The sequence below is a fragment of the Saimiri boliviensis genome, chromosome 5, assembly GCF_048565385.1.
Source record: "Saimiri boliviensis isolate mSaiBol1 chromosome 5, mSaiBol1.pri, whole genome shotgun sequence".
Taxonomy (NCBI): Eukaryota; Metazoa; Chordata; class Mammalia; order Primates; family Cebidae; genus Saimiri; species Saimiri boliviensis.
Genome location: NC_133453.1, coordinates 40,127,748 through 40,271,926, shown reverse-complemented (window position 1 = coordinate 40,271,926; position 144,179 = coordinate 40,127,748). Strand labels below are relative to the sequence as shown.

The following is a 144,179-nucleotide window of genomic DNA, read 5'->3' as shown; positions in this document are numbered from 1 at the left end:
AAGCACAGGAGCAATAGTTGGGACAGAGAACAAGATAGAAAATTCAAGGAGAAAGAGGATCTGGTGATTAATAAAAAGTAGTGTGAAGTCTGGTAGTCGAGAAAAACAGAGTAATGACACAAACACTGAATCAAAGGAAAGTGATACTAAGAATGAAGTCAATGGGACCAGTGAAGACATTAAATCTGAAGATGACACTCAGTTCAATTAAAACAGATCTGGTAAGATCTCAGATCAGACAGAGGACTACTGTTCAAAGATTTTTGGAAGAATACTGAAAATAGCATAAAGTGAAGACTGACATTTTTTAAATGAGGTGAAAGAAAGCTATAGTGGCATAGAAAAAGTATAAAGCTCAGTTCATTATTTGTAACTGTTATTATTAAAAATTAATTCAGAACTGATGTAACCCACCAGATTTCAGAACAAATGTTAATAATATATATGCCCTGAAAACTTGGGTCCTATATCATGTATTTTTAAGACTTTTTAAGAAATTTTACTTAAACATGTGGCTTGCTTAGTGTTTAATTGCAAGTTTTTATTCTTGGACTTCGAAAACAGGATTAAACGTTAGTATTCGTGTGAATCAGACTAAGTGGGATTTCATTTTTACAACTCTACTATACTTAGCCTTGGATTTAGAAGTAAAAATAAAGTATCTCTGATTTTCTGTGACAAAGTTGATTGTCTCTATCATTGCCAAGTTTTAGTATTATTCTTCTTCTAAAAAAGTTAATGACTCCGAACTAAAAAAAAAAAAAAGGAATGGAGTACCAACACATGCTACAGCATAGATGAGCCTTGAAAACATTATGCTAAGGGAAAGAAGCCAGTCACAAAAGACCACATAGTGTATTATTCCACTGACATGAAATGTCCATGATGGGCAAATCTGTACAGACAGAAAGTTGCCCAGTGTGCATGTTGCGGGGGGCGGGGGGTTGAGGAGCAAGCGCTTAATGGACACAAAGTTTCTTTGCAGATGCTGAAAAATGTTCTAAAATTAGATTATGGTGATGCTTACACAATTCTGTAAGTATAAGCACTTGTTGAATTACTAGTTTTCTTTTACTGGACAGAGGGGAAGTACATGGATGAGAAAGTAAACTATTAAATTGCACTTACATAGCTTTGGGAACTTACATCTTGCAGGAATATGTGACTACAGCACTGAACATCCCAAGGAGTAGAATCGCTTTCCACATGAAAAGAGCCAGAGGAGCATTTGGAGGGAAAGTGACCAAGCCAGCTCTGCTAGAAGCTGTCAGTTATGTGGCCGCCAACAAGTAAGAGTCACAGTGGCATCATTAGCAGTCCAAGTAGCGTTGATGCCACCTGCGTTCTTTCAGTCCAGCACCCCAATTTTCATCTCACCTTTCGACACAGCTGAGATTGGCCATGTGGAAGGGAGGTCAAATCCCATCCCCAAAAGAGACACATTTTGTCATGAAACAAAGTAGGGGCTCTGCTATCACCTGGGAATATTCACTTAGCTTCTGTGCCATCCAGTTCGAATACCCAAACTCTGGAATAGCCATGACCTTTGTGAACTTGGTAACTACCAAATCTCACTTATTCAAACTAACTTATCCCAGGCTACTTCTATGAAAAGAAAAACCACGAACATCTTAGCTCATTGGCACTTTCCAACAATAGGAAAGACTGTCCTGTAAACTGCAGGTTTGCAGGCACTGGGAACATTCCATCAGAAACCAGAGAGGTCCTTGATGGACATTTTATGGAAAGGGAGTTTGAATGCAAGGAAGGTTATGCTCAATGGAGCATGGGAGCTCAACCCTTTCAGCCTCAATATCCCCTTTAAGGCAAATATTTAAAATCACAATTACTTTTGCACCTACTGTATATTTTAATGCTCTCTTAACTATCTCAAAATGAAATTCACAACAATAAAACCTACTTATATACATTAACTGCAAAATAATACAATTCCTTAATGTAATATAGAAAAGAAATAATGTATCATTGCAGTATATAAGTTCTCAGACATGACTGAACCAGAATAATTATGTTCTTTTTTAAAGAATATTAATCCCCCACACACTTCCAAGAAGTTTGTCTACAGAAAAAGAATGTTACTACCCTCACTGAAAACCAATAAGCTAGATTATCTCAAGTCCTCCTTCCCCATCTCTATGTTTCCACAACTTTATGAAGCATTCAGCATATTAACAGTCATTTTCTATAGAACTGGCCATCCAATCCAGTTTATCCTAGAGTGTGGTGATGACATACTGATAACTGCTGGCTGCCACCTACTCCATCCAGGAAAATACCAAGTAGGTAAAAGCAAGAAGTTTAGCAAACTGCCTAAGACATTGTTCAGTGTTAACCAACCAATAGTAAAGACAATTACTACATCCCACACCACTTGAAAGGGATATTTAGACACTGCCTAAAACCACTCAGAACTTTCTGTTGGTATCATCTTCAACTTGGGCACCATCATTGATATTCCTCTGGTTACTGACACATCCAATTTAAGCTAAGTATGCATTGACAACTGTGAGAAGATGCGTTTGTGTGCAGCATGATTTCATTGCAAAGAAGGACTATTGAGAAAATTGCCTTACTTGCTATCACTTTGCAGATTTGATTCATGAACAATGGTGTAATGAAAGCTGCTGATATCGAATATTACATCAATGGCGGGTACACTCCTGATGAGTCTGAGAGGGTGAGAAATATGCCTTTCCCATAGGTTACCAGTTGAGCTGTAAATGCTACCCTTTATTGCATAAAGATTTGTCTTACAAATCAGATAACTTCCGTGATGGGTTCAAGTTAGAGATAAAATTCAGATAAGTGGTTTTAAATATTTGCCCTATGTGGAATTTCACTTTCTTGTGCTTCAACTCAGATGGTAGAGTTCATTGTGCTGAAACCTGAAAATGCATACCATATTCCTAATTTTCAGTGCTGGGGTAGGGCTTGCAAAACAAATTTGCCATCCAACACAGCCTTTCGAGGATTTGGCATTCCTGAGGGTACGGCGGTAGTCGAAGCTTACATAACTGCTGTGGCATCTCAATGCAACTTACCCTCTGAAGAGGTAATAAGTCATAACCCCCTAATGAAATGCTGAGAGAATTGGTTTCAATATATCTTAAATGCCTACATATACATTATATCAGCCTCTGTGGATTCAAAAAAAAATAAAGCACATCATCTATGTATCAGTTAGCTTTTGCTATGTGGTAGGTCAACCACAAAACTTATTGTCTAAAAACAACAGTATTTTGTATGATTCTGTGAGTCAGCTGGGTAGCTCTTCTGATCTGGGCCAGAACAACAGGAGCTTCATGGTCTAAGGCAGTGTCACTGACATGTCTGGTGGTCACACACTGGTTTGTCTAGGATGCCTCAGCCAAGAAGGCACATCTCCACTCCACAGAGTCTCTCACCCTCCAGTATGCAAGCCCAGATTTGTTCTTGTGGTGGTCACAGAGCTGCCAAGAACAGCAAGAATTGGCAAACCCCGGTGTACAGCACTGTTCAAGTCTCTGTCCATCTCACATACTTACTGTCCCGTTGGCTAGAGCAAGCCATGCTCTAGAATCAGTGTGAAGCCACTCAGGAGATGGAGAGCACAGAATGGTTATGGCCATTTGTGCCGATATTTTACCAAAATTCAAGACTTTGAGTAGTTCATTTGAGAACCCTTAAGAATAAAGCGGGCCGGGCACGGTGGCTCAAGCCTGTAATCTCAGTACTTTGGGAGGCCGAGGCAGGTGGATCACAAGGTCAAGAGATCGAGACCATCCTGGTCAACATGGTGAAACCCTGTCTCTACTAAAAATACAAAAAATTAGCTGGGCATGGTGGCACATGCCTGTAATCCCAGCTACGCAGGAGGCTGAGGCAGGAGAATTGCCTGAACCCAGGAGGCAGAGGCTGCGGTGAGCCGAGATCGCGCCATTGCACTCCAGCCTGGGTAACAAAAGCAAAACTCCGTCTCAAAAAAAAAAAAAAAAAAAAAAGAATAAAGCACCATTGTGTGGGAGTAAAAGGATCTGGGATCAGGAGAATTTTGTCTCACCACTTGTGACAGAGTTCACAACAGTTGGAACCTACTGTCTCTCAGGGTGATTGTGATGTTAACTAGATAATACACTTAGACTAGAGCCTGGTGCATATGGAATGTTCAAGAGTAGCTTCTACTGTTATTATTACTCTTATGTTTATACAAGTACACTTGTACTTGCATATTTATAGCCATTTAAATAGAAGACTTCCAGCATATCAGGCATATAACAAAAACACATACTTCACTGTGAAATAAGCATCTAGCCCTAATATCCATTTTATTTTCTCATCTTTCAGGTTAGAGAAATAAACACGTATAAGAGAATTAGCAAAACAGCCTTTAAGCAGACATTTAATCCAAAGCCCTTGCGAAGACGCTGGAAAGAATGTCTGGAGAAACCTTCATTCGATGCTAGGAGACTGGCTGCAGAGGAATTTAACAAAAAGGATTACTGGAAGAAGAAGGGGCTTGCCATAGTCCCTGTGAAATATTCCATCGGGATCCCCATAGCTGACAAAACTCAGGTGAGATTGGGAGAGATGCCTTCTCATCAAAAGCTTTTTTCCAAATGACCTGCTGCCTGAAAAGATCAGTCATGTGCAACAAGGGATGGTCCCCTCTGGGGACAGAGAAAAAAACTGGGGCAGTTTCCTTTAGCAGGAAATGGAAATAGTGGGTTTAGGCAAGCGTTGGGGACCACAGGTGCCAGGGCAAACCTGGCAGTCACACTGAAAGGAATCAACAGTGAATCCAGCCCAGGGGTTCTGGACTGGTATAGCAGGGCCCCAAATATGGGTATTGGGGTATGGAGTCAAATTTCAAATCCGTGAGAAAACTGGGAGTAACAAGAGGAATCCCTGTATTTAGTTTCATCATAACTAGTTTGGTTTTGTGTGTGTGTGTGTGTGTGTGGTGTTCAGTGTCTGATTCTTTTATTTATTTATTTTTCTACTCCTGCTAATCTCTGAAATGTCCCTATAACCAAACCCATGTAAAGGAAAGAACACAGGCCCCCTCCATGGTGCAAATGAGGTATGCAAAAGTTGTCTCTTACCAAATTACCTCCTGTACACACCATTCCCCAGAGTCCACTAACAAGTTAGGAAGCTAGGGGAAGCCCACGAGCACTGCACTCCCTGGAGCAGGTGCTTGTCTTTCCCCCAGAGAGTACTTCTCCAGCCGGAGTAACACAGAGACCCACTTTAAGAAGATTTTTGTGGATTTTCAATAGTTGCTTAAATCATTTATGTTCATGTTAGTCAACTATATATAACCAAAAACCAAAGAATAAGCTTCTTATAGCTCATGCCTTGTAAAATACAAGCAAATTCGCAAAATAAGTAAAAATAATCTATAAATGCCAGTAGCATTCCAAATAATAACATTAATTTAATGTGGTGAATGATGTTGCTTTTCCAAAAACAAATCCTCACTCACAAAATGATGATGGTTCTGGCTGCTGCTTCACAGGTCGTTGTGAAGTTTTTAATTCTAAAAGTCTATGGGCCATGTGAAAACTCACTGTCTCACCTCTTGGCTCTAATATGCTCCATCAGTTAAAGTAATTGTACTTGGTGCTTATGTAATTATCAACATAAAATCTAGCATGGTATCTGAAAGCACATGGCAATTCTCATTTATACAGAGTCATCCACTACTCCTGTTAGATTGTCGTGGAGGTGAAAACACAAAGTTTGAAAGTTCCTATAGAGGGCTCAATGATTCTGCAAATACAGCGTCCTATTCTGGAGACAGGAAGAGATGAGTTAGCTGATATTTGAATGCTCTGTGGCAGGGGTACAGGCATCAACAAGAAGTAGGGGGCTGAGGGTTAGATGCAGGATCCTGGCCACATGCATGAGCATATGATGGGATTGCTCTAAAGAAAGGTTCAAGCCACTTGCAGAACCACCCTACGTAGCCAGCCTCCTTCTTCCTGCAATCTTGTCCCTGGAGCCATATGCATAGGCTATAGATGCTTCAGTTAGAACCACTAGCCCCAGAGATGGACAACAGCAATTAGTTTGAAAAGGCAGCATGGCACGGTCGCCAAGAGCACTGGGCTCAAGTTAGGAGCTGTGGGCTCCAGTCCTGATTTTACCACAAATCAGGCAGCTGAGTTTGACCAAGTCTCCTCCTCTCTAGGCTTCTCTTCCCCTTGTGCAAAGTAAAGAATTTGGACTAAATCAGTGGATCCCAGACCTGGCCAATCATCAAAATCACCTGGGAGCTTAAAAAACAAAAAAAAAATGGATATTTGGAATTCACCTCCAACTTGTCATTCTTGCCACCAAATTGGAATTTCCAGAATGGGGCCCATACCCCTCCCCGACCATGATTCTAAAAGATCAGTGTTTGGGAACCATTAAAACATCTCAAGGTTCTTCCAATTCCTCTCGTATCCAAAAAAGGATATGCCTGGAAATTGACTCATGTGAGTTCCATTTACTTTAAAATTAATTTTTATTCCCAGGGAGGGAAGAATAATAAAATGTTTACAAGCTGGGGCTTTGGAGAGACAGCTTCAGAGGGAAACACACAAGCCCTCCGGTAGGCAGGAGCCTGGTGTGGTGGACAATAAACATTCATCTATCTACATTGATGGTTTTGAAGCCTGGGGTTTCTTGCAAGAGGTTGTCTCTAGCCACCAATAATAGCTTTCTTCTCCAGAATAATGAATATTCTCTGAAATTTTTTAATGAAATAAGGATATTTAAATTGTAAAAGAAAAAAATGAAAGATTGGCTTAATGAAACAAGACTGCTCATCCAGCAAGCTAGGTTACACTCATCACATTTGGCTGTATCAATTTCCAAACTGATATACTTATTTTCCTCCAGGTGGCTGCTCTAGTTTACATCTATCTCGATGGCTCTGTCTTGGTGACTCATGGTAGCTGTGAACTGGGACAAGGCCTGTACACCAAAATGATTCAGGTGAGATCAGTGTCTGTCTTCTCTAATGTAGAAGAATATAGCATGTTACATTCAACTTAACAGCTTTTTCTTGAGAAATACTATCACACTAAATGCACAAGTTAATTGTAAGACTTCTGACTTTAGAAATGCAAAAATGCAGGGGAATAAGAAAAATGAGTGTTAGGTTGAACGAAATTTTTTTTAAGACAGGGTCTCACTCTGTCACCCAGGCTGGAGTGCATTAGCACAATCACAGCTCACTGCAGCCTCAACCTCCTGGGCTCAAGCAATTCTCCCATCTTATCTTCCTGAGTGGTTAGGACTATAGGTGTGCACCACCACACCCAGATAATTTTTGTTTTTTGTTTTTTGTGGGGTTTTTGCCAATTTATTTAACTACCGGGTGAGGTTCCATGGTGCCGGGGGAAGGGGCCAGGGAAGTCACCAATTTTTGTATTTTTTTTATAGAGACAGAGGTCTTACCATGTTACGCAGGCTGGTTTCGAACTCCTGAGCTCAAGAAATCCACCCGCCTCAGCCTCCCGAAGTGCTGGGAATACAGGCGTGGGCCACCACGCTTGGCCTAGAATTTATATTTTCTATTGTTCCTCCTGCATACAAGAGAACCAAGTCCACAGGTCTTCTGAAAAATGTGATTCCAGATTTCAAATATAAGATATTTGTAAGCTTTCTGGCATCTGCTAAGAGCAATACTGTGTTCATCCAAATCCTCAGTTAGAAGTGAGTGCATTTAGTAGGATAAAACATTACGCTCATATAATTAACAGTCTGCTTAGGAGCATCACATGACTGACCCTTACGTGTGCCAATTCAAGAAAGTGTTTCAAATATTGTTGAACGAGCAAGCATTTACTGCATTCAGAAATTTGCCCTTTTTTTAAATGTGAAATAAGAAATTTCCCCTTTTTTAAATGTGAAATAAGACATTTGATTCAGAAACACATGGGAAACAAAGCTTCACTTCCAATGAGAGATAAGGAGAAAACATTTTCTTTAAGGAAAGAATCTTATTTAACAGTATGCTTGGAATTAGGAAATCACACAAATCCACAGGGCCTTCTTTGAACATATCTTGCTTCTTCACAACAAAACCTTTATGCCTCAAAAATGTTCCATGAAGGAAACATAATCTGTTAAACTGTCTGTAGACCACAAGGAGAAGATGAAGGAGAAACCTTAAGACCAGGACCTCAAGCTTGCCTGCACCTGTCCTGCTACACCAGCTGTCCCAGAGTGAGCATCCTGCCACATGGCTCCCATGAGAGAGGTATAAAGAGAAAGCACAAAAAAGCTCTTTGGTTGGGCACATGTCTCTGAAAAGAAATGTATCTTTAACAGTGCCATTTAAAGTCTTCAAGAGCATTAATCTACATATAAACACAAGATACCAGCTAAAATGTTTATCTCTATGGAAGAATAGCCAGGTTTATAGTCAGTTCTAAAAAGAATGTAACTTTTAATTTGGGGAAGGGGCTTAAAGTCCATGCAACAAATGTTTTTTTCTGCTTCTGGCAGATGGCTAGTCACGAACTCGGCATCCTCCAGTCATACATACACCTGTCCGAAACGAGCACTGTCACAGTGCCCAATGCCGTCTTAACAGCAGGATCAGTGGGGACAGACATCAATGGAAAGGCTGTGCAGGTGACTTTTCTTTCATTTCCCAGTCACTCAAAGACAGTGCTGGAAAGAACACTGTCCCATCCTTTCTTTTGTGGAAGATGAAACTGAAGCCAAGAAAGGTCAAATCCTAAGACATTTGGCTAATGACTGGCAGAACCGAGGCTCCACATCAGTTTTCTGAGGCTCCCATTTAGTGTTCCTCCTGCTGGGCTGAGCTGTTTTTGTAATTACTGTTCTGCTGCATGTGAAAATCTGCACCTTCAGCAACCTCCTTTCGTCTTATCTGAGACTATTCTCTCACCCCAGCACACCAGAACAATGCAGGGTTATCCCATCCTGGTTCCACAGAGGGCTTGGGCCAGTCATTAACCTCTCAAGGTATCTGTTTCCTCTTGCAAAACTGGAGCTATGAACACCACCCACCTCAAAGAACTGCCGGGTAAATTACAAGGATTGTAAAGTAAAGCTACCACCACTACCTTCCTCCCTACTAGAAAACTGTTGATTGGCCACTAGTCACTCATAGAGACCATCTCCACAAAATGACAAGTACCTGGATGAAAAGAGAAACTTTGAGCCTATGAAATGTATTAATATAGCATATGAACCATGGCTTCCCGAAGTATGCTCCTTTCGATAGCAGTCCCATGAAATGCTCGGTGGAAAAAACAAAGGATTCTATAATCAACAGATTTGGAAAATGCCGCATGCTTACTACATCCCACTCATTGAGGCTTATAAGGCATATTGCTTTTTTTTTTTTTTTTTTTTTTTTTTTTTTGACACGGGGTCTTATTCTGTTGCCCAGGCTGGAGTGCAGTGGCGCAATCTCGGCTCACTGCAGCCTTCGTCTCCCGGGTTCAGGTGATTCTCCTGCCTCAGCCTCCCGAGTAGCTGGGATTACAGGCATGTGCCACCACACCCAGCTAATTTTTGTATTTTTAGTAGAGATGGGATTTCACCGTGTTGGTCAGACTGGTCTCGAACTCCTGACCTCAAATGATCCACTCGCCTCAGCCTCCCAAAGTGCTAGGATTACAGGTGTGAGCCACTGCTAAGGCATATTGCTTATTAAAGGCTCTGACAAATCCTGCAGTAAAGAAGCCTGCCCAAGAAAAATGCTCTGGATAACTCAAATTTTAATAAAACCATATAAATGACTGAGTCCATTTCTTTAACTTTCATCCAGATGTTAATTGCATTGCAAGCACACAGTGCAAAGAGACACCCAATAAACAACTAGCTATGATCTCAGGTATGATAAGGCAAGGACACCCAAAAAAATGAGGAAACAAAAATATTTTTTGAAAAATTTCCATATTTTATGATGAATTTTAATGAGTCATCATATGAAAAGTCATAAATTTGTGTGATTTCACAATTATTTTATTGATTCAACATGAGTTTAACAAACATTTACTGAGGCTTTCCAGGTGCCAGATCCTGTTCTAAGCACTAGGGGTGTAGCAATAAATGAAAAAGGACAAAATCCAAAGAGCCTGGGCTCACAGTCTGGCAGACAATAAATCAATATGTGAAACTGTTACTGTGAAAGGATGCCATGCGACACACCAAGGCACGCCGCAGGAAGCAGCTTTATGCTTTCTCCTCCCAAAGGTGGTTCGAGTTCCCTCTGCAAGCTTCCTCCTCCTTCCCCCTGAGTAAACTCTACCTAGAACTTTCTACTTACTCCAAGATAATTAAAACTCCATGGATCACTTTTTCACAGAAATAACCTCATTTCAATAATTAAAATGTCTAGTCCAAAATTCCAAAATGTATTTCAAATTGCAGTGTCTCTGCTGCCTCCCATCTGGGACTGCAGGTAGAAAGGGGGTGGGGCGGCTTCTCCCCGTCTCCTTCCCTGGGCTTTTTCTGCTCCCCTTTAGCTTCCCAACCTACATTTCAGACCCCTGTAGAGTCAGAGGAGAGAAGAGCATAGATTTAAAAATCAGAAAAGACCTTACCTGGCTGGCATCAGTGTGATCTGGCCATGTTACATCTGAGGCCTTCTGAGAGTCCCTCCTGGGCACCTTGGGCATGGGCAGGGCCTCTCCTCTGGCTTCAGCCTCTTGTGCCTTGCCCCAACTCCACCCTGAGTGTCAAGTCCCCTCCAGTCTCTTTCTATTGAGGCACTTCATCCCTTGCAGGAAGCCCTTATAGATGGGTTCCTTTTCAAACCTACAGATTAGAGGTTGCAGGAGCTAGAAGGAGGGACCAGGTTGTAGGGACCAGGGGGGAGTTATTCCTTAATAGTTGTAGAGTTTCTGTTAGGATTATAAGAAAGTGTTAGAAACAGATAGTGGTGATGGTTGCACAAAAAAAAAAAAAATGCACGTAAGAATGAGATTGTTTTTATAATGGACACAGTTCAAATTATGACACAAAAACTTATTTGAGGACATGTGACTATTGCCAAGTCACCTTTGAAACAAAGTAAAATTCTTCATCTGGAGTCCAAAAATGTAGGAAAACACTAAAGGGGACAGAAGCCTTTCCGTACACTGGCTTCCATCTGGCTTGGGCAGAAACGCAGCCAGCAGATTGAGAGAGTGCTCCTTGGAATGAAAAGGGTCACGATTGATCATGTGTGTGTCCTTCAGACAGTCTGCAGCTCCTCAGTGGGCTTGCATAGTGGGTCGATTATGCTTTCAAGGCTCACCAAAACCCACAGCTTCCCAAGGCTCTAGATTCTTTTTCAGCCAACAATCACATCAGATTTTTTTTTTTTTTTCAAATAAAAAATTGGCCGGGCGCGGTGGCTCAAGCCTGTAATCCCAGCACTTTGGGAGGCCGAGGTGGGTGGATCACAAGGTCGAGAGATCGAGACCATCCTGGTCAACATGGTGAAACCCCGTCTCTACTAAAAATACAAAAAATTAGCTGGGCATGGTGGCGCGTGCCTGTAATCCCAGCTACTCAGGAGGCTGAGGCAGGAGAATTGCTTGAACCTAGGAGGCGGAGGTTGCGGTGAGCCGAGATCACGCCATTGCACTCCAGCCTGGGTAACAAGAGCAAAACTCCTTCTCAAAAAAAAAAAAAAAAAAAAAATTGTACTTTACCAAAATAGATTAACCTTCACACCAAAATGTTACAGCTGAACCTGAAATATGATGTTCTTCAACATGCACATTTTAAATTTCTATATATCTTTAGTCTTTAGGGGAAGCAATTAATGAGTATATGTGGGCTTTCCTGAGAGTTGCTATCCTATGGTAACTATTACGTTTTTTGTTTAATGAGTAACAAACTGGTGTGAATAATGCAAAATTAAAGTTATTACAAAAACCCCATTAAAATTAGCATTTAGAATTCATTCAACAGAACAGATTTAACTTCCTAGATGAGTTTTCCTAGAAGAGTATTACAATACAAAATTTGTTTCATGATTTGATGCTGGGTAGGTAACTCACATCATTTTCAAAACAAACATATAGCAAAAACTGAGGTTTTTTTTTCTGAGATGGGGTCTCATCCTGAGGCTGAGATGAATGAGTGAGGGCAAAGATCTGAATGCATCTGTATTTGAATTCCAAGTGGAAGCCAGGCTGGGGTCCACAGACACTCAGGAGTCAGCAGGTGTAATCTCAGGAATCCAAGATTTTACTTTAATAATTTTTATTTTGTTTTAATGATAAACTTTAAAAATTAAATGCAGGCATATTTCTTATCATCCAAATGACTGCTTTGTAACTGGAATATTGCCATGAGATCTCTGTCCACATCTGGGACAAAGAGTATACTTTATGCTAAAGCAACAGGGCAGAGATGAACTTTATATATAAATGATGTTTTCTTGCCGAGTGAAGAGTGGATGATGGCAAGATATAAAATGCAAATGAATGCAATGTTAATGTCAGTAAGAAGGGTGAGGAGAAAAACAATCCATCCATTAGCACATAATAGGCATGTCAAACTCCAAAGTACCTGTGCCACTGCGGTCAATACTTTTTCCACATTCCAAGTAGCAGTTTAGCTCCAGAAAACAGCTTCATTGATCAACTAAATTAATGTTGTTATTTTGAGTTTCATTGGCTTATAGATAGGTGTGCACACCCTGTGATTATGTTTTTAATTTCTAGTTATTAAAGAGCTATAACTCTAAGGAGACTCTACCTAACTTCATGTTAGCATATATTAAAACATTGTAATAAACATAATTTGAAGTCAACACGCAGGACTCACAGACTGTTTTCCTTTGAAGAGATGCCATACATTACTCAAATTTAGGAAATCCTGCCTAGAAGACTAGGAAACAGGTTCACCAAACTAATGGTCTGCATTTGAATCGATTTAAAGAGTTAACATTTTGCTATTCCCTGTGCCTTTTATTTCTGATTTCAAATATTCATTTTTACAATGTCTGCCAAACTCTTACAGCTCATCTTCATCCCATCATCAGGAAAAACTCTAAAGGAAAATGGGAGGATTGGGTGAATGTTCTTTATATTATCCCTTTCCAGAAAGGCAGCTACATCCAGATGGGAAACAATCCTGGATGCATGGCCTGATGGGTGGTGCCCCTTCAAGAAACAAAGCACGGTGTGGCATTTACTTCTGTTTTTTCAAAAGGGTGAAAGAGATGACTGTATCCATTGAAACCTGGCTTTATTTCAGAACCTCATTTCCCACTGAACATAAGAGCAGGAGTGTAAGGTTCTAAAGTAAGGCACACCTAGGGTCGCTGTCCCTGTTTTGTCACCACTTGCCTATGGGGCAAGTCGCTTACCCCATCTGAGTCTGTTTGGCTGCTGTAAAAAAAAAAATGTTTAAATAAATAGTAAATACCATAGGCTAGGCAGCTTACAAACAACAGAAATTCATTTCTCACAGTTCTGGAGGCTGAGAAGTCCAAGATCAAGGCCTCTGCAGATTTGGTGTCTGGTGAGGGTCCCTTTCCTGGTCCACAGAAGGGCCTTTCTCACTGTGTTATCACAGGACGGAACAGGCAAGTCAGCTCTCGAGGTCCTCTTTTATGAAGTCACTAACTAACCTTATTCATTAGGGCTCTGCCCCCTGACCTAATCACCTCTCAAAGACCCCCACTTCTTAATACCATCACCCTGGGAGACTGAGATTTCAACTCAAGAATTTTGAGCGAACACAAATGCTGCAGGATCGTGCAGTTTTCTTACCTGTACAGTGGAGATAATCATAGTCCTATGATCAAAGGATTATTGAATTTCTAATAATAATAGTTATTATTATCATCTTGATTATTATTCCCCACTTCTATACAGTTTACTCCAGCAGAAAAGCTGACATAATCATATATTGAGACAGCCAAATTATTTGGAAACAAAGCAGGGTAAAAATATCTATATACTACCCACATAGAAGTACCTAAATATAGCCTAGCCCATTCCATAATTTAAAAAGCCAAAAAGTGGCCAGGCATGGTGGCTCACACCTGTAACCCCAGCACTTTGGGAGGCCAAGGTTGGTGGATCATTTGAGGTCAGGAGTTCAAGACCAGCCTGGCCAACACGGTGAAAATCAGTCTCTACTAAAAATACAAAAATTAGCTGGGTGGTAGTGGTGTGCACCTCTTAATCCCAGCTACTCAGGAGGCTAAGGCAGGAGAATCCCTTGAGCCTGAGAGGTGGAGGTTGCAGTGAGCTGAGATTGGTCCACTGCACTCCAGTCTGGGAGTCTCAGGAAAAAAAAAAAATCCAAAAAGTGGGAAAAAACGATAAACTTTACACCGTGCAGCAGCCCTACAAAACAGAGTCCCAGAGCACAGCTAGCAGCTGCCCTTAGGAACCTCCCTTGAAAAGCATGATCTGTAGCTTGTACCCAGGCCTAAGTCTCACTGCAGGGAAGTGTGGGTGCAGAACTTGGTACGAGCAAGAGAAGGCAAGCCCAGCATAGAAGGCATTTTCATTACTTTCCCCAAATTTATATATTTTTTTGTAACTAATCATCTCTTTCAGATTGCAAAAGCCTTTGAAGAACACATCAGTCTCTCAGTTACCGGATATTCCAAGTAAAGGGCATTTTTACTTTGGTTTAAATTATACTTGGGCAGGGGTGATGTGCACTCATCAATCAGTCTGGACAGATGTCCAGATAATGCCAGAGCTCTGCTGTGCCCAGTGTGGACCCCGAAGTCATGAGGTGGTGGAGGGTGGGGAAGGAGATCTGGGGGAGGGCCAGGGGCTGGGAACAATCCAGAGGCAGCAGCTGTTCAGCAGCCAGGAGGGACACCAGGAGGGACACCACAGCTGTCTACACATGCCCCAGCCCATCCCAGGAACTGTGCACTGGAGGGCAGGGGTCCAACACCAGCTGATCTTCTCCCCGTGTCATCGGTGGAGCCTCGTGGCCCTGACCTCATGGTCCTTGCAGGAGAAAGTGGGGAGGCCTCCAGCCACTGGGTGCAGATGTTCCCTGGAGCCCCTGCAGGGCAGCCTGTCTGCTCTGCTCTTCTCCGAGATTCTGCACAGTGGAGTGATCCTACCGCGAGTGGGGAAAGTGCCTCTTCTCCTCACTCTTGATTTCTCTTATCAGAGGCTACCAGACAAATATGGACTGGGAGAGGAGGAGGGTAATGCTTTCCCGTATTATGTTTATGGAGAAGCCTGTTCTGAGGTTGAAGTCGATTATCTCCTGGGGGCTCATAAGGTAGAGTGATGTTTCTATTCACCATCTTCAGAGTGTAGACACCAGCACTGTAAAGTATAATCAGTGTTGGCTGGGGACAGTGGCTCACACTTGTAATCCCAGCACTTTGGGAGGCCAAGGCAGGCAGATCAGCTGAGGTCAGGAGTTCGAGACCAGCCTGACCAACATGAAGAAACTCCATCTCTACTAAAAATACAAAATTAGCTGGGTGTAGTGGTATGTGCCTGTAATCCCAGCTACTCAGGAGGCTAAGCCAGGAGAATCACTTGAACCCAGGAGCTGGTGATTGCAGTGAGCTGAGATCACATCATTGCATTCCAGCCTGGGCAACATAGCGAGACTGTCTCAAAAAAAAAATAAAAAGAATAATCAATGTTGTAAATAACAATAAACTTGATCCAGTGAAAAACTAGGGACCAGGTATGTATTTTTAGTAAACATTTGTTTTAAATAAATAATATTTTTCATTTTTATTATCTATTTTCTCTGGCACAGCTTTTTAGAACCGACATCATCATGGATGCTGCTTTCAGCATAAACCCAGCCCTGAATATTGGACAGGTGTGTGATTTCAGAACCACCCCACGGGGACTTTTGCTCAATCCCATTTAGTAGCTATTCATTCAGAATACTGTTTTCCAATGTGCTCTAAACCTTTTTTTTTTTTTTTTTTTTTTGAGATGGCGTTTCACTCTGTCACCCAGGTTAGAGTGCAGTAGCAAAATTTCAGCTCATGGAAACCTCGGCCTCCTGGGTTCAAGCGATTCTCCTGTCTCAGCTTCCTGAGTAGCTGGGATTGCAGGTGCCCACCACCACATCTGGCTAATTTTTGTATTTTTAGTAGAGATGGTGGGGGGAGGGTCTTACCATGTTAGGCAGGCTGTACTTGAACTCCTGGCCTCCAGCAGTCCTTCCACCTCAGCCTCCCAAAGTGCTGCGATTACAGGTATGAGCCATCACGCCTGGCCATGCTCCAAACCTTGTTCATACCTAGTGCAAGTATTCTGTAATATATATTATATATTATGTACCTACATACATGTAGATAAAATACTGAAAGTAAATTCAAGAAAAAGTTAACAATGGTTTATCTACATGGCAGGAATATATATGATTTATTCTGTTTTATGATTCTCTGTGTTTTCTAATTTTTCTTCAATGAACATTGATATGGTCATAATTAGAACATTATATTGATATAATAAAGTTACATTAATGTTCATATGAATATTGAGTTTAAACAGACTGCACAACTTACAGAAATTTAAGAAAAAAGAAATGTTTAAACACAATTTCCCCACTTGCTGAATTGAGCTCTGATTTTTATCTTGCAAGCAAATAAAACTAACTCACCCAAAGTCTTTTTAAACTTGGCATTGAAACCTTCCCAGCTGTCGACATAGCCTTGCTTTTTTCTAGCCCTGTTACTCAAAGTGGGGCCAACACACCAGCCTCATTGGCTCATCCTAGACCTGCTAATCAGCTCCCAGGTGAGGCCAAGACAGCTAGTCCACAGTCTGCACCTGATTAGCAACTGGGAGCACTTGAGTAGCCTGGTACCAAACCCTAACAGATGGTACTTTCGTCTGCCAGCAGCTTCTCACCAGCCTAAGTCCTAAGAGACTGATATACCTTGCTAGCTGGGCTGATGGGCTTTATAAGGAACAATTTGATTGGTCCCCCAGTGTTTCTCAAAATATAGTGCTTAGACGCTGCAACAGAGCACCTATAGTGCTTACTGGAAACACGGATTCCTGGGCCCACCCCAGGTGGAGACGTACTCCATCAGAGCTGTGCTAGGTTGTTGGGCCAAAGTTGCTCTTAATCCTCTAAGTTTAACAACTACTGCTAGCCCCAGACCCTGCCTCCTCTCTGCCTTTCTTTTCCCCTCCTTCCAGCTAATTCCTGCCTGGTTATTGCTTAAGCAAAGGCAAAAAAGAAGATGATCAGGAAAACCCTATATTTGCTCCATCAGAAAAGGAAAGAAACCCAGAAGTGTGTTAGGCTGAACCTCTTGGGCTTTAATCTTTTCCTTTAGAGACACTCAGTTATTTCTAATTTTTGCATTTAAATTTACTTATCTTATTCCTACATTTTGTGTTTCAATCAAATGCAAACTATAACTCTCCAAATTGCTAACTCTCCAGCTTTTTCAAAAGGTCACTTTAAAAGCAGCCTTTCTTTTGGAGCATAAAAGTATGTAAATAGAGGTCATCAGGGCTTTTAATAAATACAGTTATTTCTTCTAATCTACCCTGTTTAGCATTGATCTACTCTCCCTAGTAACATAAAGAAAAGTCATCTGGGCATGGTGGCTCACACCTGTAATCCCATCACTTCGGGAGGCTGAGGTGGGTGGATCACCTGAGGTCAGGAGTTCTAGACCAGCCTGGCCAATGCATAGTGAAACGCCGTCTCTACTAAAAATACAAAAATTAGCTAGGCATGGTGGGGTACACCTGTGGTCCCAGCTACTTGGGAAGCTGAGGCAGGAGAATAGCTTGAACACAGAAAACAGAGGTTGCAGTAAGCCAAGGTCACACCACTGCACTCCAGCCTGGGTGACAGAGCAAGACTGCATCAGAAAGAGAGAGAAAGAAAGAGAGAGATCTAGTTCATGTTCCTTCAGTGTTAACTTCTTTTTCCATCTACTTCAACAGACATTTATGGAGAACCTATGTGCCAGGCACCATGCTAGGAACAAAATGTAAGAAAGCCAGGCCTGAGATGCTCATAAGCTATTGGGAGGGAAGAGGAGGAGAGCGAGAGTGAGAGGGGAACAGTGAAGTGCCCTCCAAGTGCCGATACAGGCAGGAGTGTGCAACAGGTGCAGTGAGTCTGGAGGAAGTAATTCCTAAATCCAGCCAGGGACGGCTGGGAGGACCTGAAGGTGCCAGAGGGGCCCTAATCCTTTAGCTGAAACGTGGAGGAGGAACAGGAGTGTGCCAGGCGGACAAGCTGAGGTGGGAAGGGGTGAAGACAGTCAAGAGAAACTGCATTTACCAAGACTCAGAGATGAGAAAAAAGCTGGTGTGTTTGAAGAATTTGCAAGAATGTGGCCCCTGTCGGGCACCCAGAGTGTGGGGTACCTGAGGATGAGGCCAGGCAAGGTGGCAGGCACCAGTTCTGAAGGACCCATTGCAATGTCCACTGTGGTGCTTTCAAGAATGGCTTATGATGATCCAGAGTTCCACATTCATTCCCACTGGAATATTTATTCAACCAATGTCATTCTTATAACCTGTGAAATTTTTGGCTGTAGACTGAGGGAGCATTTATTCAAGGCACGGGATTCTATACCACAGAAGAACTGAAATACTCCCCAGAAGGTGTGCTTTATTCCCGAGACGATGTTCAGTCCCATGTGAGGTTCAGAAACACAAATAAGAAAAGAAAGTTTTGTATTGAAAACACAAATAAATAAACATTTATTTATTGTTTATTTAAACAATAATTGTTTATTTAAACAATAAATAAACATTTATTTATTACTGTCAGGGATCTGTGCACTAGATATTAAAGGTCTGCATCTATTAGTAGTAATTTTGCGATAGAAGGATAAGTTCAGATGTGTGTCAGACCAGGTTAAAAAGAGAAGGCGGGTAGTAGAAAGGAAAGGCTTATTTCTTTGGCTCATTGACTGGCTCACCAGTCAATGTCTCTTATTCTTTTTTTTTTCAATGTCTCTTACTCTGATAGGAGAGAGAGAGAGAGAGAGTCTTTAACCCACAAAAACTCATTGTGCCAGACAGAACAGCAAAAGTAGGGTCACTGGCATATTTTTCTAACAGTAAAATAGGAAGACACATTTACCACAAACATTAATTAATTAAAAAACTGTTACACTTCATAGACTGTAAGGGCAAGGCCTCTGATATCACAGAAATCGCATTTTTACAAAATAAGTCTAATCATTTCAGTGGTATTTTATTAACTTGAATTAGGATGGGCAAGTATTCACAAAAATAGTACGTGTTAAAGAATAGCAGGTTTCAATCATAAGATTAATATCCTAATGCCTTTAAAAATTAGAGTGACAATTTGTAGTGTCTATTATTATATTACACACTTAATTCATATCACTAATTTAGATAAATACCTGTCATTGTGTGTCCAATTCTAAAACATTATTACAGTGATAGTTGGGCTAAAAGTATAAGATGCCATCTTTTTAACCAGCAGACTCTCTAAATGATTAAGCACCCTTTCAATAAAAGCCTTTGATCATTAACTCTGGGCAAAACTGCTAGTGCCTCTTATTGGTAGAAACTGATCATTACTGACGCTTAATCCGTGAATTTAATAAAAGTTTATCGGAAGGGAAATGAAGGGTGGCAGTTGCTACACTTGCAGTGCTTCTCCTTTCAGGTTAAAGTGCCTGTGGGGCCAAGACGTCCTAATTCTTCTAAGCCAAAAGTTTATGATGGAACTGTTTCGTGTCACCTTACAAAAACTGGGGAAATGAAGCTGAATGAATAGGAGTAGAGATGGACTTGATTTCCTTTTAGTATCTTGAAACTGCTGTTATCACATGCACTCAGGTTTTGGAAAAGTTCAAGAACAGGGCTGGGACAGGGGCTTAGAGGTGTCTGTTGCTTCTCTTTTTTTTCTTTTTTTCTTTTTTTTTTTTTTATTTTTAAGTTCAGAGTCCATGTGCGGGTTAGTTACATAGGAAAACTTGTATCATAGAGGTTTATTGCACAGATTATTTTGTCACCCAGGTACTAAGCCTAGCACCTAATCGTTATTTTTTCTGCCCCTCTCCCTCCTCCCACATTCTACCCTCCAGTAACCCCAGTGTGTGTTGCTCCCCTCTATGTGCCCGTGTGTTCTCATCGTTTAGCTCCCACGTGTAAGTGAGAACATGCAGTATTGGTTTTCTGCTCCTCTCGGGGCTGCACTGCAGTTCAGTTTCTGCCTTTGCCCAGCTCTGCTTCTCCCATCTTCCTCTCCCAGATGTTGATCCCTAAGAAACATCCTACTCCCCAAACTCTATCTCAGACTTTCTGAAATGTGCCCCAAAGAGACTGCCCTAGGAAGGGCGTGACCTTAAGGAAAAGGCTTTCTTCCCTGAAGAAACTGGCAGCTGAGGGTACGTGCTGATCCCACTCCCAGGCAGGGCACAAGTCCTCCCTCACTGAGGATCTGAGTAGAAGTGGATCACACAGATCAGTGGATCACTTCCTGACCTACCACACAGATCTATCAGAGTTATTCTTCCTGGTAGTTATTCTTCCTTAGTTTGCTGAGGATAATGGCCTTCAGCTCCATCGATGTTCCTACAAAGAACATGACCTCATTCTTTTGTGGCTGTATAGTATTCCATTGTGTATATGGACCACATTTACATGTACACATATGTTCATTGCAGCACTATGCTTAATAGCAAAGACATACAATCAGCCTAAATGCCCATCAGTGGTAGACTGAATATGTTGTTTCTTTTAAGGAAAAATTATTTATCTGCACTTGATACTTTCAGTGCTATAAACTAGCCATATTTTTCACACTCTCAGAACACATAGTGCCATAGGTGGAGTTCTCCAGAGGCTGAGACAGAGTTTGGGGAGTAGGATGTTTCTTAGGGATCAACACCTGGGAAAGGAAGGTTGAAGAAGCAAAGCTGGGCAAAGGAAGAAGTTGAACTGCAATGCCACCTGAGAGGCATCAATAACCCAGCAAGGACTTCTGGGAGCAAACACTGCCCCACAGAGTTGCCCCGCCTAGGCTGAAATGTGCTGGTGATGGGACTGCCCTGGGAAGGGTGTGACCTTTAGGAAGCAGCTCTGTGCCCTGAGGTAGCCCCTGAAGGATCATGTGCTGACCCCACTCCCAAGTAGGTACAAGTCCTTCCTCATAGGGGATCTGAGTGACTCACTTCCTGTCCTACCACACAGATCTATCAGAGCTATTCTTTCTGATTTGTGAGTTTATTAATATGCAAATCTTACATAGGTATAAGTAACAGGTCACATTTAGCTATACATTGGATGGATTACCTTTATAGAAAAGAAAAATTTGGCCAGGTGTAGTGGCTCATGCCTGTAATCCCAGCACTTTGGGAGGCCAAGGTGGGTGGATCACAAGGTCAGGAGTTCAAGACCAGCCTGGCCAAATAGAGAGACCAGCCCCATCTCTATTAAAAAAAAAAAAAAAGAAGAAGAATTTTACATTCAAAGAAATACACAACTTACATATATGTAACATTTCTATATTTTAAGTCAGCGCTTCCCTTAGAAATTCCATGTTATATTTTCATGTTATATTTATTCCAATACACATGATTAAATTCAGTTATCAGCATACTGTGTGCAGATGCTGCTATTAATCGCAAACAAAACCTAAGTTTCATTATCTGGAATTGACACTAGTCAAAAAAAATTGACTTGCTGCACATAAATAAGTGATCATGTAGAAAATTCAAGAAGATGACTTTTGCAGAGTTCTAAAGCCCTGAGACCTGAGTTGACAGAAGTTGGATCTATCTGTAAGCAACAGTAGGAGAAAACAGAAGTTTATCCCAAAATGTCATAGGAATGCCTAGGTGTTAACTGTAGTGCTAATAGCTATTTAATATCTAATGTTTCCCAAACCTTACAGTCAAAGAACTCTGGTCACCAAGTCAGGCATTTAATTCACCTGCTAGGGAATATACTATGAGACACTTCCTCTTTGTCATTTACTAAATTCATATATATATATATATACATATATATATGTATATATATACATATATATATATGTTGGTCTACTTTTAGAGTCTTTCATTAGTTTCAACTATCTAGTTGTCTGTCCTTATACTAATACCATATTAATATGGGCTCCATGGAAAGTTTTCCCTCACTGTTCTTACTTTTTTACATTCCTGTTAGCTATTTGGTTTCATACCAAAAAAAGTCATTTTATCCAATTTGCCCTTAAAACTTAGGTGAGATTCTAATTCAAATTGTAAATATATTTATTACATATATATTTTTATGACATGTATACTTTTATTTCATAAATATATTTATAAAGTATAATATATAAATTAAACATATTGATTTTAATTGAATTTACTTTTTTATTAACTTTGCATCTAAGAACATTATATGTCTTGCTATTTGTGTAGATTTTGTTTCATGAGTAGATCCTATACTTCTGGAGGGAGGAGGTTAATTTTATTCTTACATATTCTATGGTTTGGAGCTACTGTTAATGGAATTTTTTCTCCTTTCATTCTTAAGTGCTTATTTATACAGTAGCAAAAGCTATTAATTTTAAAATATTTATAATATATCCAATCACCAGATCAAGTTTTCTTCTCTGCCAATGTTTATATCAATGCTTACCAGTTATTCCACTTTTTCGTTATTTTACTACATCTATTACAACCTCCAAGGCAATGTTATACAATAATGGCAAGAAAGAGAATCCATATCTAATTTCTGATTTTAATTGAATATTTTGTACTTTGCCTTTAAGAATAATATTGGTTATTAGTTTTTGTAAGCAGCCTTGTTACATTAGTTTCTTCCTGATGTCTTTTATTTAGAGTTTTTCTTAGGAATGGCTGCTGAATTTATCAAGTAATTTAACAGTATCTATTGATTTAATCACAGTTTTCCACCTTTTCTTGATGTAATGGATTAAGTTAGTTGATAGATTTCTGACTAACTGCCCTTGTATCCCAGAAATAATCCTTACTTGGCATATTATCCTTTGATACACTGATGGATTTTGTTCACTAATATTTCACTTAGAATTTTTCTACCTATATTCATAAACAAGGTTCTTCTACAACTTTTTCACTATCTGTGTTGGGTTCTGGTATTTAAACTTTACTAGGTGTATAAGACAAATTGGGGAGAATTTCCATTTATATATGCCAGGGAGCATTTAAATAATATTGCCATTATCTTAATGATTACATGAAATTCATCTGTAAGTCGATTTGTTTCTGGTTCCGTGTTCAAGGACATTTTTAATATTTTCCATTTTCTTCCATAACAAGTTGTCTTATCATTTACATCAGCATGTTGTCTCTTTGACCAGTCTATAGTTTTATTCTCCCTTTTATTACTTTAGATGTTTTTCTTATAAATAGTATACAGGATATCTAGATTTGAGTATTTCTTATAATTAAATCTGCTAATCATTATTTTTAAGTGGTAGGATCAATTTTATTTGTATTTCTTATGATGATTAAAATTTTTAATTATTTACTTCATACTCATTATATTTATTTTTCATATAATATTTATAATTTGGTTACATGTAGTGTATATCATGTTTTACACTGTCGTTTCCATTTTCTCCTTTTCATTTGTTTGCTGGTGTATTCAAGCTATGAGCAATTCCATTTCTTCTCTTGTTACTTTGAAAGTTCAACTGAAGCATAAGTTGTTCACTTCCATTTGCCTACTCTGACAGACATGTATTTCTCTACCTCTATTTGAAAACAATATATTTGAAAACAAATATTTCCCCTGCAAAAAGTTACTCTTTCCAGGCCTCCTGCTCCATCTGTCCCCATATGTCCACCCCTTGCCCTAGTAAGATAATACTTTGGTAACTCTTTTACTTTTCCTCCTCCCCACAGCTGTCCCCAAGCCTTAAGTTGCTGCAGTTATGTGTGTGTTCATTCTAGAATGTTCATTGAATTTCCCTTGCCATATGACTCTTTTTAAGCATTTATATGACACATTCCCAAATAGCCTGCCTGTATCCACTTGGACTTTCTCTCCCCTTCACCTTTCTTATCTGAGCCGAGTTATTTATTTATTTATTTGCTTATTTCCTGAGATGGGGTGGTCTTCCTCTGGGCGGGAAGTTTGCTCCACTTACTGGGTCTCCAACGCCCTTGTTGCCTCTCTGCAACTAGCAGGTGCTGGTCTACTGCCCTCTAGTGTCCACTGTGGCAGACGAGAGCTCAACGCCAAGTGATTCTCCTTCACAGAAAACTTCATCTTTCAGCCTAGTACCTTGTAAGATAGTCTATTAACCTTGGAGTGTATATGTGGTATCAGGTGATACAGGTGTGTCTCCTTTCTCTTCAGTCCAGTCATGAACTTGAGAAGCATTCCAATCTCTAGACTCAGATCACTCTTCCGCTCAGAGAAAATGGTTCATGTTTAATAATCATTTCTCCTTTAACTATTCCTCTTTCTACTTCAGCTATCCTATTCGTGCATGAAGTCTCTTGCATTTAGAGACCTCTTATCCTGCTCTTCATAATTCTACTGCTGGATTTCTTTGCTCTGTGCTGAGACATATTCACTGCACTTTGTTTTCCAGGTCACTAATTTGGGTTTCAACCATGAGCATCCTCATCTACCAGACTTTATTAGCTAGTTTATGTTTTCTTCAGAAAGTCTTTTTGGGGGATGCAGTTTAATGTACTTATTAATATTCAAATTGACAGTTGTCCCCTCCAACAGCTCTCTTTTGCTAGGGGTGTGTTCTATTTTGAATAATCTTCTTCCCTCAGGCTCTTGGGCTGGCATTAGTTCCCCAGGGCTTCGCTTGCAGCCTTCCACATACTGGCTGGCTTAAAACAACAGAAAGTTATCTCACAGTTCTGGAGACTAAATGGCTGAAATAAAGCATCCGTGGGGTCACGCTCTTCTAGATTCTCTAGGAAAGAATACTTCCTCCCCTTCTAGTGTGCGGTACTTACCAGCCATCCTTGGTGTCCCTTGGCTTGTAGACACATCGCTCCAACCTCTGCCTGCATCTTCACAGGGTCGTCTCCTCCACGTGTGCCTCCAAACCTCCCTCTCCTTGTAAGGACACCAGTCATCAGATTTAAGGTCTATCCTAATCCAGTACGACCTCCTCTTGACTTCATTACATTTACAAAGACCCAGCTTCTAAATAAGTTCAACAAAGTTCAACCCAAACAGGCCCAAACGTTGGAAACAAAGTTCAACCCACAACGGGCCCACTTCAATTTTTTTTGTTAGCTCAATGGGCTCCAGCTTAGTTAATAGAGTACCCTACGTGGCACCAGCCACAGGCTGTAGAAAAGACCCTAATACTCTCTCCTCTAGTGTGCTGCCCTCTAGTGTCCATGGCAGATGAGAGCTCCACGCCAAGTGATTCTCCTTCACAGAAAACTTCGTCTTTCAGCCCAGTACCTTGTAAGATCATCTATTATCCTTGGCGTTTAAATGTAGTATCAGGTGGGTGTCCTTTCTCTTCAATCCAGCCATGAACTTGAGGAGCTTGGTAGGGTAGAAGCAGGAAGGCTGCCAGGGCCCTGTTGAGACAAGTGGTTGAATCTCCTCAGCCTCACAGCCCTCCTGCTCCTCATATTAATCCTTGCTAAGAATCTGGAACAGGAAGGATTAATGGGTGGGCAAGACTTCCCACCCATTTGGCAGTCTTGACCTCCTATTCACACCAGTAGAAGATGGGCTTTCTCTCCATGTGCCCCACCCCGACCCCCACGACCAAGCTCTCCTCCAGATTCACAGTTTTAGGAGTTCTGATCTCTAAGCACCACCACCCCCAGCCTGAGAGGGAAAGAGCCCCTCTCCCGCAAGCCCAAGGCCTCGCTGGCACTCAGCTTTCCCTAGGTCCAGCTGTGCATGGCACGGCAAAGGCAGAAAGATGGGAGCTGGGAGGGAAAGGAGGCTTGAAGTCAAAAAGACTGAGAACAAAAGATCTGGAACGCAGATAGTTAATGATCAGCCCGAGCTCTCACGGTCCTATAAAGCGCCTCACTGCCTGTGTTCCATCTTTGGGTTTTGAAAGCTCACGACAGAAGCTAGTGCCCCAGAGACACCATAGCAGCGGCTGGTACTTTTCCATTTCCATCAGCAAGAGGATGTGTTACAGAGTTTTTTGCTTGTTTGTTTGCTTGTTTTCTTTTCAGAAATAAAGTGTTTGACTTTTGGGAGAGGACAGTGTTATTTCCAGTATTAATTCTTTCACCGGGTGCCAGGAATTCTTTTACGTAAATCTTAAGACCTTTTTTTATAACAAACATACAAGCACCTGGGTCAATACATGTGGAATTTCTCTCACCTACTGAAAAAAAAATCCATTTAAAAGTGAATAAATTTAGTTTTCCCTTTTCATTAAAGAAGAAAAGAAGAGGCCAGGTGCAGTGGCTCACGCCTGTAATCCCCAGCACTGTGGGAGGCCAAAGTGGGTGGATCACTTGAGGCCAGGAGTTTGAGACCAGCCTAGCCAACATGGTGAAATCTCATCTCTACCAAAAATACAAAAATTAGCTGGGTGTGGTGGTGCGTGCCTGTAATCCCAGCTACTCAGGAGGCTGAGGCATGAGAATCGCTTGAACCCAGAAAGCAGAGGTTGCAGTGAGGCGAGATCACATCAGTGCACTCCAGCCTGGATGACAGAGTGATACGCTGTCTCAAAAAAAAAAAAAGAAGAAGAAACAAACAAAGAAATGTAGTGGTTGCTTTCTTCCATGGTCTTGAATAAGAATTAAGGGTCAGAAAAACTTGGCAGAGACTGCACCCACCCCTGCTGACTGTGGGCAACCTTTCATTCACTTCGAAGTGGGTGGTTTTCAAACTGAGCTCCCCAGAGTTCTGGGGGTTTCTTGAAGGAAAGAAAGCCAGAAGCCTTCAGGTCTTTACCCTAGGCCCCTCAGCTAGGAAAGTAAACTTTTTGTTTAATTTGTTTATACTTCATAAGACGTCATTCAAACAAAGGTTTTCCTGGCTCTAAAGAGTTTGAAAACCCTTCTCGAAAGCCATTCACGGTCAGTTTTCAGTTTCCCAGCAATTAAAGCATTATGTTCTCTAATCCAACGTACTTTTATATCTTACAAACCTAATGCCGTAATCCAGCTTTAGTGCTCTAAAACTGTTCCACCTGGCATGCTTGAATTTTATGTTGACATTGAAGGATTTATTCTGATAAATATTTTTGGGAGAGACCTTTTCTGATCCCTGTCCCTGAAAAAAACAGCTGATTTATCTGTGCATGTCACAAGCATCAGTCTTTAATTGCATGTTACTGTCTCACTAAAACTTAAGGGCCTCAGAGGATAAAAACACGTAGCTCTTGTTCCCCACCATACTCTACCCCTTAGCATAGTGCCTGGTGCAAGGCAGAGGCTCAGTTACTACTGTTGAATGAATGAAGAATGAACAAATCACTAATGTTTCTTCCATTTAAAGTACCTTGGGTAATCAGTCCAGCATCTACCAGCCCCAGCCACGAATAAGTTGCCATTCATGGTGCCCAGGGCGGCAAATACAACCAGCTATTGGAAATTCCAGGAGCTAATTGCCCAGCTGGGAACATAACACACAAACACTGCAAAGATAATCAGCTAATCAGTGGCAAATTCGAGACAGGTTCCTTGATTCCTGGTTAATAAAGGAAAAGTAAAGGAGCAGTGGGTTGGATCTGCAGGTGCTTTTGGATTCCAGAGAAAGGAAAGAAGGGAAGTTCGGAGCTGATTTGTGATGGTAGCTAAAGAGAAAGGGAGCGAAATCACCATGGACCACGGACAGAGTCCTCATCATTGCAGAGCCAGGAGAAGCTTTTCCAGTCATTCAACTAACAGTACTCTCTGGTGGCACCATTCTAGGCCCTGGGATACAGGGGCGAAGTGAAAGTAACGTCTGTGCTCTCACGGAGCTCATATTCTAGTGGAGAAAGCAGATAAAAAGATACCAAGTGTCCATGTCAGGTAGTAACAAATGCTATGGAGAAAATGAAACAGGGTGATAGAAAATAGAGGGATGGCCCCATCGCTACAAAAAATAAAAGATTAACCGGGTGTGGCGGCGCATGCCTGGAGTCCCAGCAACTTGGGAGGCTGAGGTGGGAGGATCACTTGAGGGCGGGAGGCTCACTTGAGCCTGGGAGATTGACGCTGCAGTGAGCCATGATTGCACCACTGCACTCCAACTGAGGCAACAGAGCAAGATCCTGTCTTTGAACAACGTGGCCCAAGACCTGAGACAAGAAAGAAGTTAGTGTATTGGAGAAGCAGGGAAAAGGCCAGTGTGGCAGAGAACAGTAATGCAGCAGAAAGTGGCTGAAGGTACACTCACAGAGGCGGGTGGCGCTGCTCCCAGGAGGCCTCTGTGGCAGGCCTGTGGGGTTTACTCAGCCCACCGGGAGGCCATTGGAGGGTTGTAAGTTAAGAAATGCCAGGTTTAAGTAGAAGAAGGATGTGAGAAGAGTAGTTTGGCTGGAGCAGATTTTTTTTTTTCAAGAGCAGAAGAGTCAGAGGCCAGAGACAGGAACAGTTCATGGAAGGCTTGCACACTGGGCTGAGGAGTCTAAACCTATGTTGCAAGCAAAGAGCTATTCAGGGGTTTTGAACAGGAGTCACATGATCCAAAAGGTCCTGATAGCACCAGGAGCGATATGAGCCAAGTGTGACCTGAAGGTCCTTCCTAATTCACAGCATAATCTCTAGCTTCTGTCACCACACCGTTGCAGATGTATTTGGCAACTGTTTAATACATGTAACACACCCATATACAAACTCAAACCAACATACAGGCATGTGTGTAAACACGTGTCTCCACCAGTGCATGAAAACTGGAATGTCTGAGAACCTAGGCATTAAAATTGTCAAGAAATTTGGAAGCTGCCAACTCTATTCGTTGAAGAGTAGCTCTAGGAAGGATTCTGAAGCCACATCAGGACCAGGAGAGAGAGAGGACCTTCCTCAATTAGCCAGAGCAAGAGGATGCCAGGTGTTTGCCATTCCGACCTGACAGATACACTGCCACACAGTGAATGCTCATCTGAAGACAAAGGGTTGACTCTAATGATGGTGCCAGGGCTCCACGAACTGATCAAGGAAGTGTCAGGGAACAGAGACGTCTTGCCAGCTCTCCTGAAGCCAGGCATGTAAGCAGCTACTTGCTTCGCCCATACATGAGGCCAAGTTCTAGGCATTACTTCAGCTGAAAGAATAAGAGCTGCTTGATCTCATCTACGAATATATTTAATTGGAGATGTTCATAAAAACAAACATGATATTTTTCTTTTTCATGTTTTGAGACAGGGTCTCGCTCTTTTACCCAGGCTGGAGTACGGCGGCATGTTCACAGCTCACTGCAGCCTCAACCTCCCAAGCTCAAGTCATCCTCCTGCCTCAGCCTCCTGAGTAGTTGGGACTACAGGCATGTGGCACCACGCCTGGCTAATTTTCGTGTTTTTAGTAGAGACAGGGTTTTGCCATGTTGCCCAGGGTGGTCTCAAACTCCTGGGATCAAGCAATCCTCCCACAGTGCTGGGATTACAGGTGTGAGCCACCACACCTGGCTGTTTTGTTTTTTTTTAATCGAGGATTCTGTCTATACACTTCACAGGTGTTACAAGCCAAATACCTTAGTTTTAGTACCTGCTTTGCCACTTACTTCTGAGTGACTCCGAGCTACTAATCTCACCTCTCTGGGCCTCAGTTTATTTATCTGTACAGTGGTTGTCTTAACTAGATCACTGTTTTCCAGTGGAACAATTCTGGGGGTAGGGAAGAAGGTGGAAGTCACCCCACTACTCCACTTCAACTGTGGCACAGATTGGACTTGATCACATAATCTCCTATGAGGAGACATTTCTGCAGCTAAAATTAGAAAAAACAAAAAAGTTAGGGAAAGTGGGAGGTCTCAGAAAGCCCACTTGTCTTTGAGAAAAGTGAAATCCAATCATGGTCTGTTCCCAGGGCTGAGGCAGTGTGCAGAGAGTGTGTAAGCTTAGATTGTTGTTTGGTTTTCGTGCTGACGCCCTCCAACCTCAGAACAAGCAAGAAGGGGTGTGGGCTGTGTGCTGAGTCAGCTTCAAAGTCAGGATTGGTGGGAGGCAGAGTGAGGCTCCAGTGAAGAGGCTGGACTAGACGGGCGCCCTAGACTTAAGCTGTGAAACAAGGTCTCCTCCTCCTGTGCTGTGAGGCTCCAGGCCACCTGCATCTACATAAGGAGAGAGTCTAGTTGCTTAGACCTAAATCCTTACCACCCCATTCTGTGGCTGGTGCAAAGAGCATTCCCACCTGGACTTGAAAAGCAGAACCTATTTACAGGTGCAATGCCTTACGCATCACGATCAGACGAGCTGGTTTTCTTCGTGAACGGGAGGAAGGTAAGTGATGGGCATTCGTACCGTGGCTTGCAAGGCAGCAGGAAACCATGAGCTGGAGGGGAGCTCTTGTGGCCCATTTGGACTGAGCCCCTGTGGTCAAAGGTAAGAAGCCGGGGACTAGAAAGCCATCCTAATGTGACCTGTTTCCCACTCAGCCAGAGCTCAGCTCCTGGAAATGTGGGGAGGGCTCGGTAAAGCCTTGGTGTCGGATGAATCCAGCTTCGCCATTGACTATGTAACATTGTGCACGCTACTTCCCATCCCTGAGTCTTGGAGTCCTCACCTTTGGAATCCACTTCTAGGTGTGTTTAGATGAAAAAAAAAAAAAAGCTGTAAAAGATGAACTACTCTTCTCAGGTCCTTCTTCTGCTTAAACCTGGCATTTCTTAACTTACAACCCTCCAATGGCCTCCCGGTGGGCTGAGTAAACCCCACAGGCCTGCCACAGAGGCCTCCTGGGAGCAGGGCCACCCGCCTCTGTGAGTGTACCTTCAGCCACTTTCTGCTGCGTTCCTGTTCCCTGCCATTGTCAAGATGAAAAGAAAGCTGCCTCCTTCCTTGACTAGGAATCCCTTTGTAAAGCGCTTGGTGCCAGCCCTGATCCACAGACACACTTTATCTGGCAACACATCTTGAGCCTCAAAATTAGGAGGACAAGAAATAGGACCTTTTTAACTTTTTTGTTTATCAACTTAATTTTTCTGTTGAGTCCTCATCATACAGAATTGGTTAAAACGTCCTCTCAGTCGATCAGGGTCCCCTGCTTTCCCTGGGTGGTGGCTAAAATCCATTTGGAGCCTGTCTAAAAAGGGCAGGGACTCTCCATTGCCAATTGTCCCAGCATCCTCCCTCCAGTCCTCACCATTCACCCATGCAGGCCCCCAGTTAACCCGAGTTCCCTCTGCAGGCCCTTCCCTTCTTGAGTCTCTGTCTGTCTCTCAAATGAACCATTCTGCAGCTCCCAAGGCATATGGCTTTTCTGGGGTCTTGTCACCTCCCCCCAGGGATCCTCAGCCCCAGGGCTTGGTCACTATCTACCCCCAACCCCAGAGCTTAGTTCAAGAAAGGACCCCTAAAGGCCCTTCTGACCCACTCTCCTGTATGCAGACTCCATAACCAGCAACCACCGTATGTTCTTCCAAAACTGTCATTTGAGGATTTGAGTCCTTGCTTGCCCATCCCACTGGCCTAGCTTTTGGAGACTCAAAAGCCAGAGGAGTCTCCTTACTCTGCTTTCCACGCCACATCCCCTCTGTATCAAGAGCCCAGAGTGAAGTAGCTATCGTCAGAGCAGGGAATAAGTCAAGGCTTAGAAGAAATGCAAGGAGGATGAGGTAGGGGTGGGGGTCAGTCACACAACAAAAATATCATCCAACCACACTCTCAATCTATGTGTTTAAAGGACCGGTGGTGGGGGTTGGGGCAGGCAGGGAACAGCCTCTTATTCCATTGATTTGGATCCCCTAGAGATCCAGAACGCAGTTGAATGTTAACATCCCAGCTTGTATGCATCTTCCTTTGGCTTTTTTATTTTTTCAGGTCTACAAAAGTTTATGTCTCCCTTCTGGGGAGAAAGGAAGACTCTAACAGGGATAGTTGACTGTATCTTCCTTTCCTCCAACACAACAGAATGGCTGGATGTGTTTGCAAGACACCCCGAGACAAAGTCCAAGGAACTATCCCAAAATAAGGAAATGGGAAAGAGGCACCAAAGAAGGTTCCTTGTGGCTTTTGAGAGCTAAAGCCTCCACTTTTCTTTTTTCTTTTTTTTTTTTTTTTTTTTTTTTTTTTTTGAGACAGAGTCTTGCTCTGTCTCCCTCCCAGGCTGGAGTGCAGTGGCACAATCTCAGCTCACTGCAACTTCTGCCTTCTGGGTTCAAGTGATTCTCATGCCTCAGTCTCCTGAGTAGCTGGGATTACAGACATGCGCCACCATGCCTAGCTTTTTCTTTTCTTTCTTTCTTTCTTTATTTTTTTTTCTTTTTTTGTATTTTTAATAAGACAAGGTTTTGCCACATTGATTAGGCTGGTCTTGAACTCCTGGCCCCAGGTGATCCATCTGCCTCAGCCTCCCAAAGTGCTGCGATTACAGACGTGAGTCACTGCACCTGGCCAAACCTCCACTTTTCAAGGGGGGAATGCTAGTGTCTACCAGGGCCACCTGGGTCCTGAGCCAACTGCTATTGAGGGGAGTGGCAGTCTTCAGGGCTTCCTCAGGACAGCAGCAACTCTCCACCTCCCCTTCCTGCCACTCTTTGGACTCCTACTGTGGCAAATACATTCCCAACCAGAGGGATCTCAGAGGGGCCAGGATCTCTGCCCACCCAGCTTGCCTCCCTGCAGGATCCTTCATTGCACGCATGCACACACAGGCACACACGTTCACACAAGCACACACATATGCAGACACGCACAGACATGCACACAATCCAAGTCCCTCCCAGATCTGAAATATTTCAAGGCTGAATTGGATGATTCCACAAAAATAGGTAGTGGAGCAAATATGAATAATATCCCCCAGAGGCATCTTTACACAGCAGTGGTTCCCAGCTCTACTCGTATATCACAGCATTGTTGCCTCACTTGCCTTGTGAGTCTTCTGTCCTGTTAACATGTGTGAACGACGTTTGCCCTCAGAGCACCAAAAAAACAGGTGCAGATGAAATCAGCCCTATTATACCCCAATCCCTAAATCAAACAGGCTTCCACAGATGTTCCATGGGGTCACAGATTCAAGCCCCATAATCATCTCTCTTCTGTTCCCAACATAGGTGATAGAGAGGAATGTGGACCCGGAAGGGACCCTGCTGACCTTCCTACGGAAGAACTGGACCCTTTTGTCAAAGTCCTGGCTGTGTCTATGTTTGTCTTAACACTTAGGGCATCTGAGAACTATGGGAATGAATCAGATCTCTCCATTCAAATAGTCAGCCCCCTTGGCTCTGCCTCTATTTGCTTTTGGTCGTGGTTTTAAGGATATTAGGTTAATCGGGTTATTCTGGAGAGGATGAGGTTTCCCCAGAGTTCCCTGTATCTGATAATAGCAGTGAAATGGAAGCTAAGCTCTACTTCAGCACTAATAATTCCCTCGTGAGCTTTCTGGAGCCCCACAGGGTTATTATGTAATAGAGGCTTGTGTTGCCTGTGTCCTGCCCTTTTTAGAAACCAAATCCTCCGGATTCAGTTGGAACCTGTGTCACAGAGAAAGATGTCCTTTCCCTACATCTGTTTTCTTACCCTCGGTTTTCCCTGCCATTTCATATTCTGAAATATAGATCCTCATAATAGCAAACATATTTTAGTTGGTAAATCTGATGGATCTCTCAGTTCTCTGAGAATCAAAAATAAATAAATGACAGAAGTTACTAATTGATGAAATCAGCTTCTGGACAAGTTTTATTTAAAAGCCCATGGTTTTTAATTGGTTGTTGATGTTTAAAAATTAGAAAATTTTATATTATTTAAAAATCAAGATTTTTCAGCTTCTCTTGAAAAACAGGGAGATTGCCATCCCTGAGTGGCAACAGTCTTGTTGAGAACTGAGCAGGGACTGTTCCAGCCATTTCCTAAAGGGCCCGAGCTCACCAGTCACGTGTAGCCCCCTCTTCATTTACATTACCACTCTGATAAGCATTTTGGGTTTTGACTTAATTTTGATGAATAAGCTTAGGGTTTAAAAAAAAAAAAAAAAAAAAAACAGGCACTAGCAGTACAGAGTTAGGCATTCTGAAATCTTTTTAGCCAATTTAGTTAATTACCTCCAATTCTATAAATTGCTTGGAAATAAACCAGTTAGGGAGAAGGATGAATAAAGAGAAGGGACTGAGGCTAAGCCGCAGCAGAGGGACACTTGGTGGGATCTGTAAATAAGGATAGGACATTTCTCTAAAAATTACCAATTTGCTTTCAAATGCAACACAAATTGAGTTGCTAAAAATAGCCTTCCTCTCTTACAATTGTATGATTGAAACCCAGAAGAAGACATATAAGAATACCCTATAATAAAATAGGATTTTTCTTTTTTCTTTTTTTTTGTTTTGGTTTTGTTTTGTTCTGTTCTGTTCTGAGATGGAGTTTCACTCTTGTTGCCCAGGCTGGAGTCCAATGGCTTGATCTCAGCTCACCGCAACCTCTGCCTCCCAGGTTCAAGCGACTCTCCTGCCTCAGCCTCCCGAGTAGCTGGGATTACAGGCACGCACCATCACACCTGGCTAATTTTTCGTATTTTTAGTAGAGATGGGGTTTCTGCATGTTTATCAGGCTGGTCTCAAACTCCTGACTTCAGGTGATCCACCCGCCTCAGCCTCCCAAAGTGCTGGGATTATAGGTGTGAACCACCGTGCCCCGCCTAAAATAGGATTTTTCAAAGGGCTTTACACCCATTATGCTACAAGATGCTTACTATAAGCCTGTGGAGATAAAATAGGTATTGCTTCTCCCTCTTTGTGAGAAAACAGGCAGGGAGAGGTTCATATGCTCAGTGTCACACTAAGACCTGAAGGCAGGTGAATGGCTTCTCATATCTACACTCACCCTTCAAAAACACTTTCTCAGAAGTGACCCCCTAGGGAGCCAGCTATACTGAAAGCAAATGTTCGCCTTGGCACCTTTTCCTTGACTGCGTCCCTTCCAGTACGTCTCACAGGAACCAAGTACGCCTGCGGAAGAGGAGGCTGTGGCGCCTGCACCGTGATGGTGTCCAAGCATGACTCCGTGTCCAAGAAGATAAGGTATCCCAGCCCAGAAGCCAGGGCAGGACTTTGTTTCTTGCTCATGTTCTTAGCTCACCACTTGAAGAAAGGTCCTTAGATTCTTGCTGTGTCCAGATCTTAGACGGCTCTGAAAAATACAATGAAAGCTGCGAGTCATCTACTCAAGTAACACATAAACTAACTACATGTTACACACCATTTCACGAAGATCCTTCAAGGCCCATCTATGCACCCCAGGTTAAGAAACCCCAGGGTAGGTCAGCCATTGATTTTACAGATGAAGAAACTGAGGCTCAAAGAGATGAAGTGACTTGTTCAAAGTCATACAACTAGTAAGCTATAGAACAAGGACTGGACCCCTACATTTTCTGGCTCTGAAGCTAATAATGCTTTTTCTTTCCCTTTCTTTGAGGCGGAGTCTCACTCTGTCATCCAGGCCGGAGTGCAGTGTTGCTATCTCGGCTCACTGCAACCTCTGCTTCCCAGGCTCAAGTGATCCTCCCACCTCAGCCTCCCAGTAGCTGGGACCACAAGTGCCTGCCACCATACCCAGCTAATTTTTTGTATTTTTGGTAGAGCTAGGGTTTCACCACGTTGCCCAGGCTGGTCTCGAGCTCCTGACCTCAAGCAATCCAACTGCTTCATCTTCCCAAAGTTTTGGGATTAGAGGCTTTGAAGCACCGCCACCAGCCGCTAATACTCTTTGTACAATTGGGCTAGACCAGCCCTACAGAGCAAGGACTGAGGCTAAGATTTCACCCTTTTCTTAAGGACCAGATTCTAGAAGTTGGGGTTCCCCCAAGTCCATTGGCCCAACAAATCAAGAGATGGCTTCAGAACACAGGTCTTCCTGCACTGTTGAATGACCTTACCTAGGGAGTTTTAAATTAGGAAGCAAAAAAATTCTCAAATGTGTACATATAGATAAAAGACATAGGTATACATTTTGCTTGTTATGAAGTCAATGTTCCAATGAATACTGTTGAAGTCCAACCACACTCCTAGTGACACAAGTTTATTCCTGTTACTCCCAGGTGGGTCTATGCTTGGAAAGTGTTTCTGAAGTTCAGAATGTCCAGATTCACCTTAAGGCTCCCTATTCCAACAGAGAGCACAGAGTCAGCAGAGAGAACTGTAAATTCCTCCTCTCCAGTTCCCCATGCCCTCAGCTCAGTGATGGGTTCTGGAGGTCTTCCGCCGTTCTTCCTGGTGCCAGGCTTGCCCATAAGGCAGGACCGTGTTACTTCTCTTGATTTTCCTTGTGTTTCTTATACAAAGACACTTCTCCGTCGCCGCATGCCTGATGCCCATCTGCTCTCTGTATGGAGCTGCTGTGACCACCGTGGAAGGTGTTGGAAGCATCAAAACTCGGCTTCATCCTGTGCAGGTAAGAGCGCATCCTAATTTTCTCACTTCCTAGCTTTATCTTTTTGCCAAATGCTATGTTGTCTATACTGCCTGAGGCTTCTAGCTTGTGATCAGGTAAGTAGAAGATTTGGATGCCTATCAACCAGAGTAATAACATTTGTTAAGTGATTTAAAAGAAAACTGGAACTCCATCCACATTTGATTAATCACCTTTTTTTTTTTTTTTTTTTTTCATTTTTTCTGCTTGAATGAGAAGCAGAATTATTGAAGTATTGATTAGTGGTCTGGAGTAGGTATCATACAAAGAATATTACATATAGAATAAAATGTCTGTGAGGCTAACAGAATAAAATTTAGGATTATTCCCTGCAGTGTAGAGGTCAGAATTGGGAGTAAGAGGAATCTAAAACTTCACCAGAACATGAGAACAGTTGTTTCTCTGAATCTTAACCTGAAGCTGAAACAAAGAGGTTGGATTTAATAGCAATGTGACATGTGTTAACAGAGAGCACGATGATTCCTCTGACATTGTTACAAGAGCTTGGGAGTCACAGGACCAGATTGACCAACACTGAGTCTTTCTAGATGAGGAGCCCAGAGGGCCTCTGGGTTTAACTACATGATCTCCTTGGAAAATAAACTCCAAGGAGATGAGCAAAGATAAAGTATCCAGCAGAGTGTACCAGAGTCTAGTAGGAGGGCAGAGAGGATGCTCACAGCAAGACTGATAAACCCAAATCCTAGCATTACATTACATTCTGCAATCTAGAACAGGGCTTCCAGATCTAGACACAAACTTTAATGTGCCTAAGACTCACCCAGGAGCTTGTTAAAGATGCAGATTCTGAGTAAAGAGATTTGAGGCAGGAGCGCTAGGTTCTGCATTTCCTGTAAGTGCCCAGTTGGAGTCAATACTGCTAGTCCATGGGCAATACTTTAAATGGCAGGGACCCAGGACGTGGACCAAAATCCCAGACCTTTGAAAGGAGAGCTCCCTTTGTGCCAACACAGAAAAATTTAAGGATGAAGGCAAAGTGAGATCAACAGTAGACAGTCTCCAAGTTAATCAGAAAAAGGTAGCCTCATAGAACTAAGCTGTGCGAGATGCAGAGGTGTTCAAGAAAACTATTTTTGAGACTCCCACACACTCTGTTTATACTTATTGATTTTCAGAGGAGTCTTTGCTCTCTGAGAGTGGAGGATACATGCTGCTAATTCCCAGTTAGAAGGATTTGAGCACTTGACCTTGGAAAGTGATTATCACAGGACATGGCTTCTGGGCCACTTCCTCTAGGAGCGGCCTAGGGAAAGGAACACGGGCTGAGTCTGATCAAAGGGAAGGAAGTGAGTTCCTCAGGGAGTGGGTTCTGCCATTGCCAGGGAACTGCAGGCTGTGGAGTGTGGTGAGAGTTGGTGGCAGCAAGAAGGCATGGCCATAACCACATGTCTTTCCAGGAGCGGATCGCCAAGAGCCACGGCACCCAGTGTGGATTCTGCACCCCTGGGATGGTGATGTCCATGTACACGCTGCTCAGGAACCACCCACAGCCCTCGGAGGAGCAGCTCATGGAAGCCCTGGGGGGTAAGTCTAAACAGAGAAAACCCACCACCCAGCCAAGGCCAGGTAGGGAGTGTGTTTCTGGATATATCGCACCACTCCCAGTGTCATCCTAATCCCACTCGGGTCTCTGCTTCAGTTGGTTCTAAAGTAGCTACAGCACCCAGGAGCAGAGAATGCCAAGCTGCTCCCTGCTTATCAGAGCATGTGCTTGGAACAGCCTGCTCAGAGCTAGCATAGTGCACACACTCGACACCATCCACTCCACACCTCGTTTTCTATCCAGTGACTTCTTTGGCTTCCTTTGTTAAGGGCCTGTATTAGTTTCTCAGGGCTGCCCTAACTAAGTACCACAAACTAGCGGGCTTAAAACAGCAGAAATGTATTCTCCCCAGTGCTGGAGCTTTAAGTCTGACAGCAAGCTGTCTGCAGGGCCACGTCCTCTCTGAAGGCTCCTGGGGCTCATCCTGTCTGGCCCCTTCCTAGCTGCTGCTGGTTGACAACGGCATTTCCTTCCTTGGCATTTCTTGGCTTGTAGATGTGTCAATTCAACCTATTTCCATTTCATATGATCTTCTCCCCTGTGTGTCTGTGTCCAAATTTCCCTGTTCTTGTAGGACGCCCGTCATCAAATTGGGCCAGTCTTAACCCAGTGTCACTTCATTTTAACTTGATTACATCTATAGAGCCCCTATTACCAAATAAGTTCAGATGTTCTAAGGTTTAGCACTTGAATGTGTCTTTTGGGGGACATAACCCCTAACATGGCCCTTCACATACCAAAAGAATCCTTTAGGTGGGCACAGTGGTTTCCGCCTGTAACCCCAGCACTTTGGGAGGCTGAGGCAGGAGGATCACTTGAGGTCAGGAGTTCAAGTCCAGCCTGGCCAATATGGCAAAACCCTGTCTGGCAAAACCCTGTCTCTACCAAAAACAAAAAACAAAAATTAGCTGGACGTGGCAGCGTGCGCCTGTAATCCCAGCTACTTGAGGGGCTGAGGCAGGAGTATCGCTTGAACCTGGGAGGTAAATGTTGCAATAAACCAAGATCGTGCCACTGCACTCCACACACAGGCCTGGGCAACAGAGCAAGACTCCATCTCAAAAAGAGAGAGAGAGAGAGAGAGAGAGAATCCTTTAAAATTTGCAATGAGTTTAAGTTACTGAAGAGGAGTTCATAATCATATCCCTTTTGAAGAATCAATAAACAGCCATTTCAGGTGTTAATAATCCCTAAACAAGTTATCTGTTAAATACACAAATTCTGAGGTTGAGGGCTGAGCAGGAGCACAGGCACACTCCCCTCACCTGCCAGCTGCTGGTGGACTTCCCCACCTTCCTTAGGTCCCTCACCTGTTTGAGGTCCTTCAGCAGCTCCTTATGCCTAAAGCATGGCCAAGCCTAACCTCCTTCACCAGGCGTTCAGAGAAGTCCAACCACTTGACCTCCCTAAGTCATGCTTCCTCCTACTCTCCAGGGCTCCCTGCCAGCCAGTCCCCCCACAACCCCATCTCTGCACCTGTGCCTGCTGCTCTGAGAACCCAGAATGCCTCTCCCTGGCTCTCCACAAATCCATAGCTTTCTCATTTTTCCTTAAGCCTAGGCTTCCCTGTGAAGCCTTCCCAGAGGAACTCTATTCCACACGGACTCTTTCACTCCCAGCCCCTAGGCCTTCCTCTTTGGAAACCTGAGGTTCTCAAATGTTATTGCATGGAACAGCAATAAAATGGGAAGTTCATGCAGTAGAATTTCCTGCAGACTTCTGGAATGCAGATATCTGGGTCTAATCCCAGATGGCATTTCAGGAGAATAGGAGCAGGGTTAGGAATCTGTATTTTTTTAAAATACCCCCAGGAGAGTTTGATGTAATTATCTAAAAGCAACTAAGGCACATCACTGACAAACCATTCAAGACACGATGGTATATCATCCAGGGCCTTAGAAACTGCCTAAGTTTTCTGTTTGAGGATCCCCGCTATCTTACCTAGTATCTGAAATATAGTTGTCAATAGATCTACATCAAATTAATAAATTAATAGATGAAGAACTCATTCCCAAATTCCCATCTGGTGAAGATGATGAGCTTGCCAACTAGGCTATCACCTTTAAGACAGAGAATAAAACTGGAATTGAGGTAGAGGGCAGGGTAATACTCCAAGGAGAGGAATAAAGCATTAAACCCCTTGGCAGATATTAAAACACCCTTCTAAAAACGTTGGGAACCAGGCTCAGTACTGCACACCTGTAGCCCAAGCTACTCAGGAGGCTGAGGTAGGAGGAGACCAGGAATTTGAACACAGCCTGGACAATGTCATAAGACCCTTTAAAAAAAAAAAAAAAAAAAGCTAGATTGATTTAACTTTCAAAAGACAAAAGGAGCCAGTAAATGCAAAGTCTACTAACGACTGCACTTCTCTGACTGATTAGGTAACCTATGCCGCTGCACTGGGTATCGGCCAATATGTGAGAGTGGGAGGACCTTCTGCCTGGTGAGTAGGTGACTGTGGGGACACCCCATGCAGCAAGAACAACAATGACAGCTGATCAAGGCCAGGAACAGAGGAATCAAAATTTTTTAGGCCATCTCAACAGACCATTAGGGAGACCCACTGTGAACTCACTGAGTTTTAGTTTTTTGCTGAAGATTGGGGGAACATTGTGACACCTTTGAGGTTGTCCAATCAAAACCACAGAGGGAAGTCAGGTCATCTAACCAGCTGTCCAGACATTTTCTGTAACTAGTTCAGGAAGGCATCTGGACAGGCAAGTCAGAGGGCATTGGCAAACCCAAGGGGACAAAGAATGCAAGTGGGTGGAGTTTGCTTTGGTGAGGCAAGGTCAGTTCCAGAGTCCAACCAGCTGAGAAGGTGTGAGCAGACAAGAAGCTAAATATGTAGAGTGGAACCCAAAATTTAGTACAAGAGCACAGGGAGTTTTCTTTACAAAATGGGGACACTTCACTGGGCTCTTGAGAAAATCACGTAAGTCTTGCTTGGCACTTAGTGAGAGTTCCACAAATAGTTACTGCTGTCATTGAAGATGTCATTGACATGTGAATAGTGCTTGACAGGACAGGCACAGTTCGTGGTTCTCTGCTGAGGGCAGGATGGATGTGGGCACTACAGCCCTTAGGCCCAAGCAAGGAAGACCCCGTACTTTAGAGGACCCCTCTCTGGTCTTCCTCCAACAGTTTTCGGGAGTTCATAGCACCAAAGTGACTTTGTCCACCTGGGACCTCACCCCTTTTCTAGATCATTCTCCATGGATGTTCTTGATCCCACTGTTAGACCAGACATCAGCCTCTTCTATGAGTCTGTCCAGGGCAGCTCATAACAGCAGTGTCTGCACCCCTAGGTCAGAGGGTGGCCAAGGAGCGGGCTGTTTGTGGAGGAAGTAGACTGAGCTTGGCTGTTCAGGCTGCGGTGCTCAGGCCCCTCACAGCGCAGAACAGAGCCAGGGTAGAAGAGAAGGGCAGCAGGCCCCAGGCTGGGGGCCTTTGTTGGCACTCTTTGCTGCGGCTCCACAAATAGTGGAGGTGGACCTAGAAGTAGACCGGGAGGTGTGTCCCACGACCTAGAACCAGGCAGGTCACCTGTGCATGCATCGCCCAGACGTCTGCTGCCACATGAGGGAGCCAAAGGCGACATGCTGAAGTAAATGAAATGGCTTGTAAGCCCAGCAAATGGCTGGTATCGAGTGAAAAAGCACTTGGGAAATACAAACGAAAAAAGTTAAAGGAAGTGTCTTTCCCTGTGGATACAGACGTTATTGTCCGCCTTTCCAGACACACAGACTCGGGGGATAAAGGCAAAACTGTGGTCACCCACCCTGCCTGGTAGCCAGCATGTCTCACGGGACTTTAATGGGTGAAGCAACCCAGTCTCAGGGAATACACAAGGCTAATGTCAAGTGGGCCAAGAGATGACTGGCTTTTCCGTTGTCGGTTCACGGTGCATCGTGGGAGCTCTCAGAGCTTCGAGTAACAGAGATGCTGCTTGCTTGGCCCAGCTGTTTTTGCTTCTTGGATAAAATTAGAAGGATAGCGGCTTAGACATTTAGGTAGAGACAGAGAACTGAAGTGTCTGGAAGAAAGTATTATGCTAGGAACTTAGGAGAACTTACTTGTGTAAGAAGATGTAAGAGGGAAGTTTGGAAGAAATGGGAAGTGAAAGAGCCGGCAGATGGAAACCTGCCTTAAAACTCATTGTCAGCTCATCCCCAGACAGCTCCACGCCCATCCCAAATGTCTGCGAGATCTGGTTTCTAAAATGGTTTTCTTTTTTCTTCCTATAAATTATTATTACCCTGTAAAGCATCTAGTCATTAATTTTCCATTAGAAATTAACCTAAAAGTTCATATATGGATGCAAGGCGGTACATGTAGTGTACAAAAATGTTCATATACTATGTACTATAATACAATCCCAAATGTGAAAACATCAGTGGAATAGAGTAATGATAGTTTATTTCCTTTACACTTCTATATTCTATATTATCATTTTATATTATATACTTACATATATTATCTACCAAATTACGTATCTTATATACTCTACATGTATTACTCTTAAAAATAAGCAAAAGAAGAAAGATCTTGTGATTATCTGTGTTCCAATAGAAACCACCAACAGTGGCTTAAAAAGTCTGAAGTCTCAGGCTGGGCATGGTGGCTCAAACCTGTAATCCCAGCATTTTGAGAGACTAAGGTGGGCAGATCGCCTGAGCTCAGGAGTTCAAGACCAGCCTGGGCAACACAATAAAACCCTGTCACTAATAAAATACAAAAAAAAATTAGCCAGGCATGGAGGTGTATGCCGGTAGTCCCAGCTACTTGGGAGGCTGAGGCAGGAGAATCACCTGAACTGGAGAGACAAAGGTTGCAGTAAACCGAGATCTTGCCACTGCACTCCAGCCTGGGCGACAGAGCAAGATTCCATCTAAAAAAAAAAAAGGCCTGAAGTCTCATTTAAATTGCCAACCTTTGGGGGCACATTTTCGTTTACCTACTCAAAAAAGTTTTTAATCTAAGGCATTTCACCTTCTTAGGAGGCAAATAGCTGTCAACAGAAAGGAAAAGGAAAATGCTGTTTGGATTGGGGAGAACATGACTCTTCCCCACTTGGCAAGAAAAATGAGGTGAGTCCCTTTGTTTTGTCCTCTCACTATGAGTGTTGCTTAATGCTGACCCAGTGTTGAAACTGTGCCTGCTTGTTTTAATGGTCATTCTCTGCTTACAACTGTCCAAAGTGCATATGCAAATAAAGCTCTTTTCATCTGGGAGCTGCGGAAAGCGGTGATGACAGCCCACACTCTGATCTTCCCCTTCGCAGTCAGAAAGACTGGAACAACAGGAAGACAAAAACACTGGGACCAGAAACAAAGCACCTCCCCCAGCTCTGGATGGGTCAGTTCTCAGGTGGAGGTGAATTCTCTACTTGCCCCTGCAGAGCCTTCTTCTGTCACTGTCTCCTCCTTTGTAGACAGAGGGCGCTGCAGTCCCAGAGGGCTGAAGAGCCGTCCAAGGCCACAGGCAAGTCAGTGCCCCGCCCCGCCGCCCAGCCAGGAAGTCAGCCATAAACATTCCAATCCCTGGCTTTGCTCCCTGAGAGATGCTCATTTCCAGGAAAAAAAAGGGCCCTGCCAAATTCTTAAAGGTATTACTTAGAGAAGTTGAAATGCAGGATAAAATACACAATCAGCTCCCAGTATGCGAGGAAATCTGAGAGCACACCGCTGGCCCTAGACAAACCTGTGCATTTCTTTCTCCTCTCCTCTCCTCTTCTCCCCCCTCCCTCCTCCCCCCATCCCCTCTCCCATCTCCCCTCTCCCCACTCCTGTTCTTTTGAGATGGAGTTTCACTCTGTTGCCCAGGCTGGAGTGCAGTGACAGGATCTCAGCTCACTGCAACCTCCACCTCCTGGGATCAAGCAATTCTCCTGCCTCAGCCTCCTGAGTAGCTGGGACTACAGGCACGCGCCACCATACCCAGCTAATTTTTGTATTTTTAGTAGAGACGGGTTTTCACCACATTAGCCAGGGTGGTCTTGATCTCCTGACCTCATGAGCCTCCCACCTCGGCCTCCCAAAGTGTTGGAATTACAGGCGTGAGCCACCGTGCCCAGCCCAAACCCACACATTTCTATCCTTCACACCTATCTTTTCCCATTCTTGCTCCCACTGTCACCTTAACTGGATCTGAAGAAAGTGTGCTGTGACAAAGAGGGGTGCTGCCTAAGGGAGGAGGCTGCACCCCTCACAACCGCTATACAGGATCAGTGCCTTGCTGGGGTCACTACATCCTAAATCCAATTCTTTAGGTCTTTGTGGTTTTGTGGTCTCAGGAATTCTGTTTGGGCAATGACTGGGCTCTAGGGACCACTTGACTCACTTTAACCAAATTCAAAGACTGTGACATTTAAACTGGAATGTGCCCCATTTTCATTTATGAAGAGACACACAGTTATAAAGTGGATCTTGCCATCACTGAGCCACTCATCCTTTCCTGGCAGGAAAACACACTAGGAAGATAAATTGCAATGAGAAGTTTGCTTGGTGAGCATGGAGACAGCGCAATTGCATAGCCTCAATGGGCAGGACCCTTCCCTTCCGCCCGACTGGACCTGCGTGAGGCCAGGTGTCTGCCCGAGTGGCTCCCTCTTCTCTATAAGCAGAGTTAAGATCGCCCACTTGGGTAACCATGACATCTTGGCCTGGGATCTATTTAGGAAAATTTTTCATTTCTCAACATTCATTTATTATGTTTGTTTTTTGTTTGAATTCCCTGACACAAACTTATTTCTAGGTTCTAAAGATATGCCACATTATTGCCCTGAGGCACTGCCTATACTTCTAATGCCAACTAGCACAAAAACAGATCGTTCAGATGTGGTCCTGAAATGCCCAGCCTGTGTGTCCCTACTAACACCCTTATCAAGGAACAATTGCAAGTGGTTTTTTTTGTTTGTTTGTTTTTCTGGAGCCTGGGAAAACCTCAGAGAGACAGAAAAAGAGGGAAGTGTTGGACAAATGTCAGGTCGTTTTACCCATTATCACAATTACCCTTCAAAATATGGCTTATTTTTATTAAATCCTTAGAGAGATTAAGGACTTTTCCATTGGAAAGCTTAGAGAGTCACCTGAGTGAGTGAACCCTGATCTGTCTACCTTTGATACCTACATATCCTCTTCTCCATCACACCCACATCCACCTCTGTGCCCCCCATCTCTCCCAGTTTTCCTTACATCTTCAGGAATGTTTTGCTGACAATAAGTGTTTTCCAAAGCTAAAACAGATCTGATTCAGACAGGATTACAGTGTGCGTAACTTTTCACTGTGCTTTGGTTTCCTACAGGTAAAATGGAGATAATTTACTTTCTCTATTCAATGAGTGTGAAGATTAAATAAATTGCTAGTACATGTAAAAGCATTTGGAATGTAAGCACTTACTAAGTGTTAACTATTGTTATTAAAGTCAAATTGTGTGTGTGTGTGTGTGTGTGTGTGTGTGTGTGTGTGTTTATGCATGGGCATGTATGTTTAGAGTCATTTTCACTTGAACTACGGGACTTTCAGAGCTTTCAGCATTTCAAATCCTGACTTCACAGGGGAGAAGATAGTGGTTGCGGAACAGTGGAGGGGATTTCCCTAATGTTTTTAACCTCTCATAGTTTTTCATAGACTGTCTTTGTGTTTTCCAGAACACACATTGTAGGATTTCATAGAATACTCTTTGCTCTTTTCTTTATTGTTACATTTAGTAACAAATCAGTATTTCTCTTAATAGATGATTCCTATTTTAAATTATTTGGTTTGAACTATTTCCCTGTGCAGGGAGATTACGAGAGTTATCACTACGTTCATGTTGCCTCATTTCTATAAAGAATTACCATGCTGTTTCCAGTTGAGCTGGGCTGACAGAACCATCTGTTTCTTCCGTTTATAAAGATTTGCACGAAGTTATTTGCAAAAGAGGAGTTTCAGCCCTTGGACCCGACCCAGGAGCTCATATTTCCCCCAGAACTCTTGGTAAGACTAGCTGGATATTTTACGTACTCGTTTAAATATCATTGGTTATAAACTCAGTTTTAGAAAGCCTCCGTTTTCCTTCCTGCGAAATTGTCAAATTGTGGTAATGTTCGATCAGATGAAGATGCCTGCTTCCCTCCATGCCACACCCTGCCTGATCCCTGGCACATTCCCTGAAACCTCCGCTCAGCCTCATCGCTCTCATCATTGTCATCTGCAGTGTGTCACTAGTGGCTGTTCAGGAGACACAGCACAGCACTGCTAAGCTTCTCCTTGGTCTTCTGTCCCACTCCAGCACATTGACCCCAAGGAACACTTCCAGGAGACACCCCTAGCTTTTAGCCTTCCTCCCATCCGCATCTTTCTTTGCAGAAATGCAGCAGTCCTATTCTACCAACAGCTATTTCTAAAGGGGTCCTAATGTCTTTGTTTATTCATTAAACCAGTATTTATCATCCAGAAACATGCCAGACACTGTTCTAGGTACTAAATATATAGCAGGGAACAAAACTAACAAAACACCTGCCCTCAAGGAGCTTGTAACCTGGTGAGAGAGGCAGACAATAAGCAAAATAATAGATAAAAGATATATTTGGCCAAGTGCGGTGGCTCATGCCTATAATCCCAGCACTTTGGGAGGCTGAGGCGGGTGGATGTGTTGGGCCCAAGAGTTAGAAACCAGCCAGACATAGCAAAACCCAGTCTCTACAAAAAATAGAAGAAAATAGCCATCTGTGGTGGCACTCACCTGTCGTCCCAGCTACTTGGGAGGTTGAGGTGGGAGAATTGCTTGAGCCTGGAAGGTCAAGGCTGCAGTGAGCCGAGATCGCACCACTGTACTCCAGCCTGGGCATCAAACTGAGGCTCTGTCCTCCCAAAAAAATAATAAATAATTTTTAAAAAGATACAGTGTGTTAGCGATTGAGAAGTATTAAGGAGAAAAAAATAAAGCAGAGAAGGATAGGATGCATGGAGTTGCAATTTTAGATATCCTGCCCAAAGAAACCTTTTCTGAGAGGGTAACATTTGAAGAGACTGGAGGGGAAGTGAAGGAGCCAGTCCTCCCAGTTGAAAAGGGAGATGAGCAATCCAGGCCCAACAGCAGGAGAACACCAGGCCTGATCAGAGGCAGAACAGGGTCCAGCCCAGCTGGGCAGAGTGAGCGAGGTGAAGGCCAGGGAGCTGCCGGGGGCAGGCCATGCTGGATTTCAGGCTGCTGGGCTTTTATTCTCTGTGAGGGGAGAAGCTAGCAGGCAGCTGGACAGAGTAGGGCTGTGCTCCAGTTTAAGTGGTCACAGGATTGTTCTGGCTGCTGTATTGAGAACGACCTGCAGAGGAGAAGGGAAGGAGCATGAACCCTGTCAGGGGGCTAATGCCATCTTAAAAACATGGTGGTGGCTGCACCAGTCTGCTGGGGTGGAAGGGGTGAGAAGCAAGTAGATTCAGCATGTATTCTGGAAGAAAAGCCAATAGCATTTGCTGGTGGATAGGCTGTGAGGGTGGAAGAGAGAGAGGCGTCAAGGCTGACTCCAGGGCTTTGGACAGCTGGGAGCATGGAATGGCCATTTACAGAGATGGGGAAGAGCTCTGGAAGAACAGGGGATTTTTCCTTTTGGGGGTTTCTCTTTGTGGGCTTGGAAGGAAACTGGATAGGAGAAGCTCAGTTTTTGACATATTAATCATTTTTATCTTCATTGCTCTAAGCCAGTCCAAGAGACATGTTAAATTTGAGATGCCTATTACACATCTAAGAGGCAATGCCAAGTACTTACTCAGATACGAGCTTGGATTTCAGAGGAAAAAGCCAGGCTGAAGATATTAATTTAGAAGCATTAGTGTAATTATAATTTTTAAAGCCATAAGACTAAATAATGCTAAATTAATCCACACTAAATGGTCAATAACAGACGGCAGTTTATATTGTCAATTGTCCCCAAAAAGTCATCTAATTATGAAAATTCAGGCATTAGCCAATGGGCATAGTGAGTATCTTTTTGGGCAAGTACACCCAGCACCCCTGACGTCTCTGTAAAGGCACACATCTCCATCTGGGACCTTGCATAAGCCAGGAGGACAGGCATGCACACAAGCACACATACTTGTCATTTACCCTTAGAGGATGGCAGAGAATCCAGAAAAACAAACACTGACCTTCTGTGGAGAGAGAGTTACCTGGATCTCCCCTGGGACCCTCAAGGATCTCCTGGAGCTGAAAGCGAAACACCCCGAAGCCCCTCTCATTCTGGGTAACACCTCACTGGGTAAGTGATTACCTGGTTCTCATTCAAATCTTAATGCTGGGCTGAACTTTCTGTTCCTTACTCTGGTCTCAGTCCACAGAAACTACTTTTTAGGGATGAAAACTTCTTCCTTTTTAATAAAGCCAGTGGTTCCAAAGTTGAATGTGCATATACCCTGGACCCCAGAGGTGTGGGAGGAAAGTATTAGAGGGTTTTGTTTTGGGTTTTTTGTTTTGTTTTGTTTCTTGTTTTTTTTGAGATAAAGTTTTGCTCTTGTCACCCAGGCTGGAGTGCAGTGACAGAATCTTGGTTCACTGCAACCTCCACCCCTTGCAATTCTCCTGCCTCAGCCTCCCGAGCAGCTGAGACTGCAGGCGCATGCCACCATGTCCATGTAATTTTTGTATTTTTAGTAGAGACAGGTCACCATGTTGGCCAGAATGGTCTGGATCTCTTGACCTCATGATCCGCCTGCCTCGGCCTCCCAAAGTACTAGGATTACAGGTGTGAGCCACTATGCCTGGTATTTTTAATAGAGACAGGGTTTCACCATGTTGGCCAAGCTGATCTCAAACTTCTGACCTCAGGTGATTCACCCACCTTGGCCTCCCAAAGTGCTGGAATTACAAGCATGAGCCACAACATCCTGCCTAGAGGGTTTTTGGTTTTTTTTTTAATCATTTACTTTGTTTCATTCTTGTTTTTGTTAAATATTGAATAAATATAAATTTTGTAAAATATAGAGATATTAACAACATGGTGCACACTCAGTTACCACCCATATCCACTAGAAGAGCACAGACTTTACCAAGAACTTTGAAGACCCCTGTAGGCCCTCCCAAGCCACATCCCCTTTCCTTCCCTTCCTCCTTGAAGGTACTCATTAGCCTGAATATTGTGTCAGTCATTCGCTTCCTTATTTTTATAATTTTACCACATGCAATTGAATCCTTAAACAATATGTTGTTTAGCTCGGCATATTTTTGAACTTCACATAAATGGACTGGAGGGAGAGTCCTGACCTCTGGCTAGAAGTCAGGTTACAAGGTCTCCCACTCCCAATAATAAGAATCTCCGGGTATTATTCTTCTGCAATTTGCTTTTTGTTCAACATACTTGACCTCCGAGGCATCCATGTTGTTGCATGTAGTTTTGCTGTAGTCCATCATATGAACATTGAATAACTTGATATCCATTCTGTTGCTGGAGAACAGCTTGTTTTTGGCATTACAAATATTCTTCTATGCGTCTCCTGGTGACTATGTGCAAGAGTGTTTCAAGAGCATCTTATCCTTTCTATTTCCTGTTTTTATATAGACATAGTACATGCATAAATAGATACATATATATATAAATTTACTTGGCAGGGGTATATAACCACTGCTTTCACACATCTGTACACATTTATTGTCAATCTTTAATGTATCTGAATCTTTTATAAGAAAATTTCAAGGCTGGGCACAGTAGCTCATGCCTATAATCCCAACACTTTGGGAGGCCAAGGTGGGCAAGGGAGTTTGAGACCAGCCTGGCCAACATGGAGAAACTCTGTCTCCACTTAAAAAAAATTTCTGCCAGCCAAGGTGGCTCATGCCTGTAATCCCAGCACTTTGGGAGGCCGAGGTGGCAAATCACGAGGTCAAGAGATCGAGACCATCCTGGTCAACATAGTGAAACCCCATCTCCACTAAAATACAAAAATTAGCTGGGCATGGTGGTGCACACCTGCAGTCCCAGCCACTCAGGAGGCTGAGGCAGGAGAATTGCTTGAACCCAGCAGGCAGAGGTTGCAGTGAGTCAGGATCATGCCACTGCACTCCAGCCTGGGTGCCTGGTGACAGAATGAGACTCTCGTCTCAAAAAAAAAAAAAAAAAGAAAAAAGAAAATTTCAATGCAGAAGAAAAAGGCATTTTCTCTTTCCTAATTGTCTCTAAAATAACTGTCCCTTTCCTAATTGTCTCTACTCTTCAGGACCTGGAATGAAATCTCAAGGGCATTTTCATCCAGTTCTCCTCTCTCCTGCAAGGATCTCTGAGCTGAGTATGGTGACAAAAACAAGTGATGGTGAGGTCAATGAGGTGATCCCTTGCTAAACTAACACTTGCCAAATAACTCAAAGCCTCCTCATCTGTTTGCCTTCTCCTGTATATTTCCAGTTATTCTTTATTTTTTTAAATGAACTTTACCATGAAATTTTACTGTCAAAATCTTTCTGGGGAATAGGAGTATCCAAATAATATTCTTCAAGACCTTGCAGTTACCTGCCTATAAAATGCCATGATGTCCTAGACAATAAATTTGCAATGAGACTGATAGGAAGATAGCAAAAGAGAGCAGATGCTGTCCATCAGTTAGATGATCAATTCCATGGAGAGGAGATGCTTGCAGGGGAAAGTAGGCAAAATGTGGTCTGGCACTCACATGCTACTTGTCTGGTGGGGACAATGGCAAAGGGCCAAGTGAAACAAAGGCTTACTCAGGCAAGCACCCCCCATCCCATACCACACCCTGAAGAGCTCACTAGTGCAAGGTACTGTATCAGGCAAGGCGGAACTCACAGAGGAGGAAGTAAACACACAGACTTGGCACTTGAGATGCATAGCAAACTCTTTAACAAAAGGAACCTTCTTTTGCCCCTTTCTTGATCCCCTGAGATCCTAGTCCTGTGCATACAATATAAGCACTCAGTCAGTGACTGATAAATGAATTAACAGGAAAAAAATGGATGAGCGGGACAGGAACTTGAATGGAATGGAATGGAGTGGTAATGATGACCTCCTTAACGTAGGAAACAGGGTGAGTGACTGAACTGAAAGCTTTAGTCAAGATTGAGCTGTAGGTCACCATGTGTTTGTGGTGGGTCAGTGAGGGCCAGTGGTGGGCAGGGAAAGGGATTCACCATGATGGCATCACTGCTATCCAGGAGTCCTACCTTCCTGGTCGCTAATCATCATCAGCCAAACTAGATTGCACAGCAGATTGGCAGGCCGGATCTTCCCTGGCTTGACCCCACCTGTTTGCAAGGGAGAGGACCCTTCCTTGTTTTGCCCAGCACCAAGGTTTCACAGCTTCAGCCTTGGGACAATTCAGGTGGCATACCTTAATGCTACTTATAAAAACAGGAATGTGCTTAGATTTACCTGGAATCTCGATGTGGGCAGAAGGGAAAGGAGAGGAAGAGGGAATAACAGGATGTGCAGCTGGACACAAAGACCACCTGTCTAAGCAGAAGTGATGGCAGGAAGCCCTGGTCCCACCCTACCCCAGGCATCATTTAGCCCCTTTTGCAAACTTCTCTTTAGTGTCACAACCCTGTCCTCAAACAAATATTAAATAAGAAGATGAAAATAAACGGATTCATTTGAAGGCGGAGAAAGACTTTTCACCATCCTTCCCTGTCTCTGAGCCCCAGTATCGGTCCCTGAGAGGGCCCTCCAGAGCCCAGTTTAATTCCCCATATAACCTACGTCCCTCATCTTACAAATGAGGAAGCCAAGATGCAAGAGGAAAGTAGACTAGCCTGAGGTCCCTAGTCTGGCTGGAGGTGAGGTTACAAGGTCTCCCACTCCCAATTCAGCACTCTTTTGGTTTGGTTTTGTTTTTTGTTTTTGAGATGGAGTGTCACTCTGTCGCCCAGGCTAGAGTGCAGTGGTGCGATCTTGGCTCACTGCAAACTCCATCTCCGGGGTTCATGATTTTCCTGTCTCAGCCTCCTGAGTAGCTGGGACTACAGGCACCTGCCACCATGCCCAGCTAATTTTTGTGTTTTTAATAGAGACATGGTTTTGCCATGTTGGCCAGGTTGTTCTCAAACTCCTGACTTCAGGTGATCCTGTAATCCCAGCATTTTGGGACGCTGAGATAGGCGTGATTACAGGCATGAGCCACCACGCCAGCCAACACTGTTCTTGTTACTGCCATTACACACCTCAGGTCCACTCCACAGCCTGTCCAATTAGCTATGTGAGTTGACTGCTCAGTTTGGTCTCTGCAGCTAAAGCAGAAGCTGAAATAAACAATGCACCTTCCTTTAGGGCTCTTATAAATAAAGCATGAGTACCCTCTAGTGGCTTCCAGGAAAGTTTCCACAATTCTCAAACTTAGATTTCTAAGTCCCAGATGAGTGAAGGACACTGGCGGAGGTGGGGTGCCCTGTAGCCAGATGTGTTCTCCACCAGCATACCCAGGAAATACCTTTTTGCACAGCTGTAATTTTGACTTAAACATTTGTTTAAAGTTTGCATGCTCATCCATATGATGTACATGTTTGGCCCAGTATACATTTGTTTTCTCAAAATCTTCAGTGGGTGCTCCAAAAGGTCATTGCATGTTTATCCCATAGACCCATGAACTCTGAAAAGCATGGAGTTCAAGTGAAATGCCCTTTCTGAGAATCAAAGTTGAAGCTCTTTCCAATTGCATTGGAAGAAAGCTAGATTTTGTGACCAGAGATGGAACAAAATATGAATAGAATCACAATAAGTAGAATGTTCTCAGTATAGCCTGGCAGAAGGTCTGTCATGCCTAGCACAAGGTGAGGTGGTGATGTGAACAATGGAAATGGGATTATTTGGCTTCAAACTGTGTTTGAACTCTTATAAGGATTCAGGCAATAGAGCAGACGGGACACTTCACTCCCTACTGGGGTTGAACTGTCCTTTCCATCTATGTCATATAAGAGGTGGTGATACTGGTCTATGTGATGCTTCTGACCTTAATAGTAATTATGTCTTTGTTTCTGGTTTTTCCTCTACAAATAAGGCTCTAGGTCTTCTCCTTAGGGAGAAGGAATTATATGGGGGGGGGAAAAAAAAGCTTGGATTTCCTACCACTCCTGCAAAAATAAGGCAAGCCAGGACTTTGCAGAAGTTAAAGACCAGGCTCCAGTGAAACCTGTGATAAGGAAGCAACAGACCATCACTGATGGGTCTGGGATGAAATTAGATTCCTTGTTACAGAGTGTATTTTAGGAGACACTAAAACAGAAACAGGGTGAAAACTCGAGGCTGAGACATTCTAGTGGGGAGGGATAGTTTAGATGTGTTTAGCATAAGGATAACAAGCAGCAGCTCATGGTTCCCTCATCAGCTAGATTAGCTGAAATTACTGAGGCAGCGGGGTATTGAATGAGTATGCTGGCAAGGTGGGGGAGGTGTCATGCCAAGTACATTCTTAATATTGATAAAATACAGCTGTGTAGGAGGGTGAACTATTCTCATAGATTCGTCAACGAGAGATAAATCAAAGCCCAACCTGATAAAAACAGACTAATTGCAATTAGAAACAGCCGAGCTAGTAATGTCAAATCACTTTACGTTAGCGTTTCATTCTGCAAACCCCAGAGTGTGAAGGATTCATTTTGAAAAGCTGCCTAACTCATCTCCTGATGGTTTGGGTGGCTCCTTCACTTTTGAAGACTGATTTGAACTCTTTATTCCTGACTAAAGAAAAACCCAGAAACTCATGCTAATATCCTGCCAATCCTCACAAGTATGGCTCCAAAGGTGGTTGAAATTTTGAATTATTTCCTTGCCAGTTAGGAAATAACACTACTTCAATCCTGCTAGATGCTCTCCCATTACTTCACTTGACACTTCTCTGGAGCCCCCAACTTCCTCACACCCAGTAACACTCAACACAAATGGCTGGGGCAGCTTTTTGCATGGGCCAATTGACCAGTGCCCCTCACAAAACTGATTGTTGAAGATTTTGAGTATCAGGTGCAAAACCTGAAATCCAAACATTTCTGATTTTAGATAATGACCTGGGGAATTGAATGACCTTTGCCTTATTGTAATGCCATTTGATTTATCCCCCTTAATCACAAAACAACTTTGCATAGCTTCACAATGATCAGTCAGGAGGGGGTCATGGAAAATTCTAGTAAGGTCTGCCACCTGCAAGTTTTTACTGTCATTTCTTCGCTCTTGTCTCTATTTCCTTGTGCCTATCCAAAGAAGAGTGTGGACCAGCCCAGGAGATCTCACCCTGGCTTTGTAGAAACACCTGGAAGCCTTTTTAAAAGCTGCAGAGATTCAGGCTGGGCATGGTGGCACATGCCTGTAATCTCAGCACTTTGGGAGGCCAAGGTGGGCAGATCACTTGAGGTCAGGAGTTCAACAGCACCCTGACCAACATGATGAAACACTGTCTCTATTAAAAATGCAAAATTGGGCCAGGTACGGTGGTTCACACCTGTAATCCCAGCACTTTAGGAGGTTGAGACTGGCAGATTATATGAGGTTATGAATTCGAGACCAGCCTGATCAATATGGCGAAATCCCCTCTCTACTGAAAATACAAAATTAGCGGGACGTGGTGGCACATGCCTATAATCCCAGCTACTCAGGAGGCTGAGGCAGGAGAATCACTTGAACCCGGTTGTGATGAGCCGAGATCGAGCCATTGCACTCCAGCCTGGGCAACGAGAGCAAAACTCCATCTCAAAAAAAAAAAATACAAAATTAGGCAGGCATGGTTGCAGGCACCTATAATTCCCCCTACTTGGGAAGCTGAGGCACGAGAACCACTTGAACCCTGGAGGTAGAGGTTGCAGTGAGCCGAGATTGCACCGCTGCACTCCACCCTGGGCAACAGAGTGAGACTCTGTTTTAAAAAGAAAAAAGCAGCAGAGATTCTAATTTAATTAATCTGGGAGTGGGGCATCTGTGCTGTGTCTCGGTTCCCAGTGATTCTCTGTGAACCAATGTGAATACTCAATGCACTGGCCAAACACTGAGGCCCTGCTGTCATGATTACAATTCAGCTGCTCCTCTTATGTCACCAGTAAAAACAAGTTGCTTTCCAGGACTGACAATAGGTGCTGGCTGCAGCCTGGCCCAGATGCAGGCCATCTTGGCTGAGAGGATATCTGAGCTCCCAGAGGAGAAAACACAGACATACCGAGCCCTCCTAAAGCACCTGAGGATTCTGGCAGGCCAGCAGATCCGGAATATGGCAGTAAGTTCCCTGGTGTCGATCACTGGGCACACCACACTTATTTCTGAACCTCACTGAAATGTTGGACCATGCAGTGGCAGAATCAGTATGCAAAAAGGTCTCAGCAGATTGAAGCAACAGGCACAGTAAATATTTAAAATTAATAAACAGCATTTAATAAAAGTATTTAAGAAAGAACCATAGGCTGGGTGCAGTGGCTAACGCCTGTAATCTCAGCACTTTGGGAGGCCAAGGCAGGTGGATCACTTGAGGTCAGGAGTTCAAGACCAGCCTGGCCAATATGGTGAAACTGGGCATGGTGGCACATGACTGTAATTCCAGCTCCTCGGGAGGCTGAGGTGGGAGGATTGCTTGAACCCAGGAGGTAGAGGTTGCAGTGAGCAGAGATCACGGCGCTGCACTCCAGCCTGGGCAACAGAGCAAGACTTCATCTCAAAAAAAAAAAAACAGATGAGCTCTAAGTCAAGCTCAATGGAGTGGCTAAGCAGCATCACAGATGAGAAAAGAATGTCATGGTTTTGCTAATTTCATGACAAGCTTGTCCAAGAACCTAATTTAGTCTTAGGCTGCATTAACAAAAATAGAGTATCTAAAACAAGGAGGGTAGCCTTTTCTAGTCTAGACTGTTCAAACCACCTCTGGAGAAAGATGCTCAGATCTGGGAGGCATACTTGAAGGTCTGGTTGATTTTGACCTCAAAAGAAAGTAAAAGAGACACAGTTAGGTTTTTGAAACATATATGCTCCTTTCCCTACATACCCTAAATTGTATAGCAGAAATCCTTTGGGATATGGAAAATCAGGGAGGGAATGTTTCCTTTGAAACAGCTCAAGTGATTCCAAAATGTTCTGTCTCCAGTCAGGAACTCTGAAGAGGTACACTGGAGCCTAGTGAGGAGAAGGTGGTAGGAGAATGAGGGGTTGGAAACCACCCGAAAAAGAGGACTAGAGGTGGGAGAACAGGCAAAGGGAACATGAGAGCTGCCTTGGACTCTGTCTAGACTCCTGAGGTCCAATGTGTTATTACATATGATCGCAGAGAGTAGAAGAATAACTGACAGATGAGGGTCCAGGGAGGCAGATGTCAGCTCAGGGGAAACAAAAGAACTGTAAAATGGAGCTTCTCATAGAGGAATGGGAGTTTCCTGTTCCCACCTGTGTCCCAGCCCAGACCACAGCAACTGGGAGGTCACCGTAGATTCCCTCCCTGTGCTGGGAGGAAAATCTCCAATCGAACGGACAGTCATTTCCCTCCTAAGTTCTGAAATGCTGCAGGCCCCCTCAGATCTGAGTGAGGTCTCCCAAAAAAGAGTGAAATGGCAATTCAATTATCTGTCCAACAGTGTGGATGCCTCAGAACACTGACACAGCCCACATGAAGTCTGGCCATTTCCGAAGCCCACAGAGATGAGGTTGAGATCCTGTGCACCAAGGCAAGATGGCACCTTTGTAGCCGACACCATGGCCATCTTCACTGTGGCCAGTGCTGAGTGGGGTGGCTCAGAATAGGCTGCTGAGCCTCCCTACTTGGATCTGAATCCCAGGCCTGTCCCTTCCTAGCTGGGGACGTTGGTCAGGTTTCACAATTTCTCTGTGCTTCAATGTCTTCATCTGTAAAATAGGGATAACAACATCCACCTCACTGGGTTGTGGTGTCAGGGGTTAGACAGCATGTGGAACACACTGGTGTTAGGTAAATGCTAGGCACTCTCGAGACCTCTTCCCATCCCAAGGAGCCCGTGGGAGGGGCCCTCCTCAACAAGCTGAACCCATGCCCTCCACGAAAGAGACTGAACTGAGTGAGATTCCTCTTGACCCTTTCACGGCCACTTAGAGGACCCTCAGCAGGTGCCTTCAGGGTAGAGAATCTGAGAGACAGAATAACTGAGCTGTAACTCTCTCTCCTTAGTCCTTAGGGGGGCATGTGATGAGCCGGCATTGCTATTCGGACCTGAATCCAATTCTTGCTGTGGGCAATTCTACCCTCAATCTGATTTCAGCAGGTAAGTTGCCTCCAGACACTCTCAGATTTCTTGCCTTTTTCATTTATTCTTTTAAGGAATTGCTTTAAGTCAGGGCCCAAGTCTCTAGGTCTCACTTCACCATGGAGAGCCCAGCTCATGAGGGAAGGTGCACTGAGGCAAAGGGCAGCTGGTGTTCCCTTCTGACACCACACACATGCACACACACAACCTGGGACCACACAGTGAGCTCACATGTTCATCCACGTGTCTTGCTTGACCTGTAAACACCAGAAGTGGTGTGCTTCTGGTGTTTACAGCTTAGAGGCCAAGCTGAGGGTGCGGTTGTAGTGTGTACCCTCCCTGTGGGCCGAGGGACTGCTCCCTGCTCCCTCCTCCTCATCTTGGGCTCCCTCCACCATCAAACAGTCCGAGGCCTCTCCATAGTGCTCTTGAAGCTGCCTCCTTGCCCCCCAGTTGCTGTGTAAGAAGCCACAAGCTGGTGAGGACACACAGTGGACATCCACACAGGTCATTGTGGGTCCCCTGGGGAAGGGGTAGGCAGTGATTGATTTTAATTGCTAGCTGAGAGGAACAGGAACGGTCCCTTAGGGTGGCGGCTCACTAAATCTCCCTTTCATCTCCCCAAGCGCCTAGCACACTCACACTGCCCCCACCTGCCACCCGGATGTTAACACTCCCTTGACTGGATGCAACTACGTGCCAGGCTGTGCTGGGGTGTTGGTCATTACTGTTGGCTGAAGGTCTCTGCTTTCCCAGCTCAGCTAGAGCCATCTCCACCCAGAGCGCAGCCCCGGCTCCAGCAAAGGCAGTAGATCAGCTCACTGGCCCAGCAGCAGGGAGGGGCCAGGCAGAGATCTGCCATGGGAGCCTCCTTTGGGGCACCCCTGCCTCCTCAGGAACATACCTACATTCCAACCACCATAGCACTCACTGTGCCAGGGATCAAACCCATGTCACAGTCCCCAGCCCATGGTTTGATCTCCTCACTGCACTCCTGTGGGCCAGAGGGCACAGCTGTGGTCACTAAGCAGGGACAACTGGGCTAGAAGGAGGTTTTGGAATTTTTCACTTCGTTTTAAAGGTGTAAGTGTCTGTCTCAGGAGAGCTGAAAAGAGCAGGAAGAACAAAAGGCCAAGTCAGTGGTTTGAACGGAATTGAATAGTTAAAAGTACAAGCAAACCATGTGTTGGCTTAAAGTTGTTGACTTAACAAGTGTTCTTAAGTGATCATACGCACTGAACAGGTTCTATTTAGTTAACCACAAGCCCAGCAAGCCTTCGAAGCAGAGGGGACCCCAGTTCACATGGCCCACATGCTGATGAGAGAATAGTAATGTCATGAAGGTGCCACTGCCTGGGACCACATAAGGGGACCCTGTGACTTTACCGTGGACTCAGACCTCTGCCTTGCTCTGTGCAGGGGAAGCTGGCCTTTCCTTCTCCACTGCTGACATTTAAAAGAACAGGATAAGCTTGCTCTCCGTGTTGTGACTGTGCAGAAATATCATTCTCTTCCACAGAAGGCACGCGGCAGATTCCTCTAAATGAACATTTTCTTGCTGGGTTGGCAAGTGCAGACGTTGAGCCAGAGGAAATTTTGGAATCTGTGCATATCCCGCACTCTCAAAAGGTCAGAATTCCGCTGGTTGCTTTTGAGGGTGGTTTTTCCTTTTTCATAACAGAGTCCAGTCATCTTTAGAAATCTAAAAACAGATGGAAAGAAAATAACTCTGCCCTGCAAACCTGTTTCCTGTCCAACTGCAGACTGGGCCAGCACCAAGGCCCTCCGACAGCCAAGAGCAGCCAGCTCTGGGTGTGGATGTGGGGCTGTTGTTTTAGCTGCAGGGTGGAGCCTGCTGAGGGCCCGTGGTCACACTGCCATGCCCCTCATGTCCACAAGTTCAAGCTCTCTGGCTGTGGCATGGAGTGTCTCTAACTGACCCACAGGGAGATGGGGGCTAGGCTTTAGCTGCCCCACACCCACTCAAGCCAATAGCTCACGGGAGCATGGGGGCCTCTAGATGTTTGCTAACTCAGAATCCCTGCGGCTGATATGGCTACTCAGCCGGTTATAGGGTTGACCCTCTGTCCTCACTGCCTGCTCCCTGTGCCTCTGCCAGAGCAGTACTTGAATCCAAGTGGATAGTCTTCCCAGAGAGAGGCATTGCAACACACACACACACACACACACACACACACACACACACACACACATTCAGCTCAGACACACACACCCCAGCTCAGCCCCCAAAGTCCCAGAGAGGAGCAGCCAAGACTCTGGGGCACCAGAATGATGAGGATGGCCCGCTCCCCATCCGGGGCCTTCTGCTACAGTAGTACTGTTCTTCTACAGGGGCATTGGTCGTTACTGTTGGCTGAAGGTCTCTGCTTTCCCAACTCAGCCAGAGCCATCTCCACTTGGAGCATGGCCCCAGCTCCAGCAAGGGCAATAGATCAGCTTGCTGGCTCAGCAGCAGGGAGGGGACCAGGCAGAGATCAACAGTCGGGGGGGCTCCTTTGGAGCACCCTGCCTCCCACGACCATACCTACATTCCAACCAGCACAGCGCTGACTGTGCCAGGTATCTTGTTAGATTGTGTCTATGTGATTAATTAGTGGCACCAAAAGCCGGGGGCAGCCCGCTTACGAAGGGAGTCATAAGCTATGCTTTCAGCCATGTGTGATCTTCGTTAGTTTTTCCTTTGGAATGGAAACTTTGAAATGTGTTCCCATTTAAATCCATGAAAAGGCAGCAGACGGAAAAACAAGCCCACTCACATGTGCACCTTTGGTGGCGGCACAAATGGAAATACACAAAGGGGCACAGGCTGTCTTCCTGGGCCCCACCTTGGCTCACCAAAGGTCATGGTGCCAAGGGATCAGCTGGGACAGCCATCACCTCTTGACTCTTCCTCCTGAGACAAGATTCCCTATCCACTGTTGGAAAGCTTTGTTTGGCTCCCTTTTGTGCTTTGCCAAGTGGAAAAGCGATTGTTTCTGCAAGCCAAGCAATGTGGTGGGTCTCCTTTGTACTTCTAGCAAATCACCTTTAAAACCCCTGTGTTAGGAGGGCTCCTCCACCGTCATGGGGAAAAGGTTCTGAAGACTGGAGGGAGTGGACTCTGGAAATACGAGCACGTGGACAGGTATCCAGGGGCAAGTTTCCACAGCATCCTGTGCGGAGGCATCCCGGCCTCCGAGGGAGATTTTGCGGTGGTCCCTGTTCCTTGAGGGCGTCCAAAGCCTTGAGAGTGGACCTTAGGGAGACTTTGTTGTCACTTTGAATGAGAAAGAAGCCAAGGTGTCCTCTAATTGTGCCAACTGTCTTTGGTGTCTTGTTAAATTGAGTCTAAGTGATTAATTAGTGGCACCAAGAGGCATAAACCACGTTCTTAGTTTTGACATATCGGATAACCCCAAATGGTTTTTGTCTCCACAGTGGGAATTTGTGTCCGCCTTCCGACAGGCTCAGTGCCAGCAGAATGCCTTGCCCCACGTGAATGCCGGCATGCGAGTCCTTTTCAAAGGAGGCACAGACAGCATTGAGGACCTGCACATTGCCTATGGAGGAGTGGGGACTGCCACCATCAGTGCACACAGATTCTGCCAGCAGCTCCTCGGGAGGTAAGCCAAGAGCCCGCACCCCGAGGGGGAAGCTTGCTGTTAAATGAAACGAGTGGAGATCTGGCTCTGGCAAGCGTCAGTAAAGCCCTGGGAAGATGGAAACTCTTACATGAAAATCACTGCTGGTTCTTTCTGTCATTTTGCTGAATGAATTAAATCTTGTTTGACTTTGATTAATTGGATGCCACTCTTTGGATGAGGTATACAACAAAAATGGCCTGGCCTGAGTTCAGCCAGCAGGCGATTTTTTCCCATCTGCCCTCGTCCTCTTACACAGATCAACAGCCTAGCCGGCCTGGTGCCATGGCTCATGCCTATAATCCCAGCAATGTGGGAGGCCAAGGTAGGAGGAATGCTTGAGCTTAGGAGTTCAAAACCAGCCTGGGCAACAAAATGAGACCCCCCAACTCTACAAAAAAATTAAAAATTATTTAGCTGAGCATGGTAGCATGCACCTGTAGTCCCAGCTACTCAGGAGGCTGAGACAAGAGGATCACTTGAACCCTGGAAATGGAGGCGGTAGTGAGTAGTGATCATGCCATTGCACTCCAACCTAGGTGACAGAGCAAGACTAATTTTTGTGTTTTTAGTACAGACGTGTTCCACCATGTTGCCCAAGCTGGTCTCAAACTCCTGGGCTCAAGCAATCCAGCCACCTCGACCTCCCGAAGTGCTGGGATTACACCGTGCCCAGCCTGGTCTGCTTATGTAATACCTGGTTCTAGCATGTCTGGCTCTGGAATGTGTTCATGGTCAAGTTGCAATGGAACAGTTCCCATTCTTACCCTGCCATGACCCTTGGGCCACTCGATGCAGCTTCCCCAGGACTTGGTTTCCCTAAGCAGCTTGATTATGTGATTTCTGACTTTCCGGAAAACACTCTGGGATCTCTAAGAGGTCATCATCCAATATCTAGCACATGCCATGTGACTGAGACTGCCGTTTAACCGATTCCGTCCTGCCTCTGACCCTCCCAGGCGCTGGAATGAGCTGATGCTGGATGAGGCTTGCAAGCTGCTGCTGGATGAAGTCTCGCTCCCAGGCTCAGCCCGAGGTGGCCGGGTGGAATTCAAGAGGACCCTAGTCGTCAGCTTCCTCTTCAAATTCTACCTAGAAGTTCTGCAGGAACTGAAGAAGCTGGTGAAGTTATTCTCTGCCTCCGGGTGCTCTTGTGTGTTCACTGGCTGGGGCTGCTGATACAAAGTACCACAGCCTAGGTGACCTGAACAGTGGGAACATGTTCCCTCACAGCTCTGGAGGCTGGAAGTCCTAAACCAAGGTGTCAGCAGGCCTGGTTCCCTCTGAGGGCTGTGCAGGAGACTCTGCCCCCTGCCTCTGCCCTAGCTCCTGCTGGTTTGCTGGCAATCTTGGGCACTCCTTAGCTTTTAGAAGCATCATCCTGATCTCTGCCTTTACGTGAAGTTCTCCTGTGGCACATCTGTGTCCCAATTTCCCCTTCTCGCAAGGACATCAGTCATATGGGATTAGGGCCCATCCTAACTACCTCATTTTAACTTGATTACCTCCGTAGCAAAGGCTCTTCCTTATTTGGATAAGGCCACATTCTGAAGAAATGGGGCTGGAGTACTGAAACTTCAACATAGACATTTAGAACAGACACCGTTTGGCCCATAGCGTCTGGCTCTTATGTGCTCCTTGCACCCATAAGCTCACAGCTTTCCCACCACTTTGGCAAACTGTCTCGTGCAAAGCCTGCTCCATTACCTGTCACCTGCTCTATTCAGGCCTTGTCTGTACCCAGCAGGCCCTCCTCCTGGGACCCAGCCTGGAAGGGCTACATGAGGCTCATGATGCCAGACTCTGCAGTCTGCAAATGTTGACTGCATGCCCTAAACATTGAAACACTGTGGGGTCCCTGTTGCCAGTGTGCAATTTTTTTCTTTTAAAATCAACTTTATTGAAGTGTAATTTACACATCATAAAATGCACCTATTTTAATTCAGTGCATGTTGACAAATGTTTATATCTGTTGTTGGAAATAGATGCTTGGTGTCACAAAGAAAAATTAGCACTGAGACAAAGGATTTTTTCAGAAATGCAATTTTTACTTTCTGGACTGCAGGAAGGGTACTCTTGCTAGCCATTTTGCCACAAGAGTACAAAGAACAAAAGAAAACAGACATATCCCTTACGCATTTGTGGTCGTCCTTACTGCTGCGTCTGATCTCCATTGGCTGGAGCCAGACCCCACAATCTAAACTGAAACTTGATTGGTTAACAACTTAAAACTTTTCTAAACAGGTAAAAGCAGTGGGGAGCTGGGACATGCCTGTGAGCACGTCCGGTACAGATATCTTGGTTAAAGTACAAGGACATAGAATGTACTACATGCCATGCTTACTACATGCCTGTAAGCATGGCATGTCTAACAGCTACATAGGATAGGGCTTCCCAAAGAGTTATTAGCACACTTATTATTTATTCTTTAATAAAAAAGGAAACTTTAAAAAGGAATTTTTCTAATTCCCACATCTGTGTAGCTACCATGTCAAATTTTCCATTATTCCAAAAAATGTCCTGTGCCCCTTGTGTCACCATCTTACCCCTGGCCCAGGCAACCACTAATCACTTCGGTGGCACTAGAGATTCATTTTGCCTATTCTTTAGTTTTATGATCAATATGAAATAATAAAATTTTATTTTTCAAAACAACCAAAACTGCCCAGGCCTGGTGGCTCACACCTGTAATCCCAGCACTTTGAGAGGCCAAGGCAGGCTTGGGCCCAGTAGTTAGAGACCAGTCTGGGCAACATAGGAGAACCCCATCTTTACACATCTTTACAAGAAATAGAAAAATTAGCTGGGTGGCACATGTCTGTAGACTCAGCTACTTGGAGGCTGAGGTGGAAGGATCTCTTGAGCCTGGGAGGTTGAGGCTGCAGTGAGCCATGTTTATACCACTGCACTCTAGCCTAAGCAACAGAGCAAGAGCCTGTATCAAAAAAAAAAAAAAAAAAAAAAGCCAAAAACTGATGTATATGCTAATATTTAAATAACTTTCTAGATTTTTCTGATTGTAAACTTTTAGAATAAGCTAAGCAAAGCAAAACATATTCTTTCTCTCTCTCTCTCTTTCTCTCTCTCTGTCTCTCTCCACCCACTCCCCGACCATGATTACAACTCTCACCCTACCTTGTACTCCTTATTCCCAACCACGCCTCGCACCAGCAGTGCACTGTTCTAAGGGATCTGATTTTCATGGACTCAGATGAAGACCCTCACCAACCATGCTCACCAGGATAATCCTTGCTGCCATTTAATTTCTGCATCAAGACACTTGACAAGTTTCCGTGACACCCAGAGCAGCTTCCTCACCTCTTCTGCTCTCCCCGGAGAGTTGAGTTCCTGAGAAAAGCAATCTGGCTTTGAGTCCTTTTGTGTGCAATGGATGCCTGCTTATTCTGGGATGGCTTACCTAGCCCATTTTCCTTGCTCCTCCTCCTGCCTCCGCCCCTGCTCGCTGGCAGGCCTCCCCCTCCTCAGAGTGGCTTGAGGGTCAGATTCCAAGCAGTCAGTCTAGGTCCTCGTTATGTGGAGGGAGGAGGGAGCCCTTCCAGGCAAGAAACATTCATAAAACATGAAGCCAGGACAGGTAGCATGCAGACTACGCCGGATACATTAGCCAAGTCACTTTCACATAAGCCAAAGCCCAGTTTAACTGTACTTAACCATCTTGTCTTTATTGTTTTGAATCATCTTTCAGGACGGCCGTTATTCTGAAATTTCAGAAGGATTCTTAAGTGCTCTAGAAGATTTCCCAGTCGCAATACCCCAGGGAGTCCAAACGTACCAGGTCAGTGAGTTTAATTAAACTGAAACCTGCAAACTAGAGCTGTGCTGAACCAACAACCTTTTCAGAACTGTGGTTTTCAGGTCTGACATTCTAGTCGTTGCCAGCTAAGTCCGTGTCAGGGAGACACTGGAATGTGAGGTCAGGCCCAAGCTGCTGCTAGATGAACTCAAGGCTGAACAGTCTGATCATTATAGTCTCTTCAAAGTGATATTCTTTGGGCATTTGTTTGATATTTACTCAGAAAAGCAGCTGAGCCAGAAAGTTCAGCCCCCGTCCCTGATAGCCAATGTTTAATCTCCAGTCAGCAAACAAGAGCCCTGCAAGTGACTGAACTCACTCTTCTGGGAGGACAGTTTAGAAATTATGGATTCTTGCTACTTCACGACCCATCTCCCACACCACCTACACACACGCACACACACACGCACACACACACATGCACACATGCACACGCAGACACATGCATGCACACGTGTGCACGTGCACACACATGCAAACGCACACACATGCACGCGCACACACACACGCAGAGCTTACCTGAAAGGAGCTCCAGAACAAACACTTTCTCCATCTCCTTATAGCCTAGCGATGTTTTTGTGCCACTCCCATGGGCAGCCAGGATACCTTATTCTGGATCTGGGGGGACTCTTGCCATCCCCAAAACCCTGTGCCAGGGGCCCCAGTCAAGTCCATACTTGGCCTTCTGGCTTGGATTTTGGCAGCCTACCTTGGGAACTATATCACTTTAGGCCCCATCCTCATGAGGACAGTGGACAGGTTGATCATTGGAAAGGTGAGGAGGCAGCAAGACCCCTGAATGCCTGAAGAGGGGTACAGAGTACCACTAGGGAAAATAAGAGCCAGAATAAGCTGGGGTGACCCTTCACCTACTTCATCATTTATTGCCACATAACTGAAATGACAATTCGCTGTTCTACTGGCATCATTAATGTGTCACTCATCATCTGAACCACCCCAGTGTTTGTCATCCGAGGGTGACCGTCCAGTGTCTCAATCCTAGCTCATGAGTGTTGGTGATAGGCGAGGCCACTCCTGAAAATTAAAGGCTTCCTGGGCAACTCTTGTCTTCCTCTGTAGAGTGTGGATCCTCACCAGCCTCTCCAAGACCCAGTTGGACGCCCCATCATGCACCTGTCAGGTCTTAAACATGCCACTGGGGAAGCCATTTTTTGTGATGACATTCCTATGGTGGATAAAGAACTTTTCATGGCTTTGGTGACTAGTAACAGGGCTCACGCAAAAATTATGTAAGTAAACAAAGAGCTTTCAAGAACCTTTTAAAAGCACACCTGGGGATCCCCTCAGAGGAATGCGCCCATGTTCTTGCCATGTCCTGAACCTAAAGAACCTAAAATGGAAAGAATAAAGAAAAGGTTGTCAGCTCCAGGAGGGAGGGAGAGCATCTAGAAATAAGCGTCATGGAGAGCGAATAAAAATCACTGGCCAGGTGCAGTGGCTCAAGCCTGTGATCCCAGAACTTTGGGAGATCAAGGTGGGTGGATCACCTGAGGGCAGGAGTTCAAGACCAGCCTGGCAAACATGGTGAAACCCTGTATCTACTGAAAACACAAAAATTAGCTGGATGTAGTGGAATGCACCTGCAATCCCAGCTACTCAGGAGGCTGAGGCAGGATGATCGCTTGAGCTTGGAAGCAGGGGTTGCAGTAAACCAACATCTCACCACTGCACTCTAGCATGGGTAACAAAGTGAGACTCTGTCTCAAAAAAAAAAAAAAAAAATCACAGTTTCAAGCCCTTTGTTTCCCTCCTAATCTCACAAAACCTCAGCTCCCTGCTGCAGCCTCAGGCATGACTCAAAGGCAAAACCCTGATAGAGAGCTGGTATTCAGGTGGAGGTAAAATACCTGCTTCATGCCCAAGGGTGAGTGGCCTCTATCCCAACCTTCAAGGACACCTCTTGGCATCACCACACTATTCCTTCTCCACCTCCCACCCCACACCAGCTAAAGTGTTGTCTCCTGGCCCAGTGGGGGTTCTCTTAGACCCTATTCCTTGGCAGGTCCCTTCCGATTGGTAAAGGCCTAAGCTGGATTTGTTGTCATATATTTGATTTTCAACCATGTTTATCTCTCCCTCAAATTTGGGGCCCTCAAAGCTTGCTGATTTCTACTTCCCCCCTTTTTTTAATTTAGGCACAGAGTCTGGCTCTGTCATCCAGGCTGGAGGGCAGAGGCATCATCATAGCTCACCGCAGCATTGAACTCTTTGGCTCAAGCCATCCTCCCACCTCAGCCTTCCGAGTAGCTGGGACTTCAGGCATGTGCCACCACACCTGGCTAATTTTTAAAACAATTTTTATTGAGACAGAGTCTTGCCATGTTGCCCAGGCTGGTCTCAAATTCCTGGCATCAAACAATCTCTCCCTTCTTGGCCACCCGAAGTCCTGGGATTATAGGCTTGCCCCATTCCATCCAGCATGATTTCTACTTCTTAAATATCTCTTTGTTTAGATCAATTGATGTGTCCAAGGCCCTTGAAATACCTGGGGTTGTTGATGTGATAACAGCTGAAGACATTCCAGGCACCAATGGCACTGAAGGTGACAAATTGCTGGCTGTAGATGAGGTATGTCTGGGACATGCTCTCCCAGGTGATTCAGTGTGAACAATCAGCAAGGTACCCCTCCTGGAGCTGTCCAGCTCCCGGCTCTTCCTGACTTTGGGAGATGGGAGTGCTGAGCGAGCCTCCTGGAACCTCTCTACCCTGTCTTTATTCAGCCCTACTATTGTGGAGTCAGGAAATAACATAGTAAAAGGAAATGTATTACAGAAAAGCAGCAAGTCCTAGTTCTGCCACTGTGTGATCTTGAGTCCGTATGAATTTTTTGGGACACAAGTCAGTCCACAACAGGAGCCACATTATACAAAAACTTTGTTTCTCTTTAGACTCTAAAATATCATGAAGGTGACGTGTCAACCAAGCTGGATGGAAGACATGGTGGATTCAGGTTACAGCCAACTGCACATCCACTCTGAGCCTTACAGTCACTGAGTTACATGCCAATGAAACTGTATTATTTAAATTATTTTTTATTAAAAATATTTTTTAACCAGGCGTGGTGGCTCACGCCTCTATTCCCAGCACTTTGGGAGGCTGAAACAAATGGATCACTTGAGTCCAGGAATTTGAGACCAGCCTGGCCAACATGATGAATCCCCATCTCTACTAAAAATACAAAAATTAGCCATGCAGGTGACACGCACCTGTAATCCCAGCTACTCAGGAGGCTGAGGCAAGAGAATCATTTGAACCCAAAAGGCAGAGGCTGCAGTGAGCCAGGATGGCACCACTGTGCTCCAGTCTGGACAATAGAACAAGATTCTGTCTCAAAATATATATTTTTTGTTTAATTTTCAGCCAAGCGGGTGTAGTTGAATGTGACTCCCATGTGGTTACTATTGCTAAACAAGACATCTAAGACACCAGCCACTGCTAAGTTTGAACCAAGCCTATTGCCACCCAGAATTTTGTATCTGCCTCATGTGTGTACTTTCCACAGGTAATCTGCGTGGGCCAGATCATCTGTGCTGTGGTTGCAGAGACAGATGTACAGGCAAAACGAGCAACTGAAAAGATAAAGATCACCTATGAAGATCTGGAACCTGTAATCTTCACCATCAAGGTAAACAGGGCTGGCCAGTCTCTCCCTAAGGTTATAGAATTAAAAGTTCCTTTGTAAAAATCTTAATGAAGGGTCTAATTTTTTTTTCTTGCCAATGGTTTGCTCTGGGAAAATCAGCTTTCTCTGGAAGACATTACTTGTATGAGTTGAAATTATCTTTGGCTCCAAGGAACAGAAAAAAAACAAGTTTCTCACATTCAAAAAGTCTAGAAGTGGGAAGTCCAGGGCTTACATGGTGTTCTATGTGTTTGGAATCCAGCCTTCTTTTTTTTATTTTTATTTTTTTTATTTTTTATTTTTGAGACAGAGTCTCACTCCATCACCAGGCACCAGGCTGGAGTGCAGTGGCACGACCTCGGCTCACTGCAACCTCCGCCTCCCAGGTTCAAGCAATTCTCCTGCCTCATCCTCCCAAGTATCTGGGACTACAGGTGTGTGCCACCACACCCAGCTAATTTTTTGTATTTTTAGTAGAGACAGGGTTTCACCATGTTGGCCAAGATGGTCTCGATCTCTTGACCTCATGATCCACCTGCTTTGGCCTCCCAAAGTGCTGGGATTACAGGTGAGAGCCACTGCACCCAGCCCTTTTTTTAATTTTTGAGATGGAGTGCAGTGGTGCAATCTCAGCTCATTGCAACCTCTGCCTCCCAGGTTCAAGCAGTTCTCTGCCTCAGCCTCCCAAGTTGCTGAGACTACAGGCACCCACCACCAAGCCTGGCTAATTTTTGTAGTTTTAGTAGAGACGGGGTTTCACCATCTTGACCAGGCTGGTCTTGAACTCCTGACCTCATGATCCACCCACCTTGACCTCCCAAAGTGCCGGGATCCAGCCTTCTTCTATCTAGTCACTCCATCATGTGTTGCTTCCTGGAGGTCACATTTGGTCCCCAATGGTTACAGAAGCTCTAGCCATTACAGCCACATTCTAGACAGCCGAGAGAATAAGGTAATGAAGAAGGGTGTGCCCCCTCCCTTTAAGGATACTTCCCAGTCTTTACATGGAGGCATGCATATTGATTCTTGCCTTACCCCACCTCTTTGTTTGGAACCTGGTCACGTGCCATGCTTAATTGCAAGGGGAGCTGGGAAATGTGGATTTTATTCCAGGTGGCCAGATAACCACTACAGGTGAGAGACTATTACTTGAGGAAGAAGGTGAGCATGCATACTGGGAATGGTAATGTTTTCAAGGTGGAGCCCAAATGCAGTGGAATTTTATGGTGGAATTCCACAGAAACTTCACTCTCATTTCTGAGTCTAGTTCATGATATTCAAATGGTATTTCAGGGAAGATAATGGAGTGAGGACAGACAATTCAGGTGTGGACTGGAGCTTGCAAGTTGATTCAGTGAGGGACAGGTTCAGAGTCACCGACCTGAGAAAAGCTTACTTGCTTGTGTGCTTTGACAGAACATCAAATATCTTCAAAGGCTTTCATGAACCATTGGGATATTTTAAAATGTAGCTAAATGGTACAAATTGCTCAATATTTAAAGTGTTTATAAAACACACATTTCTTGATCTTCCTAAACCAAATCAACTGTGTTTCAAATTCCCATTTGCCAATTTTGCAAGAAATCCAGGACATTTTCTTGGCTTATTCCCCTTCCCTGGGTTGAACTAGGATCCTAACAGTTTTTGAAATTTCTCTCTTTTTTTTTTTTTTCCTGCTTGAAAACTGTATTAAAACAAGGATTAAACCTGAAAAAAGAACAATCAGAATTTTATGCCCCATTTGCATAAAATTAGTAAGAAAAAGGAAAAAGAGAAAGAAGAGAGGAAGGAAGGTAGAGAGGGAGGGAGGGAAGGAGAGAGGGAGGGAAGGAAAAGAGAGAAAAGGGAGAAGAAGGCCGGGCACAGTGGCTCACACCTGTAATCCTAGCACTTTGGTAGGCCAAGGTAGGCAGATTGTCTGAGCTCAGGAGTTCAAGACCAGCCTGAGCAACACGGTGAAACCCCATCTCTTAAAAAAAAAAAAAAAAGAAAGAAAGAAAGAAAGAAAGAATTGAAATTTCTCTTCTAACCCCACTTTTCTCAAAGGGGAAATGGCACCCAGAGGACACACCCATGAACTATTCTAGAATTCAGAATGGGTAGGGATTTAGAGTTCCCTCAGAACAGGACTGTCCAGAGTCAGCAAAAACATCCTCCACATGTCATAAATTGTCATATATATGATATCAATAGTGCTTCATCCATCTATTCATTTATTTATATGACTTTATAGATCAGAGGCAGCATAGGGTCATGGTTATAGACACAAGTCCTGGAACCAAACTGCCAGATTTTAATACTGGCTGTACAACTTACTAGCTGCATGGCCTTAGGCAAGTTACTTAACCTCTCTGTGCTATAGGTTTCTTATCTGTAAAATGAGGGTAGCAATAATATGTATCTCATCAGTTTTTCATAAAATTAAATGAGTTAATAGGTGTAAAGCACTTAGAACAGTACCTTGCACATGGTTAGCACTCACCCAATATAGCCTATGTTATAACAAGATTATACTATCTTGGCTGGGCACGGTGGTTCATGCCTATGATCCCAGCACTTTGGGAGGTCGAGGCAGGTAGATCACTGGGGGTCAGGAGTTCAAGATCAGCCTGACCAACATGGTCAAACCCCGTGTCTACTAAAAATACAAAAATTAGCTGGGTGTGATGATGCACGCCTGTAATCTCAGCTACTCGGGAGGCTGAGGCACGAGAATCCCTTGAATCTGGGAGGCAGAGATTGCTGTGAGCCAAGATCACAGCACTGCACTCCAGCCTAAGTGAAAGAACAAGACTCCATCTCAAAAAAAAAAAAAATGATTATACTGTCTTATGATACATTTACAGTATGGCAATAAACATACTTTCACATGTACCAGGATGGCTTCTGAGATCTTAGTATAACAGGAAATGAAAAAATTCAGCTATATTGTTCATTGTCTGCTGCTTTGAAAAAATCAAGAGTTTACCATTAGATAAGACGTTTCTGAAAACTTAGCCTGGGCTTGAACACTGCCTTTATCACTTATTTACAGCGTGACTTTGAGAAAGTTCTTTTAACCCTCTAAGCCCAGTTTCCTCAGCTAGGAAACAGAGATCATAACAGAATGAACGTGAGGATACATGTATATACACTGTTATTGCACAGTGCTTAGCACAAAGCAAGCTCTCCATCAACATTAGCTGCTCCCAGGAGAATCATCAGCAAGAAAGGCTATAGCATCTGAGGCCATCAGAGTCAAGAAGGCAGGAGACAGGTGTCATTCGGAAGTATGGAAAAATACCTTGGTTCTAGAGGTTAAACAAGGATCTGCTGTCAGTACGTCAGTCTGCAGAACCAGTCTTTATGTAAGTCAGTTCATGCTATTGTCAGGAAAAAGAAAAACAAACAAACATAGAACAAAGAGCTAGAAGAGCCCTAATGAGATGATGCCAAATACTCAAAGAAAGGAACAAACTTTCTGTTAGGTTGGTGCAAAAGTCATTGCAAACTTTTACAGCAAAAACTGCAATTACTTTTGCAGCAACCTAATACAATATGTACCGGGCTTTCCTGCCCCAGAGATGTGTAACAACTTGTGTCTTCCCCCTCAATACAGCCTCCGTAGTTTTCAGATTCCTGAGTGAGAGGTTCGTGTACCTGAGCTACCTAAGTAGTCTAACACAGTGTTTTTCTTCAAGTTAAAAAAAAAAAAAAAAAAAAAAAGGCAGGTTCCCAAACCTCACCCATCATGCATTTGACTTATCTCATGTTCCCTGGAGAGTCACATTTAAATAAGAAATTAGTATTTATGATCAGGGATCATCATAGTGTCCCCAGCCCTCATTTTTGAACATAGCTTCCTTCTGAAGGTTTCGCTAATCCTTCTTGCTGTTTTTTTTCTGCAAATCTGGAAGATCTTTCCTCGGACTCCTCATTTCTGCAACAAGCCTACTGCTCTAATATTCCCTTGCTTGTTTGACACCTTTCATCTGTCCCGGCAGATAGTGATTTTCCAGAGTGTATTGGCTTTTAGGAAAAAACTACCAGTGGAAGGAAAAGTCAGAAGGACTGACTTTTGTGCTTTTTTTTTTCCCTGACATTTAGGATGCCATAAAACACAATTCATTCCTGTGCCCTAAAAAAAAACTTGAACAAGGAAACATTGAGGAGGCATTTGAAAAAGTCGACCAAATTATTGAAGGTAAGCTATGGGGGATAGTTAATATACTGCCTGGTTCTATTCTGAAGCAGCTATCAAAAGCATATGATTTCCCCTCAGAAAGTCCAACCTCTAAAGTCTTGGTGCTTTACCAAACCTCTCTTACATCTCTTCCTTTCAAACTGTGTGTGTGTGTGTGCGCGCACACACACACATCACACACACATTGTTTTGGGGAGGTCGGGGGTGGGGAGCAATAGACTAAATGGAGGAAAAGTCCCTAAGATTTTGGTTTGGGCAGAGTAAGGAACAAAGGAATAAAACTTGCCATTTTTAATTTGTTATTCAGAACTAGTCTCTGAAACAGATTGCCACAGGACAAATGCCTGGTTCCTTCATCAGGATAAATCCAGGCCAGCAAGGCGGGGTGCAGTGGCTCACGCCTGTAATCCCAACACTTTGGGAGTCCAAGGCAAGTGGATCATCTGAGGTCAGGAGTTTGAGATCAACCAAGTTGGCCAACATGGTGAAACCCCATCTCTACTAAAAATACAAAAATTAGCTGGATGTGGTGGCAGACACTGTAATCCCTGCTACTCAGGAGGCTGAGGCAGGAGAGTCACTTGAACCCGGGAGGCAGAGGTTGCAATGAGCTGAGATCGTGCCACTACACTCCAGCCTGGGTGACAGAGCAAGACTCCATCTCAGAAAAAAAAAAAAAATCCAGGCCAGCCAGTCCACATCTTACTTGCTTTTACATTCTCCAAGACAGTGGCTTCCCACCAGGACACACCATCAGGAGTTTTTCTGTGCTTATCCTTAACAGGAGAGGTCCATGTTGGAGGACAGGAACATTTTTACATGGAAACACAAAGAGTGCTTGTTATTCCAAAGACAGAGGACAAAGAACTGGACATTTATGTATCCACACAGGACCTAGCCCACGTGCAGGTGAGGTCCAGGATAACACCCACGTCCCCACCTTCCTAATTCCATGATGGCGGTCAATCCTACAGCCTCATAGTTGCTGGCCATTTTACCTGCAGGAACCTGAAATCCAAGCATTAGACATCAGACATCAATGCAGCTGAGACCTCAGAATTTTGTTTTTATTTTTTGTCTTTTCAAGTAAATTAAAAAATAGTCACAGTAACTTTAGATTTCAAGAGTATGTTCATTTGTATCATGCTTAGATGAACTCTGTGATGGGATGACACCACTAAATTATTTCTGTACTTGATTTTTCTCTAAAATAATCTTTACAGATAACCTTTGGAGTCAACACATCACTTTCTAGTACATTTTAATTTCCCCAGTCACAAAGTACTCTAGGTTTTAGCTGCAAACGCATCATCTCCTTGGTAGGTTTTCAGGAGTTTGCCGGCTTTCACCTCCTTGGGACTTTAGGACTAGGTATTTGACTAGGAACCCAACTTCTCATAGGAATCCAGGGCTCTGACAGTTTCCCTTCTGGAAAAATATGATTTTTCTGCTAGAAGGGCTGCTCTGTGAAGATCAACAGTGTTTACAAACTAAACTGAAACCCACCAGACAGATTCAGACTGTCTCCATTTTTTTTTTTAACCAATGGTACATGAATGAATTCTGCTGTGATGTTGTTTCAAAAAACAAAAAGCTTATTTGCCATTTCACTCTTATCTCACTTTTACAGAAAACAGTGTCCTCTGCTTTAAACATCCCCATCAGCAGGATCACCTGTCATGTAAAACGAGTGGGTGGAGGTTTTGGAGGGAAGACAGGAAAGCCAGCTGTATTCGGGGCGATTGCGGCTGTGGGTGCTATCAAGTAAGTATGGTTGGGGATGCTTAGGGATACAGAATAGCATCAAATGCACAGAGCTGGGGGCAAATCAGTGGCTGACAGTCATCTGGGCTGCCATCATAACCATGTGTGTGTCCTTGGTCAGTTCAGCCTCCTGTCTCTTTACAAAATGTAAATAATACCTACCCTCCCGTCCTTTTAGAGTTATTGCAAAAGTCAAATGTACACAGGACTCTGAATAGCTAATATGCTATTGAAAGGAGCAGTGGTACTATTAGCTGAATACCTCCTGAGCTTCAGGGAATGTGAGCTGTAGAGGGGTGGGGCAGTCACCCTGCCCAAGTGGATTGCTGGGGGGAGGCTGCTCCCTGACTTTTCTGCTCTCAGACCAAGAACAGGGTGGGGTAAGAAAAGAAAGGCTCTTCATCCTCTGCCTCCCTGCACCTGGGAAGGGCTGCATCCTCAGAGTCTGCTCAATGGACAGATGACTCATCCTCAAAGGCAGCTTCCAGGCTGACCTCAGTGGAAGGCTCACTCCTTTGCTGTTCATGCCTCAGATTTGTGTTTAGTTGGTGCTGCTTTTTCTGTTAATGGTTCATTTTCTGTGGCTAACTATTCTGTCAGAGCCCCAAAGGGCATGCCAAGTTCACAGGTCCTGCTTCATTTGACAATTCCTGTAGTTCAGAGCTAGGTCCTGAAATAAATATGTCTCATCCTCAATGAGAAGTGGCAAAAAGCGGGATCTGAATCCTTCTCCAGTTCTTTCCATAATTAACTCCTCTCCACTCACACCCACTGGGGACTCAGCACAGGATAATCAGTTCATTGAATTCCCCCCAGGTGTTGTGCCGTTAAGACTTTTCAAACATGACTGCACGTTAGAATCATCTGGACAGCATTTAAATCCCAATGCCTAGGCTTCCCCTTACTGATCCAGGCATCAGTATATTTTAAAACTTCCCCAGTGGTTCCACTGTGCAGCCAAATATGGCAACTAGTGCCTTAAGATACAGCTCTACCTTGGTAGACAAGAGCCATGCATTAAATGATCCCCAGAATAATGTTCCCAAACCTAATAGTAAGAGTTGCGTGATGTCATAGAAATTCCTGCCTCGGCTGGGCATGGTGGCTGATGCCTATAATCCCAGCACTTTGGGGGTACTGAGGCAGGAAAATCACTTGAGCCCAGGAGTTCAAGACCAGCCTGGGAAACATGGCGAAATCCCCACCTCTACAAAGATTTTTTTAAAAAAAGAAAAAACAGCTGAGCATTGTAGCATGTGCCTGTGGTCCCAGCTACTCAGGAGGCTAAGGCAGGAAAATCACTTGAGCCCAGGAGGTCAGGCTGCAGTGAGCCATGTTCATACCACTATTGCATTCCAGCTTGAGTGGCAGAGCAAGACCCTGTCTCAAAACAGAAATTTCTGCCTCCCCATCCCAACACCATTGATTCAGAATTAGCAGGGGATGGACCCGGAAACTGCATTTCTCTGATGCTCCAGATTGTCCTCACAATCAGAGAAGACCAGGAAACCCTGCACTAGAATAGTGGTTTTCAACATTTGCCTGAAGACAGCTGAATCAACATCACTGAGAAAAATGCATTCTGAAGCCCCTCCCTGACCCACTGGATCCAAATCCTAGTACAAAGACCCAGGAATATGCATTTTCACTAGCACTCCAGAGTATTCTTCAGCACTCTAAAGTCTAGAAGCCTCTGTTCTGGAGATGCAGAAAAGCTGAGGCTCCTCCCTACATGAGGGCCCAACTTGGCCAACATAGTAGCATTCACGGGTGAGAATGAAGACGCTAATCCAGACATCCTAGGATGAGTGTTTGGCCTTGTTTTCTCAGTAGTGTTAAGTATGCATTTATCTGTTCACGTTCTTTCTCTTTTGTAACTAGTGGTGGAGATAATGCAAATGGCTGGATCTGGGTAAAGCTCAAACTTGAAGTTATAGAATTCAGCATAACTGCATGTGGCATTAATACTGTCAACAATCTCCAATGATCATTAAATGATCTCCAATCACTGAGTTATAGACTACAGAGACAATGATGATTTAGTCATACATTAATTCACATTAGTGTTTAGCATATTGTATGATATTAACATATTTATACAGGATAAATGAATGGCTGGATAAATGGATGGGTGGTTGAATAAAGAGTCGGAGGATGGATGGTGGATGGATGGATAATAGGCAGATACACTGATGGGTGGGTAGATAGTTAAATGAGGGGATGGATAAATATGAGTGGATGGGTGAATGAGTAGATGGATGGAGAACCTAAGATTTATTTTCTTTAGAACTGGTCATCCTATTCGTCTTGTCCTTGATCGTGAAGATGATATGTTAATAACTGGAGGAAGGCACCCATTATTTGGAAAATATAAAGTGAGTATTAAAGATGAAATTTCAAATACCTCATTTTGGCTGGGCACTGTGGCTCATACCTGTTATCCTACCACTTTGGGAGGCCAAAGCAGGCAAATCACTTGAGCACAGGAGTTCTAAGACCAGCCTGGGCAACATGGGGAGACTGTGTCTCTAAAAAAAAATACAAAAATTAGCTGAGTATGGTGCCGCATGCCTGTAATCCCAGCTACTTGGAAGGCTGAGGTGGGTGGATCCCTTGAGCCCAGGAGGTGGAGGGCACAGTGAGCCAAGATTGTGCCACTGCAATCCAGCCTAGGCGACAGAGTGAGACCCTTCTCAGAAATAAATAATCTGATTTTATCTGAATGGCTTTGTTCTTTCCTATCACTTTGATTCTGCTGAACTCTAAAAACAAGCTTAGCGTCTGAAATATTAAATGACGATGCTGCATATTTGAATATTCATAATATTTTATGAGGAACTTTTAATCTAATAAATAACTGTGAAGAAGTTTAATGATAAAAATACGATTTCAAATAATGATCAGAACACTACTCGAAGGAATAAGGATTTACATTAGTGATTCCTCAAAAACAAACGCTGATAGAAGGTACAAGCTTGTTATGCCAAACCTTCTTGACTATACAAATGTTTTTCAGTAGAAATGTTTGGAAGCAATTTGATCATTTTAACTGCAAAATCATTTTTTACAAATGTTTTTTCCAAGTGGTTATGATAGTGTCACAAAAGCTCTTTGCATGTAGGAAAAAAATATAAGTAAGTAGTGAATTTAAAATTGTTTCAGGCCAGTCGCAGTGGCTCACGCCTGTAATCCCAGCACTTTGGGAGGCCGAGGCGGGTGGATCACGAGGTCAAGACATCAAGACCATCCTGGTCAACATGGTGAAACCCCGTCTCTACTAAAAATACAAAAATTAGCTGGGCATGGTGGCGCATTCCTGTAGTCCCAGCTACTGGGGAGGCTGAGGCAGGAGAATTGCTTGAACCCAGGAGGCGGAGGTTGCGGTGAGCTGAGATCGCGCCATTGCACTCCAGCCTGGGTAACAAGAGTGAAACTCCATCTCAAAAAAAAAAAAAATAAAATAAAATAAAATAAAATAATAAAATTGTTTCAAACTGCATTCACTGCATTTTTATGTAGTTATAATGTAAACAGTCATAAAAATACTTGCTGGCCTTGAGCTTACAACACTACTTTTCAAATTTGTGACTGATTCTGTTAGAATCATTCTAATGTAATCTAAGTCATATCTAACATGCTTTATGTGGGAATTGCTTGTAGCATACACATAGTTAGATTCCCTATCTGATTTTGTCATTGCCTTCAATTATCTTCCCCGTGTTACTAAAGCCACAGTTTTCCAAAACACAGAACAATTTTATTTCTTCCATTGGCATTAGAGATTTTTATAATTAAAGAAGAAGAACCTCTCTAATAATTAAACTTTTTATTTGCCTTAAAATGTAGATATCAAAAGTCACAGATATTGTTACCTTCTAGGACCAAGAGCAATGTAGAGACACGCTGCTGAGATTGAAGTAATTGCTGTTATAGTGGTGATGGTTGTGCTCTTATCACAGTTTTGAGATAGTTTTAGTACTAATATTTGTTAAGAAGATTCTAGACTATTAATATTTTGGTAATTATAGTAATATAAAGTATAACTAAAAAGAGGGAAATCGATTTTTTGAAAAATCCAAGTTTTACTTTATTTTTTGGTCAGGCGTGGTGGTTCACACCTGTAATCCCAGCACTTTGGGAGGCTGAGGCAGGTGGACCACCTGAGGTCAGGAGTTTGAGACCAAACTGGCCAACATAGTGAAACCCCATCTCTATTAAAAATATAAAAAATTACCTGGGCCTGGTGGTACACACCTGTATCCCAGCTACTCAGGATGCTGAGGCAGAAGAATGGCTTGAACCTGGGAGGCAGAGGTTGCAGATATCAACCTGAGATATCATGCCACTGCATTCCAGTCTGGGTGACAGAGTGAGACTCTGTCTCAAAAAAGAAAAAAACAAAAAAATCCAAGTTTTATTTTTTAAGAAACAATTTCAATTCATATATATGTGTGTGTGTGTGTATATATATATAAACACTTTAGACATAGCTAACAAAGTTTTGCTTGGTTATTCAGAACTATTTGTAAATTAGGATAACGTGTTTATGCACAAATAGGTTCCTCCAAATTTTTGAAAACTTTATATGAAATCGTTTAAGGATTCTGCTACCTTATTTGTAGTACTATTTTGTTTAGTAGTCCTTTCTTCAAGAAAGTCAAAGGTAAACTCCAGCTTAGCCATGTGTCACAATTACCATAAGTTCTGAATCTGTGGATTTTCCTAACTGTGCTGTGGTTTGTTATCCAATATTTTCTCCTGGAGTAGATAATGTTAACCCTATAGTTATATAGTCATATGGATCCTTCTTTTTATCCTTGCTTTCAGAAAGGCCAAGGGCCCTGGGCCAATCCTCTTTTGGTAGAACTAAGATGGAAAGTGGGGATTTTTCTTTTAAATGTGGACTGTATAGACAAAATGGTCTGGGTGGGTGGAGGGGAGTGGAGACATTGAAAGAATCCAAGCTGCCTTAAGCTCTTCCCAAACAGTAACAACAGCACAAGCTCACATTTGTTAGGTCTGGTAAGCATGTACAAAGCACCTTCACCACCTAATGAAATGAGAGCAGTCCCATGCATCCATTCAAGGACCTCAGCTTCAGAGGTTTTCCCATATCAAGACAGACTGTGATTTATTTCAACACATTCTGAAATTCCAGAGAGTTTTTCACCAGGGAGGAAACCACAGACTAAATTAGAAAGAAAGTCAGTAAAAAATGAAGGGGAATCTTCCAAGAATAAGAATGAAGAGGGTGGCAATTATATTCCAGGAGACAAGCATGGTCTTTAGAATTCCATGCTGACTGTGAAGCCAGAAAATCATATGTTGGAAGGAAAGAGCTCAGCAAAATTCAGCTCAGAAGAAGTCTCCATCGGTCAAGCAAGGCATGGTACACCATAAAGCAAACAGGGAGATGGGTCTGGCCTCTGTCCTGCCCTATGGGGCAACAGGGCTATGGCCTGGCAATTGGCATGGAAATTTTGAACCTCTCAGTAAATATCCATCATTTGGTGACAGGTAGGATTCATGAACAACGGGCGGATCAAAGCTCTAGACATCGAGTGCTTCATTAATGGAGGGTGCACGCTGGATGACTCTGAGCTGGTATGTACACCAGAAAGCAGCAATATGCTGGATTGTGAGTAGAATGCCAAATTTCTACATGACTCTTCATGAAGTTTATTTCCTAATGTAGTAAATTCCACAAGCAGTTTGACTCTGCACTTGACTTTCAGAGACATGAAAAAAAAGTGATGATAAACGTGAATATCCCTTTTTAGGTAACAGAATTTCTAATACTAAAGCTGGAAAATGCATATAAAATTCACCACCTCAGGTTCCAGGGCCGTGCATGCATGACAAATTTACCATCCAATACGGCCTTTCGTGGATTTGGTTTCCCACAAGGAGCCCTAGTAACAGAATCTTGCATCACAGCTGTGGCAGCCAAATGTGGCCTTCCACCAGAAAAGGTAAGGTTGTAACCAAGGTCATAACCAAAGTTGTTGGTGAATCAGACCAGTGGGAAACCCAGCTACTTTGACCCAAGGGAACACATTAGAAGAACCAAGTGAATTAGCTCTGGCTCAGAATTCAAAGTAAATTAAAAGCTACCTTAAAAAATCTCACCTCACCCTATCTTACTCCTTACTTACTTATGCAAAGATCTCTTTTTTTAATTTGTGCCAAAATAATTGTTTAAAATTCAAAACACACTGAAGTGATCAAAACAAGGGAATGCCGCTTTTTCCACACCCATCCCTCTTGGTCAAGGATAATCATTGTTAACAATTCCATGTTTATCACTCTATTCCTTTTTCTGTCTTTGGCCACCCATTTGTATTCATTCATTCACACATACCTAAACATTCACATATAACATATATGTGCACAGGTATGGTTATTTACCAGAATGGGACTATAGCATACATATTACTCTGCCCCTTCTTTCTTCTCCTGGATAATATGCCATGGCCATCTTTCCATGTCAGTAGAATGGTCTACTTCGATCTTTTTCATGACTGAATAGTACTACGTAATATAAATGTACCATAACTTATTTAGCCACTCCACTATTAATATACATAATGATTGTTATCATTTTGGCCATTAAAATGATGTTGCAAAGAACATCTTGGCACATATGTACCCAGTTATATGTTTGCCATATTGTGTAAGTATATCTGCAGGATAAATTTACAGAAGTGGAATTACTGGTGCACTTGAAAACTTTTGAGAAACACCACCAGAAGAACATCCTCTGAAAATATTATTTTTCACAATAGACCATGAGGTGCACAGGATGTACAGTATGCTAGACCAGAGAGAGGCAGCATCTGGAACTGAGATCATTGTCAATAACTTGCTTCCACTCCTCACGCATTCCAATCAGAGCCCACCCTACTTTTTCCGTTTCTGTCTCCTGTTTCCCCAGTATAGACCCCCTGCTTCAGCAAGAACTCTGTGTATTGTCCCTAGAACTGCTTTGTCCCTAAATTCAACAGGAATTCTGGGTTTGTGATTGTTGGGATACTTTCTACAAACAAATGAACACCTAATATTTTGTACAAGGAAGGTAGTAGTTATCCTAAGAGAACTCATGTACCATATTTAATGGGTACCAAAGAAGGAAGGCATCACATTGGCATGGGAGAGGGGAACCAGGAAGAACTTTCTGGAGAAGATGGCACTTGAGATAGGCCTTGAAAAATAACAGGCACAGATGGTGGAAATATGATCTAGGCAGGTAGAACAGCATGAGCAAGAGAGTCAATCTCTGTGCAGTTCAGTTTCCTTATCTATAAATGACTCACCTCACAGAGTTCCCGCAAGAATCAAATAATTTAACATTCATTAAAATATTAGCTTAATATACTGGATAGCATTACTCTAATGTTGTTGCCAATAATAATAATAATTCTTTTATTGTAATTAAAATAAGATGGAGATGATTAAAAAAAAAAAAAAAAAGCCTGCCTGTCTCAGCAGGCTCTCCTCCTATTCAAATAAACTGTTTTCCTTCCTTCCTTCCTTCCTCCCTCCCTCCCCACCTTCCTTCCTTCCTTCCTATTCAAGTAAACTGTCCTCCTTCCTTCCTTTCTTTCTTTCTTTCTGTCTTTCTTTCTTTCTTTCGAGAGATTAGAAATAAGGTCTCACTATTGTTGCCCAGGCTGGTCTTGAACTCCTGAGTTTCAGTGATCCTCCCGCCTAATCCTAGCACTTGGTCTTCCCAAGTGCTAGGACTACAGGTGTAAGCCACCACACCAGGCCCAAAGAAACCCAAAAAAGATTTACTCATACATTCTAAAGGCAATTGGACGACTTAGAGGGGATCTGCTATTATCTGCAATGCTATTCCTCCCTGGCAGAACAAATCTTCAGTTATGACAATAAACCCTTGCTTTAGTGTACTGCCTACCAGCTCTGCTCCTTCCTCTGAATCTTGCAGAAAAAAAAAGAAAATAAAAATCTACCTCCTTAGGCCCCTCCATCCCACTGCCTTTCATGGACCAGTCTCCACCCGCTACCCTCCACTTCAAGTGGGGAGAGACCCTAACTGGTGCACTGATGAAGAGATAAAAAATAACCCCTATTATTTTTGCAAAAGTAGGTGCCATTCAAAGAAAACACCCTGTCTTCCCTTCTCTACAGCTTGTGCTTTAGTGGAGAGGCCTTTCAAGTCTCTATTTGGCTATCAGTTTCTGTCTTACCATAACTGTTGACTGAATTTCACACCTGTTTCAGATTAGGGAGAAAAATATGTACAAAACAGTTGATAAAACCATCTACAATCAAGCATTCAACCCCGAGACCCTGATAAGATGCTGGAATGAATGTCTGGACAAGTCTTCCTTTCACAGCAGAAGAATGCAAGCAGAAGAGTTCAATAAGAAGAATTATTGGAAGAAGAAAGGCATTGCCATTATTCCCATGAAGTTTTCAGTTGGCTTTGCTGCAACAAGCTATCATCAGGTAAGACTTGTACATAGGATAAATAACCCTCGTACTAGACACACTCCTGGCCCAGTCAGCTTCTGTGGACTTTGAAAAATGTCTCATTTCTTAGAGCACTGAGCCCTTCTCTGCTAATACCTAAGAGAAATGTGCAAAACTGTCCAGAGTAACACCCCATCTGCAAGCATTTTTAATACAATGCAGTAGAAAAAGTTCTCAATGGTAGAAAACAGCACCTGCAAGCATGAGACCTGCAGCAGCATAACTGGCAAGTTGGAGTAAAGACTCCCACTGACTCCTCACTATTCCAAAAGAGAACAGGACCCCACAAGGCCTGTGGTGCTGTGCTTTCTGAGCTCAGGGGTCTCACATCTTAGGGAAGTCCTCCCAGTCTGTGCCCCCAGACACCCACAGTGCTCCTTGGTGCACCTGCTAAGTCTTGGGCAGAGAAGCCCTTTCACGCCACCCTATCCAGCTGGCAGTTTCAAGCCACCTCTCCCAAGAATCTGGGTCAATTCTGATGGGGAAATGGGGGTGGAGTCCAGAAATCCTCCCAGGTAAATTTGCAAAGAGGCAAGCCATACACAGGACACGTCCAGAAGGGAGGAAGAAGGGAAGCATACACATGAGTCCACTAAATGGTGCAAGCCCTGGGACAGACTCATCTTGCAGTCCCAGTGGGTCGTGTACAGGAAAATTGTTTGGGAAACTGAAAACGGTTATTGCCTCCCCAGTATTGTCTGCCCAAAGCAGAAAAACCAACAACTGGGAAAATCTTACATGCATGAGATCTTCGTGTGCAGCCACTAAAAGCACCTTTCCACTCGGGCCCAGCTACGGCAGCCAATAGATTCTCTGTCTCTCTCCCTCCCCGCCCCGCAACACACACCACAAAAGCTGTCTTGCTGAAAGAAATCCTCCTTAGAAAATAAATCAGTGGCCCCACATCCCTAATCAACTGAAGTCAGGAAGACCTGAGAAATCCTCGGCTCCATATTGACTAGCTGTACGATATTAAGTTATTCAGCCTCTCTGAGCCCCAGCTTTTCCAGTTATAATACCTATAATAAGAAGAAGAACTCTGTCTGAAGATTGATGAGGACTCAGTGAGATAGTGAATGTAGAGCAGTACTTGGCTGGCTTCCTGGAACGCTGTTGTTGTCTCCCCTCCCAGGAGAGCTCAGACACACCTCTCAGTGCTCTTCCTCCTCTGGTGGGTAGGATGAGACCCCTGCACCTTTGGGTCACATTTCTGTCACAAGAAAGTTAGCTACAGTGTCTGCAAACTAGATGGAATCAAAGGCTGTGGCATCAGAGAAACTTGAAAGCTCCCTGTGTGATTTCCTCTCTGACGCCAAATATTGTCTTTTCCAAACAACTCCAACACCAAGTGGATGTCCAACCATTCTGTTCTCACGCTAACTACCAGAATTAGCGCAGACTCTGCAGATCAAGGGCTGAGTCCCACAAGACCGCCCCTGTTTGAGACACCAGCTTCAAACGGAGGGCCCTGACTACTCACACTCCTGCCTGGCTAACTACTAATTTGGAGGTTTTCACTACCCCCATTCTGGTTGGATAATTTGCTAGAATGACTCATGGAACTCAGGAAAGCACCTTACTTACGATTGTTACTATGAAGGATACAACTCAGGAACAGCCAGATGGAAAAGCTGCATAGGGCAAGGGATAGGGAGGGGGGCAGAGCTTGCCTGACCTCTCCAGGCACACACCCTCCCAGCACCTCCATGTGCTCACCAGCCCAGAAGCTCCCAGACTGCATCATTTGGGGTTTTTATGGAGGTTACACTACACAGGCATGATTGAGTACAGCACTGGCCATTAATGATTGAACTCAATCTCTAGCCCCCATCCCAAGAAGACAGGGGAGGAGGACTGAAAGGTCAACGTGCACTGCCTCCTAGCCTCCATCCTGAAGCTACCAAAGCCCTTCGCATGAGTCATCTCATCAGCAGAAAAAAACAGTAAATTCCAAGGCTTTAAGCAGTCCGAACCAAGAACCAAGGCAAAGATCAAAGATCAGTTATTTACTTTTTATTATAACACACCTCCCTTCACCTGTATGGCCACACCACATCTAAACCACAGCCTATACTCTGCCATCATCCACGGGAACCAATATCTCATCTCATTACAAAAAAACCTTCAAATCGGCCGGGCGCGGTGGCTCAAGCCTGTAATCCCAGCACTTTGGGAGGCCGAGGCGGGTGGATCACGAGGTCAAAAGATCGAGACCATCCTGGCCAACATGGTGAAACCCCGTCTCTACTAAAAATACAAAAAATTAGCTGGGCATGGTGGTGCGTGCCTGTAATCCCAGCTACTCAGGAGGCTGAGGCAGGAGAATTGCCTGAAGCCAGGAGGCGGAGGTTGCGGCGAGCCGAGATCGCGCCATTGCACTCCAGCCTGGGTAACAAGAGCGAAACTCCGTCTCAAAAAAAAAAAAAAAAAAAAAAAAAAAAAAAAAAAAAAACCTTCAAATCAAGCAATGACTTTAAGTCTCCATTTGAATACCCTCCAGCTTCCCCACAAAGTTCTAAATTGAGGCGCCCTAGAATCACCTGGCTAGGAGTAGAAAGGTGTTATTCCAGGTCAGTGATGATTCACAAAGCTGGAACACCTACCCTCTAAACTGGCAGTGAGATCTCTGTTCTCGGAGCCAAAAGGCCCACAGTGAGTAAATCCTATTATCAGCCACAAGCCTCAATGCTCTTGAGCCCCTCTGAGCCAACTCTGGGCCTCCAGGCATCTCAAGACACAAATGGGCTGAAGCCTTCATTCCTCCTCCTCCTAGAAGAAAAAATACCACCTTCTCTTTGTCCAATTTATCAAACATTGATGTAGTATCCCTGTGATTCAGACCTGCTCAGAGACTTTTTTTTCTTTTTGAGGTGGAGTTTTGCTCTTGTCACCCAGGCTGAAGTGTAATGGCACGATTTCAGCTCACTGTAACATCCACTTCCCAGGTTCAAGCGATTCTCCTGCCGCAGCCTCCCAAGTAGCTGGGATTACAGGCGTGTGCCACCACAACCAACTAATTTTTAGATTTTTAGTAGAGACAGGGTTTCATGTTGGTCAGGCTGATCTTGAACTCCTGACCTCAGATGATCCACCCTCCTCAGCCTTCTAAAGTGCTGGAATTACAGGCATGAGCCACCACACCATGCCAGGACCTGCTCAGAAGTATGTACAGGACACAAAGATGAGTTAAGACCAGGTGCTCTCCATGATAAAACTCTCAGAGAAGAGCCTCTTACCTCCAGGATTCGTTACCTATGGCTGCTCTAACAAAGTGCCACTACTGGGTGACTCAAAAACAATAAATTTATTCCCTCACAATTCTGGAGGCCCAAAGTTCAAACTCAAGGCATCAGCAGGGCCATGCTGCCTTGAAGGCTCTAGGGAAGAATCTTCCCTTGCTCTTCCAGCTTCTGGTGGCTCCTGGTATTCCCTGGCTTGTGGCAACATAACTCTAGCTGCTGCCTTCATCTTCTGTGGCCCACTTACAAGGACACCCGTCATTGAGTTTAGGGCCCCCTCAATCCAATATGATTTTATCTTTAGTTGCATCAGCAAAGAACTACATAAAGTTCCACATTGAGGTTCCAGACAGACATGAATTTTAAGGGGCAGGGGAGAGACACTTTTCAACCCAGTTTTCCTGTAAGGAGAAGCACAAAGAAGGAGGTGGTTGATCCTTCCCAGATGGGGATGACATGCATGTGAGGAAATTTTAACACAACAAAGACTGTGGGACTGTGGGGCGTGGGCCTGCAGGCTGGGCAGGCAGGTAAGGAACAGGAGAAGCGACCAGGACGAGAGATAGGACAGAAGCAAGGAGCTGCAGTGGGGCCAGACTTGGAGGCAAGGCAGGAGACAACAGGACAGCACAAGAGACCAAATCCCACAGGGCCTCCCAGCGGAAAAAGGAGCTGGGCTTTCCCTCACAGGTTGTGGGGGTTTTGCCCACCTTACCCATGGCAAACCCTTCTTCAGTCTGTGATTCTGTTCCGTTATCACTTGTCATCCCTGAGCAGCACAGGAGCTGGACCTGTCCTCCCAGGTCTCCCAAGATCCCCTATGCCACCCTCATTATCTCACTAATCATCCTATATTACAATGACTTGATCTGCAGCCTGTCTTTCCACCACATTGTGAGCAGCTTGAAGAGCCATGCCTTGCTCATCTTTACATATCTAGAGCTGAGCATGGTACGTGCAAGTGCCTAAAACATTTAAATAATTAGCTTAATGGTCAGCCAGTGATTTTAGGCATGAGAGTGACTTTCAAACAACTGGAACCAATACTCTCAACTCCTGAGTTACCCAAAGGGGCTCCAATGAAAACCAAGAGGGATGTTCTTTATAGACGACTTTTTGCACAAAACAGAACTAAGCTTCAGAATCCTACCAAGAAAGCTTGCTTCTCTGACCCCCTCTACTCCCTGAGACTGGTGTTTCACTACCTCATGTTTTATACTGAACCTCACCAAATGCTAACTTGCACTGAGATGTGCCTTCCGGATTCTTTTCCTAGGCAGCTGCACTGGTTCATATCTATACAGATGGGTCTGTGTTGGTCACACATGGAGGCAGTGAGCTGGGACAAGGTATTCACACCAAAATGCTACAGGTAAAATAAATAAACCATTACTCTGTCTATACATTGTTGAAAGTTGGGATTCGTCTTTTAGGGTAAATGTTGACTCCCTGTATTCAAATGCTGAGATCTTGACGATTTGGTTGGAAGGCTTCTTACATATCAAATAGAATGGCTGTGGTGGCAGAAATCCAGCGTGTATGCAAACAGTCCCAGAGCTTGGCCAGGGTTCATGGATAGGGGTGATCATTAGTGAAAATGCCACTAAGAAACCCATGGAGCCCTTTCGTGGGAACTCCAAGCAGGCAAACAGGAGCAGAAGTTTCTCAGCTTTTATAGTTTTAATGTTTGCATTTTAGACAACAATATCAGGTTGCTAATGTTTTATTTTGACAAGGACAAGTATTTCACCAACTGCCATCATCCTACAATTTTTTAAGATATTTAACACACATACATACATACCAATTAGTAAGAATATAATCTCAGGAGAAAAACAAGAATTCTTTAAATTAAATAAATTTAACTCAATGACAAATGTATTAGATTGTTATAGTGCACATCTGTAGCTTTTGACCATCCAGCCCCTTAGCTCATGTGGAGTGCTGTACCTCTCACATGCCATATATTTCTGAAAGACTCCTCAATTCTTGTACCTTTCGGCTCCATCCCCATCCTTGCTCCCACACCTGCTACAGATGTATGCACAAGACCCACTTCTGGTCAACCATGGTTCCAGAATTCCACTGACTCTGGGAAAGGGCACAGGATTGAAGCAAGGCCAATCAGATCCTTTCCCAGGATTGACATGTAGACGCTGGGAGAAAGGAGCCATCTTTCCCCTGTGTCTGTTTAGGTACTATGCTGTAAGCCAGGGGCTATCACAGGCAGTTCTGTGCCATGGATGGAGCCTGTCTACTGGCGTCAATGGTGTGGCCATCATAGAAAGGAAAGCAAATGTGTGAGGCTGATAGAAGACCCTGCTGAGACCACAAAGCCCCTAGATACACATGTACCTCACACTAACTCCATCTGTCCTGCCCAGTTATACGAACTAATACATTCCCTTTCAATTTTCACCAGCAAGAAACAACAAAGACATCCCTTTTTTTTCATTTTGCATCTTGCTGGAGAAACTTCATATTGAATGACATTAGTCAGAAGATTGGCGTTTGGGAAGAGGATCTCTAGAGAAGGTGTTTTTTGTAAAAACAAAAAGACAACATAAGCCAAAATAATGCTTTTTCTTTTTCCTTTCTTCTCTTTCATTTCTTTCCTTTTCATTTCTTGATTAAATATCTTAATCTCCAAGTGTTTGCTAGAGAAACTGGAAGGAAAAGAACAGAAAAGAAGTCAGGTTCAGTGGCATGTGCCTGTAGCCCCAGCTACTCAGGAAGCTAAAGCAGGAGGATCACCTGAGCCCAGGAGTTCAAGATCAGCCTGGGCCACAACAGTGAGATCCCATCTCTAAAATAGTAATAATAATAACTTTGTTGAGAAATTTAAAAAACAGAAAAAATGAACAGTAAATACTGGAGTAATATAAGCAAGGTAGAACAAATAGAAAAAAGAGGGGAGGATAAGAGCAAGAAAAAGATCCTCGGGGTCATTCCAAGTTCATCTGATACTGATATTGACAGATTTCAGACCAAATTCTGAGTCAGTCAATCAATCTTATCTCAGTCTCCCCCTCTTTCTCGCTCTGTTTTTTTTCTCTCTCCCTCCGTCTCTCTTTTTCTTCCTGCCACTGAACCAAATAAGTGCCTGAAAATCTCAATTTGGCCTACTTCCTACACATCTAAAACTTAGAAAAAAGGAAATTCTTAACATTCTAAATGGACTAAATTTGAAAAGAACCACTGTGGAATATTACCAAGAAAACACTGTAAAAATCATCATGAAGCCTTCCAAAAAAAGAGTAGTTTTGATGCTTATAAAGTACATTATTTTCGTCTTAAAAGGATAACATGGATGTAATAACAAATAATTTTTATTAAGAAAAGTAATGACTCATCTTTATAGAAGTCCTTGCTGAACTTGAAAATATTGATGTTTCTCATAGGTGGCTAGCCGGGAGTTAAAAATACCTATGTCGTATATACACATCTGTGAAACGGGCACAGCAACAGTGCCCAATACAATTGCTACAGCGGCATCCATTGGGGCAGATGTCAATGGCAGAGCTGTGCAGGTGAGTCTTCCTGTCTCTCCTTGGTGTTTGCCTCTCCCACATCTCTGGTTTTTATGGCTAGATACAGGTACAATACTTAACTTCAGAGAAGTCATCTGTATTACTAAACATAGTCTGGGATAACTAAAATGTTGGGAGAATGTATTTGGAGTAGTCTAAACTGAGATGACAGGCACAAAATGTAAAGACTCAAAACAGTAAAAGTCCTTTCTTGTACACATAGCAGTCCCGAGCATTGTTTGGTCATTCAAACACCCAAATTGATGAAGTCTCCACCATCTTCAACATGTAGCTTTCCAAGTTTCCCTGGGTGTCATCATTCCCATGAATATGGAGGAACTGGTATGGAAGACTCTGATCCAGATCTAGAAATCATGATCCACTCATAGTCCATTAGCAGAACCAGTTTCAGGCTATGTCTAACTGCAAGGGAGGATGGGAAATATAAAGTAGCGGGAAACCATGTGTCCAGCTGCTATGGAAGAAGGGAAGAATGGATTTTGGTGAGCGGGCAGTCTCTGTTCCTGGGAGACAGAGCAAGAAGAAATTTGGGTACCAAGTTATGCAGAGCTGTGCAAGTTTCCTCCAACATAAACAAGTTCTTGCAGGCAGATAGGCAGACCCCAGGCAAGGAGACAGGGTGCAATTGAATCATTGTCTTCAGTGGTATTCTACTGAGTACTTAAAGCTTTCTTTGTAATTATTTTTTTAATTGATGTTTTTTAAAAGTGCTTAATTTTCACTGTCTCAGAATAGAATCATGACTTCATATTTCTTAATTCAAATATCTGATTGCATGTACTTTTGAAATATGTCTATTTGTCATGTTTCTGTTGCAAACTGTTCACTTTTCCACTGGATACTGTGGTAAGCCATATTTTTCCAGAACACTGCAATGATACCACCAACTGGAACACCTTTCAAATCAGAGCTAATTTTGTGGTGATACCTCTTAGGGAACAACAAAGCAGAGACTCTCTTTTGCTTGAAACAAATGTGTAAGAAACCTCAAATGCATGAGATCTAATCTGGAGTAGGGTCAAACATAAAAGAGGAACAGCTCAGAGTATATGGGAGCTGTCAGCCCAAAGTAAGAGTCAATCCATCTTCTAGAGTATGAAGTTTTAGGTTTCTGCTAAAGATCAGAAACTTTGTGGCTCAAGGTCATTATAAAGTACATTTAATTGCTTTCTCATTTCATACTCAAAGCCAGGGCCTTTATTGTAGTTTGATAGTGGGTGAATGAACAGATGGAGGGAGAGTTCAGACGCAGAGGATCCTGGCATGTCATTGTTACAGACTGGAAAGCACAAATTTGAATGAAAACAGGATGTGTTTTCCATTTAATAGGCAGAAAATACAAAAGAAGTATACAAAAATACGAAAGATATAGGAAAAGAAAAAACTAAGTGCCAGGCACAGTGGCTCAGGCCTGTAATCCCAGCTCTTTGGGAGACTGAAGTGTACAGATGGCTTGAGCTCAGGAGTTCAAGACCAGCCTAGGCAACATGATGGAACCCCATCTCTACAAAAAAGACAAAAATCATCCAGGCTTGGTGGTCAGTGCCTGGAGTCCCAGTTACTCAGGAGGCTGAGGTGGGAGGTTCACTTGAGCCTAGGATGTCAAAGTTGCAGTGAGCTAAGATGATGCCTCTGCACTCTAGCCTGGTTGACAGAGTGAGACCCTGTCTCAAAAAAAAAAAAAAAAGAGAGAGAGAGAGAGAGAGAGAAGTTAAGAACCTGAATATTCTAAGAAAGAGGATCTGAGAGTAGAAATTCAGCTGAACCCATATTTTCACAGGAAGTGAGCCAGAAGTGGGGGGAAAAAAACAAAACAACCTCCAGTAACCGATACTGTTCTCAAGGGCAGGAGTTGTGTTCCCAATGCATCAGGATCATGTATTCCATAGCACTTGCTGACCCATCAATGAATATACGTTCACACAAATTGTAACCACTAGAACCACTGGGCTCTTCTCTAATGTGGATTCCATTCTTTACTACTTCAAGAATGCTTGTCAGATCCTTCTGAAACGCCTTGAGCCCATCATTAAGAAACATCCGGAAGGTACATGGGAAGACTGGGTGAGTATTCCACTCCCTTTGTTACTACAAATGATAAAACAATCTAAACCAGTGCTGAGAGAGCACCACAGCAGTGCGCAGCCACCACACAGAGAGACAGTTCCTCTAAGTGTCACAGTGATGGAGCATGCTCCCTGCTTCTTCCCCAGCTGAGTGGATTTCTGCAAACAGGCAGGATCTCTAAAGGTTGAGAAGGCTACTCCAGGATGTATGCCAGGTGTGTATGGAGAAAGCACACAGGAAACAGCAATCACTGGAAGGAGAAATAGAAGTACAAGAAGAATACACTTTACTTAAGTAAGAAAGAAAAGAAAAAGAATAAGCCTTCCTAAGCCACTCACTCACACACACACACACAAACACACACACACACACACACACACACACACACACACACAATGTTTTGGGTAGGTTAGGAGGAAAACTAAAAGGCCTAGTTGCTGTCGAATATGCCTCAAAAGAGATGACTGACTTACTCCAACATTACAATATCCTATTTTTTCATTAGAACAATTATTTCACATTTACCCACACACTTACTATAAAGTTCTAACATTCAGAAATGAAGTCCAAATACCTTGTGCACTAAGCCCCTATCTCATGGATGTGCAGCAGGACTCTATTTTATGTTTGCTCAACCCAGACTTCTAAACTCAATCGGAAGGAAATTGTTAATGTGCCAGTTAAGGAAAAATAATATGATGATGAGTTCTATTATTGGTAGCAAAGCACCAGCAACAATTATGAGATGTCAATTTTAGATTGGATATTTTTGTTTTCACCTAGCAGATGGTATATTTGTTTCACTTTAACTAAATATGCCCATTCCACAGATAGAAGCTGCATTTGAACAAAGAATCAGTCTCTCAGCCACTGGATACTTCAGGTAAACATCACAATAATATCTTGATGTAGCCAAGAAAATATGAGGTAACTCAGTCACTCTGTTGATAGCTATTGTGATACCTCAGTTCTTGTCTTCTTGGTTTAAAAGAATTTAAACAAGAGACACACAGCAAAGCAAAAAGAAAAACACAAACAACAAAAAAAGAGACACAGAGCAAAAGAAAAGTGCAGCATAGAGTAGTATATTGCAAAAAAAAAAAAAAGAATATTTTGAAAGTGAGGTTCAGAATAGAAAGTACACCCTGAGAGAGAATTCAGGGTGGGCTGTTCATAAGGATGAGACAGCAAAGACTGGCACTGAGGAGACTCCCTTTATGGAGGTCTTACCTGATTATTCCTAAGGTGGTAGGAAGAGTTGTTACTAGTAAGCACATTCTGGGTGGTCCTCTGGGTGCACATGTGCAGCTGCACATGCTTGTTTATACATCACATGTCTCATGAGCATCTTAAATCTGTACCCAGGGGTGTGATTTTACTATTAAAATAAGCAAATAATCAGTTTGGAGACAGGTAAAATCAAAGGGTACATGCTCTCTAAAGGGCAAATTACCTGCTGAAGACAGCTTTCCTTGAATGAGTGTGATTACAGTAGAAATGCTGAGGCTTCCTTTTGAATGTACCATCACCACAGTGCTGGTGCTACATCCAGAGAACATGGTCACTTTCTTGACGACCTATGCTGTCTCTACTCTGAGCCACAGATCCCTCATTTGTAAAATACATTTTTATTATGTGATTGCTGAGGTCCCTTCTAGGCCCAAAATTCTATGATTTCACATAAGCCTTTCAGTTATGTCCAAAAGATTATTAAATAATAAAACACCCTTATTGGATAAAAAAAAAATTAGATGCTTGACTTACAACATCTAATCATTATTTACTATGTATTTAATCATTATTTACAACATCTAATTATTATTTTCTATTCTTTATTGTGAGTAGTAAAAATATATTATCATTAGAAATGACTTGCATCTCAGTTTTACAAATCTCCCTCCCCTTACCATAAAACTTGTCTATTTTGAAGCTCCTTACTAGCAAGGAGAGAATGAGTGGGATCATAATCACCAGTCACTCTCAAATTCAAGAAGCATATGACATTAGTTTTATAATCTAATGAAACAAACCACCAAACAACAGAGAGAGAGAGAGAGAGAGAGAGAGAGAGAGAGAATAGTAAAGCAAATCCTCATGAAGAATGAGGAAAGAAGGAGATAACAGCCCAGAGCAAAGCCTCGTACATAATGAGTTCTAAATTCCTGGCCTGGCTCAGTGGCTCATGACTATAATCCCAGCACTTTGGGAGGCTGAGACAAGTGGATCACCTGAGGTCAGGAGTTCAAGACCAACCTGACCAACATGGAGAAACCCCATCTCTACTAAAAATACAAAATTAGCCAGGCATAGTGGCATGCCTGCCATCCCAGCTACTTGGGTGCCTGAGGCAGGAGAATATCTTGAACCTGGGAGGTGAGGTGGAGGTTGCAGTGAGCCCAGATCACACCACTGCACTCCAGCCTGGGTGACAAGAGCAAAACCCCATCAATCAATCAATCAATCAATCAATCGGTTCCTAAGTTCAGTTACCCAAGAAGAGAGCAAACCAGCCCTCTATCTGAATATATCTTTTATTACAAATTAATGCATTGAATTACCAGTCCTTTTTTACCAACCCTGAATTACCATCGGCTCCCTGTGAGTTTGGTTAGCACTATCCATGGGATCCCTCTGGGGAGATACCGGGATCCCAAAGGTGGTTTTTCCAGGGTGAGTCTTATCTATTTTACTCCAGAAATGCTGCCCCTGTGATTTCTTCAAATGTAGGAAACCCAACTGCATAATTTTTGGTAGTGAGAGACTGCATTTGTGCCCTCCCTGGGGAAAAAAATGAAATGCTACCATAAAACTTTAATAACTTTTAAAATAAATCAACTCATGCTAAAATGGTTTATTTCTTCCCTCAGGGGCTATAAGGCCTTCATGGACTGGGAGAAAGGGGTGGGGGACCCATTTCCTTACTATGTCTATGGAGCTGCCTGTTCTGAGGTTGAAATTGACTGCCTGACAGGTGCTCACAAGGTAAGTCAAGTCTAACTTTCCTCTTAGCAGGTCAAAACAACAAAAGTGTATTGTATAGTAAATAGCCCAATTCCATTATGTAATTCTCTTACAACAAAAAACAAGATTCTTTCAGTTCCATGGAAGGGTCCAGAGATCTAGCCTTATTCTGAATTTCCACTTAAAAAGACAATATAGTAGTCAAAAAGGAATTGCTGATGACAGCCTAAAGTGTATTAAACTTTTTATGTCGACAACAAAGTCACTTTCCAAGGTTTCTCCCAAAAAAAAGCTTCTGTTTATAAAGAAAGGACATATTTCCTAATCTGAAGGAATAGCTAACTTAGTAAATAATCTTGAGCCAACATTTTGAAAGCACATAGCAATGTAGCTGTTTCTCCAAAGTCAATTATCCAAAAAGTATTACTGAAACAGATATGGGGGGAAGGGAGGTGTGAAAATAATTTTTATATTTTCTATTTAATTGGACATCCAAGAAACCATCCATTGGAGACAGGGAATCATACTTAACCCAAAATTAACCATTTGCATTATAAAGGATGCAATTTTACCCAAGGGCCTTGCTATAAATCCCTAAAGAAATGAAACTTATGGGGATCTTCCAGAATTTATGGTGCTAGAAAAGTTAACATTTGGTCTTTTCTGTGCCTTTCAGTTTACATTTACAGTTTAAGGTTCAATAATTTCAATATTACTTTGGTCCCTTAAAATAGTTTATTTCTTAAAGAGGCAAAACTTCTTTTGACTAAAGAGAAATTGGAGAAATTCAATTAACAAGTCAATAACAGGCCTATTGCAGCTGGCCATTTGTGGTTGGTGAACTAAATCATCCGTCAGTTCAGTGTTAATGCACAGCCATCTCTTTCCACTGTCCAGTACTTACAGTGCAAAACACACCAGGTTTCAAAGTAGAAGTAAACTGATGGCTCACTCTGAGGTGTGTCCAATCTCCCTCCCTATCCAGGTTGAGAATAGATGAAGGCCGGTCCCAATGCCCAGAGTGGGTTGTCTGAGAGGCCAAGGTTTGAGTCAAAAGAGAATTGCCAAGTCCAAAGGGCTAGATAGAAAGTAGGAGCCCAGGCATTGAGCCCAAACAGAGAATGACGATCTTGTCAAAACAAGCACTGGGAAATAGGGACACAAAGGAAGCCCTGAGATACTCTGGAGATAGACCACAGGTACTTAGGGGCTTTTAGTAGCTCCTTAACAACCTGCATGCCCATGCCCGGTGCCAAAACAAGGGCCAGATTCGTGTGACGCTTCTCAGAGAACGAAGTAGATTAGCAAGTCAAAGGTGGTCTTGACATTTGCCATTAATGCCTTCCAAGATCTTGCAAATCCACATGTCAGTACGGCTCTAGGATTTTCTCAGTAAAATGGGAACAGTACCACCTCCCACAAATTATCATGAGGACTACACAAGCTCATAAATTATATTCCAACAATGAATTCAGGTTGAGAATCAGATGAACAACCAGACACAACAATAATTTACCAAGTGACTCACTCAGACATACTAACATGTCATGGACTTTGGAGTCACTAAGAGGAGTCAAAACCGTGAATGCGCAAGATCTTCCAGAGTCATGGACAGTCCTAGCCCTCAACTTGAAGAATTCAGCAGACATCTTAACAGTGCTAACGTTGACAGGGTTCAGTGCAGTGTTAACTAACCAGCAGGAGTTCTGAAATAACTGGAGGCCATTTGAGTACACCTGAAAATGATGTTTTTAATTGAAGTTTTTATGGTGAGTTAATTTTTATTTTGGACAGAAAATCAGAACGGACATCATCATGGATGCGTGTTGCAGCCTCAATCCGGCCATTGATATTGGGCAGGTAGGTGCTGGCTCACCTGGGTGGATGCTTCTTCCTGGGAGTCATTTCAGGGTAGGTAAAGGCCTTCTAAAAATGACATAATGTCACAAAGCTTGATATTGTCCACCTCCAGATTGAAGGTTCGTTTATTCAAGGAATGGGGCTTTATACCACTGAAGAACTGCAATATTCCCCAGAAGGTGTCCTGTACTCTCGGAGCCCAGATGAGTACAAAATTCCAATCATCACTGATGTCCCGGAGGAGTTCAATGTCTCCTTGTTGCCATCGTCACACACCCCACTAACCATCTATTCATCTAAGGTAAGCACCCAAACCTATCAGGTAGCACATGGTAAATGAAAGCAGGCAGACAAAATAGTAAGTCAATGTTAACTGTTATCAGGAACAAATCACTACAGACTGTTAGAATTTGGAGAATGGCAATCATGGGCCAAGGATTTTAATAATTTCCTCTTTCACTGAAAACTGTAAAACTCAACAAAAAGCTCGGACATCTTAATAGAATAACACTTTTACTTAAGACCCTGAAGACTACAATATTAAACGAGATGGGAGACGCAATGCGATTGAAATGCGACTGAAATCCTAGCAGCGGCACCATGGACAGAACAGCAGACTGAGGCCGCAGAGACCTGGGTTCCTGCCACAGCCCTGTCCCCCGCTCCCCATGATCTTAGGGAAATCACTTACCTCTGAGGGGTTCAGGGTCCTGACCATACCCAGAAGTGCATCTAGAACAGTGGGTCTCAACTGGGGGTGGGGAAAGTAGAAGAGGTGGTTTTGTACAAAGAATTATCTGGCACAAAATTTTAATAGCGTCAGAAAGCAGAGATAGCAACCCTTAGTAATTGCTAAAGTAATGCAACTGCAAATTAAAATAAAGATCATTGTTTGTTTGCCTTGCTGTATGCAGATTATGTGAAAACCACCCTTAGAGTAAAAACTTCATCTAGTTCCCAGAGGAATTTTATTAGAGGCAGAAAAACAAAAACAAAAACAACAACAACAACAACAGCAACAACAAAAAAACTTCATCTAGGTTTGAGATGTATTGTTAAAGTTTTTTGACTCCTCTTAAGACTTTAAAATCTTTACTGGTCATGGTGGTGCACACCTGTGGCCCCAGCCACTCAGGAGGCTGAAGCAGGGGATCGCTTGAGCCCAGGAATTCAAGACCAGCCTGGGAAATAAATAAATAAGATTTTTGGGAGACTTTTTGCTAGTACTCCTCCCTCCAAAACAAAAGAATCCAACTACGTCTGTAGAAATTTCATCATTTCCAAACTGGATCCCACTGTCAGCCCAGGGACTTCCTTGAGACCTATAATGATGAGGTCAGGGCAAACTTGAAAGGAAAGACAATCAATGGGGCCTTTGGATTCTCTTTGGACTGGAAATCACTCTAAGGGGCAAAGGCAAAAGGCAGCTAAGAGCCCACAGAGAGCAGCTTTTAAGCCATGAAGCATAACAGGGCAGACAGGACCCTTGAATCCTTATGGTTACAGACAGCCACTCACAAGCAGACACTCAAGAAAATCATGCGTTTGCACGGAGGGTACTGTGTATGAACAACAGAGAGCTACTGGGTACCGGGAGCTGTGTTAGGTGCTTTCACACTTCCTGATCCTTGCAACACCCTATAAAGTAGGCATCACTGCCCACACTTCACTGACAAAGGAACAGAGGAGATTACATCACTTAGCTAGAATAAGGGCCAAGGATTCAGACTCAGTCTTACTAACACACAGGTTGCAAATTGGTGGTCTACTGGCTAAAGCTAGCCTGAAGATGTACTTTTCTTTGGCCAACACAGTATTTTTACAAGTCAGGGAATTTTATATTAAAATACAGATATCTAAACTCTCTTGAGAAAATGGGTGATCTGGTAATTTTGGCTGCATGCTTGGAAAGGCAACAGCTAGCTACAACCAAAGAACAGTTGCCCCTTGTAGATAGGACATGGAGGTGCTCTTCCTCACCTTAGCTTCCACTACTCCTTATTGTCCTTCATCTGCCTGCGTCACTCATTTACAATACCTGCCTGTTCCTTGCAGATGATGAGTTTATAACCTTTCATGTGGTATCAAACTCTGTACTCTTTTTTTCTAGAGTACTCTGCCTCTCCCCTCTCCTGACCCTGGAGTTAAAAAAGGCATTTTTCTCTCTGCTGATATAGCTGGCTAGTTCAATCCATTGAATGTGTTTTACTAAATAGAATGCTTTCCCCTCACCACACAAAGACACTCATATACAGACACACACACACACACACACACACACACACACACACACACATGTACACACATACATACTTTTCTTATAGAACAAAATTTGACCCAGACAGGATTCAAGATCTGGGAAACTCAGATTATACTGGGATTTTTAAGACTACTCAAGCTTCATTCAGTCAGTAAGTCAGCCAACAAACATTTATTGAGAAGATTTTGTATACGAAACACTATGCAGGGGTTGGGGATACGATAGTGAAGAAGACCTGGCCCCTACCCTCTAGAAACTTGTAGTGTAGTATAGATGTTCTTAAACCAATGTACCTTCTTACAGGGCCTTGGGGAGTCTGGGATGTTCCTGGGGTCATCTGTGTTCTTTGCCATTGCTGACGCTGTGGCCACAGTACGAAGAGAAAGAGGCATAGCTGAGGACTTCACGGTGCAGAGCCCAGCAACACCAGAATGGGTCCGAATGGCCTGTGCAGATCGATTCACAGACATGGTATGGAATTGTTTATTTTCCTAGAAGATGATTTGTCTATTTCCTGCTTCTTAGATCTCTTGGGTAAATTTATAACCTAATATGTGTCTAGCTAATCAAATTATGAAATGAAAAAAGCAAATCACACAAATACACCTTGTGTACAGGTAGTAATTGTAACTTTTAAAAAAGCATTTCCTACATTTTAATTTGATCATCTTACCAACCCTGAAGTAGGATAATTTATTAATGTCATGCTGCAAAAACTAATAGCTAAATGGAAAACAATTGACTGATTTCTCTAAACAGTGGTTAAGTATTCCCTCCCTCCTTCTAGCCTACCAACTCCATCCTGCCCTTCAACAAAAACAAACACATACATGCAGAAATCCATGTATCATATAGCCATATTTGATAATGTCACTTTCTGTGTTCCCTATACAGACAGTATACACAGACTGCCTGTCATTTAGAAGTAGGGTGATCCCATTGCCAGCTACTACCTTTCTACTTCATTCTGTTTCATACCAACATCTCCCAGCTCAGGAGGGAGAGGACTAGGCAGTTATCATCGTGGATACACCCATGGCAAATCCCACCTGCTGAAGGTCACAGACAAGTAACTTTCCAGAGGTCATTGAGCCTAGCCTTTGCCAATTTCCTAAGCATCCTAATTTAAGTAATAGCTAGCATTGACTGAGCACCACACTAAACATTTTAGGCATATTAGTCATTACTGCAATTCAATCAAGTAACTACTGGTATTTTCTTCATTTTACTGTTGGTGAAATAGGTGCAATAACTTGCCCAAGATCACACACCTGGCATTTAAGGGTTAAGATTCAAACCCAGGCTGTCTGGCTTCACTACAATATATGGCCTCTCAGAGAGAAAACAGTTGATTCTCTACTTTGTAAAAAGAAATTTGTGTTTTCAAATCTATATTTAAAGAAGCCAAAATACTTAACTGACCTCTCCAAAATAGCCAACCATAGAGTAAAAAGATCTTACAGAAATATTGCTTAAAAGGAAGTGTCATAATTATTAATTTCCTTCTCCTACACGGCCTATTTATCTTTCCATCTTCAAGTCTAACTCAACACGGTCATCCTGTAATTTCCCTCCAAGTCTACAGTTCTGACCCCCATCTGATTCCATTGTCTACAGCAATGATTACAATCACTTGCCTCTGGCCAGTCCCTCAGATAGGCAGAGCTAGGGAACTAGCACCTTCTACCCACTCCAGGAACTCCTACATGCCCATCGTGGCCTAGAGGTCAGTCATCTACCCATTCCTGACTCTGCAGTCACTGTGGAAATGGTGTCATCTCATACCCCCAAAGCATAAGCACTTCTGACCTTTAAAAAATATTCTTATTCACATCTTGCAATAATAAATACCCTTTTCTGGAATGAAGCAGATTAAGAAAACTAAAAAACACAACAAACAAAAAGATACTTCTAAGCTTCCTTTCTTGCCTGAGGTTAATGTTTTCAGTCTTCCACTGGCCTGGCTCCTAGAAAATGAATTCCTTCATTTCTAAGATTTCAGGCTGTTTTGAATAGTCCAGTTGTCTGGCAAAGTAGCTCTGTTATATTCAATGGTAAGAAGTGAAACACTTCGATTTCATTTACCATTTGGGACTTAGCCTCTTAGCTACCTGGTCCATGTGATGACACCATATTTTCTCTCAAGTCTGATGGTTCCTTGATAAGACTGATATATCTTTGCAGATATAAATAACCTACTAATTTGTACCCATGAATCAAATGCTCAATGTTAGAATAACCTAGCATTTTCTAAAATACTCGTAGATACATAGTTTCTAAATATCACTTCAGGTTTGGTATTTTAGACCTCCTTTTAATAACATACATTGCATTTTGTCTTTGTAAAAGTAACACATCCCTTATGGAAAAATTAGAAAATCCTGAAAATAATAAGGTGAAGTTAAAATCAGCCATAATCTCACCAACCAGAACTAACTATAACCATGTTCTGGAGTATGAGTGTGCATGTGTGTACACTTTTAACCATCTTTTAATTTATATATGTTTACATGTATAATGTATCTTATTTGTAAATTCATTTAATTAAACTCAAAATGTCCCTGAAATAAGTCTTTAAAAAGATTTGAACAGTATAATTGGGAATGACTCTGCTGAGCCTTAGTCACAGAAAATCTGGATTGGGAATTTCATGGGAAAAGTATCCCAGGAAACATCACTCAAAAAATAGTTGCTTAAACACAAAAAGAAAATACCTGGCCGATTTGTTTATCCTACAAACTCTTAATCTTTATCTGTAGCCATTGGAATAAATTTGAGGGGTGAGGGCAGGACAGAATGTTTTTAACTTTTCAGTAACAAACACCTTGTTATTAAGGCTACTTAGACCATATGGAGAATGATCATTTATCCTTTTTTCTTTTTTTCTCTTTTTTTTTTTTTTGAGACAGGGTCTTGCTCTGTTGCCCAGGTTAGAGTGCAGTGGTGGAATCTCAGCTCACTGCAGCCTCCACCTCTCAGGTTCAAGCAATTCTCCTACCTCAGCCTCCTGAGTAGCTGGAATTACAGACATGTACCATCATGCCCGGCTAATTTTTGCATTTTCAGTAGAGATGGGGTTTCACCATGTTGGCCAGGTTGGTCTCGAACTCCTGGCCTCAGGTGATATGCCTGCCTTAGCCTTCCACAGTGCTGGGATTACAGGTGTGAGCCACCGCACCCAGCCATAATTATTTATCCTTCATATTTCTCATGACCTACAATATTTCTAGCCATTGCACTGAATTCACATATATTTGAAACAGTGAGAAGAAAGCCCTCTCCAAATACTTAAGAAGACTTAAGTTGCTTTGTTCAAGCATCCAGACCCTCTCTCCTCAGCTGTTCACCAACAGAGGGAGGGGGCTGGTTGGAAGCCAGCCTTGATTGGAACCTCCCAAGGAGCACAGAAAGGAGGAAGTCCTGAGTTTTAGTTTAGCAAAGAGGCCAAGAAACACACAAAATTTTGATTATTCTACTATTACCTGTTGCAAGAAATGGCAATATTTCTCCATCCATATAGAAATATAAATAAGAAACCAAGAAGCCATCCTGCCATTTCTCTCCCTCATACTCAGTCGCTAGTCCTTCACCATGTCCTGTTCATTTTTACCCCCAACAATTTCTTGACCCAGTCTGTTTCCTCTATCCTTAACCACTATATTGTTCATTTATCCCACAAACAGGTGTTGAGTATCTAATGTGTGACAGGCATTGTTCTACAGAACAATTCTGGGGCTACAGTAGTGAATGAAACAGAGACCCCCGCCTTGGTGGAGTTTACTTTCTGGTGACCCTAAAGCTACCTATCATCTCTCCATCCTGAATCAAAGCTGCCTCCTGGCTGGTCTCCCTACACCTGCTGCAGCCAGAGCTTGTGTGTCAAAGCAGACCATGCCGCCCCAGCACATACATTGGCAAAAGCTTCCCTTTGCTTGTAGGAGATAGAAAACTTCTTAACTTGCCTTCCCAAGCCTACAAACCTTCAGAGTCCAGTATGGCCAAGCCCACTCACCTCTCCAGCCACACGTGACCCCACCCAGCCACACCTGCCTTCTTCTGTCATTCCTCATGTCAAGGACAGGGACACTCACTCCTGCTTTAGGGCCTCTGCCGTGCTCTTCCTTCTCCTTTGAACCATCTTTTTCTGTTCAACTTGTTAACTCCTACTTGGCCTTAATCAAATTCAACAATTTCATTTGATCCCTTCTTTTCTGCATAGTTTGAGGTCCCAGGAATATAGCCCTCCTGAGTAGCGAGGATTACAGGCGTGTACCACCATGTGATACATGGTGAACCAGACTCACAGGTCCCTGCTCTCAAGGCATTTATAGCCTAGCAGGGAAGGACAACAAACAATTAAAAGTGTTTGGCTGACCCTGGAGTATCCTAACACATCCCGTAGAACAAAGCCTTTTTGACTTAGCCTTGAGCTTTTCTTGAAGTCAGGGGGGTCATAGATGGGATCCCACTTTGGTTACTCATCGTGCAATTATTCATTCATCTAACATTTATTGAGCACCTTCCATGTGCCAGGCACTGCTAGGAAACTGAAAAACTAGTGGTGAGCAAGATCGTTCTCCATATGACATGAACCTTACATTCTGTGGGGAAAGCCAGACAGTAAACAAGTAAACAAATGCACAATATAATTGCAGGTGGTGATGAATACTGTGAAGCAAAATTGAAGAGAAGGGAGCTAGAATGTGAAGGAGAGATTATTTGATTGTAGTTTGTTAGGGAAGTTCCCTCTGGGAGTTTTCACATTTGAGCCAAAGCCTGAACGAAGCAAGGCAGCAAGTATAAAGCTGGCAATGGTACCAGGCTGACAGCAGCTTGTGCAAAGGCCCTGCAGCAGCTTCAAAAGAATCAAATTCGCTTGGGACTAAGTAGCCCTCAAAAGCGGCCCTCTTCTTAAGTGTATTATTTGCCTCTCTGGTAGAAAAATCTTACAATTGTGGTTCTTCCTGGCAGAGAGAGAAAATAGAATTTGTGGTCACACCATTCATTTTCACATCAGCAGAGTGAAACCTGGATATTCCTTCCAATCAGCAGCTTTCCTACTAGTCTTTATCACACTTCAGGTCTACTTCTTTAGACTTTTAGTGACTATAATTCATTCATCCCCATAGGAGGCACAGCAGGCCTCCTGAAGTTCTTACAGCCTGGTTGCTCACACAGACCAATCTCTAAAGCATCTTGGAACAAAATAAATATCAGAATTTACATTTTTAATACACTTGATCAAACTACAACATGGTTTTTAATTGAAATATATAATGATTCACACTAGTACACAATGCTGTACTATGCAAATAGAAAGAATGAGAAACAGATATTAACAGTCTTTGTATTGGGCCTTTGAATGCTCTTGTCAAAACACAGTTTTTTCTAATGAATGAGAAGGTCGAGGAGTCAGAATATCTGTGTACTAGGGCATAAGTATTGAGAAGTTCAAGACCTCCTCTTTTAATAACCGTCTTAGACCCACAAGGTAAATAACTAGATCTGTTTCTTAAACAGAAATGATGGTAAAACGCTCAGTACTTTTCCCTTGGAATTAAATAAAATAATGCATGTAAAAATACTGTGTAAATATGAGTCACTCTAAATATTAGCATTAAGGTCATCACCAAAAACCCAAAAACTGTTAATGACCTTCAAAATATGCCTCTCCCAAAGAGCTTGAAAAGTGTTTCCACATTAAATCAAGTTGACCTGCTAAGGCCAGAATAAACAACAACTCTTCTAACTAGCAGCCTCGTGTTCATGGGTAAATTAGCTTCAAGAAAAGCAGGCATTGGTAAGAAGACTAAGGCATGTTTGTTACCAAAAAAATAATAATAATTATTATACTGTATGAATGAGCAATTCACTATGTTAAAAGGTGGTTTGTTTTTTTTTTTTGTTTTTTTGTTTTGTTTTTTTCATGTTTGGATTTGTTTAACCTTAATCACAGCATTGCTGGCTGCATTTTTACATGGGCTCTTTCTCAGGTGGTTAATTTCTGGTGAGGACAGTGTTGCTGATGATGGTTTCTACTCTGAGCCCAGCAGGGCAGCCTGGCTCAGCTAGGCATGGCCAGAAACATAGTCTTTATATAATTTCCTTTTCGGTGATGGGAGAAAGAAAAATATCTATTTCTTGGAAAATGTGTATTTTACAGTCATCTTAAATTCCACAAGGGGGAAAAAAAGTAAACTTCCCTTAAAGATATACATAAATACATATTTAGCACTTTCAAATTAGGACTTCTCCTTAGAAACAGTGATTTCATTTTTTAAAAAAAATCTTCAGGATTCAGAGACATGAAGGGTTCCACACTTTTCAAAAATTAGAAAAATACTGCCCTGGGGAATGTGGAATAGGTCAGACTTTTTTTAAAAAAATCATGTTATCTTAATATCACCAGCAGCAAAACATATTTATTGAGTAATCACAAAATGTGCCGTATGTGGGCTGCCATAGTGGGAGGCCATGTAAAGCCAATTAGCAGCTTCAGTTTCCATCTCCTGGAAGTTAAAATCAGACAACTCAGCTTGGAAACAAGTTTATAAACAGGTTTCAGCTTACCCCACTTCTGAAGGGGCAGCCTGGAACACGCTGACTCACAAGAACTCCTTGCAACCATAACAAATGGCTAATGTCCTGCGTTACACTGACACATGATTTTATCATAACCTAGTGGGGAAAAGTCTTTCATTCTTAGCTCAGTCCTCAATTCCAAATGGCCATGCCTGTCCTTCACAGAATCTGCTATTCTGAGATTGACCAATGGCTGGTTTCCAAAGTCCTTCACCTTCCCACGCCACAAACCCTAATGCCATCTCCATCTACGGACTCCCCTCCCTTTACAGCACTGCGTCTCTCATATCCCCACCTCTCATTTTCCCTCCCTGCTTCTTTTGCATTTCCAGATGCCCAGACTCAGTGAGAGTTGGCAGCATTAAAAGCGCCACCTGTTTAGTTAACTGGAGTCCTTCCTCCCTGATGAAGGAGGAGAGGCACGTGAACATTTCACATACTGCCGGCAGCCTGGTTTATCCACTCCTCTCAGGCGGTTCACTCCCGAACACTAGCCATTCAGGATGAAGCCTGTTCAACCCCGTACTCCATACACAGCCCTGGATTTCTCTGAGCTGGGGGAGACGTACTATCAGCCCTACAAGACTGCCTTTCTATTTCTTAGGGCTTATAAACCATAACATGTGAAAACATGAAATCTCCAGCCTGTTCAGCTAAAATCTAAGCTACAGATAATTGGCAGGGCCTTAGACCAGCACAGACATGCTTCGGTCACCTGGATTCCTTGAGATGGGACACAGAGCAGACTACACAGCTCAGACAGAATCTCCCATGGTGTCTTCCTCAGAATGCTCAACCTATTACCCTGTTCCCATAAACACGCACGCATGCATGCATGCATGCACACACGCATGCATGCATGCACACACGCAGACACATGCACGCACATACTCAGGCATGTACTCATTCTTAACTACATTCTTCTAGCCTCTCATGCTGTCTTGAAAGAGGTTTTATTGGCTGTGAAACTGGTTCTACATTGAATACGTTTGTCCCAGGATGCAGGGACTGAATCTTTTCCCTGCCGTGTTTGGTGACATTTCACAGAGTAGCTATTCTTACTTCTGAAGGGAGATTCTCTGATACTGTTATTGAATGTATATTTTTGTATCTAAAAACTCTCCTATGTGATTTCCTCCTTAGGTTTGTAGGAGCAGAGGAAAGGGAGAGATAGGGAGAACACCTAAAAGGGAAGAGGCAAAAGCTGGAGGCATTCCTCAGTTTAAGAGAGGAAATAAGAGATGCAGAATATGAAACAGGAGAAAAGACAGCCATCTCATCCTGCCAGGGAGAAGAGTTACAATGAACTGTTTTAGCTTAGTACTTGAGACAGGCCCCAAGTCAGAGTGTATCTGGGTTTCAATTCCAGCTCTATCTTTTTCTTTTTCTTTTTTTTTCTTTTCTTTTCTTTTCTTTTTCTTTTTTTTTTTTTTTTTTTTTTTTTTAGGTGGAGTCATGCTCTGTCATCCAGGTTGAAGTTCAGTGGCACGATCTCAGCTCACTGCAACCCCCACCTCCCAGGTTCAAGTGATCCTCCCACGTCAGCCTCCCGAGTAGCTGGGACTACAGGTGCACACCACCATACCCAGCTAGTTTTTGTATTTTGTATTTTTGGTAGAGACAAGGTTTCACCATGTTGCCCAGGCTGGTCTCAAACTCCTGAGCTCAAGCAATCTGCCCACCTCAGCCTCCCAAAGTGCTGGGATTACAGGCATGAGGCACTGCACCTGGCCCCAGTTCTACCTTCGATGCTTTATTTAACTTCTCTGATCACTCAGTTTTCTTATCTATAAAATGAGGGACAGGTGGGGTATGGAGAGAATAACTCTAGTTACTTTACAGGGTTGTTGTAAGAATTGAATAAGATAATATATAAAGCAGTTAGCAGTTATTGCACATAGTAAATGGTCAATACATACTGATGATGATGATGGTGAAGACGATTGAGTCAGGGATCCCTAAGACCACCCTTAGGTTGAACGATTCACTGGAAGTGCCCAGGCACAGTGGCTCTCGCCTGTAATCCCAGCACTTGGAAGGCTGAGGCAGGAGGATCACTTGAGATCAGGAGTTCGAGACCAGCCTGGGGAACAAGGCAAGATGGTGTCTTCACTAACAAACAAAAAAATTAGCTAGGCATGGTGGCCCATGCCTGTAGTCTCAGTTACTCAGGAGGCTAAGGTGAGAGGATCGCTTGAGCCCAGGAGTTTGAGGCTGCAGTGAGCTATGATTTTGCCACTGCGCTCAAGCCTGGTTGACAGGGCAGGACTCTGTCTTAAAAAAGAGAGAGAGAGAGAGAGAGAGACTAAAAATTCCATAACTTTAGCAGAAGAGTAGACTCAAATCTCCCATAGGCTAAACTGAGGAATTTTGCCCTGTGCCCAGCCCAGACCTTGCAGAACGGGCTCATTCTAAAGAAGAGTGCCAAGCAGCTCTCACAGGAGCAGCTAAGAAGAGAACAGGGAAGGCCCTTTGGGAAGGCAAACCTAGCCCTTCATTTACATTTCAATATAGAGGGCAAAAAGTAAGAACGAACTTGGGAAAACGTCCTGAGTGGTAGAAGTTGGGTGAATTACTTGGCTTTTTGTATTTTTGTGAAATAAATACCTATTAGGAAAGGGGAGAAAGCTCTTTGGAACCCTCATAGCTTTCCATCATCAGGGCAAAGTTTGCTTTGCTTTGTAACATATTTGTAACTAAAAGTCAACCCTTCAAACCAAAACATAACAGGGGAGAGGAGGGATGTGTGTTCTGCTTTGGGGTTGAACCTAAAGGGGAGAATTCCCTGAAGAGGAGACAGACGTTGAGGACCATGAGAAAGGATGAACAATTCTTGGGACTTATAGTCCAGGAGAGTGAAATGAGGCTGGGGTTTAACCAACGAGAACACAATGTCACACAACCCCTTTGGCTAAAGGTGCTGACAGAGCTGTTATCACTGTGGAGGAGTCTAGGTGTGTGGGCTCACTGTGTACACCGCCCAGCCTAGCCACATCCCCACTCCCAGATGAATTCATAGGAGGTGTAATTCTCTTTGGATTCTTATGTGGAAAGCAAAGAAGATAGGTAACTAATTGAACTGCCCTCTTACTAAGCTGAGCACTGTGGCTCACGTCTGTAATCCCAGCACTATGGGAGGCCGAGGCAGGTGGATCACTTGAGGCCAAGAGTTCCAGACCATCCTGGCCAACATGGTGAAACCCCATATCTACTAAATACAAAAATGAGCCAGGCGTGGTGGTGAACACCTGTAATCCCAGCTACTTAGGAGACTGAAGCACGAGAATCACTTGAACCTAGGAATAGGAGGTTGCTGTGAGTTGAGATCGTACCACTGCACTCCAGCCTGGGTGACAGAGCAAGACTCTGTCTAAAAAAAAAAAAAAGTCTGAAGTGCCCTCTTACTTAGCAACATTAGTTACAACAGAGAGGACAACACACACCCACCTTCGTTTCACAGTTGTCATTTGAAAGGAATAACACAGTCCCATGCCCCAGGAGCCAGGAACATCCAGCCTCCTCTCATCCAAAAAATTTTTAATATCCAAGATCTGATGTAATGCTCCTGTTGAAATATTGTAGTGGTGTTATGGTATATTAAGTATTTAATTTGCTTTCTTTCTTAGATCCCAAGAGACGACCCTAAGACATTTAAGCCTTGGTCTATCCCTATAGCATAACACTGGTATTTCCTGAAAGGTAAGATCAATAAACTAAAAGAGTATTATTCAAAGAGCAGGGGAGAATCAGACAATCCAGTAGCTTTCATATTGTGTTCTATAGAAATCAAGGATTGCACAAGTGCTTAAATCATGCTTCATTTTAAAGTCAGTATATCTTATCCAATATTTAAGACCTTTAACTAAATATGCATGATTTGGGGACCTGACAAAGGAAGGCCAGGGTGTTTTAACCAACATGGTAGTTTTTCTTCTTATTTTAAAATAAAATGTGAGAATACACTAGATTAAAATATTTAAAGATCCTACTCCCTGATTCTTCTAAGAATCACAACCAGAATGCAAAACACCAAATTGAAATCTACTGATTACTCCATTTATAATGAACTAGCACTGTTTGGAAGAGTTATCTATCTGTATTCATTGAATTCAACTGCTGCAATTTTAGGCTGCTGCTTAACACAACACCCAGAGCACTGAAGGCTTTGGAGAGTGGCCACAGAAACTCCTTGGGAAATACATGCTGATAAGAAGAAACATTGGTTTTTTGTTAGAAAATTAAACTTCTGTGTTCTGCACACTAACAGGGCAACAACTGAAAACACTGTGGAAGAGGAAGAACTATGGCATACCCTCCGAAAAAAATAAAATTTTTTCATTAAAATCTAATTTTCCAATATAATCAGGGTCTTGCTATGTCACCCAGGTTGGTCTTGAACTCCTGGGCTCAAGTGATCCTCCCATTCTGGCCTCCCAAAGTGCTGAGATTACAGGCATGAGTCACTATGCCCAGCCTGTACAGACTTTAAAATAAAGACCATCCTCTGCTATGCATGGTTGCTCATGCCTGTAATCTCAGGACTTTGGGAGGCCAGAATGGGAGGATCACTTGAGCCCAGGAGTTCAAGACCAACCTGGGTGACATAGCAAGACCCCATCTCTCTTTTTTAATTAAAATTTTAAATTTAAGAATTTTTAAAAAATATCATCCTCAAATTGCAAGACAAATTCAAAAAACAAAAAACCTCTTGTCACTTTACCACTTATAATTACTTCTGTGTGTCAGAATATTATCCATGCCTTGTAGTCAAAACAAGATGCACATATAAATTGCATTCTGAGTCTGTAACTGTCATCCTTTACCTGCAATTTTTTTTTTTTTTTTTTAAGACGGAGTTTCGCTCTTGTTACCCAGGCTGGAGTGCAATGGCACGATCTCGGCTCACCGCAACCTCCGCCTCCTAGGTTCAGGCAATTCTCCTGCCTCAGCCTCCTGAGTAGCTGGGATTACAGGCACACGCCACCATGCCCAGCTAATTTTTTTTGTATTTTTAGTAGAGACGGGGTTTCACCATGTTGATCAGGACGGTCTCGATCTCTTGACCTCGTGATCCACCCGCCACGGCCTCCCAAAGTGCTGGGATTACAGGCTTGAGCCACCGCGCCCGGCTTACCTGCAATTTTGAATTCTTACATTATTCCAAGTAACATAATTGCTCTTACATATTTGCTTTATAAGGAAGTGTTCAACATTGATCTTATAAATTAAATTTATACCACACTAAAAACATATACATGTGAGTGTGTTCCCCATAACATTTTAAACCTCTTGCTAAAAATATTCAAAAATCTCTGATGTCATCCAGTTTCTTATTTTATAAATGAAGGCATGGAGGCCACAGGAGAGTAAGTAACTACCCAAAAGCACTTATTCATAACTGTAAATCCTAACAACACAATTGTCAATTATTTATTGTTCTTCTCCCTAAATATGAAGTTGAGAGATTTGTATACTTTGTTCCATAATTATTGTCTTTTCTTCTTTTTTCCAGGTGTTTCAGTTTTTCACAAGTAAAAAGATGGCTTGTTAATCCTAAAGGGGTTCCAAACTGATACTCTTATACCCTTGCAGAACAAAATAGACATAATTTAGAAACATTATCCAACTCTGATTATATTAACCCAATGAATCATTATTTACAAAGTATTTTACTTAGACTTTCCAGCCTAGAAGCCACGAGCAAAGCACTGCTATATCCACAGCAAGCAAGTTTAATGCTGATTTGTTTCTGAAAAGATCATATAAACATTGATGTAAAAGCAAATTTTTCCTTTCTGTGTCCATCCAATCTAACTGGACTGGTAATACAGTTGTGATCATTGAATGAACAACACTTCTTGGTAGATAAATATATGATGATTTTCCCAGTGTATTTGATTCAGTAACCACAAGAGAGTTCTGCAAGTTTTGTTTTGCCATGGATCAGCCATAGGTCTATGTACGTGCATTTGACAGCAAAGGAGTGGTATTTCCCTCATGTAGATCTACCATTCAATTGATTAACATTCTTTTGGATTGGAAGAAGGAGATAAAGCAATATAAAAAGTTTGCCTTACCATGTGTATTATTTTAAATGACAGTAAATACAATTGCATTTTTTTCTTAGAATTTGGTCAGTTGGAGATAAGGATGGTTACTGGGTATTTATTTTCCATTTGTCATAGTTGAAAACTATAAAGCACTAAAAATAGAGGGGCTTGAATAAAAATTATTTCTGTGAATTGATGCAGTAAAATCTGGATGGCATAGATGTTAATAAAATACTTTTTAAAAAAGATACAGTTGAAGCCATATATTTGAAACCAGTTCTTTGGGCTCAATAAACATCATTAAAATATGAAACCGACTAAAATTTTTAAATAAGTAATACATTAACATGGCTTGGATATTTAAAAAAAAGATAAAGCAAAGACTTACTCTCATACTGCTATGGACTGAATGTTTATGTCCCCCTAGAATTCATACATTCAAAGCTAAACCCCAAAGTGGTGGTATTTTTTTGTTTGTTTGTTTGCTCTTTTTTTGTTGCTGTTATAAGATACCAGGTCCTAGAAAAGGTGGTGGTATTAAAAGGTGGGGCCATTGGGAAGTGATTAAGTCATGAGGGCCCCACTTCATGAATGAGATCAGTGCCCTTACGAAAGAGACCCCCAAGAGCGAGGCAACCTCCTTCACCATGTGAGAACAAGAAGACACCGTCTATGAACCGGAGAGGGGCCCCTCATCAAATACTGAATCTGTCAGCACCTGGACCTTGGACTTCCCAGCCTCCAGAACTGTGAGTAAAACATTTTTCTGTTTATAAGCCACTTAGTTTATGGTATTTTTGTTATGGCAGCCCAAACCAGCTAAGACACATACCACCCCCATCCATCCAATTCTCACACATGTACAGAGTGTAACTTCTGCTTTCCCAGAAGCCCCAGTATGTTGCCTGTCCCAGAATGCCCAGCCACACTTGGCATTCAAAATCACATTCAAAATCAGAGCTACTCAGCTGGCCCTACAAACGGACAGGACACAATAGCCAAATGTCAGAATGTTTGAAGAAGGCTAGGGCAACAGGACAAGTACCTGGCTCCTGCCCCTATTTTCACACCTGCTGTGCGCCTTCTTTCTCTCTAGACAACTCCACCCTACCCGCTTCCCAGCATCCATGGCAGCCTGTTAGTACCTATAAGGGTGAGGAACTGTAACCCTTAATGCTCATCGTGGGCTTCATGGAGCCTCCTATTTCTTACTCTCTGGGACTTGGAGCACGGGAGACATTTGTACTTTTGCCTTCTGAGCCTGGGTTCTCTGAGTAGGTTTTCTTTTTTGTAAAGAAAAAGCCTGCTCCCAGTTCCACCCTGGAACAGTGAAATTAACATTGTATCTGTTTCATAGAATTGAGCAGACAAATAGGAAAAAGATGTGCTTTCTAATTTTTAAGATGTCAAAAGGAAGTCAAAAAATTAGGCAGAAGTAGTTGGAGACAGAAAATAAGGGAATTTTCTCCGTCCCCCCACACAATACTGAAAGTTAATGTTAAGATGCCACTGAGGGCCGGGCGCGGTGGCTCACGCCTGTAATCCCAGCACTTTGGGAGGCCGAGGTGGGTGGATCACGAGGTCAACAGATCGAGACCATCCCGGTCAACATGGTGAAACCCCGTCTCTACTAAAAATACAAAAAATTAGCTGGGCATGGTGGCGCGTGCCTGTAATCCCAGCTACTCAGGAGGCTGAGGCAGGAGAATTGCCTGAACCCAGGAGGCTGAGGTTACGGTGAGCCGAGATCGCGCCATTGCACTCCAGCCTGGGTAACAAGAGCGAAACTCCATCTCAAAAAAAAAAAAAGATGCCACTGAGTACAAAGCAATAGCGTTCCTTCCTTTGCCGAGGCACAGTAGGACAGGGTCCCCTGTGCTCCTGTAACTTCACATTTAGATAATGTTACTAAATGTGAAATTTAGTAAACTTTAGTAAACTTCACATTTAGTCTTGCTCCAAACCATTCTGCTCCAACCATTCTTGCTCCAAACCATTCTGCACATAACGGCCAAGATAATTTTTCTCAACATCTGTAACCACCCACTGTCACTGGGTAAAAGAGTAGCATTCAACAGGACAGTTTCTTCTTCCAAAAGGGACTTTACTGTCATCTGTGAAGTGGTCACCTGTTGTTTTTATCTGACTGCTGTCTCTTCCTTTGGGAAATCATCCATCCTCCACTCCATGTGTTTCAAATGAGCTGCCAAGAAAGGAACGGGATAAGCTGGGTTAGAGTCTCTCCTGAGAGATAGGCTCTTGCACAAGGTACACAAGGTGAAAAGGCCACTGTAGCAGGTCGCCCGGATGGCCGCAGACAGTCCACAAGCTCCTGCTGCTGAGCTCCTCAGAAGTACCCTCCTTCCTGTGCCTGGTTCTTCAGCTCTGCCCTCAATTCTGTGACCTACCCAGCACCTTTCCAGTGGTCAGTTTCCTAGCGTTACTGCAACACATTTTCACAAGCTGGGTGGCTTCGGTGTATATTCTCTCACAGTTCTGGAGGCTAGACGTCCAAAGTCAAGGTGCTGGCAGGGCCATGGGTTCTCAGGTAGCATCCTTCCTTGCCTTTTCGGGCAGCTCCTGGCGTTCCTTGTGGCTGCATCACCCCAACCTCTGCCTCAGTCATCTCGTGGCTTTCTTCCCAGTATGTCTGTATCCAAATCCTCTCCTTTCTCATAAAAACACCAGTCATTGGATTTCGGGCCCACCTTAATCTAGTAAGACCTTATCTTAGCTTAATTAATCTGCAAAGACTTTATTTCCAAATAAGGCCACTTCTGAGGTTCCAGGTAGACATTAATTTGGGAGGATGCTATTCAACCCACTCTACCAATAAACCTTGCTGAGACTAATGGATAGTTTTGGGATAGAAGTGATCCTCTCTCCTTTATGCCCCTATTGTACCTGGTTCTTCTGTCACACACACTATCTATTTGTCTGCATGTGTATCCTTTCTTTCTAGACAAACCACTGACTGATGACAGGGACAGTGTTTTACTCATCTCTTACCATAGGGTCTATCTCAAGCTGATACTTACATATGTTTGATTAAGGAAGAGCCAAGGAATGTGCTCTATGACAACAAAAATGCAGATGAACCTACACTGTGCAACTCAGATATCCATGAGCCAGGAGATCTAAGGAAGGTAAAAGAAAAAGCCTACAGTTATTTGACAAAGAAACTAGGCTTCACATTTTTATTGGATATAAGTCTGCTGGAGTCACTATTTTACTTGCACATATTAAGCAAAAATTTCTAAAACTTGGAAATAAGGCAAAAAGAAAAATACTATGAGATGTTTATTTTATTTTAGAAACAGGGTGTCACTCTGTCACTCAGGCTGGAGTGCACTAGTACAATCATGGCTCACTGTAGCCTCAAACGTCTGGGCTCAGGCAATCCTCCCGCCTCGGCCTCCAGCGTAGCTAGGACTATGGGAGTGTGCCACCAGGCCTGGGTAATTTTTTTAATGTTTTGTAGAGATGGGATCTCCCAGTATTGTCCAGGCTGGTCTCATACCCCTGGCCTCAAGTAAACCTCCCCCTGCGGGTAACTTTTCAATATTATCCTCCAGCACTGTCTAATAAACCCATTACAGAGTAAACTGATACTCCAGGGCTGCCCTGTCTATATGGTAGCCATGAGCCACATGTGGCTATGTTTTAATTTTTAAATTTAAATTAAAAATTCTATTTTCTAGTTTCTTTTTTTTTTTTTTTTTTTTTTTTTTTTTTTGAGACAGAGTCTTGCTCTGTCACCAGGCTGGAGTGCAGTGGCGCAATCTCTGCTCACTGCAACCTCCACCTCCCAGGTTCAAGCAATTCTCCTGCCTCAGCTTCCCGAGTAGCTGGGACTACAGACACGTGCCACCATGCCCAGCTAATTTTTGTATTTTTAGTAGAGGCGGGTCTTCACCATGTTGGTCAGGATGGTCTCAATCTCTTGATCTCATGATCTGCCCACCTTGGCATCCCAAAATGCTGGGATTATAGGCACAAGTCACCACGTCCAACCTCGTTTTCTAGTTTCTTTAGCTACATTTCAAGTACTGCATTCAGTATACACATGCAGCCAGTGGGTACCTTACTGAACGGCACAGAAAAGACCACTATCTTTCACCCCAGAAAGGTATATAGATAATTTTGCTCTAGGGAAATGTCACTTTATATATCTACTATTTGTCAATAAGGACACAGACCACATTAGATGATGTGGCATGCAGAATGACAGCACGTCAAAGACATCCACATCCTAATCCCTAGAACCTGTGACTATGTTAGCTTACGTGGCAAAGGGAAATAAATGTTGCAGATGGAATTAGGTTTGCTAATCAGGTATCCTTAGAATAAAGACATTATTCTGACTTATTTGAGTGGGCCCTATGTAATCACAAGAATCCTTAAATGTGGAAAAGAAAGGCAGGAGAGTTGGTATTAAAGTAGCACAGTGCAAAGAAGACTCAACTGGCCATTGCTGGCTTTGAAGATGTCAGGGGCCACAAGCCAAGGAATGCAGGCAGTCTCTGGAAGCTAGTGAAGGTGATGAAACACATTCTCACCTAGAGTCTCCAGGAAGAGTGCAGCCCTGCTGACACCTTGATTTTAGCCCAGTGATACCCATTTTGGACTTTCGCCCTTCAGAACTGTAAGATAATAAATTCGTGTTGTTTTAAGCCACCAAGTTTGAAATAATTTGTTATTGCTGTAATAGGAAATAATACCGGTGTTGACTTGTAAAACATTGATAAATTACCAAGAATTTCTGTATAGTTGAAAAGATAACCCACAAGGTTCCAGTTTTATTGCCCTTAGGACCATTAACCAGTTTGTTTTGTTTGTTTGGGTTTTTTTCCCCCCTAATCCGCAATCTTATTCTGATGTTCTTTTTTCCATCTTGGTTTCTCACATCTTCCTTTGAACTTGCTTTATTACGCTGGCTCCCTCATTGACTATATATTTGACATCTGCTCACTATATATTGTATAGAAGTCACTATATATTGTACAGTTTTAAGATCACAAGTGGTTTTTGGTTCCATGGATGAATCGTATAGTGGTGAAGTCTGGGTCTTTAGTGTACCCATCACGCAAACAGTGTACATTGTACCTAATAGGGGGTTTTTCATCCCTCATCCCTCTCCCACTCTCCCTCATTGGTTTATACACTTAAAGTTAGATGCTGACATGCAGTCAGCAAAGGAAAAAAAAATAAACGTAGGACTCTGAGGTTCTTCCGTATGTAAGAAGAGCCTACATAATTTATACAGCAATTAATCTGATGAACATAGTTTATTTATAATTTAAATGAATACATTTCATATTCTACAACAAGTATAACCTATTGGCTAAATGTAACTAATGACAAACCTCCATACACATAACCCCATTAAAAAGTGGGCAAAGGACATAAACAGACACTTTTAAAAAGACATACAAGTGGCCAACAAGCATATGAAAAACAGCTTAATATCACTGATTAGAGAAATGCAAATAGAAAGCACAATTAGATACAATCTCATGCCAGTCAGAATGGCTATTACTAAAACCTCAGAAAATAACAGATGCTGGTGAGGTTGCAGAAAAAAAGGGAATGCTTACACACTGTTGTGAGTGTAAATTAGTTCAATGGTGGAAAGCAGTGTGGCGATTCCTCAAAGAGCTAAAAACAGAACTACCATTATACCCAGCAATCCCATTACTGGGTATATACCCAAGGGAATATAAACCATTGTTCCCTAAAGACATGCACACAAATGTTCATTTCATCACTATTCACAACAGCAAAGACATGGAATCAACCTAATACTTGATATGGTCTGGCACTGTGTCCCCACCCAGATCTCATCTCAAATTGAAATCCCCACGTGTTGGAAGAGGGGACTGGTGGGAGGTGACTAGACCATGGGGGCAGATTTCCCCCTTCCTGTTCTCATAATAGTGAATTTTCATGAGATCTGGTTGTTTGAAAGTGTGTAGCACCTCCCCCTTTGCGCTCTCTGTCTCCTGCTACCATGTAAGATGTGCTGTGCTTGCCCCTTGCCTTCTGCCAGGATTGTAAGTTTCCTGAGGCCTCTTAGCCATGCTTCCTGAACAGACTGCAGAACTGTGAGTCAATTAAACCTCTTTTCTTCATAAATACCCAGTCTCAGGTAGTTCTTTAGAGTAGTATGAGAACAGACTAATACAATGCCCATCAATGAGAGATTGAATAAAGAAACTGTGGTACATACACACCATGGAATACTATGCAGCCACTAAAAAAGAACCAGATCAGCCTGGAGCAGTGGCTCATGCCTGTAATCCCAGTACTTTGGGAGATGGAGGAGGGCAGATCACAAGGTCAGGAGATCAAGACCATCCTGGCTAACACAGTGAAACCCTGTCTCTACTAAAAATACAAAAATTAGCTGGGTATGGTGGTGGGCACCTATAGTCCCAACTATGCGGGAGGCTGAGGCAGGATAATAGCTTGAACCTGGGAAGTGGAGGTTGCAGTGAGCCAAGACCATGCCACTGCACTCCAACCTGGGCCACAGAGTGAGACTCTGTCTCAAAAAAAAAAAAAAAAAAAAAGAACAAGATCATGTCTTTTGCAGGAACATGAAGGGAGCTGGAGGACATTATCCTTAGCAAACTAATTCAGGAAGAGAAAACCAAATACTGCATGTTCTCATAAGTGGGAACTAAGTGATGAGAACTCATGGACACAAAGAGGGGAACAATAGACACCGGGGCCTACTTGAGGGTGGAGGGTGAGAAGAGGGAGAGGATCAGAAAAAACAACTATTGGGTACTAGCCTTAGCACCTAGATGACAAAATAGTCTATGCAACAAAGCTCTATGATATGAGTTTATATGACAAACCTGCACATGGACTCCTCAACCTAAAATAAAAGTTTAAAAACACACAAACAACAGAGACCGCAAAATAAAAGTGTTGGCCAGGACATGAAGAAGTTGGAACCCTTGTGCACTGCTGGTAGGAATGCAAACTGGTACAGCTGCAGTGGAAAACAGCATGGTAGTTCCTCAGAAAATTCAAAATCAGATTGCCACAGGATTCAACAATTCCATTCCTTTTTTTTTTTCTTTCTTTTCCCGAGATGAAGTCTTGTTCTGTGGCCCAGGCTGGAGTGCAGTGGCATGATCTCAGCTCACTGCAACCTCTGCCTCCCAGGTTCAGGTAGCTCTCCTGCCTCAGCCTCCCGAGTAGCTGGGATTACAGGCACACACCACCACACTCAGCTAATTTTTGTATTTTTAGTAAAAACTGGGTTTCCCCATTTTGGCCAGGCTCGTCTCCAACTCCTAACCTCATGATCCCTGCACCTCAGCCCCACCTGCCAAAGTGCTGGGATTATAGGTGTGAGCCACCACGTCCAGCCAGCAATTCCATTCCTTTTATGTTTATAGCAAAAGAATGGAAAGCAAGGTCTCAATAAGATATTTATACACCCATGTTCACAGCAGCATTGTTCCCAACAGCTAAGACATAGAAGCAACCCAAGTGTCCATCAGTGGAGAAAGTGTTATTGGAAAATGTGATGTATATTATACAAATAATAGCCTTCTAAAGGAAGGAAATTCTGACACAAGCTACAACACAGATGAACCTTGAGGAACCTTGATGAACCTTGCTAAATGAAATAAGCAAATACTGTATGATTCCATTTATATGAAAACTTTAAAGTAGTAGAATCAGAGAGACAGAAAATGGAATAGTGGTTGCTAAGCATGTGGGGAAAGTAGAAGGAGGGTTATTGTTTAATTGGTATAAGATTTGTTTCACAAGATGAAAAGAGCTACAGATATGAATGGTGGTGATAGTTGTACATTATTTAATAACACACAACTGTATATTTAAAAATGGTTAAGATGGTAAAATTTAGGTTATGTATGTTTTACCACGATAAAAAATTTGAAAAAAAAATAAACTTCTTTCTTTTCCTTTTTCTTTCCTTTTAGTAAATATAACGAACAGAGCCTGTACCAATTTAGTTAAGACCTTTTTCCACTTCTTTGGTTTCTTTGTTCCTTGTGCTCAAGAAATTGTTGGAATTTAAATGTCCTACAACCTTATCCAGATCAGTATCATGAAAATATACTCCTCCCAAGGCCTCTCAAACACCATTGTTACCAATAGTTTATTCATGTTTTTATCCAAAAAGTAAATAAATCAAAGTTTGGGAGCTGATTTTTCAATCTCCACAAGTTGCTTATAGTCCATAAAAATTGAGGAGATACACACACAGACACAGACACACACACACACACACACACACACACACACACACACACACAATCCAATCCACTTCTCCCTAGCCCTAATGTTCTTCTTCCCACTCCTAAGTTATCTAACCCTGGAAGAAGCAAGAGTAGACCTATCAGAAACATTTAAGGAGCTTTTTCAAAATTCTCATATCCTGCTGCCCACCCCTACCCTATCTTGATATACTACTCAAATATTCTGGCAATGCCAGGTCTCACTCTGTCACCCAGGCTGGAGTGCACTGGCACCATCATAGCTTACTGCAGCCTCAAACTTCTGGGCTCAAGCAATCCTTCTGCCTCAGCCTCCTGTGTAACTAGGATTACAAGTGCACACCACCATACCCAGTTGATTTTTTTATTTTTAGTAGAGATGGAGTCTCAACATGTTGCCCATGCTGGTCTCAAACTCTTGACCTCAAGTGATCTTCCTGCCTTGGTCTCCCAAAGCTCTGGGATTACAGGTGTGAGTCACTACACCTGGCCTAACCTGGGTAGCTTAAGAATCCATAGAGGGAAAAGGAAGAAAAGCAAGTAGACAAAAAGCAGGTTGTTGAAGGGTTACATTGACTTAGTTGAAATATAATTCAACAGGGTCTTATTCTCCAGCTCACCAATGCTCCCCTTCCCCAGAGTAATCTTTATATAATATTGACAGTCTGCTGGTATCATACAGATAATCTCTAGTGGTCTCCACTACTGACCAGTTACACCGTGATCTAAGGCAATTAAGCAATTGATGAACACAGCAATTGGCAGGTTGTCTTCATAAATAGCCATAGCCCCCACTAAAAGTTAGAGGTAGGTCAAACATCTCACATGATAGATTCAGTCTGAGTGGACCGAACAGCCTGATGGCAGAACCATCTACCCTTCTATAATAGTTGGGCCAGTGATAGCAACCTCACAGAGGAAAGTACTCAGATCCAATAGCGCTCCACACCTGGGAGGCTACTGCCAGCATCACTTGCTGGATTCTTCCACCTTCCTTGGAAGAGGTTCACAGAGCAAGTGGAACCTTTCTAATCAACCACATACCTTATTTCTAACATCCACTATGCCAATGAACAAACCTTAAAATAGACTCTTGCAAAATTATTTGAAATGTGTAGGTAGCCAAGTTTGAAGTGTGGATTCATGATTTGGATTCTTCAAATGCTAATGAACCACACCTAGAGTGCAAGTTGATGCTACCTAGAGTATAGAAAAAAGTTAACTTACATTTAAATACATCGTATGGTTTACACTAAATTTCTCAAGCATTTTCAGGTAAATTACCACATACAAAGCAGAACACAGATGAAGACCAAACTCCTTAGGATGGGCTCTTAGCTCTTTTCAGGTATCCCCTGCTTCATCTTTGCCATTCCTTCCCCAATATTCACATACACAGATTCACATATACCCTACACCAAACACAGCAAGCTGCTCCCTGCTCTCAAATGTGACAGCTATGTTTCAGGCTGCTCCACGTGCTGCTCTTACCTCCCTCTTCCCCATCTGACCAACCTCTTCTGCCAAGACCTACCTGAAATGCTTCCTATTCAGGATCCTTTGGGAACCTCTTCCTTCTCAACCCTGTGGAGTTGGTCACTCCCTTTTCCACATTGTAACAGCATCTTGTGTAATACACTCGTGATGGCATTATGCCATGTCCCTCGCTGGACAGTGCATGTCACAGGCACCATAACTTGCTGTCTTTGGACCTCCATTACAGCACACCAGGCACATAAGGAAAGGCAGAGACCTTCCTAAGAGTTCTCACCAAAAGCATGTCTCAAAGGCAATTAAATCTTTTGCTTATACGTTGTTCTTCCTATGCAAGAAATTCTTAAAATTTCTGAAGTCATGAAGCCCCAATGTTCTTAATGTTATTGTATAGCCCTTTGTACCGGGTGATGTGGTTCGGATGTTTGTCCACTTCCAAATCTCATGTTGAATGTGTTTCCCAGTGTTGGAAGTAAGGCCTGGTGGGAGGTGATTGGATCATGGGGGCAGATCCTTCATGAGTGGTTTAGCACCATCTCTTTGGTGATAAATAAGTTCTCACTCTGAGTTCACGTGAGATCTGGTTGTTTAAGTCTGTGTATGGCACCTCCTGCCTCGCTCTCACTTGCTCCCACTCTCGCCATGTGATGTCCCTGTTCCTACTTCACTTTCTGCCCTGAATATAAATTTCCTGAAGCACTAACCCAGAAGCAAATGCTGGTGCCACACTGGTACAGCCTGCAGAACCACAAGCCAATTAAACCTCTTTTCTTTATAAATCACCCAGCCTCAGGTATTTGTTTATAGAAACACAAGAATGGCCTATGAACATGCTTAGGTTCTAAAAGTGCTTCATGGAATTTAGGCATTGAAAAAAATTGAGTTGAATTCAAAGAACAGATATAGAGAACTAACAGAGAATTTCACTTTAGCACTTAATGTAACTAGTCACCTAGTGTAAAGAATCTCTGTGCCGGGCAAGCCTTATTGTATAATGTTTTCTGGTGCTACAGCCTTCTGTACTGGTTAAGTTCTGGAAATGAAACTGTTTTTTTAAAGAAAACTAATTTTATCCCAGAAAGATCTGGGAAATTCTCCAAGACTCCCTTTTAAGAGTAGGACCTGAAATCTATCATTAGAAAAAGGTTCCACTTTTTCTTATCAGATAAATTGACATTAAGTTTACCTAATGGTAGTTTATGGCCTTCTTCTGGAAGACTAATAATCATCAATTATAGTTAGCTTACTTTGAAAGCAAGGTAGCCTTACTTTCTCACAAAGCTTTTGTGAAGAATTATCAAATGTATGTGAAAATCTTTTGCATACAGTAACATCCTCTATAAATTTAAGGTCTACCATAACCACCCTATTACTACTAATAGTAGTACATATCAAGTAATAGCAGTAGTACTACTAATAATAGCAATAAGGCAGTGACTAAGTCCTATTTAGTTTAGCTGCTTTTTCATCTTGGACAAAACTTTCCATTGGCTGGGCACGGTGGTTCACGCCTGTGATCCCAGCACTTTGGGAGGCGAGGCAGGCGGATCACTCGAGGTTAGGAGTTTGAGACCAGCCTGGCCAACATAGTGAAACCCTGTCTCTACTTAAAATACAAAAATTAGCTGGGCGTGGTGGCACATGCCTGTAATCCCAGCTATTTGGGAGGCTGAGGCAGGAGAACTGCTTGAACCAGAGAGGCAGAGGTTGCAGTGAGCTGAGATCACACCACTGCATTCCAGCCTGGGCAACAGAGCAAGACTCTATCTCAAACAAACAAACTAAACTTTCCATCACACAGAGGCTCCCAAAAAATGAAACGTAGATTTAAAAAGAGACAGCAAAGAAGGATGACCATCTAAATATGCCAGGGAAACAGTTATGCATTGGAGATAATTTTCCAACACTGAGATGTTTGGATCTGGCATCCTCAGTAACATTTCTTAATCTTCAGTTCCGCAGTAATATTCTATGAGATATGAACTATTAAGAATAAGCAATAAACAATTTTTTCTAAACAATCCTATAGCTAACATACCACATGCCATCATATTGTTCCTTTGTTGGTTTTTATTTTGTTTTAATGAATGCCTTGAATGCTATGTAACTTAGAATGCACATATTAAAATCACTCCAAATATCACTAATGGCAACTCACCTCAAACTATATTCAGAATAAGCACTTTAAAGGAGCAAAGAGTTTTCACTTTAACCTGTCATTATTCTGATGTTAAGAGCAGAAAGAGAGAAACAGAAAATGTGTGTCTGCCAAATTTCTTGAATCCCTAAGCCTCACAATTATTTTGCCCTATTCAAAAATCAAGGCAAGGTGTTGTGGATCACACCTATAATACCAACATTTTGGGAGGCAAAGGTGGGAGGATTGCTTAAACCCATGAGTTCGAGGTCAGTCTGGGCAACATAACCAGATCCTGTTTCTATTAAAAAAAAAAAAAAAAAAAATCGTGGCCAGGCGCGGTGGCTCAAGCCTGTAATCCCAGCACTTTGGGAGGCCGAGGCGGGTGGATCCCAGGGTCAAGAGATCGAGACCATCCTGGTCAACATGGTGAAACCCCATCTCTACTAAAAATACAAACAGTTAGCTGGGCATGGTGGTGCATGCCTATAATCCCAGCTTCTCAGGAGGCTGAGGCAGGAGAATTGCCTGAGTCCAGGAGGCAGAGGTTGCGGTGAGCCGAGATTGTGTCATTGCACTCCAGCCTGGGTAACAATAGTGAAACTCCATCTCAAAAAAAAAAAAAAAAAAAAATCTAAAATCTAAATAATAGAGTGTGTTTGCTAGAAGAGGGTACTTATTTATCAAATATTACTAAAATGTTAATGTAATTAAGCAGTGCTTATTTTTATCTTATGTCAAATAACATTGATAATAACTATTAAAATCATTATGCAGCAAGTAAAAGAAATGGTATATGTGAGATACATAGCAAGCGAATGATATTTAACATTTTTTAAAATCTAAAATGACATTATTTAACAGCTCATTGTACCTCAAAGCTTTTTCATTGTAAAAATGTTGTGGTGCCTATGCAAATACTTCTAGCCACACATACATACATAAATATATGCATACACATATACGTGTGTGTATCTAGAATTATTTCATATACATATGCTACAATATTTAAGCCAGGTTTATAGAATGTTGTATAAGCTTCTAGAAGACTCAAAGCATAGGAATAAATACTTTCCCCAGGTCATTTTTCAAGGTTAACAATGTGCTTTCCAAAACAGGCCCTTGACATTCTTCTAACTGTTAGAAATAAAAACCTATTGTTACTTGCTTTTGAAAAAGAAACACTTATCCATTTCCATCAATGAAGTTAAAAGCAGTATCACATTCACATGTTGCTCTTAGCACCTTTCTTTTTAAGTAGTTCAAAATTTTAAAATCCAAAAGTACTAAAGGGGATTCACAGCAATGGCAGAGAGAAGTCAGCATATCCTTTTCCCAAAACAACCATAAAATTGGGCAAGGGGCATGATGATTCTCAACTACAGTCTCTGCACTTTGGGAGGCTGAGGTAGGAGGCTACCTAGTAAGGTGAGGAGTTTGAGACCAGCCTGGGCAACAAAGCAAGACCCCATCACCACCAAAAAACAAACAAACAAACAAAACTAGTAGGCACAATGGCTCATGCTTGTAGTCCCAATTACAAAGAAGGGACGTGTTCACATCTGTGACTAAGAAAGGCTTAAGAGGAAAAAGCAGTAATTGAAACAAGGCTTGAGACAGTAAGTGGGATTTTGACAGTGGAAAATGAAGGAAGGCCATCTCAAGAAAGGTCATGACGAGGTGTGTCCTGTCTGACAAAAGCATAGAGTTCAATTGTTTGTAACTTTTTCTACCATAATACAATTTACAAACATTTCCCATGCCAGCCCACAGTGCCTAGTCCTATGGGAGCACCCAAAAGCAGAGAAAAGAAAAGTGGCTTGGCGTGGCGGCTCCTGTCTGTAATTATAACACTTTGGGAAGCCAAAGCAGGAGGATCATTTAAGGCCAAGAGTTCAGGAAAACCTTTAATCCACTTTAATAATCTGCTTGCTTTAATATCATTTTTAGTCAAAAATTGTTTGCTACATACCCCACAATGAATGGTAATAACAGATTAAGAACAACAAATATAGCCAGGCACAGTGGCCCACGCCTGTAATTCCAGCACTTTGGGAAGCCAAGGTGGTGGATCACAAGGTCAGGAGTTCAGACCAGCCTGGCCAACATAGTGAAACCCCATCTCTACTGAAAATATATTTAAAAAATTAGCCAGGCATGATGGTGGGCACCTGTAATACCAGCTACTCAGGAGGCTGAGGCAGAGAATTGCTTGAACCCAAGAGACGGAGGTTGCAGTGAGCCGAGATCGTGCCACTGCACTCCAGACTGGGCAACAGAGCAAGACTCCCATAATATGTATTTGTTAATTTGAATTTGAAGAAAACCTTGATTACTAATTACTTAGGGAACATTATTAAAATCATATAGAAATAAATTTTTAAAAAAGAGAACCACAAATGTGATGGGAAGTAAAGGTGAAAAACGTTGGTCAGAGCCATCCCTGACTACAAACAGAGGCATTTAAACAGTAAAGAGAAATGATACACTCTGCAGTTGAGAAGACTGCTCTGGAAGTGTTGAGAAAGGGGTTAGTACAGTTAGGAAGTTATTGCAAAAGTCCCATTTAGTTAGGGGTAATAGATGCCTAAATCAAGATGGTACTGGGGAAAGATGATAGAATTTAATACATGACAAAAATAGAAGATAAGCTTTGTGAGGCCATCAGCCTGACATGTCACTATCTCTATGTACTGATCTCTAGCTTAACACATATTCGTTGAATGAATAAATAAGATCTTGGTGGTGAGGTTGTGTATTATAATGGTGAAGCCAGACTGCTTCGGTTCTGGCACTTACTAGCTCTATGATCATAGACAAGTTACTTGATCTCGATGCCTCAGTTTTTCCATCTGTAAAATGGGGCTAATAATAGAGTCTACATTATGGGGTAGTTTTGAGACTCAAATGGAGTCACTATACAAAGTGCTTAGAAAAGCGCCTGATACATATAGTTGTGTATTAGTTATCATTTTTATTTGTGAAACGTTGTACCTTTAACAGAACTTCAGATGTGAAAAATACAGTTCTGGGGGAAGAGCAATCGACAGCACTGACAGTGTTAAATTGACCGGGCAGTGAAGATACCGGATAGTGTGGACTGGGGGCTTGGGAGAAAGGACCGGCTGAGAGACAGAGATCTGACTCTGGCCACTTCCTTCTGCTCCCCACAGCCCTCCCAGTCACACTAGCTTCCTGCAGTTTCTCCAACAGATCCGTTTCTTTACTGCCTCCTTCCCACTGCTGTTGCCTCAACTTGGAAGGGCATAGAGCCTGGATTTAAACAAATATTTGCTTAATGATTCAGTAGATGATCTTAGAACTTTTAAGCGGAGTAAATGTTAAATCCTTGAGAATGTATGAGACTGCCCCAGAAGAAAGTATGCAGAAAGAAAAGGTGTTAATACAGAAGAATCAGCAAATAACTGCAAGGGCACATTCAGAGCGTAACCAGGATAATTGCAGACACGATTCAAGGAGGCAGGTAACACAATGCTCAGCGGCAAACAGGGTGAAGAATGAAAGAATCACTGGGTTTGGCAATAATTTCAGGAAAGAACGTTGAGGAAGTAATTTTCCATGAGGTTGCGCGGGCAAGGTGGGGTGACAGAAGTCAGATAATTAAGCAAAAGAAGTCAACTAATACAGACTATTTTATCGAAAGCTTTAGGGAAGAGAAGCCATTCTCCTACCAGAGAGTAGGGAAACAACCAGAGAGAAGCAAACTGCGGCACAGTGAATAAAAACATGGGGCTACATCCTAAAGGCGTGCATCATTTATCAGCAGACTTTTGACAGGTCCCCAGTGCTTTTCACACGCACTATCTTATCTGATCGTACCCCAGCTCCTTGATGATATACACCCTCTAACTGAGGGATTCCCCAGGTGTGGTCCGTAGACCAGCTGCAGCATCACAGAGAATTTGTTGGAAAGGCACATTCACGGGCTCCACACCAGGTCTACAGAATCAGAAACTGCGGGTGGGGCCCAGCAATCTGTTCTAACAAGTCCTCCAAGGGATTCTGATGTTCTCCAAGTCCCCACTGCCGTCACACTCGGGAGACGACCGCTGCAGGGCGCGGGGGCCGCGGTTGGAGGGCAGAATTTCCCCCTCTGAACCCTCGGCTTGTGTCCTCCTCGCTCCTAAGGGAGGCAGTGAACAACCAGACAGCCCCTGAGAACAAAGTAGTCCCGCTACGGACTCAGCCGGAGCGAGCTCCACCCACCCCGGCCGGGGCGGAGGCGAGGTGTGGTTTCCTTCCCCAAGCCACGCCCCCGGACCCGCCCCCAGCCTCCGCCCCCGCACAACCCGAGCGCCCCCGCCCTCCGGTTTCGACTTCCGGCGCTGGAGGAGGGGGCCGGCAGGGAGGGACTCCAGGCGGACTCGTCCAACTTTGAGACCGACGGGGGGAGGCTCTGCTCTTCCAACCCCTCCGTGTGTTAACAGGACGGAAGACGTAGCGGCGGAAGAAAAATAAGCTAGTTTAGGACAGGGATTCAGGCGACGTGGAACCCAGTAAGGGAAGAAAGAAGCCTTGAAACGTCTCTCCCCTCCCCTATTTCGGTCCCCCACCTTAAACCGCGCGGAATGGAAAAGGCGGCGGCGCTCGGCCAAGATCTAGGCGGGCCACCGGTGTGGGGCCAGGGGAAGAAATCTCGCGATAGGAGAGCGGTCCGGGCGGGGGTGGCACGTCTCCCTCCTCCTCTTGGCGTTAGTTCCGGTCGCAGAGGAGACACCGCAGCAGTTGCCGCTACATCGGGGATTTCTGGCTCTTTCGTCTTCGCCTTAAATTCGGTGAGGCGCGGCGCCCAGCTCACCCCGAACCGGCGTGGCGGGCCGTCGACACTGGGCAGAGGGCGAGGAAGGCGGCGAGCTGGATGCGGCCCGGCTAGGATGGGCTCAAGCGGAGGCCGCCTCTCGAGGCCCGGCCGGATCCTGGGCCTGAAAGGCTGCCGCTTCGGCAGGGAGGCCGAGGGGCGGCAGTGGCTCGGGTCGGGAAGTGGGGTCAGGGTGCGCGCCGCAGCGAAAGCAGTGGCCGAGGCGGCCCCCTCCGGGCCCTTCCTAGCCTGGGTAACAAAGCCACCGCGGCCTCTGTTGGGTGGTATACGCGTGGACGCTTTCTCCGGGGGGGGCCACCATTACCACTGCGGCCGCCGCCTCCGCCGCTGCTTTCGCCGGAGGGCGGGCGGATGTACCGGGCGGCTGGGGCCCCGGCGCGAAGTGCCTCAGCGCCTGTGGTCCGTTCGTTGCGGCAGCCGCCACCGCCGACGACAGGGTTAGTATAGAAGGAGTCGCTGCACCCTATGGCGCCCCGCTGTGGCCAAGGGTTTCCTGGGCGGGAGGCTAGGAAGGGTGTGGAGTGGGAGACACGTGCCCGGGCAGGAGGCTGGGACTGTAGGATATGGGCGAAGGAGACTAGACTGGCTGCTCTCTGTTAGTTTTGCAGGCTTGAGTGGTGCAAGGCGGCCGCAGCTGCGGTCACAGGCATGACCTAGGGTAGGATGGTGCTAATAACCAGGCCTGTCAGAAGAAGGGGTTCACCTTTTGACAGTGTTTTAGAATTGACATACATGTTTTGGAAGCCTCTTGACTATGGTGATGATCTGCGTCCTGCGCTGCTTAGTGGTCGTGGAAGATGTTAAGTGAATGTAGAGAGGAATGTGGAGGAAACTGAGCAATTAGGTTTATGATGGGTGATCAGTGTAGCACTGTAATGTCGAATAAAAATGTAGTTCACAGCACTAATTTAAAGAGTTTCTTGTAGAGAGAAATGCAGATTCTGACGTTCCGTTTGATTGAAGTGAAGGTAATTCTTTGTGCCTGCACCGGGTATAATTGGAAGCCGAGAGTGCGTGTTGCATTCGATTCATGTGTGACTAGACTAAGGTTTGATGCTTTGTTTTAAAAGTGAGTATTATGGCACTGATATTAAGGCTTTATTTCTCCTTTCCTAGGGTGTCTTTTATGAATAATCAAAAGCAGCAAAAGCCAACGCTATCAGGCCAGCGTTTTAAAACAAGAAAAAGAGGTAAACATTTATGTTTTAATATCTCTCTCCAAACCTCCGGAATGTGTGTTTCTTGCCTCCTGTTACAGGCACTTGCATAGTACTAAAGCCTCAATAGAATATACCAGAAAGTAACTTAAATTTCTCGTTGACTGCCATTTCAGATACACCTTTTAATATTTCTATTGCTTTCTCAAGCCTTAATTTTTAGTATGAATATATCTCTAATCCAGTTAGTGAATCTTTTTAGTGTGAAGGTAAAGTACTTTTTTAAAACAAAAATAACGGCTCTGTTTTCACTAGCAAGCAGTCTCATTTCAGCAAACTTAAGTGGGCAAAAATGTTAATTTATAAAAGGAAAGCTCCTAATGTAGTCACACAGATTTTGTGAAAATTTGTGAGAAAACTCAAGACTTCACCCATGGACGTTAATTATGGAACAGGATTCACATTGTAGTGTCTTTTGAAATACAGACTTAGTAGGGAAAATATTAGAATTATATTACTACTTTTTGGATTAGTGTGTACTTAGGTGAATATTGAATTCTGTAGCAAAGTGCTGTGCTAATGCTGTAAAGCTAAGATGTGGTCTCATATATTTTTAACGTTTTTGCTCAAATGCACGTTAACCTTGTTTTACAGGAGGTTTTGAGGAAATGAAGAACTGCGTCAGTTACTGGTTAGAAGTTGTGTTTTTCTAGCTGGGCATGGTGGTGCGTGCCTGTAATCCCAGCTACTCGGGAGGCTGAGGCAGGAGAATTGCCTGAACCCAGGAGGCGGAGGTTGCGGTGAGCCAAGATCGCGCCATTGCACTCCAGCCTGAGTAACAAGAGCGAAACTCCGTCTCAAAAAAAAAAAAAGAAGTTGTGTTTTTCTTTTTCTACCTTAAGTAGCAGACTTTTTGAGATATATATTGTAGAATTTTATAATCACTAATCGTAGGCTGTCTGTCCCTTTGTAGTGGTGGTGAGGACACCAAAGTGTGATTTGATTCTAATCTTTGCAGATTCATTTAGATTTAGCTGGTAAATTTTCTTAAGGAGCTGGAGTTGTAAACTAGAGCAATTTGTCAGTAAAAGGGGAAAGTCTATAGCTCTTGAATATGTGGGTTACTGATGTTACCTTGATATAAATAATAGCAAGTAGCTTTATCATTATTAGCATCAGGGAGAGATATCACTTCCCCAGTTCCATACAAAGATCACTCGTGGCCTGGCTGTTGATGATTAGGGTCCTGGGTAGGGTATACAACAATCCCTGTTTGTCTGGGACTGAGGGAGTTTCCAGATACAAGACTTTGAGTGCCAAAACCGGAAAAGCACTGGGCAAACAGAGGTATTTGTTACCCTAGTACTTTGTGAAAATTAAGATACCATCTATACCATCTACTGTAGATTGGGAAACCAAAACCCTATTATGGAGTTTGTGAAGGCAACTTGGTACAGGTTGGTGATGTGCACAAGGCTGTGGCCTGGGTGCTTTTTATATTATTAATGTCGTTTAGTATTTGCAACAACTTTATGGGATAAGTACTTTTTTTTTTTTGAAAGAGAGTCTCGCTTTGTTGCCCAGGCTGGAGTGCAGTGGTGCAATTTTGGCTCACTAAAACTTCTCCCTCCCTGGTTCAAGTAATTCTCCTGCCTCAGCCTCCTGAGTAGCTGGGATTATAGGTGTGAGCCACCACCCCCAACTAACTTTTGTATTTTTAGTAGAGACAGTTTCACCATGTTGGTCAGGCTGGTCTCGAACTCCTGACCTCATTATCTGCCCACCTCAGCCTTCCAAAGTGCTGGGATTACAGGCGTGAGCCACCACACTCGTCCTTGGATAGGTACTATTGTTACCCACATTTTATAGTAGGGGAATTCTGGCATGGAGAATGAGGCTGTTTGCTCAAATTCAGATGGTTAAATGGAGATCGGATTTGAATTGGACACCCCATGCTCTCAATTATTATACAATATAGTCTCCGTAATTTCTCAGTTTTTTTCCTTCTGAATAATGGGAAAGTCTGCCTCATAAAGTTAACAGGATTAACATAGTTTCTGTCATATTGGGTGCTCATTAAATGTACTTTCTAAAGCTCACCTTCATAAATGCCAAATTAATGGTTCAAATTTTTTTTTTTCTTTTTAGTATTACAGACATATAAAGAAAAGGATCAAGAGCTCCAGTGTGTGGGCAAAACCCAAAGGAATAAAATTTGCCTCTTAGAGGGTGGCCTAAATTTTGGAAAAGCCAAGAGGCAAAGGGTGTTCCTAGTAGAAATTGCCTCATGGCAGTAGGAGCACAAGACACTAGCACATTTAGCTCAGTTGTGAAATTGTTTGAAAGTTGCATAAATCTTGTGAATGGTCCATCCATCTTACCTTGTACTTTCAGAGGGGAAACATGCAAAGGACGTAAATTTAATCTTATCTTATTTAGCAGTTACAGCTTCATAAGGTGATAGTTTTGTGGCATTTGGTAAATCTTTTAAAACTATTGTTTTGGGTCTCCTGTCCCTCCAGATGAAAAAGAGAGGTTTGATCCTACTCAGTTTCAAGACTGTATTATTCAAGGCTTAACTGAAACCGGTACTGATTTGGAAGCAGTAGCTAAGTTTCTTGATGCTTCTGGAGCAAAGCTTGATTACCGTCGATATGCAGAAACACTCTTTGACATTCTGGTGGCTGGTGGAATGCTGGGTAAGTGCCTGGGGTTTGTGGGCTTAATAATTTAGAGAAGTATAATGTATGGAGACTGTGGAGAATCTAGAATATGAACTATTTGGCAAACTTATTAAAATGGGGTGATTTATTTGGTTATGTTGTATTTTGGTTTTATCCAACTTTAGCCCCAGGTGGTACACTGGCAGATGACATGATGCGCACCGATGTCTGCGTGTTTGCAGCCCAAGAAGACCTAGAGACCATGCAAGCATTTGCTCAGGTAAATGAAACTTTACATAATTGTTTTCAGTTAGCTTCTATCCGTATGATATGTTTGAAGAATATTCTGCTTTTAAGAGTTGCAGGTAGAAAGTTGAAGAAATTTCATTTTAAATTTTAGAGATACTGTTCTAGGTGCAGTGGGATAAATTAGAAACTTAAGGTGTGTCGAGGCAAACAAAATAGGGAAAAATTAAATTAACTCTCCTTCTCCTACTTGTCCTGGAAATTGCTCAATTTTTAAGAAAAATGTCAAGCTGAAAATGAAAGTTCCATATTGTGATTTCCCTAGTTTATCTGCATATATTTATTTTTAAAGATATGAGTTGTGGGCTTATTAGCTTGTTAATCAAGATCTCCTCTTCTGTGTAAGAGTGAAGACAAAAAAAAAGCAAAAGAAAGATCTCATAAGAAAGTTTCATATGTAGTTATGTTTGTATTATTGTAAGCAAAGAAAGTACATCTAACCTGGACATTTTTATATATCACTAGGAAATGCAGAATTGTATTTATGATGTGTTCTGTTCGTGTCCTACAAATGGGTAAATGGCTTACATTTGAGCAATAATTAGTCCTTGTTTCATACACAGCAATAAAAATCTGTTGGGAGGTGGTTGCCAATAGTATTGGTGAAATTTAAGAATTGACAAACTCTTCTCAAGCTGGTTTAAACAGCTTATAAACTTATATTCAGTGAAAGGTTTACTACTTTGCTGTTCTAGAAATATATGAAGTTACTGAATTCATTTAATGTTTTTGATAGGTTTTTAACAAGTTAATCAGGCGCTACAAATACCTGGAGAAAGGTTTTGAAGATGAAGTAAAAAAGGTATGAGGAATAATGTACATTGTGGAAAAGAAAAAATTAGGATTAGAAAGAGGAATGTTAAATCCTAGTTCTGTCACGGATTTGGGATGATTTTGTTTGGTTGGTTTTTTGAGATGGAGCCTCAGTCTGTGTCCCAGGCTGGAGTGCAGTGGCTCAGTCTCAACTCACTGCAGCCTTCGCCTCCTGGGTTCAAGTAATTCTTGTGCCTCAGCCTACTGAGTAGCTGGGATTACAGGCTTGTGCCACCATGCCTGGCTGAATTTTGTATTTTTAGTAGATATAGCATTTGACCATGTTGGCCAGGCTGTTCTTGAACTCCTGGCCTCAAGTGATCTGCCCTTGGCCTCCCAAAGTGTTGGGATTACAGGTGATAGCCAACACGCCTGGCCCAATATTGCATATAGATAGACGGAAAACCTGATATTTTTATCAAGGACCAGGCACTGTTCTAATAATGTTAATTCACTTAATATTTATAAAAACCCTGTGAAGCAAGTTTTATTATCCACATTTTACATGTGAGGTACAGAGGTTGAGTAACTTGCCCAAGATCATTCAGCTAATAAATATTACAACTGAGATGTAGACTTGGATGGTTAGACTTCAGAATCCACATATTGAATCAGTAACCAGTATAACATGCTTTACTGCTTCTCTTAATGTAGTGCAATTGCTGTTTTAACCCTTAACTGTTTTACTTTTTACAGCTGCTGCTGTTTTTAAAGGGTTTTTCAGAGTCGGAGAGGAACAAGCTGGCTATGTTGACTGGTGTTCTTCTGGCTAATGGAACACTTAATGCATCCATTCTTAATAGCCTTTATAATGAGAATTTGGTTAAAGAAGGTAATCGACCTTAAAGGATAGTCTTTAGTTGACTCAGTGAGTGAGGTGGATAAGAGCATGGTTTACTGTTTATAGCTGTGACTTGTGTGGTAGTCTTCGTTTACTAACCAGCTTTAAATTTAGTAAGTGCATTCTAACTCACTAGACATTTAATGAGTACCTTTAGCATCCAGGTTTAATGGCTTTCTTTAGGCATACAACAAATACTGAGGTTTAGACAAAATGTTATATGCAATGAAAATAAAATGAGAAATGCTGTGGGAACCCCAAAAGAGATTAATACCAACTGGGAGACTTGAGACAATCTTTAATGAAGAAAATGGCATGGGGGAAAATGTCAAGCTAGAAGGGAAAATCAATTCCCTATTTGGCTTCAATTGTCAGGTTGTTCTGTACGGTGGTTTTTTTGAAGCTAGCTTTTTAAAAAACTGCAAAGTAATGAGTATCTAAGTTGCCTTACTGTAATTCTCACAACAGCTTTGTCAAGTGTAGAGACTGTTGCCCTCAATTTGCACTTTAGAAAACACTTCTAAGTAATTTGCCAAGAATATACAACGTGCAAGTGGTAGACTGCGGAAGTTGGAGAAGTTGTAAACTGTGGCCCAAGAAAGTTCAGGGTTAAGTTTGTGGGAAAAGTCGGTAATGCCATGTGATTGAACTATGAAGGGAAGGATATAGGGGATACAGTGATTGAACCAGGAAGGTACTTTTGTTACGTAAGCTATTTCTTTTGCAGGGGTTTCAGCAGCTTTTGCTGTAAAGCTCTTTAAATCATGGATAAATGAAAAAGATATCAATGCAGTAGCTGCAAGTCTTCGGAAAGTCAGCATGGATAACAGACTGATGGTTTGTAACTTTTTTTCTTTCTTCCCATTCTGGCCAAAAGATGTAAATGAGAGAAATTTCTCATTTTTAAGACTGAAAAGAAAGTGTTTTTCTTAATCTGATTTAAAGAAACTTTAACTAGATTAAATGCTCCTTTTAGGAACTTTTTCCTGCCAATAAGCAAAGCGTTGAACACTTCACAAAGTATTTTACTGAGGCAGGCTTGAAAGAGCTTTCAGAGTATGTTCGGAATCAGCAAACCATCGGAGCTCGTAAGGAGCTCCAAAAAGAACTTCAAGAACAGATGTCCCGTGGTGATCCATTTAAGGATGTAAGTTTTTTGTTTAAACCGTCTTTTTATGGCTATGCTTGTGGCATATTTTCACTAAGCTGAGGAACTTAATTCACCAGGATGAGATTGAGTTAATACTAGCAGTGTTTTACTTGAACTTTGCCTCGGTCTTGTGTATGCTTTTTCAGTGCCTGACGGTGGCCCAGAAATATAAGAGACTGGAGCTCAAGGCACCTTTCAGTTGTAAAGGTCTCTTTTCATATGTGGTAACAGATGCAGTTGTTGCCAGGTGCATGGGAGTCGTTATGTTTTTGTTAAAGGTCCAAACTTGATGTGTGAAGTATGTACATATCGAAACTGACTTCTGTTACTAAATTTGGATTCTTTTGCAGATAATTTTATATGTCAAGGAGGAGATGAAAAAAAACAACATCCCAGAACCAGTTGTCATCGGAATAGTCTGGTCAAGTGTAATGAGCACTGTGGAATGGAACAAAAAAGAGGAGCTTGTAGCAGAGCAAGCCATCAAGCACTTGAAGGTATTAGAACTATGCCTTGACAAAACAAACTATTCTACTTTTATGTGGGGATAAATGAACTGCGACCAACTATACTTTTCTAAGAGGAATTACCACATCCTGTGGTTACTGGGGATGGCCCACCAGTAAATAGACAAATAGTAACATTAACTGTTGATGATAATGCTCTGAATTGGGCTGTGGTTCACAGGTTAAAAACAAGAACATGGCCAAGCACAATGACTCATGCCCGTAAACCCACCACTTTGCGAGGCTAAGCGGGGAGGGTTGCTTGAGCTCATTTCAATACCAGCCTGGGCAACATAGTGAGACCTCATCTCTACTAAAAATCACAGAAGTTAGTGAGTCGTGGTGACACTTGCCTATAGTCCCAGCTACTCCGGAGGCTGAGGCAGAGGATCACTTGAGCCCTGGAGATCGAGACTGCAGTGAACTTATGATGGCTGATGGTTTTGTCAGACAGAGCCTTGGTGAAAGTGTGAGATTCTGTCTCAAAAAAAAAAAAAAAAAAAAAAAAACAATAGAAAGGAACGGAACTGACGCTTGTAATTAAATGTTTGCTTTTGAAGGGGTTATTGGAAAATAGGAGTGTTCTTTTTTTCCCCCCTCTAAAATACTAATAATGTTTGACATTTACCTGGACTATTTGATGCAGTATTATTTATTTTACTTACCTGCTTAGGAGATTTTTCTGCTTTGCTATTTTTATAATTTCTTTTTTTTTTTTTTTTTTTTTTGAGACAGTCTACTCTGTCACCCAGGGTGGAATATAGTGATGTGATCTGAGCTCACTACAGCCTCCATCTCCTGGGTTCAAGCACAATTCTCCTGCCTCCTTTGGCCTCCCAGGTAGCTGGGACTACAGGTGCACATGGCCATGCCTGGCTAATTTTTGTGTTTTTAGTAAAGATGGGGTTTTAGCATGTTGGCCAGGGTGGTCTTGGACTCCTGACATCATGTGATCTGCCCGCCCTGGCTTCCCAGAGTGCTGGGATTACGACGTGAGCCACTGCTCCCAGCCTATTTTTTAAATTTATTTCTGGTAAATCAGTTATAATTCACAGTGATTATAAAAGATGAGTTAAGTTCTATACTGTAGGAGTTTTGTAGTGGATGCTAACTGTAATGAATGACTAAATTTTTTCTCCATTCCCTTTAAAAGCAATACAGCCCTCTACTTGCTGCCTTTACTACTCAAGGTCAGTCTGAGCTGACTCTGTTACTGAAGATTCAGGAGTATTGCTATGACAACATTCATTTCATGAAAGCCTTCCAGAAAATAGTGGTGCTTTTTTATAAAGGTAATGTATATTTTCAATTTTGTAAATACATTTAGTAAAAATTCTTGAACACAAAATGATCCAAATAAGTAGTTATCTGGACATCAGCTTCCTGAAGTATTTTACTTCTAGTTATGAATCACCTCTGATTCCATCAGGTGCTTTTTAGTGCATTGGTATTTTTTAAAAACATCTCTAAACCATATTTACAAGTTAAAGTATGTAATCTAAAGCTCTCATTATGCATCCTCAAACTTTGCCTCCTATACTCTAACCAGGTATATACATTCCCAAAGTCCAGCTGGGCACAGTGGCTCACACTTGTCATTCCAGCAGTTTGGGAGGAGACTGAGGCAGGAGGATTGCTTGAGCCCAAGATTTCAAAACCAGCCTGGGCTACATAAGGAGACTTCTCTAAAAAAAAAAAAAAAAAAAAAAAAAAAAATTAAAAATTAGCCAGGGAACAGTGGCACAGGCCTGTGGTCTCAGCAACTCAGAAGGCTGAGTTGGGACCTGAGCTCAGGTGGTCAAGACTTCAGTGACCCATGATTGTGCCACTGCTCTCCAGCAGTCTGGGCAACAGGTGAGACCTTGTCTCAAAAAGAAAAGAAAAAAAAAAACAGGTCCCTTTTCCAGACACTGTAATCTTAGCTTTGTAGTCGTAGCTTTGGAGTCTTAATTAAGCCTGTGTGAATCCTGCTTCTCTTCATCTTACTCCCTCACCCAGTGTTGACTTTTTGTTGTCCCTCAAGACCATTTCAGAGTGCTTCTGTAGAAACCCTGATTTCAGTTACTGTTCCCTTTCTCTTGATCCCAATTGAAATCTGGTATAAAGTGGTTAGTAAAGACAAGACCCTCTGTTGGGAAAAAATCCATTGCAGTTATTTAATTTGCTATGGTTGGTCATAACACTTTGAAATTCTGCACTCATCAGACCAGTCTTGATCCTCCAGAGCAGGCGTCCCCAAACTTTTTACACAGGGGGCCAGTTCACTGTCCTTCAGACCGTTGGAGGGCCGCCACATACTGTGCTCCTCTCACTGACCACCAATGAAAGAGGTGCCCCTTCCTGAAGTGCGGCAGGGGGCCAGATAAATGGCCTCAGGGGGCCCGCGGGCCGTAGTTAGGGGACGCCTGCTCCAGAGTATAGCTGGTGTGCATATGCATTATTCCAGTTTTCATGATTAACTTTTCAGCAGTTTGTTTGCTAAGCAGGCATTTGCACATTAGGTGGTGGTTCTAACTCTGTCCAAGTAGAGTGTATTAAACTCCCTTAATGTAATGAATTTTCTTTCCAGCTGAAGTCCTGAGCGAAGAGCCCATTTTGAAGTGGTATAAAGATGCACATGTTGCGAAGGGGAAGAGTGTTTTCCTTGAGCAAATGAAAAAGTTTGTGGAGTGGCTCAAAAATGCTGAAGAAGGTAAGAATTTTTTTGTGTGTGGTTTGTTTGGTATAGCTTTAAGACTAATTTTAATGTGGCCGTAATAAATATTCACAGATGCTTCCTTCTTTCTGGTGCCACTTTGTACCTAGGGTAGAGATTTTTGTTAACTTACAAGGCAGCAGGTAGAGAAAGCTAGAGTTTAATTATTATAGTATATTTATGGTTTAGCCATATAGTAAATGTTCTTGGTGAAGTGGAAAATTTTGAGAGTATGTAATGTTTATAAATTTGTGGATTTCTTTTTTTTACTTTTTTTTTTTTTTTTAATTAAAAAAATATGTAGAGACAGGGTCTCACTGTGTTGCTGAGGCTAGTCTTGAACTTCTGGGTTCAAGCAACCCTCCTGCCTCAGCCTCTCAAAGTGCAGGAATTGCAGACGTGACTGCACCCAGCCAAATGTTGGGATTTCCAAGTGAATACTTTTGACTGTCCCCTTCATCTAAGTAGGTTTTTAAATAAAATTGCTCATGATAAACAGCTTTAAAGTTATATGGAGGCCAGGTATGGTGGCTTACGCCTGTAATCCCAGCACTTTGAGAAGCTGAGGCAGGTGGGTCACTTGAGGCCAAGAGTTTGAGACCAGCCTGGCCAACATGGGAAGCCCTGTCTACTAAAAATACGAAAAGTAGCTAGGCTTGGTGGTGGGTGCCTGTAGTCCCAGCTACTTAGGAAGCTGAGGTGGGAAGATCACTTGAACTCAGGAGGCAGAGGTTGCAGTGAGCCAAGATGGTGCCACTGCACTCCAGCCTATGTGACAGAGAGACTGTCTCAAAAAAAAAAAAAAAAAGCTTCAAAGTTATAAATGGGAACTTTCGCCTTCTGATATATAATGCTTAACTGCATGTTTCCCCTTTTCTAGAATCTGAATCTGAAGCTGAAGAAGGTGACTGAATTTTGAAACTACACCCTCAGTAAAGCAAACAGGAGTTGTAGATAAAATGTCATGTCTCATGTGTCCTGGTTCTTACATCTTCCTACCTCCCTATATCAAGCATGATATAAGGGCTTTCATGGCAAATTTTATTTTAACTGTTTCTATGGTTGCTGGAAATGTTGGGTTTAGTTCCTAAAACCATGTTTTAAGTAGCTACAGGAGCTATAGATTTGAATCTAATGTTGCATTAGTCTTTTCAGTTATCTTCTACCTCCTGTATTTTCTACTGTAATGTAATTTAAGGCCTTCCACAATGAACAGTTCACTTTATTCCCTGGGTTTTCTATAAACAGTTTTCAAAATATGATTTGGTTAAAAAAATAATTTGTTATAAAAATTCTGTTTGCAAATTAAACTGTAAAAGTATCCAGAGTCTCAAAAGGCGATGATTTGTGTGATAATATGGCATGCCCAGAGCCCTACTCATCAATTAAAAATCCATATGTAATAATTGAATTCATTTAACATGAATCTTGAATATGAGGACCACTGCTTGCATGGTTTTTGTTTTGTTTTGTTTGTTTGCATTTTTAATTCCAGGTGTCCTAAAGCTCAATTGTTTGCTCTCTGGTTTTCATCCTTAGAGAAGCCATGGAGAACAGACTTGAAAAGTTTAGGAAATCATAATGTGGCAGAGGTGGTGGGAAGAAGAAAGTTGAGCTTTTTCCCCTTGAGAAACTTCTGCATTTATTTGTATATTTCCAGGCAAAATAAATGGGTATTCTTTTCATACAGCCATTTTCAAATAAACCTTAGAAAAGACTTATTTAAGGTATTTTATGCACAGAATACTCTTAGATTGATAGGAAAGAAGTTGTAAAGGAGTTTGAGTAAAGAAAATGACTGATGTACTTAATCCAGTGAAAATTGTTAAAAATGTTAAAAGGTCAGCATGCACCAATTGGGAATCTAGATATAGCTTAGATTTCCTATTGGCTTAGAGTATTTTCTATAACAAATGAAGTGCAATGACAATTATATATTGCTACTTGGTCATACTGGACTGGCTTCATTCTCTTAACATTCAGTAATGACTCAAGCCTCTGGCTAATAACATACCCTAGTTGCCAATTTTTTAATTGCCATGAGCCAGATGTTTCTTGTATACAGTTGATCATTTATTTTAATGGCTGCATTTTTATTTTCATCTTTTCTTGCTGCTACCCATCTATGTATGTAGTCATGGGGGTGGGGGGGAATGTAGCTACATTTTTTATGGAAAGATTTGTGTTAAAAGTGAACATTTTGAAGGTTTTTAACTGGTGAAAGAAATTAGCCTGGAATAATGCCACCAGAGACTGAGTGGAAATCTCCCCTTTTGAAGGTGCCATTCTTATGAGCCAAAAGTTTGTTGTTTAAAAGTTCATTTTGAGGGAATAACATGTAATATAATTTGAAATAAAGGTATAGTAACCTTGAAAAGAACATAATAACTGAATATTGTGAATGGGGTGAATTTGTTAAATGATTAACTTTGATAAAGTTTTCATGCACAGGCAAAATGTATTCACTAGATTTCTACGTAGTGATCTGCTTTTACTTTGTAATTTGTAGTTCTCAAAAGACTTTTTTTTAAAAAATAAAGTCCATACTTAACACTTAGGCTTTATACATCAGTCTTTTTTTTTTTTTTTTTTGTAAATTCCATGTTAATACCTAGTAGTATTGTATGTTGTGTGTTCAGATGTCTTTATAACAGTAAGTAGTAATTAGACTTCCAAACTGTAAACCACCTACACGGAATTCTGTTGTAGCCAAAACTACATTAATATTTCTACAACCAATTCATTGCATGTTTCTTTCGTACAAAGTGTGCCATTTTATACTGTGTGTAGTGAAAAAGTGTGTCATCTTCCAGAACTACATTATGATCTTTGATCGTAGTTTGTTTCTTCATAATAACACAGTAGTGTTTACTTAGTACAATACTATAGTAAATGGATATTACTTGTGACGGTATGAAGAAAGGAGATGCTTTGTAAAAAGACTGCAGATTTCATTCCATATAAAAAGATTCCATTCTGAATCGTAAGTGGTAATTTTAGAATTCAGGTGCCACTGCCAGCCTATGGCCTCAAATGTGTAATTCTTAATATAGATGTTAAATTGTACTTTTAATTTAATTATGATTGGATAAATGTTGATTTTTCTAACAGTGTCAGTTTCTTTTTATTTTTTATTTTTTTATTACTGCCAGAGAAGCATAATAGTGTCAGTTTCTAAGGATGTCTCCTCTTGGAAACTATTCTTACTCTGGGAGTTATAGATGTTTATTACTTCATTCTGCACATAGATGTTTATTATTTTAAAAAAGAGAACTCCATATACCAAAAATGCTACAAGATATTTTGAAATAGCATAATGATTTAGGGGAAATGCATGTGACCAACAGGTTGGACTTCTAATTCAGTTTTTCAAAAGTTTTTTTTCCATTATACCCCCAGCCTTTTTAGACTTTTTAAAATATAGTCCCTCATAAATTTTAATATCATAGATATGCTGTATATATACTGTATCTGCTTTATACATGAAAAGAGTATTTTTTTTTTTTTTTTTTTTTTTTGAGACAGAGTCTTGCTCTGTTACCCAGGCTGGAGTGCAGTGACCCAATCTAGGCTCACTACAACCTCCACCTCACCATTCCAAGTTCAAGCAATTCTCTTGCCTCAGCCTCCTAAGTAGCTAGGACTACAGGTATGCGCCACCACGCCCAGCTAACTTTTGGATTTTTAGTAGAGACGGGATTTCACCATGTTGGTCAGGCTGTGTGAGCCGCCACATCCAGCCACTTTTTTTTTTGAGGAGGGTCCTTCTTGGTAGTGATTCACCCCTATTGAGAATGCACACTCTAATCTTTTTTTAAAGGGAAGAAGACCCTTTAAATGTTTGCATTGTCTTTATACTGTGAAGCAGTATTTTTTCTGTCATGGTCAATAGAAAATAGATAAAATTCATTTTCAGCCAGTCTTCACCAGTTGTGCTTTGTACCTTACCCCACCACATGCAACAGGCAAAGAAAGCATTTTCTGCTGTCTTTTGAGGTCTTAACAGATTCTTACTTGATTGGAAATGTATCACTAAGTAGAATCATTTGGGTTTCTTCTATAGAAATCAGTGAAAATCCTCCAGATGAATGAATGCAAGTTGTAGGCATAACACTGATCAATGGTATTGAAATTTTACTGATAAACCTCTGCTCTCGTACTCAAGCAGGCTGCTTGCAGGAACTAACAACTGCTGGTTGGCTTTAAATGTAACAGATGCCAAAGCTTTCATGTCCGCTGTTAAACTACCAAACTACTTTTGTAAAAATATTCTTCAGATTCTGTTTATGGGTGCCATATAAAGTAGGTTAATAGGTACTTGCAAATTCCGGTAAATTGCCTTGCTATGATTTTTCATGTTCAGTATTAGTTCTCTAGTATCAATATGAAGTTTTTCTATTCCCCAGCCTACTAAGGCCTCAAGGTTAAAATATTAAGAGTAAAAAGGTTTTCAGTGGGCTTAATTTAAGTGGAATCTGGATGATGTGATAAGTACTTCTGTCTTTAAGTAATGAATTTATAATTGGCTTTTATCCAAGAACTTTAAGTGGATTAGTACCTGAACAGTCTTAGGCATAATTATATGAAACTGAGGATCAGAAAGCTCCCTGACTCCTTTCTCTTCACTTTTTTCTTCCAGCTTAACAATAGGCAATTAAGAGTCATATCAAATCTAATTATTTTTATTTTCTGGTATATTTATTACCCTTTTACTTTATGCTAGGAGTATAGCTTTAGTTCTAAATGAGTGGAAGGGGTGAAGGTATTTTATATGTGCTTAATCACTGTCATTTTAGTAACCCTCAATCAGAGCCTCAATTAAAGGCTTACCTGCTTATGGTTATAGTGCCCTGGAGGGGCACTGGTTAAAATCTGCAGAATCCCTTGTTTTGTAGTCTTTATCCAGAAGGACTGTTGACTTGTTAAACTGGGATATGATTAGAATGTTAGTGGTTGTATAGTACATTTGAGGTGCTGCAACGTTAATCTGATATAATTGAGCTGTTCTGTTGTAGAGAATTTTCAGTCAGTATAACCATTTAAAAATACCTAAGCAAAACAAGCTAGGAGCTAGTTCATACTAATATACTTAAAAGGACAAAAATAAAGGTTTTTTTTTTTTTAAGCTGAAATCCTGAAGGCTGTGCTTAAAAGTTAACTTAGAGGCGGTGGTTCAGGCCTGTAATCCTAGCACTTTAGGAGGCCGAGGTGGGTGTATCACCTGAGGTCAGGAGTTCAAGACCAGCCTGGCCATCATGGTGAAACCCCATCTTTAAAAAAAAAAAAAAAAAAAAAAAAAAAAAAAATTAGAGGTAAACCTGTTGGAAATAAGTGATCCATTTATAGATTGAAGCCTCTATGACTCAAAAAGATCATCTACAGTCTCTGGCATTTGCACAACAAAGCATTTTCTCTGTAAATACACCTCATTTCCATTCTAGTTAGGAGTAATGGCACCCAGCACAGCACACAGTTGAAGAATGGAGAAAACCGGATAGCTGGTAACCCAGATAGCTATGAACAATCTCAAGTACAGCCATTTAAGCCAGTAATTCTATTGCTGCATTATTTCTGTGTTTAACTGTGAAACTTGCTTCTTGTCTGTACCCTTGAAATTGAATAAAATTTCATGAGACTCCTTGTTAATGTAGAGAAAAGCAGTGACTATTCAGTTAGTTGTACACTAAGGCCTCAGTCCTTTACCTTCCTGTTTTGCCTCAGTGTTTTAAATATGACATAAAGAAAGGCCTGTGCCTCCATTTTTTTCGCAGACTCATTTTTGCGTTTGTATGGCTCACATGTACTTAAAATTGTTTGTACATGTTCCCAAAAATGCCAGCGTTGAATTCAAAAGACATGAGTGCTATCTACAGAATGCTTCAAGTCCTATCCACTTTTAACTCCAAAATAATCTCTAACACCACTGCAATTCAGGCTAGTTACTAAGTGATCTTTGCATCTATTTTTGTGCATCTCATTTTTTAACAGCAAAAGTGGTCTTTGGATGTAGTTTACCAGTTTAAAAGCTTTGTCTTTGCATAGGTCTTTAATGAACTATT

General features: G+C 42.7%; 2 protein-coding genes, 1 non-coding gene and 1 pseudogene across 4 annotated transcripts; all 4 read left to right on the top strand.

Moving 5' to 3' along the window:
- LOC120364313 (uncharacterized) overlaps positions 1–211 on the top strand; it is a 3,773-nt pseudogene extending 3,562 nt beyond the window's left edge.
- Positions 212–30,243: 30,032 nt separating this feature from the next.
- AOX2 (aldehyde oxidase 2) lies at positions 30,244–108,887 on the top strand. Its single transcript, NM_001302930.1, has 35 exons — positions 30,244–30,297; positions 33,069–33,126; positions 34,931–35,027; positions 36,288–36,396; positions 37,833–37,959; positions 40,363–40,424; positions 42,982–43,071; positions 45,881–45,961; positions 48,078–48,222; positions 50,174–50,266; positions 55,011–55,162; positions 57,071–57,164; positions 58,666–58,775; positions 60,585–60,769; positions 61,747–61,942; positions 64,494–64,583; positions 65,682–65,851; positions 67,076–67,190; positions 68,125–68,247; positions 72,331–72,427; positions 73,215–73,341; positions 74,065–74,181; positions 76,479–76,566; positions 79,709–79,795; positions 79,972–80,163; positions 82,436–82,663; positions 87,203–87,298; positions 89,328–89,456; positions 91,467–91,541; positions 92,375–92,427; positions 94,412–94,526; positions 96,300–96,365; positions 96,478–96,666; positions 98,929–99,096; positions 108,834–108,887. Exons 1-35 carry the CDS (start codon positions 30,244–30,246, stop codon positions 108,885–108,887), a joined length of 4,032 nt encoding a protein of 1,343 aa, NP_001289859.1.
- LOC120364513 (U1 spliceosomal RNA) lies at positions 94,170–94,326 on the top strand. Its single transcript, XR_005579760.1, has one exon. It is a non-coding gene; the product is annotated as a U1 spliceosomal RNA (small nuclear RNA).
- Positions 108,888–127,837: 18,950 nt separating the features above from the next.
- Positions 127,838–140,677, top strand: BZW1 (basic leucine zipper and W2 domains 1). Of its 2 annotated transcripts, XM_003925671.4 has the most exons (12): positions 127,838–127,945; positions 129,106–129,179; positions 131,669–131,845; positions 131,995–132,089; positions 132,852–132,917; positions 133,625–133,760; positions 134,497–134,606; positions 134,746–134,916; positions 135,270–135,416; positions 136,579–136,717; positions 137,995–138,117; positions 139,001–140,677. In XM_003925671.4, the coding sequence occupies exons 2-12, from the start codon at positions 129,116–129,118 to the stop codon at positions 139,030–139,032; spliced, it is 1,260 nt and encodes a 419-aa protein (XP_003925720.1). In that variant the 5' UTR covers positions 127,838–127,945; positions 129,106–129,115; the 3' UTR covers positions 139,033–140,677. The 2 variants fall into 2 exon arrangements, with proteins under 2 accessions (XP_003925720.1, XP_039326147.1); XM_039470213.2 differs by lacking the exons at positions 127,838–127,945; positions 129,106–129,179 and having other exon boundaries at positions 131,679–131,845; positions 131,995–132,000.
- The last annotated feature ends 3,502 nt before the right edge of the window (positions 140,678–144,179 follow it).

Excerpts from the sequence above, each read along its gene's own strand:
- AOX2 (NM_001302930.1), top strand. The coding sequence starts at position 30,244 with ATGCCTTACGCATCACGATCAGACGAGCTGGTTTTCTTCGTGAACGGG. Across the intron at positions 50,267-55,010 it reads GGTGACAAAAACAAGTGATG|GACTGACAATAGGTGCTGGC; the intron begins GTGAGGTCAATG and ends GTTGCTTTCCAG. Across the intron at positions 74,182-76,478 it reads CGGGGCGATTGCGGCTGTGG|AACTGGTCATCCTATTCGTC; the intron begins GTGCTATCAAGT and ends TATTTTCTTTAG.
- BZW1 (XM_003925671.4), top strand. The coding sequence starts at position 129,116 with ATGAATAATCAAAAGCAGCAAAAGCCAACGCTATCAGGCCAGCGTTTT. Across the intron at positions 131,846-131,994 it reads GGTGGCTGGTGGAATGCTGG|CCCCAGGTGGTACACTGGCA; the intron begins GTAAGTGCCTGG and ends ATCCAACTTTAG. Across the intron at positions 132,090-132,851 it reads CCATGCAAGCATTTGCTCAG|GTTTTTAACAAGTTAATCAG; the intron begins GTAAATGAAACT and ends TGTTTTTGATAG.